The 113,259-nt window shown below is 25.9% G+C and overlaps 8 protein-coding genes across 25 annotated transcripts; 6 read left to right on the top strand and 2 right to left on the bottom strand.

The window, feature by feature from the left end:
- The first annotated feature begins 9,139 nt into the window (after positions 1–9,139).
- Positions 9,140–23,266, top strand: LOC114131651 (insulin receptor substrate 1-like). Of its 3 annotated transcripts, none has more exons than XM_027996922.2 (14): positions 9,142–10,243; positions 14,921–15,135; positions 15,201–15,409; positions 15,478–15,626; positions 15,703–15,952; positions 16,015–16,101; positions 17,915–18,071; positions 18,128–18,288; positions 18,432–18,532; positions 18,812–18,893; positions 18,957–19,073; positions 19,925–20,198; positions 20,267–20,767; positions 20,974–23,266. In XM_027996922.2, exons 2-14 carry the CDS (start codon positions 14,933–14,935, stop codon positions 21,353–21,355), a joined length of 2,673 nt encoding a protein of 890 aa, XP_027852723.1. In that variant the 5' UTR covers positions 9,142–10,243; positions 14,921–14,932; the 3' UTR covers positions 21,356–23,266. The 3 variants fall into 3 exon arrangements, with proteins under 3 accessions (XP_027852727.1, XP_027852723.1, XP_027852722.1); XM_027996921.2 differs by having other exon boundaries at positions 9,142–10,247; XM_027996926.2 differs by lacking the exon at positions 16,015–16,101 and having other exon boundaries at positions 9,140–10,247.
- A 2,960-nt stretch (positions 23,267–26,226) lies between these two features.
- On the top strand, positions 26,227–28,819 carry LOC114131683 (interleukin-1 receptor-associated kinase 4-like). Of its 5 annotated transcripts, none has more exons than XM_027996980.2 (8): positions 26,227–26,537; positions 26,815–26,980; positions 27,053–27,219; positions 27,319–27,472; positions 27,666–27,981; positions 28,047–28,202; positions 28,269–28,466; positions 28,528–28,819. In XM_027996980.2, the coding sequence occupies exons 2-8, from the start codon at positions 26,820–26,822 to the stop codon at positions 28,726–28,728; spliced, it is 1,353 nt and encodes a 450-aa protein (XP_027852781.1). In that variant the 5' UTR covers positions 26,227–26,537; positions 26,815–26,819; the 3' UTR covers positions 28,729–28,819. The 5 variants fall into 5 exon arrangements, with proteins under 5 accessions (XP_027852781.1, XP_027852780.1, XP_027852782.1 ...); XM_027996979.2 differs by having other exon boundaries at positions 26,227–26,615; XM_027996981.2 differs by having other exon boundaries at positions 26,227–26,840; positions 26,903–26,980.
- On the bottom strand, positions 28,802–34,917 carry LOC114131684 (hydroxysteroid dehydrogenase-like protein 2). The gene is made up of 10 exons (XM_027996982.2): positions 34,690–34,917; positions 34,515–34,601; positions 34,305–34,445; positions 34,023–34,186; positions 32,846–33,059; positions 31,965–32,170; positions 30,295–30,495; positions 29,523–29,720; positions 29,235–29,360; positions 28,802–29,168 (listed from the first exon to the last, which is right to left on the bottom strand). The coding sequence occupies exons 3-10, from the start codon at positions 34,316–34,318 to the stop codon at positions 29,056–29,058; spliced, it is 1,236 nt and encodes a 411-aa protein (XP_027852783.1). The 5' UTR covers positions 34,319–34,445; positions 34,515–34,601; positions 34,690–34,917; the 3' UTR covers positions 28,802–29,055.
- Positions 34,918–38,871: 3,954 nt separating this feature from the next.
- LOC114131686 (GDP-Man:Man(3)GlcNAc(2)-PP-Dol alpha-1,2-mannosyltransferase) lies at positions 38,872–40,661 on the top strand. Its single transcript, XM_027996983.2, has 2 exons — positions 38,872–40,133; positions 40,196–40,661. The coding sequence occupies exons 1-2, from the start codon at positions 39,065–39,067 to the stop codon at positions 40,525–40,527; spliced, it is 1,401 nt and encodes a 466-aa protein (XP_027852784.2). The 5' UTR covers positions 38,872–39,064; the 3' UTR covers positions 40,528–40,661.
- A 3,140-nt stretch (positions 40,662–43,801) lies between these two features.
- Positions 43,802–54,144, bottom strand: LOC126550365 (clustered-asparagine-rich protein-like). The gene is made up of 6 exons (XM_050201748.1): positions 53,951–54,144; positions 51,622–51,664; positions 48,880–49,134; positions 46,455–46,574; positions 46,049–46,168; positions 43,802–44,314 (listed from the first exon to the last, which is right to left on the bottom strand). The coding sequence occupies exons 1-6, from the start codon at positions 54,032–54,034 to the stop codon at positions 43,839–43,841; spliced, it is 1,098 nt and encodes a 365-aa protein (XP_050057705.1). The 5' UTR covers positions 54,035–54,144; the 3' UTR covers positions 43,802–43,838.
- Positions 54,145–55,731: 1,587 nt separating this feature from the next.
- LOC114131659 (uncharacterized) lies at positions 55,732–66,661 on the top strand. Of its 3 annotated transcripts, XM_027996939.2 has the most exons (12): positions 55,732–56,033; positions 56,223–56,357; positions 57,425–57,512; positions 57,576–57,671; positions 59,132–59,275; positions 60,231–60,529; positions 62,031–62,119; positions 62,207–62,527; positions 65,167–65,401; positions 65,471–65,683; positions 65,778–65,893; positions 66,155–66,661. In XM_027996939.2, exons 2-12 carry the CDS (start codon positions 56,286–56,288, stop codon positions 66,423–66,425), a joined length of 1,944 nt encoding a protein of 647 aa, XP_027852740.1. In that variant the 5' UTR covers positions 55,732–56,033; positions 56,223–56,285; the 3' UTR covers positions 66,426–66,661. The 3 variants fall into 3 exon arrangements, with proteins under 3 accessions (XP_027852740.1, XP_027852741.1, XP_027852742.1); XM_027996940.2 differs by lacking the exon at positions 56,223–56,357; XM_027996941.2 differs by lacking the exon at positions 55,732–56,033 and having other exon boundaries at positions 56,052–56,385.
- Positions 66,662–67,563: 902 nt separating this feature from the next.
- Positions 67,564–71,914, top strand: LOC114131662 (uncharacterized). The gene is made up of 4 exons (XM_027996950.2): positions 67,564–67,803; positions 67,959–68,096; positions 70,020–70,173; positions 70,231–71,914. The coding sequence occupies exons 1-4, from the start codon at positions 67,743–67,745 to the stop codon at positions 70,364–70,366; spliced, it is 489 nt and encodes a 162-aa protein (XP_027852751.1). The 5' UTR covers positions 67,564–67,742; the 3' UTR covers positions 70,367–71,914.
- A 478-nt stretch (positions 71,915–72,392) lies between these two features.
- Positions 72,393–110,864, top strand: LOC114131660 (peripheral-type benzodiazepine receptor-associated protein 1). 10 transcript variants are annotated; one of them, XM_050201320.1, is made up of 30 exons: positions 80,347–80,492; positions 80,596–80,729; positions 88,058–88,156; positions 91,424–91,513; positions 91,590–91,664; positions 91,730–91,888; positions 91,953–92,121; positions 92,318–92,410; positions 92,511–92,669; positions 92,885–92,989; positions 93,725–93,828; positions 93,893–94,103; positions 94,170–94,296; positions 94,373–94,475; positions 95,229–95,409; positions 95,498–95,581; positions 96,243–96,454; positions 97,110–97,359; positions 98,712–98,846; positions 99,130–99,138; positions 99,592–99,768; positions 99,918–100,078; positions 100,227–100,380; positions 100,437–100,599; positions 100,665–100,908; positions 101,637–101,741; positions 102,820–102,942; positions 103,302–103,641; positions 107,215–107,246; positions 108,094–110,864. In XM_050201320.1, the coding sequence occupies exons 6-30, from the start codon at positions 91,733–91,735 to the stop codon at positions 108,496–108,498; spliced, it is 4,002 nt and encodes a 1,333-aa protein (XP_050057277.1). In that variant the 5' UTR covers positions 80,347–80,492; positions 80,596–80,729; positions 88,058–88,156; positions 91,424–91,513; positions 91,590–91,664; positions 91,730–91,732; the 3' UTR covers positions 108,499–110,864. The 10 variants fall into 10 exon arrangements, with proteins under 10 accessions (XP_027852750.2, XP_027852747.2, XP_027852744.2 ...); XM_027996946.2 differs by lacking the exons at positions 80,347–80,492; positions 80,596–80,729 and adding an exon at positions 72,395–73,160 and having other exon boundaries at positions 93,926–94,103; XM_027996943.2 differs by lacking the exons at positions 80,347–80,492; positions 80,596–80,729 and adding an exon at positions 72,395–73,160 and having other exon boundaries at positions 100,440–100,599.
- The last annotated feature ends 2,395 nt before the right edge of the window (positions 110,865–113,259 follow it).

Raw genomic sequence — 113,259 nt, 5'->3', positions numbered from 1 at the left:
TATCGTCACATCGCATAATTATTAAGGAAAGGGACAATTTATTTATATTACCGGTTTTTTTTAACCGGACATTATTAAGTTACATCTTTTACAATAAAAATAAAAGTCGGATTTTATCGTTTTAATGTAGTATTAAATAACCCAATACAAATAAAAAAGTAAGCTTATTGTTATCTAAGTACCTTTTTTATTGTTTTAAAAATTTTTTTTTTTTTTTTTTTTATCCGTTTAAGATTTTAAACGAATGGAGACGTATTATATTGTTTCTAATATTCATTATTGAGAGAGGATTCTACGGTAAGAAATAACAATTTTGTAATTAATAATATTTAATAATAATTGGGAAAAACTAATAAAAAACTGCGGGAAAAATTGATTATATGAAACACAACATATAATTAGCAGATGAAGAATTTGGATATAGGCGTATGGAGAGTGGGCATACATCTATCAGATAAACATTAATTACGATTACTTCACTGCATGCCTGCATGATACATTTTCATCTTCTTATGACTTAATCATTAATCATATTTGTGTTACAAGAAGCCAGTAGCAGTAACCATGCACTAGAGTATTCACGATCGTTCTGGCCTACCTAATAGTTAATATACATATAATATGCTAGATGCACATGTATTGTAATGAATCAACGATACTAATTAGTTTAGGGCGCGGATTTATATTTATTTAAATTTCAAATGATGTATACATTATACATGCAATGAGTATTGAGTATATTAATGTAATGAGTAATGACTCATTTATTCATTTATTCTCCAACGGCCCAACGCATATTCAGATTATTCATTTGGTACGCATAAATATTTAATGTTATAGCTACTATTTTATAGGTAAAGAAGCCAGAATTCTGAATTATTTTTTTATAATTATAATCTTTGTGAAATGTTCCAAAAAGTTATCATAATAATGTAAAATCGCTTTGTTTTTTTTTAGTGACTAATCACCTGACTGATTGAAAACCACTTCACACTCCGTGCAGTTCCATCACTGGTTAGATTTTTCAATCAAGCCAACAGTCACTTACTCACCTATCACCATATACATAATTTATTCTTATAATAAAGATATATATTTTTATACAGATTGTATACAAATAAATAAAAATATAAAATAAAATATACAATTATTAGAAAATGTACGATTAAAAAAATACATAAAATTGTTAAAATACTGGTCAAAAACTGAGTTTTAAATCAGATAAACTTAAGAAGACATCGCATGCGTTACAATATCCATCTTATTGTACATTATGTACGATATGGAAAATTTTCGTTCAACAGTTTCAATAATGTGCTATTAGTTTTAACATTAGAGTGAATTTACCTATTATACAATTTAAAAGTAAAATTATAATTGAGGGCTCCACGTAACCTTTAATTGATATTATTTTTAAGTAAGTTAATTTAAGTAAGATCTTTTTAAAAATGTAGAGTTTAAAAAAATGTATACATTTCAAAATGATCATTATTAGAGAGTTATTTTTAAAAATAAATCATATAATACTCATTTGTATTTTATATTAAATTATTAAAGATTTCAATGCTTTGTAATATAATGTATATTATATTTATCTATTGAATTTTTTGAACACATATACAACCCCTCACATAAAATTTTGGGTCCCTATACTAAATATTTTTGTTAGCCCTGTCTACAATTAATAGAATTTATCATAAATTATTAAAAGTCAGAATATTTTGAGAATAATAATGTTTTTTTATTATAATATTTTTTTAAAGTCAGATTCTGATGATAAGGTGTATAACACACAGTGCGTATTGCTCAATTGCATGATACCAATCAAATTTAATCTTAGGAATAGGTATATATAAATTGAATCATTCTAAGCGTAAATAGTTATATTCCAATTACAAGCGTACAAATAGGATAATCTACACAATAATTTCTAGACACCCAATCATTAACAGTTAACATTAAAATTTAAAATCACAATATTTATATATTATTTAATATAAGATAGGCATGTAAGAATATACCCCCTATTGGGCCTCTGTACGGCTGTACTCTACATTTAACCACCCTCCTTGGAGCCTAGCATATTATATACCTATTATTTATTAATAATTATTATTTAGTGATCAATATAATTTGGATGAGGTAGATTTTTTCCCATATTCGTGTTGTTATTATTTAATTTATTATCTTTTACTTACAAAATAATCGAAAAAATAAAAAATTGTCCATTAATAGGTGGTTATCTCTTTCAGATTCTAAAACTAAATTCTATTATTATAGAGAAGTATAATCTTATAATCACGTTGTGTCCGCCCGTCAGGATTTTCATTGTCATAATAACATATTATCATGGTAATTGGTAATAATAGTATATCATTGTTTATTCTATTAATCTATTATATTTACAATATTTTTGGCCTAGAGCGTATCAATGTATCATTGTCAGTAATATATTGTTTTGTTGACATTAGATTAATTAAATCTTCTATTATTATTTCTTATATTGTCGATAGATACAATAATACTTTTATATATATTGTCAAGCAGCTGGTATATACTATTTATCACGTGCCGTTATTAAGTTATTTACTATTTTTCAAATATTTAATTTAAAGATATTATTGAATTTGATCAGGCAATCTAATATAAATTATATTGGTCATAGTTTATAACATATATATCATAATAGAAATACTAGACTCAAATTACGTACATAAATAGAAGTTGAGAAGTTGGCATGATTCGTTGACTGTAGCAGAGGTTTGTGCTTTTACAATTTTCATAATACTTTTAAACTTTTCAAATAAATTGTGATTATAATATGATTTAGAACTACATTTAAAGCTTATAATATAATAATAGGTTAAATTAAATGACTATTTTTTATAAAAAAAAAGGTCAAATTAATATTTGTATCAGATTGTAGTTTATGCCGTTAATAGTACTTATCAATAGGTAAAGTAACAATGGCTAACGGGTTAATTGTTAATATAGTGATGATCTTTGCAACATACTTTGTCTAAAAGTAAATATAACATTATACAGTAAAAAATAATAACTAATAATGCTACTCTTAAGTTTTAAGTTATAAGAAAATCATAACTATATAGCCTATAGGTCTGTAAGTACCTACTAATTATTATACATCTTCATGATAAAAAAGTTTAACATTTAATTTTATTTGCCAATTAATTTATTTTAAAATTTATTAAATTTATTCAAAATTCAAAACATTATTAATTTAGATATTTAAAAATAAATTGTAATATACTATATTATACATTAGTACATTACTACATTACTATGTTAACTTCCCTAATAGACATTACTGTACTAGTAATTATTAATTATTAAATTACTTATTAGTCAATACTAATTATAGTAATTAGTACGACCACTGGACTGGTTTGACTTTTAATACGAAATCTAGTGTACCCATTAACAATTGTACAAATTTTAACTAATAACTATGAATAATATTGATAATGTCGTCAATTATTATTTATTACTAATAAATGATAGAAATGATAATCACCTAGTCTTTTATTTAAATAACTTATTTCGTGTCAGTGGAGGATTTAACGTCTTTAGGGGACACGAGGGGTCTTGACTCCCTTCTTCATTGACCTAAGTTACGTTTTATTAATTCAATAGTAAATATAGGTAAGTTATTGAGTGTGTGACAAAATTATATTTTTACCTCGTAACCATGAGTAACTACTACTGTTTCCTTCCCACCCCAAAAAAATCCTGGATTCACCACTGATCTATGATCATTTTGGATGATTCCTATCTTTAAAACATTTCATATATATATATACTGATGAAACATAATAACTGTATCCTGCCAAGATTATGTCACAAGTAGTTAAAGGACTAAGGTTAAAAAATCACTTATACAAGATTAACTAGGACAATCAATTGTGGGAAAATAAAACTAGTTTAGATCTTGACAAGGAACTTTTTATCATAAAATCTCCCGAAGTCATCCCTCTCGTTAAACAAATACTAGTATACAGTATAGCAGATAACAGCAAATTATAAACTAAAAAATACTACTAACAGTAAATTAAGTAAAATATCTTTTAAAGTATCTGCACTACTAACAACAGATTGCGATGTATAAAAATGTTTATAAAAAAATATCTTTAACTAACCTATAGACTAACTTATCACTCTTAGCTTTCATCTTAATCACAAGCGAATAATAACCAACTTAAATTGCACACCCTTAGACTACTATTAAAATTAAAACCTTCCCTATTAAATAAATAACTTACACTAGGTACATACAAATTATAATAATTTAACCTGCGAAATTCAGCCCTGTAGTGTGGCAAATCTCGCTTATGCCAAAACTCCTTAATAGGCGTTACAGTTTATTCGCTTCCATCATATAACTATGTCAACATAGAATTACAATATATTAGTATAATACCTATAATTAATACAAATCTTCATAAAGACTTATAAATATTATAACTATTCTAAACTAAATTATTAAAATATGACACTTTTAATTTCTTAGGAAATTAAACACTCATAGCAACATGCTAATAAAATATTTAAAAACAATTATTACCATTTATAAACATGAAATTCTACTTCTTTATAGAATAGTCCACAAAAGAATGAAAATAAATCGTCCCAGAAGCCAGAAATCTACTCAAATGGTAAATAATAATTCTTAAGTTGGGTGGTTCTACCGTGTAGTTTTCATTAAAATGTGAAGTTATAATGTACATTGTACAAGAGTATATTATCTTACTTGTGAATAATTCAATTTATGTCATCACACGTCTTATTATTACCACATAAGTGATTTTATTATTTAATATGTATGTTGCATTTTGAGCAGCTATAATTTGTTTAACAAACGATGTTAAATTTTATTTCATATTAGTATGAAATGTATTACTAAATACAGAACTAAATTACATAATATTAAGTATAATTATATAATGAATTAGTTATAACTCATAAGTCTTAAAGTCTCATAATGTAATTTAAATAAGAATAAGTACTAAGTATTTTTTATTTGTACACAGTATACCAATCTATAAAGCAACATATTTTTAGAATGGGTAAAAAAATTGTTGTTCATATAGCTGCAGTAGTATAGCACATGATTAGAAATCAAATCTCTGAATCAATTTATATGATATAGTTTATTTTAAAGAATATTAACGTCTTCAATTGTCTTGATAACTTAATATAGATAGTTGTTAATGTAATGCTACATTATAAAGAAAATCAATCGACGACATTTAAACATTTTTGAGAAAATGCAAATGGTACGGTTTCAACCAGTCTTTGTTCATAATTGAATGCGATTACTGATCAGCTATTACTACTTTCAAATTTAATATCGCAATACACTAGAATCTTGCATCAGTTTCTCTACTCAGTATTTTTTACTTGTTTTATGTAAGTATGTAACAATTCAATTTTAACATACAAAAATGCGAGGAAAGTGACAAAAATTATCCAAGGGATTGATAATTTTTTAATGGATTACTTTATTTAGCATATTATAGTGATTTTATAAAAAGTGTGAAAATAAATAAATATAATATAATGATGATGTGAAATTAAATTTAAATTGTTGTATTATAGTACCTTGTAAGGTATTAATTAATAGACAACATTGTAAATGAAAAAAAATTATTAAAAAATAAAAATATAAGCCTAGATATTACAACATTGTTTATATTATATCGTATGAATATGAATATAACGTACAAACAATTATGCAAAGAAAGACTGTAACAGATATAAAAACATGGTTTTTACTAATTGAATATGTTAGCGTCATTGTTGCTTCATACTTGTTTCATGCTTGTTGTTTAGTAGGTAATCAAAATGTAAATATTCTAAATATTTGGCTAAATTAAGTAACTTAAATGTACAGTCATAGTTTAAATCGATTTTGTTTACTTCCAAGTCTTAACAGCTCTTATCATAACGGAAAAAACAGTGAGTTTTATTAAACGTGACTATCGTTTAGAATTTTTTAAACATATGTACAGTAAATTCTATAGGTTAGGTATATGATGTTTTGATAATAAAATGGTAAATTTCGATGTACGATGTATTATACAATCATTAAAATTGTATGTTACAAAAATTATGGGATAATATTTCATACATGAATTTAATGTGTAAGCCCATAATGTTTTAATGTTAAATTTAAATACACACAATTAGGAATCTAATCGGGTGTGTAATTTACGACGTAATAAGTATGTACTATGTATCTAACTAGGATCTGCAGTAGTATTTCAGACTTTCGGAATTACCTATGCGACATACACACTGACCGAGTCGTCGACGATCAGCTATATAAAGCAATATCCAAGTACTTAGCTTTCGAGAAATTCATCCACAACAAACAATAACAATAACAATATAGACTACGACAATAGGATACGTTTTGAAGGCAATAATACTGCACATAAATATGGTTACGATGAATGAGTGATAGACGAGATAAAATGAGTAGGTACTAAATCATATGGTATTATAATATTATTCGTAAAATATCGATATATGCAAATTATTATTAATAATTTACGCACTTAATAGTTATTAGAACATATTTAGTGATTAAAATTTTAGTATTTTGCAGTGACGTAACTGTGTAAAAACTAGGTAGGGAACAAAATAATTCAATTACCAAAATCGAAACCATAAACAAATCGTTTGTTTTTACACTAAGATACGTTTTGTGTTATAAATTAAAGAAACAAATCGTACCTATAGCGTACAAAACATTTGATGGAGGCGTTGCGGAAGTAATGCGAAAGCTGCTCCCGCGGCGCTGTCGGTTCAAATAGAAAAAAGCATATAAAATATTTAACATAAATATTAATATATTAACTTAATTTAAACATATAACCCATATAATTAAATAATATTAAGTACTTAAAAGTCCTTTAAAAAAAGTGCTAAAATTTTTTTGAAAAAAATAATAATATGATAATCATGTAATTATTATTCATGAAATAATATTATTATGGGTTATTTTTGTAACTCAGATAATGCAATAATGTTGTTAATACGTCAACATTTTATACTACAGGAGAAACGTGAAATAAATTTACTTTATGCAATAATTTTAAGAACAATTTTTTTTATCTTGTATGTGAATATTATGTATAGGTATACGCATTCTTTCTTTATTTTAAAAGATTTTAAAATTTCTACTGTTGACATATGTTTTGTAGGGGGAAACCTAGAAAAAAACCTCTGCCCCTTAAAAAATTTCAAGAAATTGAGGTAATGCCCCTCAAAATTACCTAACCGATATTGTGTATAATATAATATGTAGTATACTGCGTAGTATGTAAGATATAGGCTTCCTATAATGGGCCGACGTGCAGGCGACGGCGGACGGGGTGCAGGACGACGAGCGTATTCTGCAGCAGTGCAGACTATGTTATAATAAATAATAATAATAATATGAGTATACGGTGATATAGGTCGATTGGGCGAGAGAAGGGTAGAAAGACCCTTTTAAAACCATAAACAAGGGCGTAAAGCGCGTAAACGTATGTGTATGTTCGTATCATATTTGGTATTTACAATATACCGTGCAGGCGGCCTTACGGTCATCACGTGGTGCGTATAGTAGTGGATGTGATGGTGTCGAGAGTGGAAAAAAGTCGATAGTTTCCCCGCAATCCTTCAGCGTCGGTGACGAGGTGGTTGGTGGTGGGTGGTGGTAAGGGTGAGGCCGCGCGCGCGCATAAACACACATACACACACAGATTAACACAGTCTCCCGACCGTCCAACCTCGTGTACGCGCTGAATGGAGTTTTGTCTGGCCCACCGTTACGCCAACCTAGTTTTACACGTATATAGTCTGCGTTATCGATTTTACGAGGGCGTCAAAACAACGCAACGTGATTCCAACGTGGAATTCTACCCCGCGCATTTACGTGCGCATATACGCGCGTGTAAATACGCGTAGGTACGTCCTTATAAATATACAAACTTACGTTCGCCGTCCGCCCACACACCCACCCGGACGACTGACGCACATATCATATAATACCTCTATTGCATATTTACACGGCATTGTGCGTACTGCGTATATGTCATAACTCATACACATATATATATATAGTATGTTATGTACATAAAAAAAAAAAGATAATTATTGTAATATGCGTATGTATTGTATGATGTGCGAGTACGACTTACATACGCACATGCGACGCACGTAGTTACGGTATAATAATATGTAGACTATAATATTATAGGTAGTATTATCTCGGACGATAGGTGTGTATGTGTCATAATGAGTACACACTAAATGACGCGATTTACCATATTAACATAATAATATTATTATTAAATCGTACATTATACAATAACTTCCTAATTGCGGTATAATATTATATTGTAATATAATAATTTATAAAATAGGTCGTACAATAATTTGTTTAGTTATATTGTTTACTACGAGCACGCAGGAACGAGAATCGACGAATCGGCAACATTACAGACGATACTATATAGCGTACCGTGTCTGTTGTTGTTGTTGTTGTTGATATTAAAACTTGAAATTATTATTGTTTTGTAATAAATAATTGCTATTTTATTAAACCAGAGCGTAAACGAACATAACAATATTATAATAAAACGTATACGACGAGCGGTCGCGGAAAAATTCGAGGTAAAGGTTATTGGAGGTTTCGTTATGTTTTCAGGGAGGGAGGTTATATTATTCTGAGTATAATATTATGGAGACGTATTAAAAATGAAAGACGGTCAAGTAAAACAGCCGCTACAGCTAACATAATAATATTATGATGGTTTACTAATTCGTTCATGTATACTTAATACCAATATATATATATATAAAACTATAGGTAGTATACATATATGGCAGTAACGCGGATATAATATCGTTATTGATTATGTATAAATATATAATTAATCCATAATAATATACATCGTACTGATATATAAGCGTATGTTGTTGTACCGTCAGTTGTGTCGCGGAAGAACAACACGACGATGATAATGATAATGATAATAATAATAATAACAATATTATTATTATAACGATCGATATTTATTTATTATTATTTTTTGTATTTTTTTGTGAAAGAGAGAACAGTGCAGCTGACTGCGCAGTAGACCGACAGAGCGAAAAACACACGACGCGGCCACGCCGCTATGGGAAAAATGTTGTTTTCGTTGTAATGTTGTTGTTGTTTGCACGGTTCAACGGTCAACATGACCCGCGCGCTGAGAAGGCGGGGATTTGAGCGCATGCGCGCCACTTGTTTACATCTATAGGAATACGCGCTGATTAATCGTCACACAAACACACACATATACGCACACACCGAATAACAACACACAGTGGTGGCGCTTACGTATCCACATGACTTTTCCGCGGAAAATGTTTTCCATTAACAATAACGACACGGTGAATACAGTAGTAGTAACAGTGGCAATAACCGCGTCCTCGAAATCGTCTATTCCGTCGGTGTGTTTCTTGCGCGTCGCAGTCGTCGTAGTTGTTGTTGTTGTTGTTGTTGTTGTTGTTATTATCGTCGTGGTCGTCGACGTGCCGCCGCCGTCGCAGTGGTCAGTGACAGAAAGGGTTTTCGCCGATTTCCAATGCGCCCCGTCGGCCGCCGCCGTCGCCGCAGCAGCAGCATGTTCCGAATTATCGTGCTAAACGCCACTGCCGCCGTCGCACCGTGTTTTGCCCGCAGTGTTCGTTGTTGTTGAAACGATATCGTCTCGTACGCGCGTGCTGTCGTATCGTTTTCCTCTCATTTATCGTCGTTTTCGACGCCCTCGTGCGCCGCGCGCCGTGTATGGATATATATTATTATAATTAATTTTTTTTTTTTTATTTTTTTTTTTTTACACGGGAAACAACACGACCGGTACAGATTAATAATTCATACCGACATACCTAGTGTAATATTATATTTATATACATTTTGTTCGTACGCGATACGCGAACCGTTCGTATAAAATACGCGATATCGCGTTGTGATTTAGCTACTGCGACACACGTTTTCGTGGCCGTTTGAGAAACGGCGTGTGCGCGAAAATCGTAATATTATTATTATTATTATTATTATTATTGTCGTATAGTGCTATGTGTGGCCACGTCGGTTCTAGTCGGTTCGCTTGCGGTACGATATTATAGTTCGGAACGCGAACCCAGTTTTCGAGTCCGCACACACGCGAAAGGGAATACCAGACGAGAAGTAGGTATGTTACTTATTGCGTGTTATTTTTATTGCGAGCAATTGTGTAAAAGAATGAAAAAAAAAACGGACGGATAATAACGTAAACAGTGCATGCCCTTGACATAACTGCCCGTTCTTGAATGGATAGGTATTATAGGTGTAGTGTATGGTGTACCAACACCTATGCCTATTATTCCCATACCACTTACTAGGCTCATGTTTATAATAACAATAACAATGTCGTTTTATAGACTTGGATTTTAATACGTTGTTTTTATTATTGTTGTCTTGTCCATGTCGTTTGACACTATGTCGTCTCGCGAGACGTAACTGTGCGAAAATCTGATCTTTTTTCTGTATTTTTCCCCTACTCCATAGGTGTAAGGGTACGTTTTGTAGAGAAATAAATTTAAGTTTTTGAATAGTGTTATATCTATCTTATAAGAAACATTAAACTCGATGGTGGTTAAAAATCGTACCTGTAGGATTGTTGCCGTTTATTGGTTAATGCTGCTATCGGTCGTAGTAATACGCTCCTCGTCAATTATTATTAATATTTGACTTTACTTAGCTGATAATAAACCGTTTGCCTAACTTATTGCAATGAATTTTCACCTGTAGGAATACAATTTTATATTAATTTTTAATGTGAAATTTAGGTGTCCACAATCCAATTAATGTAACATTATCATAGATTGTATGCATTTGACAATGTTGACCTCTACAACATTAATGAAGTAAATTAAAATATTTTTTGCTAATCATTTTAACTGAAGTTAATAAAAAAATATTAACAATTGTAATGTGCAATTTAAAAATCTGTATAAATCTCTTGCATATATGTGCATTTTAATTTGTATTTTTCTGCTATACTGGTATTCTACCATGGAATAACCTTGATCACAAAATTTCCTTTAAACTACCTATATATAATATATATATATATTTTTTTTTTAGTTATTATTAAATAGTATCTGTTTTATCGTGAAGCTGATAAAAATGTTAATTTTTGGTTTTAAATTGTCTTGAAGTTATTGTAAAACTTAAATATAATGTTTATATTTAACATAGATTATATGTGTTATTACAATTCGTTTTGTCGTAAAAATTAAGTTTTTAAATTAGAAATATTGATATTAATTGTTTTATTTAGAATATTTTGATAATCATTGAGATGTTTCCGAAATAATATCAGTTAAATAATTTGTTTGTTTGTTTTGGTTACTAGAAAATATTTTGAAGTATCTAATAATTATTTTTTAACTAATTTATCAATATGAGTAATATTATACCTATTCACACAAGTTATATTTTGTTTATTCAATACAAATAATATATAATACAGTTTTTATAATACACTAATTAAATATTGTGCAAATGTTATATTTTGATAGTTTTATTACTCCTAAACATTGCATTTAATAAACAGTGAGCACATACCGATCCTTTTTTAAACCATCTACATTATATTATACTTTACCTACCTTTATTTGAGAAATGTAAAATATATTATAAGACCAATTGTTATTTAATTTTTTAAGTATTATAATTCAGATCACTTATTTGTCTATATTAGCATTCGATGGTAGGTATTTCAATGTTACATTTAAATTTTTTTTTTTTAAAACATTTAAGTACTTTTATTCATGTAGTAATTCCATATATTTAATATATTAATGATTTTTCATAATAGGTAAAACTATTAATAGAAGTTACTAATTTATTTTTAAACAGTTAGTTAAAAGTAACTTTTATAATTTAATAATCATTAAAGTAATCATATTTTTTATTGATAACATAATAAGCTTATTGATTTAATTTCTTATTATTTCTCAACTTGGTGTCAACAAAGTAATATACAAGAATATAGGTACTTAGGTTTATTATAGTATTTTATTTTTATACAAATAGGTAAACAATTATTCTCCTCATTGTTTGTAGTCTTACACTGTTATTACATTCAGACTTAAACCAAATGGATTATCATTATTATCATGCAATTATTGAAATATCAGTTTCTGGCTTATAACTCAATAAAAATATTACAATATTTTTGTATTTGTGTACTTACATTGATATTAAATAATAATAGGTATTTAAAAGTAATTCAGATATTAGGTATTTATAATTAATAATAATTAATTTCAATGAAGTCCATTTATTCTTAAGTAGTGCATGTAAGTGTATTATTTGATATTAGTTATCATTATAAAATTGTGTAGATTAAACTGATAAAAATAAAAACCAAAAACATTTATTATTATTACAAAAAATTATTCTTGAATAAAAGTATATACCTACTAAATAAATCAATATTGTTCATGTTTAATACTTTTTATAGCAAATATATGTGTATGATTTTATTATTATATTCATAAATCGTATTATTTCCATAATAAATTCTTAGAAAATACTTTCTTACTAAGTGAATTATAGAGATAATGTGTTTAAATATTTAATGTACAATATTAATTAAGAATTCATTATTATTTTTGGTTCCATGATAAAATGTTGCTACTTACAGAGTGACACAAACATTTTGCGATTTTGGAATATTTCAAATAAACTAGTTTTGGTAAATTTCTATCTATTATTTTTTTATCCATCGCGAGCTTCCTCACAAACCCTATCATAAAAAATCTGATAGTTATTCAAATGCAAAATTTAGATTGTGCAACCATCAATACAAAATTGACTAAATAAACAGTAGATACAACAGATATGATCACCTCATTATTAAAGTAAAAACAATACTGTACTATCATTACTGCAGGTTTCCATATCGCCAAGGTATTTAATCAGGTATGGCATAATTTTTTAAATAAAAAAAATCTTACGTTTTGCTTTTTTCTTACTCTTTAATATTACCTCAATAACCAAATTTTTTCTCTGCCACTTTTACAATACAAGTCAAGAGTTCTTAAAAGCGCTGTCACAGTCTGTCATTTTCTATATTTGTTATAATGTTTCTACCCGTATGTCTTTCTTTTGTATCTTAATAGGCTGACGATAAAACAATCTCTCAGTTCTTAAAAATTTGATTATATCTAATCATCTTCAATATTATCTTTCTCATATTGAATTCTGGTAATGAGTGAAAGGTAAAAATTAATGAAAGCATTTTCAGTCATATCACTTTAAAACAAAATTGTTCTCTAGTTATACTTAATATATAAATGTCAGTCTAATACACTACAATTTAATCTGATGTTTACTTCAATAAAAATTTGATTCTAGCCCCCATAACCATTTATAACACTTAACATAAGCTACATACTCGTAATTTTTTTTTTTTAAATATTTTATACTTAATATTATTTAATTCACTCTGTTCTAAACCACTAAAAAATATTTAAAACTAATTTAGGTAGATGTTAAGTGAATTAATAATCAAACTTATAAATAGAATTCAAATAAATCAAAACAAATTTGTTTATACAAAAACAAAAGTCACTCAATCAAACATTATCATAATTCATTTTCTGATCGTCCTTTTATTCCAGAAATAACTTAGTCAATACTTTATAATCTGACAAAAAAACTAAAATATAATTTACAATTTTCTGGCCACCTAGTTAGATCCTATAACATTATTGGAGTGTCATCAGTGAGTAACTTCTAGATTCCAAACTAGACTTAATTCTAAACTCACTTAAGCTATTATATATTTTTAGATACTTTTAAGTAACATATCACATTGTAGTTAAATGTTATTGAATTAGGTACCAATTATTGTTTTTATTGATATTCTTAAATTTGTATTTATCAAAAAAACCGTGAAACTAAATTACCTAGTAATTTAATTTATCCTTTTTTAATGTTTGATAATAAATAATTTATTCATATTGATAATAGTATTGAAGTTAATAAGATTATTTTATAATAGTATAATTTATATTATCATTCTACATATACCTACTCTATAAAACTGAAAATATTCTGTCATTATAATAATAGGTATCATAAAACTAATGATATATATTTTTAAAAACTTTAAATGCTATAAATTGTTCAAAATCAGTTAATATTATTAAATATACTAAATAAATAAAATATAATTTTAGTTTACAATTAACTTTTAGATTTGGATTATTAATTCAATGATCAAAATAAAAAGTATGTAAATGGTCAAAAGTACCTTGAGTGACCAAGCGTGTTAAATTTTTTATGTGTAAGATCATTAATTAGACTTCTGGTGGCTTAAAGAAATTCTTTTGATTTGTTTCATATTTATTTTTGTATGTATCTATTATTGTCTTACAGTTTATAACTTGAAAATTAATTGCTGTTTTTAATATCTTATTTTTTCGCGAATTTCCCATTTCTAACATTTATTGTTGTTTGTTTTGTTAGTGATAAGAATTTTATAATATCCCAAAATAGTAAATACTAAATATATACCTCGTTATGTACTTATCTTTTATTTTTATTTGTTGACCTGTAGAATGCAATCAGTAGTTAAAATTTATTTCCATTCATTTTTAATATTTCATTTATCTAAATTTAATGCATTAATATTTTTCTTTAACCTAGACACTTCATTTTTTTTACCTATACTAGTATATTTAAATAACTCAATAATGTGTTTTATGGTATTATTTTTTAAATATTGTTTCTTATATTATATTTTATTAATTTACTTTTTACATTAATTAATATTGTACCTAACAATTTTTATTTTATTTTTATTTTCAGAAATTACTTAAAATGAGCTTGTTACTGGCCCAATTTACTGACTCACCCAAGCCTAAAAATGCTATGGCTGGTGTTGTTAAAATTGGTTATTTAAAAAAAAATAAGAGTATGAGAAAAAAATTTTTTGTACTCAGAGAAGAAACTGCAGGTGGACCTGCACGTCTTGAATATTATGATACTGAAAAAAAATGGAGAAACAATGCATTACCTAAAAAGTATAATTTAACTGTTAGATTATTTGATGTTTTATTTACTTTAATTGTAAATGGTTTTATTATAGAGTAATTGTATTAAAGTCATGCTTCAATATTGACAAACGTGTAGATGCACGTACTAAAAAGACAATATTATGTTTGTATACCAAGGAAAGTTCTTTTTGTATACTATTCGATTGTGACAAAGAACTTGATGAGTGGTTGGACCTAATGTTGGTTTTACGACGTGCTTCTAAAGATTTTGGACCGGTTGATTCACTCAAAGAACCTTTCGGTATTTAATTGTATAGATTTTTATTATTTTTTAATGTATTAATTTGTTATAATTACACACTTTCACAGAGCATATTTGGCACATTTCTATATTAAAAAAGGAGTTGGGAATGAATGCAAATTTAATTGGTATGACTGGGCTTTGTTTATGTGATAAAAAAGTGAGCATAATGAAGTATCCAACTAAATCAAAAGAACAAAAAACTATGGATATTATGGTATTTATAAATATTAATTTATGTTTTTCCTATTATCAAGTCATTAATAAAATTTTATATTTTTATTTTATTACAGTTGTCAAGTATTCGTCGTTGTGGAGCGTTGGGTACTTTTTTTTATATGGAAGTAGGACAAAGTTCTCCATTTGGTTCTGGTCATATATGGATGGATACATGGAACAATGATGTAGCAGCTAGTGTTCATGAAACTATAATGGGTGCATCAAGTCGAAATCATGATTCTAGATTTAGAATGAGATCATCATCATTTAATGAAGGATCACGATTAATAAACTGTCCTTCAAGACAACGTTCTAGTTTTTATGGTATGCTTTTTAGAGAGTTGAACAAAGTTTCTGTTATTAACTACTCAAAAATAACATTTTAGATGAGAATCACCCTGGGCTTCGGTATAAAAATAATAGTCAAAGTTCCTCAACTTTAAATAATGGCAATGTTGATTTAGCTCGTACAGGTAATTTAATTTACGGTATCAGTAACTTGAATTTTTATGTCAAAACCTTTTATGTAAATCAGTTAAAAATTTTATATTTTTGTTTTTTATATGATATCAAATTTAAAAAAAATTATTATTTTTTATTCTGATTTTATGTATTCTGATAATCAATGAAATATCAATTACTGTTTAAAAACTAAAAGAAAAGTTTTATTTTTCTTCTATTCAATAAACATTAATCATTTAAAATGATTCATTTTATTTCTTATATATTTTGTTTTTAATAAAAATAATTATAATATATTATTATTAAGGTTTATAAAATATATATATATATATATAAATAAATAAATTATTTTTAGATTTTGATCAATAGCTCAATTGTGATTTTGTATTATCACTTTTTTTTTTTTTTGTTTTATTTTAAAATTTCCCAACTTTTTCAAATGTGTTCTATAATAGTTGATAAAAGAATCTACATTATTTATTTTAGGTACATTACAACTGCAATATTTCTTGTTAAAAAATAAAATAACAAAACTAAAACTAAATAAAAAATAAATTCTGGTGAGGTTGAGTATTCAAATATCTTAAATGTATTTCATTAGAGATTAATTGTTTACTGTGGTGCCGATATGTATTTAATTTTATAAGGTGAAAAATAATAATTTATAACCAGTAACCACTACCCATAAAGTTAGAGCAAGTTGCCATCATTTAAATTTTTTTAATAGAGATAGTGAAAAATAGTAACGGGCCCCTTTGTTATATTAAAAATTCATCCATCACAAAGCCACATAATTAGTTTATTTCTTAGATTTTTGAACTTAGAGTGTTAATCCAATTTAGTTAAATACATCAGCAAACCTTCCCATAAAAGTACATATTTGGCACCACTAATTGTTTATAGTATTTTTAATTATCACTTAACATCGTATACCATATTTTTAATACTTGGTATCATACTAATTGAAGAATCATTCAAAATATTAATATTTACACTTTTTATTTTTTTTATTTTTAAATTAATCAAAAATTATGATTATTTGTAAGCTGAACATTAGTATTTAGGTGATTTATGATTTTTTTATTTTATTTTAATTCAAAATCAAAAATCATAGATACTTAAAATTTTAATATTTAAAAATATTAAAGGTACATAGTTAAAAATTTTTTTGATATTCAATCTGTAGAGTTAAGTCTTGAAAAATGAATACAACATTTCTCAAGATTCCTCATTAGTAGTGAATATTAAAACCAAAAATATATAAATAAAAATTTTATTAATTTTAAGGTCAAAATTGGACAAAAATATTTTTCTCGAGGATTTAAAACTTTTACATGTGTTCTTATATTTTTATAGAAAAGTCAATTTTTTCAAAACATTTTAAATAATTTTATACTATTATCTAATTGTACTATGAACCTGTATTGACCCAATTATTAATAACAATTTACTATATAAATATATATATATTTATAATTTTATTAAATATTAATAAAATAATAAATATTATGTCTTTGGCAAGAATATTTCAATATATTAATTTTATACTTATTATATTCAATGATTTATCATTGAATTCAAATTTAACACATACTTAATAATGACATATTCTTCTATAGCAATATATTATTCGACACCTAATAAGCCTAATGTAGCAAAGTGGTTATTTATTTTTACCTTTTAAATTTTAAATTTTTTGAGATGGTTATATTATTTTTTTTATTTTTTATTGAAATTATTAGTATTAAAATTAGTTTATACCTAGTAAATATTGTGCAATTTTTTGTTTAAATTAAATTAACTAGTTAAATTATTTATTTTCAGGATCAGTTAGAGAACGTTGTGATAGTATGCCATTGCGACCTCGTACTATTAGTGAAAACACAACTTCATCAACACGTTCTTTTAATGGAATTTTATCCCCTAAACAAACTTTCCACAAAGGTTGTAACTGTGTTTCTGCCTCTTCATCATTATCAGCGTATGTTACTTACTATTGACTCAAATTAAAAAATATATAAATAATAATTTATTTAGGTTTAACGATTCTAACTTGAGTACCTGGGATTCATCTTTTTCAAAATCTATGGACACCACTGATGGAATCTCTTCCTTTTACACGAGCCTTAATGACCATCGGGCTGCCATACTTGAGGAAAAACAAGAAGATTTTATTCCATATACTCCATTAGACAAAGGTATTTTTGATGGTTTAATTTATTATGTATAAACTTATAATCAATATTATAAATAAATTAATATTAACATGTATAATAAATTAATAAATAATAATTATTTTATTTTATAATACTTTTATGGTTTTTTTTTTTTTTTTTTGTAGAAGAAGATTCTTTGAAACAAACAAGTGACAGTAATGTTAATAATAATATTAACTTGATTAACAACAATATTGTTGGTAATAAATCCAGTTCCTCTTCCCAGGTTAGTTTTTTTTTTTTTTTTTATTAAATGATAACTTATATTAATAATGATAGCTATCATCCATCAAAACATTTATTTTTTAAATTATAATATCAAAACATGTTATATATAATAAATTCTCATTTATCTTTTATTATTTTTATTATTGTACACAATTGTAAGAATGATAAAAGTTAATAAGTTAAATATTTATTTATAATTATACTTTTAGTTAGATAATTAATTTTTAACTAGATTACATAGTATTATTTATTAATGTTTTAATTTTAATATAAATAGGCGGGTTCTTGTTGTGACTCAAACAGTCCATATGGCTCACCCATCAATGTAGATGATACATACACTCTTTTAAACCCTTCTGGTTAGTAAAATTTATTATTTATATAATTTGTTCAAATTACTTTCAATAATTTATAATCATTAGGTACGTCAGGAACGTCTCCACCACCAGACGGATACCTTCCAATGAAACCAGGATATACTTTTTCTAGTAACTGTGTAAATGTTATGCCATTGGATGGACACAGTAATTCTAAACAAGGTAATTTTTATTTATTAATAACTACTAATTTTAAAACAATTAAAAAAAATAAAAACTATTATGATGAAATATGTTAGACTAAAAATTTATTAATATAAATATTTAAATTTTTCTATAATCAATTTTTCAAAATCTCAAGAATCGACTTGGGAAATAAATGTAATAAATGTAGATAGGGAAAAGGAATATTTCATGCATGTGAATTAGATCACTATAATATACAAGATGGTTATAATAGAAATTTGTGTTCTAAGCATATTGGAGATATCTTACAATTCTTTTGTTATCCCCTCCATTTATTTAATTTACATTTCTGATAAGCTTGCTTATGTATTTATTGGTTAGAAAATTAATTATAGTGAATTCCTACTTAAACAATTTAAAACATTCCATTCCTATTTAATAGAAATAAGTATTAATATTTTTTAAAGATAAATATTGTGCAAGTTAATGTTTCAATAATAAAAATATTAATGTTTTGAATATTTTAATATTATGTGTGACTGTTAGTGTGTTAAATAGTTATATTTCATAATAAAACTAAATAAGATTTAAATAATACAGTATTATAGATAATTATTTAAATTATTTTTTTTTCAATATGATGTGTATACAATTTATAGAAGAGAAATGCTAAGTTTTTAGTCATTATTGCTGAATTGATAGTTATTACAAAATTATTTTGATTATCGATCAGTTAATTCAGTACCATACTTGTCTCTCGCTAGTTAAATGTAACTCATTTTTAATTGATTGATTATTTAAATATAATATGTTAAATTTTTACTATACATATTTCTAAGTAAATATAATCAATAAGTTTTCATTTATCATATAATATATTACAATAGAATCTACTGAGATGCCTCAAATGGAATTTGAACCGCCTGAAGGCTATGTCCCTATGGCACCTGTGGGTAGAATGTCGGACTATGTATCTATGGATTGTAAGCAAGGATCTATTGAATCCGGAACACCTTCTACAGACACTCGCTTTTCTGACATACATTTGGATAAAGTTTGTGCATACCTTACTCCATCTGAGGATGAAGGACCTATTGAAAGACCTACTCGAGCTTATTCTGTTGGTTCCAGACCAGATGGCTTAAGAGAAAAAATTGACAAGTATATATTAACAATTAAAAAAATATATAATAATGTATACAAAAATGATTTTTTTTTTTTTTGTTTAGAATTAACGGTGATCGAACAAGAGCTCGTGCATTTTCAGTGGGCAGTCGTGGTCGGTTACCTCCAACCGGTTTGCCTCGGAATGGTTATCAATCTGGTTCGACCAGTATGTCTGAACAAGAAAGTGACACTGGCGATCGTGTAGAAATTGATTTTAGTTGTAATTCAAAATCTCGTCGTCATTATTCAGCAACTTGTCGCACTTTATCTATTCAGCCACCAGCAGATTTATCACCAAGATCATCACCTAAACTTTGTCCTTCTCCTGATCCATCATGTACTCATAGACCAACGGGTCGATCCCCTCCAAAATCTATAGTGTCTTCTGTGGATATTAAAAGAACATTATCTGGAGCTGTTCATGGTATTTCCAGATCACCTCCAACATCTTCACATACATATTTGTCGCCTACACTGGAAAGAGTTTCAGAGGTTCCTGGTATTGAAGTTGTTGATAGTTACATACCAATGAAACCAAGCCAAGGATTAAATTCCTGTGAAAAGTATGATTATCTCTTTATAATTATTTTATAGTAAATTATTAATTGAATTAAATTATATTTTTATAGTGTAATATTATTATATTAAAGCAAAGTTATTTGTATCATTGTTGTTGCTTTTAGTTAAATTATATAATATATGTAGGTTACATATTGTCTATTGTAGTTGTTTTTAAACAATTTTTGCATAAATGTTTTTTGTTCTATAGCACAAATATGGTGGTAGACGAATCAATTAAAAGAAATTATGTAAATGTATGGGAAGCAGCAAGTAGTACATTTCCAATCATGAAAATGATTGGAGGTTTGAATTGGAAAAAAAACAAAAAACGTAATATAGCTCCTGCTTTAGAACAACTTATACCCATGGCTGATGAAGGAATTGATGAAATAGATGGTTATACAACTTTAAGGCCTGGTGTTCATACAATACCAGTACGAGAACAAATCAGTCAGTCTTCTGAAGCAGTGTTAGATGCCATTTGTGATGGACTCGCGGATCTAGTATTCTCAGACCCACCTCCTATTGTCACATATAATTCTCAGAACCACTCTAAGTCAGATAATTCTGTTTCTTCACTGGATGGGTAATTGTATAATTTGTGTTGTAATATAAATAATATTTTAATTTAAATTCTTATTTTGTAAACACTGGTAAAGAGGTTTATCTCAGTGGCAAACAAAAATGTATATAATTTTTTTTTTTGTATAATTTTACTGTCTTGTTCTTTGTATTTGAATTAAATAAATATTAATATTTAGGTAAAAGTATATGTTAATATATTTGGCATCTAAAGTATAACATTTTAGAAGAATTGTATCCAGGGGTAATTTTTCTAACGATATTTCAACTTTAATGGAGAATTTTTATTGTATTTAATGTATTTTATTTTTAGTGAATATGTTACCAATTTAAACCAGTATGAACTGAAACATAATTATAATTTTTGCCTTTTACGCTTTAAGTTTTTAATAAAAAAAAAAAAAAAAAATTGATGAAATATCATATGTTTATTGTTATTTAAAAATAATAAGTTATTAATTTTTTATTTGATGTGTAAAATAGCTAATTTAATCATATTTTAATTAATTATGTTAAAGTAAAATAGTTAAACAAAGTAAAAGCTTGACTAAGATATTGTGTCCATTATGTGGGGAAAATTCAATAGTAAAGAACTTATAAGACTTCCTCCATGTTGGGAAACAATAGAAGTGGTAGGCCAATGATGAATGAATGAATTGAAAATGAATATTAAAAAGGTGTCCTTTTAATAAATGTATAGATTTGATAGAAAGTAGCTGTTGTTAGAGAAATATAATTTTTATAGCTTATCCCTATTATGTTTTAGATAAAGGTAAAGAAAAATAATGAAGGTATGATTGAGTTAAAGTACAGTTATATACTTGATAAAAATTAAATTTTATAAAAGAAATAATGATTACCGATTTGTATAAATATTTATATTATTTTAAGTTACAATTAAATTAAATTATAGTTAAATTTAAATAAGTATGTATTTATACAAACATAAATAAATATATGTAAATATATGCATGCTCGTGTGTATGTATGGCCGTATATTTTTATTCGCAAAAATAAAAACCGACCAGACGTAAATGTATGCAAATAAGACTGAAGAACCACTCTAGGGATATACCTAGTTAAGTACTGTATTTAATTTTAGGTTCTCTATAGGATTTCTTTAATTACAAATTGTCTTGTTTGAGCTGATTTTTAATTGTTAGATAACTATAAATTAAAAATATTTAATAGTTGATAATAATAATAAATTCAATTGGTGTGTGTCTATATATGTGTGTGTATGTGTATTATGTTAATTAAAATATATTAAATTAATTGATAAATAATAACACTGTTTATGGTGTTTTTGGTTGACCTTTAAAAGAATTTGTACCCTACATCACTATTATTTAGAAAATTTTTATTAAATTGTATTATTCTGCATTCTCAATGTTACTTAGTAGTTGATTGTCATTATTATGGATTTATGATAAATAAATATGTCATGTCTTGTGTCACATTTTAGATAAATTAAAATATATTTCAAAAAGTAAAAAAAATAATTGTTTATAGACCATGAGAAAAATTATCTTTCATTGTTATTTTTAAAGAAAAAAAAAAGTAGAAAAAGTATTTTTTCATTATTTATTTTAGCGATATTCTTTATAAAAATAAAGATGTTACATATAAATTAACTATAGAAAAATAGAGAATCATTTTCTTAAAAAAAATTTTAAATTCAAATAATTTTTCTCACCGCCTGTATTTATTATACACTCAGTACTGCCACTATTGTAAGAAGACAAAGTTGTCTGCCCATCTAACTATTAAAATTAAGTTCATGTTTTATAATTTTTGTTTATATCTTAAAGTATAAATATTATATATTGTATAATATTATGATTCTATTAAAGTGTGTTTAGTCTTAAAGCTTAGGTGAAGATATTATTAGTAAATATTAAATTAATATTTATTGTTTACTTTTTGTCTTTATTCATTTATAGATAAATTTTGTTGTAGCAAGTATTAGTTTAAGGGATTTAGTAGGCTATTGTTTGTTTTTTTATTAGACATTTTTTTTTCAGTTTTAGCCTGTAGGAGTTATTGCCAGTTATCATGTACATGAACAACTGTCTTTTTTTATTATTTTGCTCACATTCCTCAATTGTTTTCCTAATATTAATTATTTTGTTTAATGCTAAATTTTGAAAATAGAAAATGTTATTCAAACACACGCCTTTAAAAATTATTTTGTTAAGTTTGACTTTTTCTAAAAACTTATCTTGTGATCAGTGTATTTACTATTTAAATTTATTTATTTATTAGATAAAACAATTGAGAACTATCAATGTTGTAATATTTATTTATTTTGTAACAATACCCTTTAGTGTTGTTCAAAATAGTGAAACAAAAATGTTTTAAACTTATGCAATAAAATACAGTGTACATTTGAATTCAAGACTTATTTGTTATTTACGAATTTTGAAGAATTCAAAAGTATAGTTTATATAATTTCATCCAGTTTGTATTTCATTAGTTAAAATTATAATAAAATTAATATTGGTTGGAATCACGTAAGTATTGAATTTAAGAAGGATTTGCAATTTTTAGAAGCAATTAATTTGTTTATAAATGTAAGTACATACTACAAAATTATCAAAATAAATTATATTAATAATCTGTAATTTTCCATAACCATTCTGTTAAACATTAATTAGTAGTCAAGACCACTGCCAAGGTAATCACTAACCTAATTCTTGATTTAATATTATGGATGTATACATGATGTTAATACCTTGACAATTGTTAGTGTAAGCTTATATTTTAATTATTAATGTAAATGGATAATTATTGTGATACATTATAATATATTACATAATTATATAAGTATATAAGTATATTATATAATCATTTCATTGAATTTTATTGATATAAAATTTTAAAACAAATTATAATAATTATGAGCATTTTAAAATTGTCATATTACCATATTCTATGCCTACAGTGTAATCAAGCACATAGTACTTATTAAAATAACTGATAGAATGGCTAGAAAAAACAAATAACTATAAGAAATAACTATTAGTTGAGAAAAAATGTATGCATTTGGTTGTTTAACAAACCAAGCCAATGTATTCATCATGAACCTTTGATTAATATAGTATCCGGCCATGATTTTACAGTAATTCAAGTTACTCTTTTGCTGTTGATACTTATATAAGGCTATAAATAAATAATAATAGGTCTTTGGGCAAAACTTATTTTACAAAAAACATGCTTGTTTTTTAATTCAGTATCATCGGGACTATTCGGGAGAGTTAAATTATCATGACTAAATTAATTTGTTTATTTGTAAATTGGATTAAAGGTACCTAGTTATTGATTTATCAGCAGCAATCTGGTATTCTACCTAATCCCAGCTGTGAGGATACTTAATAAATTTATCGCTTTTCCTAATTCCTTAAACCAGCGTTTCTTAAACTTTTTTATCCATGGAACTCTTTTTTATGTTCACTTTAATCGTAGAACCCCTACGTTTTTTTTTTTAGATTTTTAGCTACTTATATTAAACTTTCAACAATAAGTTATTATCGCTCAATAGTTAGACTCTGTACTTTGTTTTAATAGTTGTAACGCGTAAAACATTTTACCCTGTTAGTCGCTAATCTTTAGTAAGATTTTTGAACATTTTGAAAAAAGTACTTTAATTTTGCGTAACCCTGAAATGATCTTCGCGGAACCCTAGGATTCCGCGGAACACAGTTTGAGAAACGTTGCCTTAAACAGAGAACGATAGCTAATAGCTTTAGATAGCCTATAAGGTAATAACTAATAATATTATAGTTGCTGGTTAGCCTTAGCCGCGGAGTTAGAAGTTATATTCTTCCTTACTTAACCGTGACCTTAAGTCCTTAAAAATCCTCTAATCCCTATATATGTTGGCGATGTAATAAGATTGTTGACGAAAATAATTCATTTATTGACTATTAATATCAATCGGCAATCAGTTGTAATCCTAGTCCAACGTTTGATTGCGATAGAGACTTAAACACTATTACTTTTGTAGTTTGTATCTTATGTTTACTTTTTATAACCCAATACCCTGCTTCCCTGCACGATGTAAGGAAGATGACTTTCACGTTACTCAGATATATTCTGTGGATATATTATATAATATATATATAATTACGCCACAATTGCTTGAGGGTTAATAGCACAATTATTTGTTATAGACTAATAGACTTATAGTTGTATTATGATAAATCGTAGAAGTGATTCAAATGGTTCAATATTTATAATTTATATAGACTTCGCTGCAAGATCAACCTTTAGTTTTAGGATTTCTAACTTTGATTATTCTTCCATAATTATTACTTAATGCTTATTAACAGACACATAATATTATAATAATATGTGTAGTCTATAATTTAATCTATTCTTTGATAATATTTTCAAAACAAATAAATACAATTAATTACAGCTACTGTACATATTGTATACGATTTAATTAGGTATTCAATTTTTTTTTACTAGTTAGTATCACGAACTAAGATATCTAATCCGTGGTGTTAGCACTAATTTATCATGAAAATGATTAAACAAAATATTTTTCAGGAGGAAAAGTGTCCCGTATTGCTATCTACTTCCATAGCCCCACGGTCCGTGGGCGCCCATTGGGAGGGGCAAGGGGGGGGGCACTTGCCCCCCCCCTGGACAAAAAATATTAAATACTTGTAACTCAATAAATATTACCATAATATAATTATTATCTTTACATTTGAGAATTTTTTATTTTAACCCCCCATAAAATTTTACTTATGGGCGCCCATGCCCACGGACGACTATTTAAATATACGTATTCTGGTGGCTGATGGGTAATGGGTACATCAAGTACATCGAAGTTCGTACTGAACATTTTAGAACAGAAACTTCAATAGGTTATCAATAATATTGTCTTGGTCTGTGTCATACTGGCATACTCTTATTTCACTTTTTTAATATTTATACTAGTTTGTTCTTTGGTATTAGTTATATTATTATGTAATATTTGTCCACACTACCAAAACCATACCGATGATTGTGAACATTCACTTTACAGCTGATATTATGTACAATAGACAATAGTATAATTTTATTCATATTTGCATTTTGTGGTGTTTATTAATTAGTTATTCAGTTACCTCATACTCATAGATAATAGAAGAATTATCTATGCTCAGACCTGTTACAATCGTGATATCAACTATCAAGGTGGATCTACATTCTACCCTAGACCTGTTGCACATAAATACATTATATCACAGAACAATTATAATAACTTCATAAATTGTAATTAGAGATTTGTCTTAAATTGGCAATTGCATTTATTCATATTTTATATTAGTTTTATTTAGCCCCAGACTGCCAGTGGTTATTAGCTACTGAGAATGTAAAAAGATTTATAATTAGATGAGATTTGAGTGATACCTACCTACTAATATTATTGCTACATTAATTGTAGTCATAATACTGGTCAACATTTTATTAGGAAGTATGATGCTGGAAACCACAGAGGTACGTAAAATGGATGCAACGCTCAAATTCGAATTGGTAAATTTATTAGACATTAATGATAGCTGGAAATCACTCATGGCTACTGTAACTGTTGACTGTGATCCAACCAAAGGTCGGAAATATACTTTTGATCACTTGAAGTAAGATTTGTTTTAGTGTCCATACTTTCTTTTATCTGCTTAATGTTGACAACAATTAAATAATTGTACTAGATTAATCGAAATGGCGAGCCAAACACAACGGCGATCTTGTAGTGAAATATTTTTAGAAGAATGGGGAACTAGTGGTCGTATTAGACCTAATCTCAAGATTCTTAAGGATCTATTGTTTGAATTAAAACTAATACGAGCTGCTGAATGTGTAGCTTCTAAAATAACGGGTGATCATTTTATTGAGAAAATAATATAAACTTTACTGTTTAGAATTAAAGTTAAATATATGAAATATATATATCATACTTGTAACCTCTTATTTTTAGATAAACCTATTGGAGACACTTTGGAGACATCTATGAACATTCTCGAGACTGATGAATTTATAAATAATTATAATAGTGAAGACTGTAAATCTACTTTGTTTGCTCATCAGTTAGAGACTAGATTGATTTTAAATGATGACCAAATTAATACTAGGTATAATTAATTATTAAAATCGAATTTTTTCATTTTATACACAATGGATTTTTTTTTATAATTTTGTACATGCTTTGAGTATCAATAAAAAGTTACTTTTATAATTTTAATTAGTATAAAATAAAATATTATTATGTTTTTAATTTATTAATAAATTATATTTAATTGTTTAATATTTTATTTATTTTTGCAGGTTTGAAAAAATTAAGCTTCCTTATAAATATTTATCTAATGCTACAAATGGATTTTCTGATTCATGTTTAATCGGATCTGGAGGATTTGGTAAAGTATTCAAAGCAAAATTAATTGACCAAATAGTAGCAATAAAACTTATGGAAAAAATAATTGAAGAAAAAGATTTTAAACAGTACTTAAATGAGATTGATATTGTTTTAAAATTTAAGCATGATAATTTATTACCATTAATAGCAATTTCATATGATGAACAGCCGTGTGTTGTTTATGCATTTATGGAGAATGGTTCATTACTTGATTGTATTGCATGTAAAGTATGTTTTTTAGAAATTATATAAATATTATAACTTTGATATTAATTAACAATATAATTGAACAGAATCGATCATCGTTATTAGATTGGAAACTAAGGATAAAAATTGCAACAGATGTAGCCAGTGGGCTAGTTTACTTACATACAGCATTTGAAACACCATTCATACATCGAGATATTAAAAGTGCTAATATACTTCTAGACAACAAATTTATTGCCAAAGCATGTATTTACAATTTATACATTTTAATAATGTTATATATTGTGTATTTATTTACAATGTTTTAGATTGGAGATTTTGGCTTAACTCGCATTGGAGATCACACAATGACGTCTGTAGTGTTAGGAACATCTGCATATATGTCACCTGAAGCATTTAGAGGTGATATTTCTATGAAAATAGATGTTTTTAGCTTTGGAGTTGTATTATTAGAGTTATTAACAGGATTACCACCGTACGATGAATATCGGACTGGTTGTGACTTGGTAAGTAATTAATTTTATAGTGAAAATATTTTTTTTATAATTATTTTCATGTCTTTTGTAGTTAACTCATATAAGTGAAATTGAATATTCTATAGAAGAATTATTAGACAAGCGTGCTGGGTATTGGAACTACAGTATTGCTATTAAAGTATATGATTTGGCAAATCTTTGTGCAGCTACTAAAATCCGAAGACCATTTATGCATGGTCAAGAAGGTGTTTATGAATCACTTAAAAATATTCAATCTGAAATTGATGTATAATATAATGAAAAATAATAATTATACAGTATGTTGTATATAACAATTATGTTACCATAATAATTTCAACAAAATATAATTTTATAATAAAATATTTTTATTTTGAGCTATATATTTTAAAATTATAAACTTAAACCATACAAACATAACTTTTAGTATTATTTTATATAAAACCACATAATTATTAATTTTAAAAGTATTAAAAATAGGTAAAACATGATGGCCAGTTTTTAATATTTTAAGACCAAAAGTGCTCTCCAAAATATGTGGTTATACAATGAAGCTGAAATGTATTTGTAAACCAATTCCTTAAAAGTTCTGCACTAAAACTTAATATTTAGCTTTTAATAATTTCATAAGTTTCTCCAATTTCATAGCTTTCATTAAACTGCCACTGATCTTAAGTTTACCAGACATATAAGCATCGGCAGCTTTTAGCCTTCCTATAAATATTTAATATATTATTAAATGATTAAAAACAAAATCATAAATAAATAAATATAACTAACCATCAAATAATTCTTCTATTTTATCAGCTTCCATTGTTAAAGTGGCATCTGGTTTTGTAGTCGATTTACCTTTTCCAGCTGAGCCATTTCCAGTTAGATCTACATAGTAAGTTCTATCTTCATCTCCTAAACAAATATATATTTACATTACATACAGAGTTTAGATTACAATAAATAATAACTAAGGTCACAATATATTTGTGATTATACTACAAATAAATCTATTAAATATTTGATTTTACAAAATTTAATATAATATGTTTACTAAGTTTATTAAATTTTAATAACCTTTTACTACAAACAAGAAACAAGCATTTGTTCCTTTAGCTATTTCTGGAGTCAGATGTGAATTGATTTTTGTAAATATACCCTCAATTGTATCTACTCCATCTGATTTTTTAGCTTGTGATTTTTCTTTTCCTTTATTAAATCCATCATGAGGTGCCTCGTCCAAGAAGAAGTCCATCATTAAATCTCCTTTATAAGCTAAAAATAAAAACATCAATACATAGATTATGGATCTTAGTGCTAATTGTATGATTTGCAGATTCAGATGTAATAAATTTAAGTTTTTATATGTAAAACAATAACAATAATATTATTATTAATAATTAAACTGTTGAGATAACTATAACTATAGCTAAACTATATGGTTATGACGTTTAAGTTTAACGACTGAAGACGAGGATATCTGATATTATTTAAATGTTATACTATATTTATTTTAATGTTAATAAACATAGTTTATTAATTTTCTTTATCTCTAGTACCACTGGTAAAAGTACAACTATGTGATTGGTAAAAAAAGCAGGGCCAAAAAAAAAAAAATAGAATTTTCTGGTATATTATATTTTGTGGCTAGTCTATTCCAGCTTACATAAATTTAAATCTCACAAGAAAAAATAATAGAAATTATGCCTATTATGTCCATTAATCATTACATTATACAAGCAAAATAAATATATTATATGTTTTTATTGAGTAATGTCACTATTAACATTGAACGATAGTACTTAAAACATAGTATTATAGAATATTTATTATTAATTAAACTACTAACTTGGATCACTGGCATATTGGTCAAAATCAGTAATTCCTTCTTGTTGTAATACTTCGTCATCGATTAGAAACTGCCCAGTACAATTTTCAACAGACCTACTAAGTACCGCATAAGCTGCATCTGCCATAATTTCTGGATTACGAGATAACTTTTTTGCTTCAGTAGAGCCAGATAACATTTCAACAGCAGCAGTGTATATTGCTATAGTGAAAATATATAAAATTAAATAGGTTAAGTTGTAAATAGAAATTGAGTAATGATTGTTTATTTAATAGTCTATCATATTACGATTTTTAATCACTTTAAAATTTAAATAGGTACCTACAATTAATTATAAGAATTACCTTTTTTATATTTAATTTGCACAATTTGATGGATGTAACTATTTATAATTTTGAGTAGTGTTAAAAATTGATTTTACAATGATACGTGTGTGTTAACATGATAAGTAGTTAAAAAAATGCTTCGATTTTCAATGTCTAGAATTTTTTGAATAGAAAATTTGATCTAGTTTGTACTTAAAAGATCAAAATTTAAAATTCCCGATACTTTTTAAAAATAATTGTGAAAAAAAAGTTTTACATAAATCTAGATTTCAACAAAAACAATTTTATTTTTTTGGCTTCACTCATAAATGAGTAATCATTGATAAAAATTATTATCAAATATTTAAATCATCAATTTCTATACTTTAAAAAATATTTCAAGTTATTTATAAACATTTAAAGATATGCTAATAAATGATTTGTGTATAAGCCAAATCGCAGTAAAACTTGTTACTGGTCTTATAACCAATAAACAAAAATGTCATCTTGCAAGAACTTTTTGAAAGAGTTGAAATTGATCTAAACTTTTTTAAAAATATCATACCAGATGATTAAATTTATGGATAAAATATTGAAACAAACATCAATTACCACAATGGAAATTAGCAAATTTTTCAAGACCAAAAAGAGGCGAGTTCAAATGTAAAAGTCATGTTAGTCTTTGTTTTGAATTTCTGGAATAGTTTATAGTTATAGGCGTGCGCACGGGGACAGCAGAGGCAACATACTATGCTGCACTTGAACTTTCTTTGAGGCAATTGCGGCCATTAAATATTGAATAATGGGCCTCGGTAAAATTATATTTCCACAAATGACGACCATTGTAAATAAAAATAATTATAAAAATTGTTTCTTTTTTTTGGTAAAGTATTAATAAATATTTTATAATTGTAGAATTTACCAGTATAAATAAACTAATAGACCTGTCTACTACTTCTACAACTGTTGTAAAAGTAGCCATGATTTAAAATAGTAAATATTAACTATAGGCTTGCGGAAAAGTACACCCTTAGTGGCTTGGTACCTTACTGTACAACTTTTTATCCAAAAAAGAATAAATAACCAATATAATTTAAATTTTGATACCCAAAAGTAAAAAAAGTAAAACTATGGGCTGATGAATTTGAAGAATGTGCCGAATTAATCTCTTGTTTCCCCTGAAACCGGAGGCTGCGTAGTACGTACGCCTTATGTTTATAATGAACTGTTACCTTAAGGTCAAATAGTGAATCAGCATTTTATTTGGAAGTCATGAAAAAATTATGTAAAAATGTTAGAAAAAAAATGGCAGAAAGTTGAAAAATATTGCTTATACTTTTAAATAAAATTGTGCTTGTTTATTACCAGTTCTTGGCCATAATGCGTTCACAGCAATGTTATCTGCTCTTAGTTCGGCAGCCATACCTAATACACACATTGACATTCCATATTTAGCCATTGTATAAGCAACATGGTCTTTAAACCAATTAGGGTTCATGTTTAATGGAGGACTAATATTCAAGATATGTGCATGTTTGCTCTTTCTTAGATAAGGTATACACATCTTTGACCTAAAACAAAGAAATTCTATTAAAATAGTTTTAATTTATTCACTGACATAACAAGCACATCATCAGACTGTTTATTAAATTACTGACACATTTGATAATTAGTGTATGTGGTAAGTATACCAGTAGTGGAAACGTAGTTTCTTATTTAATTATATTTGTTAGGCTCTATTTTTATTGAAAAATAATGAACTATTGTGAACAAACTCTAAAAGTAGGAAGTAGCTCGATATTAAAACCAAATGGTTTATTTTTAGCATTCAATGGTAAACATTTATCTTTTTTTTAAAAAAAAAGACTAATGTGTTCTACATATTTTTTACTATTATATAACTTTTTTGTGGTACTAAAAAATTATTTGTAATTTTGCTATGATAATTATTCTATATTGATCACAATTGTGTCAGTTTTGATAGAGCCAGTCTGTACTATTATATATAGCAGCCAAGATCAGAAACTGCATTAAGGCGCAGATCTCAAAATCACAAATGAGGGGGGGGGGTTATTATCAAACAATGATAAACAAAGGATTTGTTATAAATATTTTTTAAAGTAATTTCATATTATATAACTTAAAAATACAGCCAAAGGGGGGGGGGCTAAAGCCTCTTGCCCCCCCCCTCAGATCCGCGCCTAACAGCATTAATTCCCAAAATAATAAAAGTTTTAAATGTTTACACTAAAAATGTTCCTCTTGTGTTAATGTTATGCATCAAATCATATCTCTTCATCTCAGTATCTAATGTAGGAGTTAATGAAATTGCACTTGCATTGTTTACAACAATATCGATAGCTCCAAATTTACTTATTGATTTAGAAACAGCATCTGCTACTTGACGTTCATCTCTTACATCCACTACGCAAGGTAAACAGTTTCCTCCAGCTTCTTCAACTAAAAAATGTTAATTACAATAATAATTAGACATAAATTGTTATAAAATAATATGAAGTTAAAATAAATAAATTAAAAATATGAAGAGCAATTAATGATTTCTATAGTTTGATATACTTTAGAAGACTAACTCTAAAATTTAAATTTAACCTTAAATGAAGTTATGACAAAGTAAAATCAATATCTTATTAAAATATGTAGTTATTTTTTTCATTCTTAAATGTTTATTAATCTATAATTTGAAAAAAGTAATACAATTAATACTAATTTAAAACATATTAATTATTCCATAATTATAGAATAAAAATATTTTAAAATAATAATGAGACTTTGTATAATATGTTAATAATTATTACATAGTTGGACTATGACCATATTAGCCATTTCAGTTATTTTATCTATAAAAATATGTTATTTTCGTGACAAATTGTAATTTAACTAATCAATTTTATATGTAAGAATGAATGCTAAATTTATTATTTCTTCTAGTAAAACAAATGATTAAAAAAATGTATACTTGAAATATTTAATGCATACAAAATCAATTGTTGTTTCGATCCTATAAGTGTATAACATAGTAAATAATATATATTCAGCAGAATTAGTTATATGTTATTAGCTTTAATAAGATCAAATTGACCCATTTTAAAAGTAAGAACATTAACTGGGTTTATACATAAAATTTTTTATGGTAATTAAATTTTCAAATAAATTATCTGCATTTTAAAATTTAATATCCTAAAACTGTAAAAAAAAAAATAATTTATGCATAAATATAGATAATTTTCTTATTTTTAAAATTTATAGTAAGTCAAAATGCATACTATTATTAAATCTAACAAAGCTAATAATGAATTCCTAGACATTAATTCAACACGTTATGCATTTGTAAAATGGAACCAACAGAATTTAATGTAAAAAAGAATACCTCTTATGTAATAGGTAGTTTTATTTTTAAATTACTTTCTTTAGCAGCTGTATAAATAGTTCCAGGTAATTTTGGATGAGGCTCAGCGGTTTTAGCAGCAATTACAATGTTAGCACCATCCCTGGCTGCTTTTAAAGCTATTGCCTTACCGATACCCCGACTCCCTCCAGTAATGAACACAGTTAGTCCAGATAATTTTCTAAATAAAAAATATAGCTTATATTAATTTAAAATAATAAATACATTTAATATTGATATTAATATCAGATAATAATTGTAATTTAAATAAATATAAAACAAATAAATAATTAACAAACCCTGTGTTCAGCATTTTAATGTAGAAAATGGGTATGTTACTTAAAATATTTTAAGTTATATTATTAAAAGCTGAAGACTTGTGTAGTTAAGTGTAAACACGATGATTTAATAACATGTACTATACGAATTTATCTGAAATTCTGTAACAAGGAAATCAAATAAAATAGAGTTTTAAAAGTTTATCAATGGAAGGGCAACATAAAACTTACAGGTGATCAGCAGAGAATGACCATGACCTACAAAACACAAATATTATGTCCTCATTGAACACACATTGTTATTTGTTATTTATGTAACTGTAACAGCCAAAACCAAAACAAAGATAATATTGAGTAATATGTAATAACAAATATATCAGTTAATTAATATAAGTTTGTAACTTACTATCGCTAAATAAGTGTGTAAATGTAAACCTAACATAGTTTTAAAAAATATAATGAAAAAATATCTCCAGTCTTTATTTGTAGCACAATATAATTGTACTGTAATAGGCTTGTAACCTTGTAACTAGTTGAAACTTGTAAGTTATAGATTTGTAGCAATTATTATTATTTACCAATACAAATATACAATAAATAGTTTTATACACAAAGTAAATAGGTACACTAGATAAATAATTAGATTGTGACGTTTACAAAAAAATATTATCATGAATCATGAATTCACGATATTCTGTATTCACGTCGATTACCATGAGATAATTCATTCACAATAAGACGTCTAATGACAATACCTTTCACCAGGCCGCCAACGAACCACGACTGATAAATTTTAATTTTGATGATAACTGTAAAAATTGTAAGCATTGTAAAGGTTAAATAGCAAATACCTAAATTTTCCGTGTTGATATGAATTAGTAACTATAGTATAGGTGGTATACCTTATGATAGTGTTAACTGTTAAGGATTTTGAGATTTACTAATTACTAAATTTTAATCGGCTAATTGAGTACATTATTGTTTTTACATTACTTATTATTTATAGTCAAAAGAATAAATTACACAGCATTCCTCTGCTTGTTATAAAATATTAAAAATGGAGAAGCACGTATTAGAAGAAGTTTCAAAATTGTAAGATACCTATTTAAATTAAAATTAGAAGGCATACCTACTATCAATAAGTTTTAAAAAATCTTTAATATTATATTATAAAATTTAATAGTATTAAAAATATTACTATTGTCTAATAGATTATGTTTGTCATTTTATGAGTATTATTTAGCTACAAAAATGATGGTTTATAAATTATATTATTTCATGTTAGAAGATATTATAATATTATGTTTATTATCTGAGTCTAAGGTATTTTTTTCCAATCAATATACAGTAGAACATCAATCGTCTGCCACTGTTTGATCAAACATTCAAACCATAATGCTATTGATATGAATATTTCAAAATTACATTTCGATTTTCCAATAGGTATACAAAATTAATTGCCTGTTTACTATGAAACAGCTCCCTGCCCGTGTTATTAGTTCTGTTGGATAACACATTATCTGAGGAGGAATTAGTGAAAGATGATATAAAAGCTATCTTCCTTCTGGAATTTAATTTGCTAAACAAAAATCCATGACTGACTTTTTTCTAAATAATTTTTTACTTAATATGTATTAGTACATATTTACATATTTACATTTGTATAATGATTATATTCAATTTTTTTGTGGTAAATATGTAAATACAATTTTTCTGTATATTTTGATAAACCGACCTTTTTCTGCGTTGTAGTCATAATCAAAGTCCTAAAGGTAACAAATTAGAGGTGTTCTACTGTACAATTAAATTGAAATATTTCAATTTTTTTTTGATTATTTATTGGTTTTTTTTTCAGACAATCTGAACAAAATGTACTTGGTGTTTTGGTATCAGACACCAAAGGCTTGTGTATTTTTTGTGAGTTATAAAAGTGCTATAGTTTATAAAGTATTATTATTTATTATTTTGATTTTTTCTTTCTATAATTGCTTATTCAAAAATTAAGCTTCAGGAGAAGTAACACCAGGAATTAGTGGACACGTAACATTCATTGCAAATCAATTATCAAAATTAGATAAACATGATTTGTATCCTACCATTGTATTGAAATCTGATAACAAGTAAGCATTACACTTAAATAAAATATATCTTTACAATATTAATATATTATTTTTGATAACTAATCTAAACATTTGCACAATATAAATATAGCTGATATGAGTAAAGAAACAGTCTTGAGGACTATGAAGGTATGGCACAAAGTTAAGGTAGTTGATTGACCCTATACAGTGTGATTTTTGTTTCAAACAACATTCATTACTTCATAAAGTATAGATTTTTTTTCAAATTTCTAGATACATGTTTTTCTACTACTCTATACAATTTTAATTTTTCACTCCTATATTTAATAGAAAAAAACTATCAACTTTTGATTTTCAAATGGAAATCTATATTAATAATTGCATAAATTAATTAAGCCATTTTTTTCATAAATTTTCACGTGTAAATTTTTTATTTACATTGATGCATCAGCAAGTTATAGCTGCTCAAAGTTGGTTATAGCTTTTGAAGGTGTTAAAGTATTATACATCAGTACTAATTAGCACCGTCAGATATAGAATTTTTATTTGTAAAATCCAGTAGCTATAATAATAATGAATTCAATATCGTTGATCCTATGATGTAGTGGAGAGTGGTTGTACCTGTTACTACCTGCCATATAGCTTATTATCAATTGTCTTATAGTTATAATTAATTGGACTAATATTTCTACTTATTACTAATTATCTACTGACAAGTTATAACACATATACACTCAATAAACACTTCCCAAAACTACCCAACTTTGAGAAGCTATATTTCATCAACAGATTTATGAAAAAATGAAAATTTGAATGTAATAATTCATAAAAATATAGCCATATTAATTTATGAAATTTTAAGTATAGGTTGTCATTTGAAAATCAAAAGTTGATAGTGGTTTACCAAAAAAATATAAGGGTGAAAATATGGAACAGTTCCATAATTCTAGAACTGTATGGATCTTAAATTTTGATAAAAGTCAATACTTTTTGAAATAATGAGTGTTGTTTGATAAAAAAATCACCCTATATAGTTGGGACTGAAGAAGAGTCATTTTAATTTCACCTATCTAAATTTTATTGAGAGGAATGATTTTTAAAAATTTCTTAACAATTGTAATTAGAACTATGTGTATGTGAATTGTAGCACCACATACATTAGATTGATTTTATAATATTTTTTTCAGGTCATGTTTGTTAAAAGGCTGTGAAAATTCCTGCGTTTATGTATTATATCAAAATAAGTAGAACTTAATGTTATTGTTATTCAGTTGGATAAAATGTATAATATCTAATCATATTTATTTTAATTATAAAATATTCTTTTTAATATTATTGTTCCTTACTTTAAGTCTTAACAAATAAAAAAATTAATTACCAACTTTTTATTTATTTTTTAGATCCTTATTCTTTGTTTTGTGGTAAAATTATAAGCAGTGAGGTAGTTTTTATTGTAGAAAGCTAGCTAGTAACTAACCAAGGTTAGTCTTTTTTCACAATTTTAAAAAATGTTTACGGTTAGTGGCCTAGCTGCCACTAGTAGTTACAATATACCTAAAATAATATAGATTAATCCATAGTAGTTAAACACATTTAATTGGAAAATATAGGTCATACAGTATTTTGGATAGAGGCAATAAATTTATTTACAAAACTTTTATTTTACATTTTTAATTTTTTTGGCCTTTTAAATCATATATTTTTTTTTGCACATGCTATACCCATACGAAAAATTCATATTTTATAAAATAATATTTTACACTAGCTGTATAAGAGTGTAATTACTATATTTGATTTGGTTAGAATTTAACAAGATAAAGTAGAGAATTAGTGATGTAGTTATTTATGATTATTGCCATAATCATAAATGACTACAGTCACAAATTCCTAAATTAAGTAGGTTAACCTAATTTTTTTGTTTGTAATATGAATATAAAAACAAATTTTCAGTGAATTTTTTTATTGCTTTATCTGACATTTTAAATGCATTTTTTAAGGTATTTTTACTGCATTAAATTCACAGTCCTATTAATAATGATGAAAAATAAATAAATTAAACAATAAGTACACTTATTTATTTGCATTTGTATATTGTTTAATATATTTACTTTTAATTTTATCCAGTTTTCGAGGGACACGTCTTAGATTAAATTCATATTATACTTAAGTACTATTAACCGTAGAGCCATAAAACAGTATAAGTAAGCTGTACAGAATTACAGAATAAACTTTAGATGCTATAAAAGATATTATTATTTATTAGGTTTGTTTTATCGTATTAGATACCCAACGGTAGTCGTTAATAGATACTGTAATAATATTATGATGAATATTCAATATGATCTAAGTTTATAATTAAAATGTTTATAAAGTTTACCGTTTACCGTGTTATCAATTATCATAGATATTAAATAAAAAATGTTATATCACAGAACACTATAAGAACTTTACTGCTAGAATACTGTAGTTTCCCTGTCACAATGTTATTATCGTGATAACATGTTCATTGATAATATTTAAAAAGTAAACAATGAATGAGATGAACATTTTAATTTTTTGAGTTGTTGAGTTTCATAGTTCATACCGTCATGACGTATAATATTATACAATTGTATTTTGTTCTATTATGTCACTAGATTATAAAAATATAATTGATGTCAATATTTTAAATAAAATTAACTACCTATTAATTTTTTAAATATGTATTTCCAACTTTTATTGTACTTCATATTTTCATTAATTGTGGTGTTCATTGTAGTGGTCGTGTCAATTGCTGGGTTACGGTGGCACTATGTTAGCAAAAAGAGGAAATTTCCAACTCAATTTAGCATAGCGTTTTTTCATCCTTACTGCAATGCTGGTGGAGGTGGTGAACGTGTACTGTGGTGTGCCGTTAATGCTGTTAATACTGTATACCCTAAAGTAAAAATTGTTATTTACACTGGTGACTTAGAAGTATCTCCAGTAGAAATAATTAAACGAGCAAAACAACGATTTAATATTACTCTACCAAATAATTTAGAGTTTGTTTATCTGCACAGAAGAAAATGGGTGGAAGCCGAAAATTATCCTTATTTTACCCTTTTAGGACAAAGTCTTGGATCTATCATCTTAGGGTTTGAAGCATTGCGTTTGTTTCAACCTGATATATACATTGATACTATGGGTTATGCTTTTACACTGCCATTATTTAGTCTCATTTGTGGTTGTAAAGTCAGTTGTTACGTTCATTATCCAACTATAAGCTCAGATATGATAAATAAAGTGATACAACAAAAAGGAAAACGTAGAACAATATCTTATATTAAACTTATATACTATCAATTATTTGCAAAACTATACAGTTTAGTTGGCTGGTTTGCTGATTCTATTATGGTAAATAGTTCATGGACTGAGGATCATATCAATACACTTTGGAAACGATCCTTAAGTACTTACAAAGTTTATCCTCCATGTGATACATCTGATTTACAATGTTTGCCGTTAGAAAGACATAAAACCAAATCTGTGAAAATTATAAGTTTAGCACAATTCAGACCAGAAAAAGATCATCCACTACAACTTAAAGCCATGTATCATCTTAGACAGATTGTGAATGAACATGTATGGGAAAATATTGAGCTTGTATTTGTTGGATCAACAAGAAATCAAGAAGATGAAATGAGAGTTGTTGATATGATGGATTTATGTAAACATTTGTCATTGGAGAATAATGTACGATTTAAAGTGAATATCAGTTATGATGAACTTAAAAATGAACTATCTGAAGGTAAATTCATCATAGCAATAATGTGCAAGTTTTTGAAACTAATATTTTATTAATGTTTTCAGGGTTGATTGGCTTACATGCAATGTGGAATGAACATTTTGGTATTGGAGTTGTAGAATGTATGGCTGCAGGATTAATAATGATTGCACATCGTTCTGGTGGACCTTTAATGGATATAATTATAGAAGATGGTGCTGGACAAAATGGATTTTTAGCTTCAAATGAAGTAGAATATGCACATGCTATACATAAAGCACTTTTGTTGTCAGATACTCAAAAATTATCGTTACAAAAGGCTGCTAGGGGATCAGTTAATCGATTTTCAAATCAACAATTTCATGACAATTTTTTGAGAGCAATACAACCATTGTTTAGTTTAAAAAAATTTAAATAGCTTATTATTTTGAACTAGTGTTGAAATATGAATATTTGTTTTCTCTTTTATTAATTATTATACAAGTATTAACTTGTACAGCACTTTTTCAAAAAAATATTTTTTGATGATATTAAAAATTTTAATTTGACTTACATATTGTACTATGTTTATTATAAAATCAATTTTATAATAACAATTTAACTACTCAAGTGTAATGATAATGAGATTTTTAATGAGTTCACATCATTTTATTGCATTTCATATTTAAAGATTTTGTAGGTGTCATATCAGTGAAAATATAATAATTAAAATCATTGTTTACATTACAAAAATGATTATAATGATTATGCTAATTACAAAGTATTACCTCACATGTCTATGTTTATAAACTTTAAGTGTAATTATTGTGTGTAATAATCAACTACTTACTTATCTATCAATTTTTTTTTTCAAATATTGTTGAAACTTAAATTTAAATTATTTTTGGGTCGATTAATAAATAATATGTATTGTTGTTAATGTTGTAATAATTTATAAATTAGAAAGTTTTAAAACATTTTATGTTATTTCAAGTTTTTACATTAGCACAATATACCACATATACTATATAGGCTTATACTTTTGATAATTGATGAGGTACAAGCATCAACCTACCTACCTATGTGGCTATAAGATAAGTAGTCTTCACTTCATTGTGCCATCGTGATTTGTGGGACGTGGATACAATTGATGCACACCATAGGAACACGGGGCAAGCTGGCCGAGCCTCAGCTTAACCGGAATCATTTTAGGTGCATTATAAAATTTTAAATATAATATGTAGGTATATAAATATATTTAATTTTAACAATATGTTCAAGATCATGAACATTTTTAACTTCAAAAATATATGCCTAGAAATTAGCACATTAATGTTGTGTGCACTACAACTTGATTTTATTTACACAGTTTTTAATTTACAATTAGAACGTATATTAATGTGTTAAAAAAAATTAAGAGCACTGACCAAGTATTGGAGCATTAATTGTTCCAGACTTGACTGGAAATTGAAGACTGCGCATGCCTATGGACTACACACCGGCACCATAGAGTACTCTATTGACTAATATTCATGGTAGACGGTAGGTAGTATAGTAGATGTATATACTGCTTATTACTCATTGGAGTAATTCTATTAAATTTCAGCAGATACAAGCAGGCGCGGCTCTAGCCCCCCACTCCCTCTAATAATATATTAATATATAATATATTTTTTGTTATAAAGTTTTTAGTGAAAAGCGTTACTTAGTCCCCCCCCCAACCAAGTCTGGAGACCTCCGGGGTTCAAAGCTCAAACATAACAATAACCATTGATTTTAAAATATACTATTCTATAATCAATGCAATAACTAATATATTAGATGAGTAATAAAATCTCCATTTATTATTCTTAGTTTTTACATAGTTATTCAGTATTCTTATTTTAAAAAATTATTAATTATTCTAAAGCTAAATGGCGTCCAGAAACTGACACAATGCTATGAACTCGTCAATATCTTGTTCTACATCAAAGAATTATCAAACAATTCAATAAAACATAATTATATTTTGAGTTTAGAGTATTTCAGCAAATGCAAACGTATATCTGTGCACCTGCTTAATATCATGGCTAATAATATAATACATAAGTAGCCATGCTAAATATTGCCAAGGAGTGCAAGTGCACCGTAGTTGTACCTCCGTATTTACGCCACTGTTAAACATTACTACTTACTAGTTTGGTACTATGGTACACACTATAGAGTACAGATCACTCAGACTCGATTGTCGACAAATTTTAAAATAGGTAGGTACCTACTCAAATACCTATGTGGCTATATGAAAAAGTCGATAAATTAATTTCTGAATTTGGAGTGTTAGTATAGTGTAACCAACGTAAAATAGATTATTTGCTTATAATACAATAACTTAACGTTTAAAATTTAAATGCTTTAAATGCTAGTAAAATAATAAATATTATACATTATAAATTATAATAAATTATGAATTCCAAAGTTGTGTTCTATATATATTTTTTAAATATTTCCATCTTTAAATTAATGTAGGTACCTACCTAAATGGCTAAATGATATATCTTAATACCTTATACTATTATAAACAGGGCTTATGAGTTTATGCATTTGTATATCAATCTTGTTAAGTCGTATTTACCATTTTTAATATTTATTATTTTAATGTTAGGTATAAATGACGATATGACTGAAATCCATTTTGAGATACCATGTATGTGAAGTTTTATTTTGCATATTTAGCGTAGTTTTGGTCAACATTTGATAATAAACACTAATTTAGGTATATTTATGCATTGTAACTATTCAAAATATTGGGATTGTCGCAAAGGTAAAATTATTAAAAATAACGCAGTAGTTATAAAATATAAAATATTATAAAAAAAAAATAATAATAATAATAATATATAAATAAATATTATTATTATTATAAAATATTAGTGGAATACATAGATTTATATATAAAATAGTCTAATTTTCTTGATAGGTATTTGTTTTTTAAGGTCTCCACACACTGCAGCGGTGGCGGTAAAGTTCTATTGTCTTGGGGGCGGCAGTAAAATTGTGTCCGAACTCATTTTAACGCTACCGCCACCGCCACTGCTACCACTGCAGTGTGTGGGCACCTTTACAGTGGTTTATTCTTGGGTCTTGATTATTCCAGTCGTTATTATGACGTGTGTAGTAGGCACGTGAGTGTAGGAATGACATTAAATTCATCATTATCAATAAAAAGTATTCAAATATCACTTATGGTTTCTTCTTTTTTTTTTAATAATTTGCATATTTGAAGTGCATTGTGCATAATTTTAGATTTTTAGTACATATAAATGCATATTTCTGAAAATTTTAAGGCATATTTTGCCAGTTTTTAGTTAAATAAGTGCATGCTTATTTAGGCATTTTTTAAGGCATGTACTTACGCTGGTTGTAAAATGTAAATAACCGCAATGATATCATCTGTACGCCAGTGGCCAATGTCACTATAGTGTCAGTGCACGACGCATCACACTTTATTTATTGTAATTTTAGTATACCTAATACATGGGCGTAGGTAGGAAATATTTCGCAGGGAGTTTTGATCTAGATTTATATTAATATTAAAAAACATATAAGTTTTTCACAATATTTATTTTAAAATTATTTTATCTTTAATTTTGGGGGTGTTTGACCTACACCCATGGTGTAATACCTATCTATGCTAAAATGCTAAATAATTATACCTAAAGAAAAAATACATAAACATTAATATAATACATTTAATTGAAATGTACCTATACATCAATTTTTATTATAGATCGTTCCACATTGACAAACGTATAGGTTTTGCCATGTGATAAAATGTTCCATATTATTTAGGTTTTCAATTTTAATGTCTGACAGTTGAATTTGATAAAACTCTTCATCGTTCTCTTGCTGTAATACATTTTGGCAAATGTACGTATTCTGTGTATTCATACAATCTTCATTATTTTGAAAAACTCCTTTTATGATACTCTGATTCGTATTGAATTTACTTTTTGAACACAAGTCATGATCAGTGGAGTTTTTATGCATCATTTTTTCAATTGATCGACATTTTTCATTATCAATAAAGTCTTCACCAGCGGACATTTCGGTAGATCGATTAGTAATAGGGTTATTACTATTATTATTATTGAAAAATGAATAAGAATTTGTATTTTTTAAAAATAACTCTTTTATTTTTTTTATTTCATTGTTAAGTCCATCCAACATTCCATAAAATTTGATGCGATCTAATTTAAAACATGAAGTAGCTAGAGCGTTAAATAGTGGGTGTTTATTTGGGTTTCTATAACAATTTATAATTTTAAAATAAAATCCTGTTTTTTTTCCCGACTTTCCCTAAAACTTTTTATAGCTAACATTATGTAGGATATATTTTTTTCAGTAGACTTGGTCTAAACTAAATTTATAGTCTCAAACTCAATATTAGGTAGGAACCTACATAATTATAATTTATAATACTTTAAATAATAAAATAGTTTTTCAGCAGTAGATTCAACGTTATACACTTATACCTATTAGTATACTTACTACCAAGATAGGTACAATTAAAATATTATGTGATAGTTAGGACATAGATATTATTGAGTATAAATGTGTATAACATTGATAGTATTAGTGATAAGGAAGGGAGCTTAGAAAACGGGGCTGGTCACTGGTCAGAGCGCAGTCAGTACTCAGTACTCAGTTGTTTGTTAGACGCCATGGATATGAGACCGTTTTTAATGTTTTCTATGTGCGTTAAAGTTAATAAAGTTTTTCATATCGTAAACTGTGTTTCTTATTTGTAGTTTTACAAATGTATAATGAAAAAAAATTTGTAATAGACTACGGAATATTCAATATATTGTTTGTACAGTATGGCAATAAGGAGAAAATCACGAAAATCGGTCCAGTAGAATTTCAGATATAATTGTCATTGTCATAAGAAATCACCTCGCGTTTTAATAATACCTATATTAAGATAATTTAAAAAGTATAAATTATGAAAATGAAAGTATATTACGAAAACAAATAAGTGATTATTTGTATCTTATCTGTCTAAAAACAGTTATATCAAATGCAATATTGAAGATACCTATTAGTAGAGAGCCTATATAATAAATAATATATATATAAATATAATAAATAAAATAATATAAAAAATATTATAATAAATATAATATAATATATATTATATTGGCACTCTACCTATTAGGTACTTTTTCAATTTTTGAGTACCTATAAGTTTTAAATTTTAAGTTTTTTTTTGCAAATTTTGGAATTAGAAAAAAACTTGTTACTCAAAAAATGTTTGAAAAAAAATAGTTTACCATTAAAAAAAAGGAGGTTGTATTGCGCACGTGGTATCAAAAGGGTTAATTTGAAATTAAACTCTGAAAATGTGTATTTCGGAACTGCTTTTATTTTTCGAAACCCCCATTTTAATACAAAGTCACCCAACTGAAACATTTTAGAGGTAACTCTGAACGTGAATACACTATTGATACAATAATATATATACCAGGGGCGGCCACTAACCTTAACTTTGGGAGCCGCAAATGTATAAAGTTAATTCGAGGTGAGCCACATTGTAAAGCAATATTTATATAATGAAGAAACATTTTTAATTTTAAATCAATTGGAAGAACATTTATTTACATTTAATTATAGTCTAAGTTTGGTTCAAGAGCCGCATGAAATTGATTGAAGAGTCGCATGCGGCTTGCGAGCGGCGAGCTTAGTTGTGGCCACCCCTGATATATTATATCACTATAATATTATGTAGTACTGTCTTATGATATGCATGTATACATGCACGTTATCATGGCCTATAGGCCCTAGGGACATGAAACAATCACATAATTATGTAGGTATATACTGAATTACTAGGACACTAGGTACTTACTTATGTATCTACTTGTTTTATAAAATAACACTACTAATAGGAACTCAATTTTCTAACAAAATTTTTAATTTATTACCTTCTTCATACTTTTGAATATTTTCACTTTTTCGATTTTTTTCATTTTTTATTATACTCTCAGCATGAAGACATCCTATTTTTTCTTTGTTGCATTTTTCATGTTTATCGGCGTGTGGATCTATAAATAAAGAATTCGTGAAATAATTTTGAATTAGTATTAGTTATTACTTACTAATACTATAGCCGTCCATAGGGTCTTATTAGTTTATTACCTACATATGTTATGCGTATGACTGTTTGAGTGTATGGCATAATATTATTAATTAATAATAAATTAATTTACTACCGATGTAGTGATGTAGGTAGTAGATACATACACATTACACATACATATATTTTAATATTTTATAACCTAATAGGAACTAAATTTTCCAATAAAATTTTCAATTTATACAATGTATTACTTATTTCATGCTTTAGAATATTTTCATTTTTTCGATTTTCCTCATTTTTTATTATACTTTTAGCATGAAGACATCCTATTTTTTCTTTGTTACAATTTTCCTGTTTATCAATGTATTGAGCTATAAATAAACATTTGTAAAAAAGTTTACTCATATTGTATTAATATTAAGCATATTAAGGTAGGTACCTCTAACCTCTATATCTTATGTATTTTATAAATTATAATAATACCTACATAATAATTAATAAACATAGGCGTGCGCAGTCTTAAATTTCTGGAACAATTAGTGCTCTAATTAAATTAAATTAAAATAATAAAAACTTAAAGCTTGGTTATATAATTATAAACTAAATATACACATTGTGTAATACATAATATGTATATTATATACATATACTATATACATTATACACATATTTATTATCTTTTATTATATTATATTATAATTGTAATAAAAAAAGATTATAAACTAATTCTCCTACTTTCCATTAATTTAAATTTCATCAACATCAACATAAAGTATTAATTTTAGTTTAGTAAATATTAATAATAGATCTTTCATTCTCTCTTGTTGAATTTTACTACTCAATTTATTTTTATTATAGTTAATTTTAAAAATATCCATTGGCAGGTATAAGTGGTATAACTCGTAACTGATAATTGGTATTATATGCACTAAAATACTAAATAACTGTAATACGGTATAAAATGCATGGTTATTATGTCTATAATTTGGTTATAAAACACATAGTTTTTGTTAGAGAGCCTAGATTAAGGATCTAGATAGATCTAGGCTCTCTAGTTTTTGTTAATTAAGTTGGTGTAGCCGTGTAGGCCGTAAGGGGTACTTATTGTAATAAAAATATCAGTGGTACCTTTTTTTTCAGTTTTAACCGACGGCGCCGCGGGAACTGCTTTTGCAATACTTCTGCGGGTATATGTACCTACCGGCTTTTTTTGTTTTGTTTAAAATATGGAATAAAAATTTGAAAATATATAAACATCGAAAAATTGTAGAAGTATTGAAAATAACCAAAAAACAATTATAAATATTCAATAAAAGTAGTATAGATAATGTAAATGTATAAAACTATGAGTATTATTCAGGAACAAAGCAATGAGAAACAACAATAATATTATATTGTTGAAGGTTTGCAAATAACAAATTGCGACTATTTGACCTGAGAATACTCTATTGTATTGACTAAAACATCGTTCCACGTCAACATATGTGTTAGGGACATAGGTAATTCATATTTATTATATCAGAAGAGGAGTGAATTTTATGTCTAGAGATCTTTGTTGAATTTTTCCTATATTAAAATATCTGATGGTTTAAATAATTTAAAATCCAGAATTTTTCTCAATTATATTGACAAGGTTCATAAGGTATATACAAGGTTCCTTATCAGTTGTTCAAAAGTTAAAAAATTCAAAAATTGTAAGTAATAATTTTTTTTTATAAGCATTTATAGTTCAATTTTTTACAAAATATATCAAAATCACGAAAATTTTCAAATAATATTGTAGTTGAAAAATCATACAATTTTTCATGTTTTTATCTAAGATTAAAAAATTTAACACTAGGCCAAAAATTTTTAGCCGAGTCAAAATACTTGAAAATTTAATACAAAGTTTCTCATAAATGATTTATAGTGATTCAATAATTATAAGAATACACGGGCACAATTTTTTTTTATTAGCATTTGAAGTCCAAATATTGAAAAAACTTCGTCAAAATTATGAATATTTGCAAATTATTTTGTAGGTATAATTCATAAATTTTTTTGTATAAGTCTTAGAATTGAAAATTGAATACAAGATTTTCCATAAGTTTGGCTTACAATAATTATAAAGGAACTTAAATTTTGGTGTATTCAGCCCATTAAAACATAAACCCTCCTTTTCACCAACCACTGGAAATTTTATTATATCTTAAGCTGACAAATCATCTTCGTCCAGAATCGTTTTTCGTATACAATGATACCTCTCATTGGATTCAAATTTAGTACATTAATTATAGTGACTTACTACATACAGCAGAGCATTACTCACTTGACCGACTTTTTAAAAATAAAATACGCCTTAGTGTTTAATTAATTTAGAGCTAAGCGAATGAGCAACGTGTGTATTTGTAATAATATTTTTTTTGTCCACAGTTACCTTTTGGAGCAGTACCACTTTTGATTGGTTTCTGATAGGAAATTGGATCTAACTGGTACTTTGGAGAGTCAAAATTAATTGTTTTCAAGTAAAATTTTCAAAATTATTGGGGAAAACAAAAAAATTTTTTTAATACCTATCATATTTAAATCTTGGTAGATTATTATTATTATATGTAGTATCATAAATAAATTTTTTATGATGTATGTAGATATATTATATTATATTATATGGTATTGTATTATTATATATAAACTTACACATATCAAAATTTGAATCACTCGTTGTGCTATTATCTGCAATTTCTACTAGTTCTATCGTATTGTTTGAACTCAAATCAGTTAGATTTGATATCGAAAATTCATCCGAAGAACATAAATTTATATTACTTGATTCAATACTTTTGCTAGAGATCTTAGGTGATATTGTTTCAATAACAATATTATTTGTTGAACTTTTAATGGACCGAATTTCATTTTTTTGTTTCATTAAATCATTGTATTCTTGTTTAAATCCTATAATAGACAATAATAAGTATTAGTAAGTAAATAACTTGTAAGTATAACGTGTCTTTTAAATATTCATTATTTAATATTTCATGTAATAATAGTATACCTACCAGTCTAAATAATTATTTAATACATACATTTATGAAGTTAAGACATACAGTTCCTCATAAATCAAAAAGTACCTAGTTTAGATATAGGTTAATCAAATTTTTTTTATTCAAAAACCTATTTTTAAAGAACCTAAATGTTAGGTACTTATATATCCTTATATACTACTCCTTATAAACTGTACTTTTATTTTAAACCGTAAAAAATTATTTAACTGCAATTTAGGGTTTAATATTTTTATGTTGGTTTAAATGTAAATAATAATAAAAAGCGGGTAAGTGGGTACCGCTCTGCTGTACATTAGGTGCCGCATGTGGATCACTATTATATAATATTATAGGAGTGTTAAATTTGAATCCAATGATAGTTATCGAACTTCGAACGAATCTGAAAATTTAACAGTATTTTTGAAAATTAAATCATGTAAAGAAAATATCAATTTAAATAACTGGTGAAATTTTCAAGTATCTATGACTTATATTTTTTGAATAATAATAAATATTTCAAATCGTTTGAGGATAAATTGTTATCGTTACGATATTTCGTAAAAATTTAAAATTCAAACGCACTTAAAATTTTTTCTATAATGATGCTTCGAGTTTTCTCTATAGATATTGGAAGGAAAATTTATGGAAAACTTAGTGTTATATTTTTAATTCTTAGTTATTAACGAAAACATTTTTATGATATTTCAACTTCAAAATTACTTGCAAATTTTCGCGTTTTCGACAGATTTCGTAAAAATTTGAACTATAAACGCTTATAAAAAAATGGTGACTAACGATTTTTAATTTTTTTAGTTACAATAAGTACAACTCGTAAGGAACCTTGTATTAAATTTTCAAGTTTTTTTGGTCATCCAAAATTTTTTTATCGACACTTCAAAAAAAAAATCTTATAAAAATCGGAAATTTCAGTGGTCTATAAATAACTCAAAAAAAGTCAAAATTTTTTGAAAATTTAACTGTATATAGGTAACACTAACGTCTAACATAAACATTTGATGAAAATTTTAAGTATTTACAGTCGTCTATAATGTACCAAGGATATTCACTTTTCCATCGGAAACCACCCACATATACTTGAAAATTGCACCAATTATTTAGATTGAAATTTTCTTTACATCATTTAATTTTCAAAATGTTTTGGCATTTGAAGTATTCGTTTTTGTTAGGTTTTTTTTTTATAAATATCGATCAAATTTTTTTTGGCGAAGTTAAAATACTTGAAAATTCAATACAAATTTAATCTTAAAGTGATTAAAAAATTATAAGAATACATAATCATAACTTTTTTTTTAGCTTTTGAAATTTAAAGTTGAAATACTGACAAACTCGTCAAAACCATGAATATTTGTTAATTACTTTGTAGTTAAAAATTTATAAAATATGTTGTATAAATAGCTAAAAGTTGAACATTTAATATAAGATTTTTCATAAGTTTGACTTACAATAATTATAAAAGATGTCGAGCGTTTGTCGATTAAAATATTTTTATCTAAAGTTTAAATTTTTACGAAATCTTAAATTCACTCATAAAAAAACGATTTACCATCAAATAATTTTAGATTTTTGTTAAAGTTAAAAATTATAAGTTATAGAAACTTGAAATATACACCAGTTGTTTAAGTTGGCATTTTATGTACAAAATTTAATTTTAGGGTATTCAGTTCATTAAATATAAACCACCTTTTTCACCACCCATTGGAAAATATATATCCTAGGCTACTCACTAGACCACTCTTTTTTAAATATTTATAATAACAACTTATAAAGAAACTTGTACAAAAGTGTTAAACTTTTTAATCTAGCAAAAAAAAATCAAATGTTAAACATCTTATTATAAACGGAAAATGATAGATAAAACGATAATAATTAGTGAACATTTCAAGCATACTCGGTTATTAGTTTTTAAATTGCAACTAAAAAACTGTCGATTTTGTCAAAAAATTATAGTAAAAATACCAATTTTTCCTGATTATTATGAGAAAAATACCTTGAATTTTTTACTTTTGATCTCTTAATGTAGTAACTAAAATACTACATACTATTATACTAATTGCTAATAAAAAGCACCCTCAAAGTTAAATGTCATGGAGTTTTTTGTATACTCCAAAAGGTTATGAATATATTCATTACTCCACTTAAAATCTAAAAAACAGTAATCTTTAACCTTAAGATAATGAAAAGAAATAAGAAAATATAACTTATGGACCACAGTTTTTGTAAAATTTTCACGGTTAATGAGTGAAAAGATGAACTGAACAGGTTATTGTAAGCAAATATAATTTAAAATTGTCAAATTTATTGATAGGTATCTAAGTAATATTTTTTAGGTATACCTTCTTTGATAACATTATATTATAGAGGTATAATAGGTACATACTTTTTAAACAATTTTCGGTATCTTTTTGATCATTTTGTACATCCTATAAATCATATAATAATTTATAGATGGTTATAAATAATAATAAAATATATGAATATGTTTAAACAAAGTCAATCAAAATTTAAGAGGACAATATACAATAAGTACCTACCTACCTAGTTTATAATTGTTTCCTATTTGTTTGGACGCACACTAGTTGCCTCCCAAAGTCAAAAAGATCCATAATTTTTATACGAATTACCTCCCGACTATATATGAGTTTCCTCCCAACGTACCCTAAGTTTTATCATAAACGAAAAGAGTCTAGTACTAGTTGCTTCCCATTAGTCTGGTAATAAATATATAAGTGGTTCCAAACATTTTCACACATCATATATCAAAATAAGTTTGTAATTTCAATGTTGTAATTTATGATTTTTGTTATATTTGCTATTTGATACAATTATATTATATTTAGTAGATACATATAGGTATAACAGAGGATTCAATTTTTCCATCTCATATATGAGCAGAAAAAAGTTCCAATATTCATCGCACAACCAATGCATGCGAATCCTTCCATAACAAATTTAATAGACAGCTATTTTGAGTCTCTGCATTCTAATATATACAAATTTATCGAAGTTTTAAAATTAATTCTGACTGAGGCTGTAATTTTAATACAAAGTTCTAACAAGCCTAAACTACACAGACGATTATAAATTAGAAACAAAATGATTTTCAATTGATACCCAAATAAAAAATCTGAGTGAAAAAAAAATATCAAATTTTAAGTATCTACAAATATAAGCTAAAATATTCAAGCCTAAGCAATGTTATAAATAATTTTTTACCATTATATGCATACTATAATATAATATTATTATTACCTTAAATTTATTTCATTGATTAATAATAGGTACTAATTCCTATTTTGTTTAATTTATTGATTTATTATTTTTATAGTTGTGTAATTTTTTTATAAATGTCGTATTCAGACAGAAAATCTATGTGTAAAAATACTATTGTAGCATTATTCCATAATATATTATACTATACCTAAGACTGATGGTTTTTACTGCACTCTATAGTTTTAATAGGTAGTATAATATGTTTTATTTTTATATCATTGTTTTTTTTTTAACCAAGTCTGATATTTGTAATAATGAATAAACATTAACTATTTATGTAGAACTGTTTAGTGAAGTTTATGAACCACTACTGATATTTATATGAAAGGGCAGCTAGTGTGAACATTCTTGGGTGGCAACTCGTATATAGTTATGAACTACCTGGTTATTGGAGGCAACTAGTGTAAATTAACCTTTTTATTTACAATAAGGACGGGAGGCATTCGTATATTCGTATATTTTGGGAGGCAACTATAGTATGCGCCGATTTGTTCATTTTTATCTATATATTATCTTGGAATTATTTAAAAAATATTCAAATCTTCCTAATGCATGTTATATAAGATATATTATTAAGATAACCTTTTTTTATTTTTGGTTAAAAATAATGATATCCTAACTAGTCAATTAGTTAATTCATTTTTGATTTAATTATACAAATAAGAACTCAACGTAATAAAATAAATAAATTAGATATCAATAAAAACATGAAAATATAATGCATTAAAACTAAAACTTATACTTTTTTGGGAGAACGTAGGTAATGAATAATGATGATAATGATATTTCAGTAACCCACCATTATATAGTGATAAACCGTCTTAAAATTAATGTACTACAATTTAATTGTATAAACTAGTTATGTATAGGTTAAAATACACAAGTTGAATGCTATATATAAATTGTATAATATTATAAATAATAATGTGTAATAGGATTTCATGTACATTTTTATTAAAAATAATGAAATTATTAAAATGCTCATCATTTTTGTTTTCCTTTAAAAATAAAATTATTCACATTTTATTATTTTTTGTATTTTATGTACCTATACTTTTAGGATAGTGTTGTTAATATTATATAAGGAGTTTATAATCTCTTGTGATAAAACTAATTAAATTTTTTAAATTAAAATCGTTTTTTCCCTTGAAATTGTGTTAAATGATTTTTTTGAAAATGCCGATGTAATTAAATCAACATTTGAATGAGTGTTTTTGAGTTATTTAATTGTTTCTTGTAACTAATGTAAATATGCTAAATCTGCTAATGCATATCTTTTTTAATTATTTATATGATGATATCTAGTTTAAATAGTCATATTTCAATACATTTTTATTATATGTTTACTGTTATTTTAATATGTAGTTAAAGGTACAGACATATAGATACTAATATATTTCTTTGACTTAAATATTATATTAATTGTCAAATGTTACTATTATATTATATCCTTTGGTGCTTTGAATCAATGATATTTCACTTCCATTTCGAGAATGATTTTCTTTTATACTGGAACCCATTTTCAATTAAATACTAAAATAATTTTGAAAGTTACTTATAATAGTAGATTTTAGTTTTACAAATAATTCATATAATATTTATTGTTATATATTAAAAAATAAAAAAATACAATGTTGTCAAGTAGATATTTGTAATGATTTTTTTGTGAATAGTATAGCAACTATCAACCAGAATAAAATAAAAATTATTTTTATTTAATTTTGTAAGAATACCTAATATTGGGCGATTTTTACTTTGAAAATTGCATATTATTTTCTACTATTATATTCATATACTCTACGGCCATTTTTTTTTTAACTTATTTAAACTCATTCTTTAATTACCTATCTTACCTATTTATACATTTATAGTATACTTGAAAAAAATAATGGCGGTTCTTAATTCTCCTAAACATTTTAAACATTTTAATTCTATTAATAGTAGGCACCTATATAAATGGTTAATATATTATACGTACCTTCTTAGGTACCTACCTTCTTTTTTTCAGTTTTAACAGACGGTGCCGCAGGAACTACTTTCGCAATACTTTCGCGACCTACCTATATTATTAAAAATTGTTATAAACTTTTGAGTCCATACCAACTTACCATAGAAAGGTGTGAATAGGTCCCAGATATATAGTCATTGAGTCTATAGACTATATACTCTATAAAATATAATAATATACGTTAAATATATTAATTTTTTTACGAAAAATATCTTTAAATTATAAAAATACACATTTTTTATTAAATATTTAACTTTGTCAAAATTTGATCTTAAATTAATTGGCTTACAAATTAAAATTATATGTGTTTTTTTTGTGTGTGTATGTCGTATGTGCGCGCGATTGGAAGTAGAAAAAATGCATTGAATCTTAATTTAAATATATTCAAGATAAGAAAGTGAAATTCGTTACTACTTTTAGTTTTAACTAACTTTTATTTTTTATAAATATAAAAATCTTTTTATAGATATTTAAACGCTTCATTCAGAATCTAAAATATTTAATTATTATTAAAAAAAAAAATACTAGCTAAATAGTAAATAATAATTAAGCTTAAAAAGTTATAAATGTGTTACACTCTTCAATGAATTGTTGAAAAAAAACTGTTTATTTATATCATGAACTAAGAATGTATTATAATATTATTATTGTAGATCTGAGTTCATGATTTATATAAATGTATTATGCAACATGTCAATAGAGTATAAATAATAAATGATAATTGTATATCTGATCTAAGGTCTCATATCATGTTTATTAATTATTTCATAAAATATTTTACATGTATTTACTATATTATAGTATAATAATTTATATTTTAGATTTTTATGTGCACACGTACAATGCAGTTTGTATTATACTTCTTATAACTTATAAAGATAATATAATTATTTTCATTTTTCTAGTGAAGCCCGCTTATAATAGTTAATCAATGGCACGGACTAAGATTAAAGATATAATATTATAATGGTCTGGCATTCAAACAATTGTCAATTTCGGTGGATCTCAAATGTCTGGTGTTATTACTTAATATGTCTTAGTACGTGGTTAATGGTAACCATGGTTTGTTGTACAAGACCGTGGTCTATTCTATGCTTCAGCCATCTTTCAGACTTGCAGACTTACAATATATTTTAATCATGACACCGACTACCGAGTACCGAGTTGATAGTAGTTGATATTGCTGATACTGCGACACTGCAACATTGCCGAGTGCCGAACTGCCGACTGCCGACCGACCACCGACGTCCGACACGCATTTAATCATTTTATTTTTATACTTCACGTCTTCACAGTTCGTATTTCAGCATTTGCGCAGTGCTCACGGTTAGATTCAAATGCCTATGAATTATGAGCTTATGACTTGTGATGTTGAAAAAAAATTTATAATGATTAATGAATAATATTATACTAAATAGTAAATACTAAGTACTGTGATAGTATGATAGTATGATACAATACAATGATAGTATAATATACAAGTATACCTACAAGGCTACAACTATAATCAGGTATTGAAATTGAAATCTTTTAATTCGGAGTAATGAACTAGGGCTTTTGCGAATGTTAAGATTTAATATTATAAACAAAAATTATTCCGAGTTTTTGAAATTTCGTTTTACAATTATACACTAATGACATTTGAAAATAAGAGTACGTCTCTTCTAGGTTAATTTAATTTAATTTTTTTTCAACATTAGTAAGTACATAGTTATAACATTCACTCAACGTCGGTATGATGTAGTTTTTAAACCAAGTCTTGTATGAAAATGTCTGCCAATGAAGATAATTTTTTGGATGTCCGACGACATTATGCATTTCGGCCATCTAATTTGGTAAAAATATATGTATAAATATTAAGAGGTACCATTTATATCATTAGTTCTTAAGTGATTGTTTTTTAATATAATTGTTTACCATTTTCAACTGTTAGTATGAGTACCTAATCTTTAAATAATATGGTATTAGTTACGAATTTTGATTTTAAAATATCTGACATGCTAGTATGCTACTTTGTTGAACCCATATCATTAATATAATTTATGTACCTATTTGATTTAAGTGTGTATAATTTAGTTGATAATACTACTTAAATTTTGTTTATTCTTATTTCAATTCTTACTATTCATGAGTTTTTTTTTTAATTTTTTGGTTTGTCCAAAATCTAATTACTAAATTGATTAAAAATATATTCATTGAAGTATGGAAGAATATTTTATTTAATTAATTTTAATAATATAAGTATAATAAAATAGATGATTTTAAATTGATTACTCATAAACATAACGTCCTATTATAGAAATATATTTTGTCGAAAATTGTTTTAATTCTAATAAGGTGTATATTAAAAAAAAAAAGAACTTTTATTACTTGAGTTGTATAATATTATCTTATAATGTAGTTATGTATGAAAAATAAGCCATTAGCTAATTTTTGTTATTTTATTGCTGAATTAGTGTGTTTATTTATTCCATGATATAAATTTCTTTCTAAAAATCTAAAATTATATTATTGATGGTTTTATTTATTAGGAAAAATTCAAATTATGTAAACTTTTTAAATTGACTGAAAAAATAAAACATAGAACAATGATCGTGTTGCTATTCAGCTATTTTAGTATACATATCTTTTAAAGTTAAGAAATATACTTTTGTAGTATTACTTACTACATGGCAGGTATATAGAATGGTGGTATTGATAAACGGTACCTTCCTAACTGCTACTTTCCTAAAATTGAATGTTTTTGAGTTTTTTTCACTTGAATAGTTTATGTAATTATATTATTATAATTAGACAAATTTAAATATTTGAACTGTATTTATATTGTTGGTCGTATAAATATATAATATCTAGTATAGTATTAGGGTTGTATAAAATTGTATAGATTATATAACGTTTATAGATTGATTTGGAAGAACTTGACCGTATGGAAAGACCTAGTCGAGTTTTCAGTAGCCGTCATCATATATCAATAGCTCCGGTGTTAACAGGTTGGTGTTATTTGTAATTTAGAATAATTTGACCATTTTTATTTGTTGTTTTAACTATTTTAGGTACAAATAATATGGAACAAAATGAGCAATATCGTAGATCAAGAGATTATGCTAGCTTTTTTGAACATTTAAATGGTTCTACACGAATTGGAGGGAGTAAGTAATTTTTTAATTATTTGATTATATACTTTAACTAGTAAAATCAAGATGAATGAAAACATTAAATTGATAATTTCAACCATATTATGTAGATTTAAAATTCTAAACTAACAATATATTCATACTTATAATAAATATTTATGATTATTTAATTGAAACCCATGATTAAGGTTAAGATTCTTTGGTTCAAAAAAATTGAAATTTAATATTTATATTTTCTGGAAAAAAAACATAATATAAGTATTTTCTTTATAATCTCTTAAAAAATAAATAAAAATATGGTTTTTTATGTAAAAATAATTAATCGACATATATTGTGATTTTTTAAATCAAAAATTACAATTTGGAGGTAAAATTGTGAATAGATTTAAAAAATAATATTTATAAAAAACCTATTTTTATATAGCTCTTGAAATAAGTTTCTTTTACAAGAGGATTTCACAAGAAAAAGTGCATAAAATAAATTTTATATTTTTAAAATAATTATTTACTATTTCCCCGTGTAATCCTTTTCTCTAGATAATTGCAAATAAGGATATTTATTCTTATTAAATAACAATTGTATCTAGAGCAATGTGGTATAAAATATGTATAATTCTTGACAGTTTTACTAATCTCAAGAATGAATTTTACATTTAAATAACTTATACAAATACCTAACCTAACCTAACCTAACCTACTCCCTTTACCATAATATATGTCACTGTAGGAATTTTATAAAACAAATATTTCCACTAATTTTATTATGCCTATTCTTAATATAATTATTATAAACTCTACACATAAAAAAAATATTTTTATTAAAGAAATAAAACACAAATTTGTTATAGAAAAATTATTAGTTAATTTTATTGATAAATGATAAAAACACAACTTCAAAATGAGATCTCATAATTAAAACATATTTTTTTCTCATAATTCAAAAAATTAGATGTGCTAACAAAACTAACTGTTCTTTAACTATTGAAATATCCTAAAATATTAGAATACAATCTGTTCTTTAAATGCTATGTTGAACAAATTATCAACATTTTTTATCTTTAAAACTATATATGCTTTGTCATTATAAGTAAAAACTTAAAAATCTTAACCCTACTAATTATGTTGGTTTTTACAGAATTTAGAAAAATTAGAACTAAAGGTTGTTTATATCATCAAGGAGATTAACATAGAAAATAAAAATGTATTTAGTTATTATAAGCTATAAATTTAAATTATCTTTACTTTCACTTGAAAATTTATTAAGAAAATCAAATTAACAACCGTTTTTTAAGTTTAATCTGTATTCAGTAAACAGAGAACATATAGCTATTATAGTTGTATAATATAAGTACTCTTATTATATTATACAGTTTAAATAGACTAACCAACCAAAACTAATAAGTAAAAGACAAAAAAAATTTAATATCAAAGATTTATTATAAGGGTACATTATTTTGATTGCAACTGTTTCTTAGGCACAGTAAATGGAGATGCTGCAAGAAATCGACCACCTTTGGTTAGATTTACCATTACTGATCCCGACACTCGGCAAATAACAGCAGCTGGACAAATTCCATTGAATAATACATCACCTAATTCTCCAACAAGCACTCTACCTAGTAAATATATTTTTTTATACTAAGCTTTATATGTATGATGATTTTTGTTAAACTTTATGGTATTGGTAAAGCGTGTGATCTACTGGGTCCGCCGTGAACTGCTATTAATGTACCTATATTAAATATAATTATATATTTTTAATTGAATTACATTTTTATTTTTGTTTGATAGATAGGTATATTATGTATTGTTTCAACTACCTAAACCTAAGAAAAAAAATATAATTTGATGCTTTTGAATTATCATCTTTAATCGTACATCATCAAATTTCATATTAAAAGAACTTTAAACCAGCCGTAAATATTAATTAGGTACCAATCTTTTTTTTGCCTTCCAAGCTCTCCTTACCAACTAGATACCAACTAGATTTTTAAGTTGGTTTTAAAAATTGTACATCTAGTAACTTTGAGTTATGTACCCATTTTTGATTGGTATAAACGAGACTTAAATAAATAAATGTTAAATAAATGTTTATCATTTTATTATTCGTAAATGCTATGACAATTATTTAATGATCTATAAACTCAACGATATGAAGAAAAAAGGACTTGTGTATACCATAATATGATTAAAAGATGGGGCATTGGTATTTTTATTATATGATAGCTATCGCCTATCACGGACTAAAATATACTAAGTAGTAAGTATATCTTAGTCTGTGTTAGCTATTAATAGTAGATTACATCGGACCCAGTAGATCACACGCTTTACCAATGCCACTTTATATAATTTGCACAACATAAAATTTATAAACTAAATTTATATACATTTTTTATGTATTAAAAAATTTTAAAAAATCAAATTAGTTTTGATATTTTTGAGATCTGATCACTTTTAACATATTATTTATTAAATAAAAAAATAGAAAGAAAAATAATGTACGTATTATAATAATATATGTACTTAGTTTTTAAGCTTCACTTAAATTTAGAAGAAAAAAATGTTGTTTTTTAGTTACTGATATACCTGAAATATCAATTGATGTTGAAAGTAGTGATGATGAACCTTCAAACCTCAATGTTCGGAGAACTAATATTGAACAAAGAAATTCAGTGGACCACCATAATAGTACAATAGCACCTACACAACAATTGAGAACCCCTAGATCTGCAAGATGGTCAAGGAGATTTATAGAAGTAAATCCTTATCGTGTAAGGAGCAATGCAGAAAATAATCACTTTGATAGTAGTAGTAGCAGAGCAGTCTATAGGAGTATTCGTTTGTCATCAATAAACCGAGGCCATAATGATCATGTAAGTTTAATAAATATATTTTTCTTTATGTTATTAGATTTGAACTGAGAGTATGTGATTACTAGATATATTATTCAAGTACATAAGTATTTTATATGTAATCTTATTTATGTGTAGTTTGATTATTAAGCTATGGTTAATAATTTTAATTTCTTATTAAATGAATAAATCCCTTATTGGCAGTGGCGTATTTTCAAAATTTTTCTGGGAGGGGGGGTCCACAGTTTATACATTATTAAATAATTAATGTAAACTATGATAACTATATACTTATTGCCTTTATCACACATTATATTTAGCCGTAACTTGGAAACTGCCCGCAGAATACACAGAATACCAATTTCTATACTTATTATTTAACTATACTACAGAATTATGTGTCGTTTTTTTTTTCTCTGGGAGGGGGGGTCCAGTACCCCTGGACCCTCCCCTTAAATATGCCACTGCTTATTGGTATGACTAATTGGGTTTATAATTGTATAAGGCCTTGTATTCGAGCTTATATTTTATAAATATTTTGAGTAAAGAAAATATGAGATTATTGGGATAGAACTATAGACTGCGTAATTGTATTTAATATATATTTTAAAATGTGAAAAATTTAATGATTTTATAGAAGAGAAAAAAAGTACTTATATAACTTGGTTTTACAAACATTTTATTACCAAACCAATATTATTAAATGTTGATTAATTTTTTGTTCACTGAGTTCACTTCAAGGTTTTTGACAATGCTTATCATTAATCATATACATTATTCTACTACCTCATTTTCCAAGAGGTGACTATGAGTGTGTTCTGGTTGGATGATTATACACTTATAGTAGAGCTCATATTCACACTCATGTTTATGGACTGTTTCACTAGAAATAGACACATATAATTGCTTTGCTTACACTCCAAGTGGAATGTGATCTGTGATATACTAGTAAGATATCATAAATGTTTATGCTACACTACCTATTTCGTTAGAGCATTTGTGGATAGGTTAGGGTGGAAAAATGACGTAGAGTTCAGACCTGGTGACGTCATGGTTGTAGTGTGAGCCCCTATATGTAGTATGTACCAAGTGGAACACACTATGAGCGTTTGTTGCATACAAAACATTCAACCAAAACGCGTCCTATATGGCGTGAATTTTAATAGTAAATCAGAAGACACAATAGGACAATAGTACTGGAAATGTTTGTGCGTGGAACAGTGACTGCAATATTGTAATTTGCCTCATAAATTAACCACTTCGACACCCAAATTTATTAATTATCCTTTTATTAAATGTACATCAAAACTTTTAATTAATTAAGTATTTATACTTGTTTTTATTTTTTGATACATTTTGACACATAATTTGTTTGAATAAATATTTATTTAATGTGTATCAAAAGGTATCATATTATGGTGTTTTTGATAGCTAACATAATCTAACACTTTTACATATACAATATGTAGATATTTTTCTTCAAATATTATTATAGTTATTAAAAATTAATTTTTATTTTTAGCCTTCTGTTAGGTCACAAACTCCAGAACAAGAGCTGCCTCGATTACAAGAATATGTATTGGAACCTGAAAACCCATTTGATGAAGACTAGTTAGTTATCAACATTATTTTCTTTTATTTTTCATGATAATATTGATTCATAAATACATTTCATTCATTTATGTTTATATAATAAAGTCATGGCCATGATAGTATCTCAAGCATTTCATCTCAAAATGATGCTGATTCTGGTGATGATAGAGGATCTTCACATTTTTCAATTTCGGAAAACCATAATTCAAATGCAGATGAAGAAAATAGAGATGGTACTTTAGATGTATCTAATGAAACTCCAAGAACAAGAGCTGTACCATTTATTATGTCACCAACATCATTTAGTCCATCACCTGAGTCTCCTCCAGATACTCCAGAAATACCAGCTACAAGAGTGAATGACAATTTACCGGGTGTGCCTAGAGCAATACCATTAAATGTTCATGATACTATCCTCTCTAATCAGTAAGTAACTTACATGTGACAATAATAATTCTTAGGGACAAAAGAAATCCAATAAAAACATTATTTATTTCTAAAATGAAAATATTCAATAATAATTCTAACACATTTAAAAATCTCCACGTCAACAATTATGCAACACTTTTAAACTTTTTTTAAAGAATAAGAAGAGAAAGTTGTTTAATGATATTATGATGTTATACATTATATTATTAATTAAGCAATTAAGTATTTAACTACGGCTTACTCTCATATAAAGTTATTCACAGTTGACTGAAACAAAAAATTTCACTATATGTTAAAATGTGTTTTAAATGAAACATACCTATGTTAATTTTAATTTTTTAAATTTATAATTTGTTTTTTTTTTGTTTATCTACAATTATAACTTTATAAGTATTAAAATTGTCCATACACTATATTAAAATATTGAATTTTGCATAAAAAGAATTAATTGATCTTTAATATTACTGAATAATCAATAGTCAATGTATGTTTCTTTTATTGTAATCGTTGTTTTTTATTATTAAAATATTAAACTGATTAATTTAAAATATTCATATACAGTAAAAATTGTTTAAAATCAGGTTTAAAAGCAGGTGAAAATTATAATACTTTTTTAAAAACCTATGCTTTTTTATAGCATTTTGGAAGATTAAGACAGCTTTATTGCTTTTTTTTAGTGCTTTTCATTAGTTTTTTATTGCTTTAAAATCTGTACTTTAATAATAATTGCAACAAATTCTATTACATTTTCTAAAGTGGATAAGCGGGAAATATTTTAGTTTTGGGGAAAGTTCAATATTAGGACATTAAACTGCACAAGTATACATCATATTATTTATATACCTACTACTTATAATATAATTGTATAATTTATTATAATGTTAATTTTTAGATTCTGAACGAAGTGATTAATGTATTGATTTTATGATGATGTGTGTTTTATTTTGTGTGTGTACACGATAATTTATTAAAATAATGCTTCAATTTAAAACTTCAGGGGTGATGTCTGGTGACAAATTGAATATCCTTAATGGTGCATTATACAGGTCAAAAGTTAAAAGTTTCCAACAGTTTTTTAAAGCGTTGGAAAAAACCAAAAAAAAATGGGAATTCTTAAGTTAAATCAGTTTGTAACAAAATCGATTTTTTTATATAGTTGTAACTTAAAAACAAATCAACTGTAAATACTTGACATTTTCACAAAATGTTTATTATATACACAGTTAAATTTTAAAATTATATTTTATATTATTTTTTTTTGAGTTATTTATAGATAACTGAAACTTTTCTATTCAAAATTTTTTTTTTTATAATGTCAATAATTTTTTTTTTATAAACGTTTTAAGTTCAAATTTTATATGACATTGCATAGTGATAATGATTTATGCTCTAATGATATTAAATATTTGTTTTTCAAGAAGTATTAGTAGTAAATACTTAAAACTTTCATCAGTTATTTAGTATCCATAAAATTTGTTGACACCTGAAAATTTAATAAAAAGTTCTTCATTAGTTAGTCTTATAATCACCATAATAGTGATTCAACAATTATAAGAATACATAAGCACAAATTGTTTTTATTAGCTTTTGAAGTTCAAATATTGACAAACTCGTCAAAACCCTGAATATTTGTAAATTATTTTGTAATTAAAATTTTATTGATAAGTTTGTAAAAGTAGCTTAGAATTGAAAATTTAATATAAAATTTTCCATAAGTTTTACTTACAATAATTATAAAAGAAGTGTAGCATTCGCCGATTAAAATATTTTTATCTAAAGTTTAAATTTTTACAAAATCTTAAATTCATGCATAAAATAATGATTTACCATCAAATAATTTTAGAATTTAGTTATAGTTTAAATTACCAGATGTAAACATTTGATATAGTAGAATCTCGGTAATTCGGCCGTTCGTCAATCCGAAACGTCCAGTAATCCGGCCATATTAACATATTAACCTATATATATCTGGAATTTAACAATAAAATTACTATTATAAACAAAAAAACAAAAACAAATTGATAATTTTTTTGAACTTGTCCCATCAAAAGATTAATTGAACACAGTATGAATATAATATATATATGTTATATTAAAATACAATAAGGTTATTCATTTTTAATTTGAGTAAAAATGTAAAATTCAATAAGTAAAAATGCATTTTGATGTGAACCCCCCCCCCCCCCTACTAATCTGGCGTTTTCGTTAATCTGGCAGTAGCGTGGTCTGATATGTGTCAGATTACCGAGATTCTACTGAATATATCAGTTTTTTGAATTAAAATTTTTTGTATATAATTTAATTTTGGGATTTTCAAGTCATTAAAACATTAACTACCTTTTTCACCACTTAGTGTAAAATATATTCTAGGCTGACAAATTATTTCCTTTCAGAATTGTTTTTTATGTACATTGATACCTATCATTGCATAAATTTGATCTTTTATAGTGACCTACTCTATGTCTAGGTTCATTTGATACCTACTGTATAGCATTACTCACTTGACGATCCTTTTTTATTTATTTATTTTTTTTTAAATTGTTATTAATATACAACATTTAAGTATACAATTTCATCATTTTAAAAATAATTGTTTATAATCATAACCAATTTTATTTAAAATTGTATAAATCTAGAACAATTGAAGAAACTGTACCAGTGCGTAATGAAGAACATCCAGAAACATATGAAGGCCTTAACGATCAGTTAATGCGTTTATTTGAGTGTCCTGTATGTTTTGAACATATTATTCCTCCTATTTTTCAATGCCTACTTGGACATTTAATTTGTAACAAATGTGTACTTATGTGCGAAAATTGTCCAACATGTAGAAATCCTTTCAATTCAAAACGAAATCTATATATGGAAAAAGTAAATTACTTCATTTATATTTTAATTGTCCCAATAATATTCTCAATAATCAAGTTATTTTTTTTTCAGGTTGGTTATTTGGTAAAGTTTCCCTGTAAAAATGCTCTAACTGGATGCAAACAGCACATGTTTGTTGCTCAAAAAGAAGTCCACGAACAAGAATGTTGTTATAGACATTACCAATGTTTTTTCACTAATTGTGCTTGGAAAGGATACTATCCTGAATTGCACTCTCATATGATTAATAATCACAGTAACTTAATTCTAACAGGATCAGAACAGGTACAATTTATAAAAATAATTATAAATTATTATATTATAAAGGTAAATTTTTGAAATTGTATGTTTTACTCAAGTTTTATTATTGTTTATATAGTCTATTGATATTATGTTGCCCAATAATAATCAAACATACAAGTGGTTTTTAATATCTCACGGTGAATATTTTGCAGTAATCGCTCATTCAACTATACCACCTAGACGAGTAAAAATGTAAGGATTTTTTTTATAAACTGATAAAATTACTTGAAAAATAGTATTTATTTTATTTTACTAATTTAAAATAACATTATAATATAATTAAAAAGAATATGTAAAAAAAAAATTGTATTACTTAAATTAATTGTTTTTTATTTTTTATTAGCTTCTAGTAAAAAACTATAACAGCTTAGCTATTATATTTCTGTCAAAGTATTAAATTATACGTTACTTAAATAGTTATTGATTAATATTTTATGTTATTATTGTTTTCAGCCAAGTAAATTTTATTGGACCAGCAGTTAAAGCAAAACAATTTAAATTTTCTGTACTCTTAATTCAACATAAAGAACACAATGATATGTCACAAAAGATAACGTATGAGAGATCAACTCTTCCATATTCAGAAATCTATGAGATGTCCAACAACAATGGTCTAAAAAAAGATATATTTTCTTTACCTGGCGAAATAATAGAGCCTTTTATTAAAAAAAGACGTCGTCGTCTACCAATTATTTTAAAAGTTGGCCCAGCATCTAGTTTATAAATATTATTGAAAAAAAGTTTTGTAATTTTTTTTTTTAGATCTTCTAAATATTTAATATGTAATTAAATATAAGTGTTTTAATGTATATTTATGTATAATATGACATTGTATGGTAGTAATTTTATTCTTGTATAAAGTATTATAATATATATTGTATTATAGTAAAATAAAAAAGGTATAAAACTGTAAAAACTAAACATGGATTATATGTAAAATATATTCTCATAATTAATGTATTTAAGTATATTTTCATTTTGAATTTGAAAATGTAATTATGTATAAAAAATTTATTTATTTGTATACAGGGATGGCTGTATAGTCAATAGAATAGATTGGTAGGGAGGAGATTAAGTTATAATATTTATAATAACATGCCTTAGTATATTTTGTATTATTATAGTTTATATTAATTTGGTGATTTAGGAATGGAAGCAAGGCGTTAACGGAAAATTAATTTCGGGATTCAATATAGTATAAAATTAATTTCAACATTTCAGGGGAGGGGGAGGGTTGAATCCCTAACCTCTCCCCAGGTACGGCCTTGAATGATAACGATAGTATTTACAGATAGCTGTAATGATTTACCATTTGCGTAATATGGAGATCTTAATATATGTCCTGGGTTTGTTTACAGAATATAACAATTTCTAGTGGTTTGTAGTTAAAGGTGGAATTTATAACAAAACAAATTGCATATTTTATAATAATTAATGGAATAGTTAACAGTATTAGGTGCCAACACAGTTAACTTTTAGACTGAAAATTGCAGCAGAGCCATTGGAGGAATATTATGTCGGAACCATGAAGATTAGAGATCTTTAATCTTCATGGTCGGTCTGGTCGGAAGCGGAACTTTACTATCTAAGTCGTCTAGGAACTAGGAAGCACTATTTATATATTAACTAGTTAATACTTAATAGGTCTATGCTAGGAAGTATGGGTGTTACAATATTTTTAAAATGTCATTTTATAAGGGCATCGATTTATACGAGTCTATAATATGAGCTTGATAAGGATTTGATCAGCTACAGCTTGTTGCACAAATGGTCATACTGTAAGTTATCGTAAGCAATGTTTTTCATTACAATGTTGTTTACGGTTTTGTTTTGGCTTCTGAGTTCTGATAATAATTATTAATTAGGAATCTACCATAGTACCATACTACCATATTATATCGTCGGTTGAACTGTTGTGTTGAAACTTGAAATGTTAGAAGTATAGTCTTAAATTAATTTTAAATTATTTAACTACATTTGGACAGTTAATATTTTTTATAGATTAACAGTAGAACATAATAGCTTTATATATATTATTTTCATGATGATAAGATCAAAAGCTTTTCTTTCATTAGTAATATTTTCTTTAATATTCGTACAAGGTAAGTACTACATTGCAGGGAGTGGCCTTATGGTATTTTTTGTTAAATTATCTTTTATAAAATATTTTGGCTAATATATTCTACTATAACAATGTTATAGTACAGTAATCTTTTAAATATAAAACTAATCTTGTTTATTTATCATTACTTTATAGCTCAGTCATATTTATTATGCTACCAATGCGTTTCAACACATCCTGGTTGTGGCACACCGTTTAAGTGGTTATGGCATAAAACAGTTTCTTGTCCTGAAGAAGATGATATATGTGTAAAAGTCATTGAGAAAGTCGGGGGTAATTATTTATAGTTTATGTTAGAAATAACAAAAATTAATTAATATTTGATTAAAAGAGTTGACTTTTACTGTACCTATTTATTTTAATATAATATATTAAGTAAAAATATTAAATTAATTTTTGTTTATGAATATTACATTTTTAGAATTGAAGTTGTTGGCTTTTTTTGTTCATTGAGTAAATCTAGAGTAAAATCTATTACAAAAATTATAAAGTATAATATTTCTGAGGTTTTAACTTATTATTTAAGTATGCCATTGTTTATTTAACTTAATATTCTACTTTTAAATAAAAGATTGACAGTAGTCAAATGATGTACTATAAATTATACGGGTCAAAGTTTAATATACTAATTTATTTTACAGTTTTATCAGAAATATTATTGGTAACATGTATTTTTAAGTATTGACTTATACTATTAATACAAATGTAGTACCTAATATAATATTCAAGTATTTTACCTTAGTTTAATTATGACTATTTTTGTGATCGTCATGCTAAAATTGAATGAGTTAATATTTGAGTGTGATTTTGTTATGTTTTAAATTTTGATTAAGTGAATTCAATACCAACTACATCTGTTTTTGTTTATGTGGAATATAGAAATTATAGTGTTCTTTGACAAATGTACATATTGATATAGTGAAATTATAATAAATCTGAAAACAGATTTGAATTTTTGGTGTAGTTGACTTACTAAATCTTTGATTTTATCATCTTAAACCAAAAAAAAGTTATATTAATAAAATGGAAATTGTGAGAAAGTCAATTTCAAATTGATTTAACAGCAAATTCAATATTTTTTTTCAGAATTTTTATTTGTTCAAAATTTGAATTGATTTAAATTATTTTTCAATTGAAAAAAAATTTATATTAATATATAATATATGAATAAATTATATGTAGTTTTTTTTAAAACAAATACATTTGTTTGGTAAATTCAGAGTTAAAAAATTTTTCCAATTAATAATAGAAAATTGTGATTATTTTTGCTTGAAACTACTATTTCAGTATTATTACAAATAATGATCTAATTCCACTCACTGACTCATCAACCTACAATATTGAAAACTTAAAATATTAACAAATTAATTATCTATTAAGTCTTAGTTAATATTAAATTTGTATGTTTTTGTATCCTTCTTCAATAATGTTTATAATTAAGAGAAAAGATTATGTCTACTTGAAAAAATAGTTCGTAGAAAAATGTATGGTCCTATTTTAAATAATACAGAACAGAAATGGGAAATAAAAGAAATGACTAACTATACCTGCTTTACAAAAGAGAAGACATGATTCAGGACTAAGGCCATATATGGAGTTGAGCTGATGTTAGTATTTTGAAATATGCAATGACATGTGTGGTGAAGGAAAACGGTCTTGGAGAAGATCGTGGAAAAGATCAGAGGATAAATATTAGACGAAATTGGAGTGGACTAGTGGACTGGGGGCAGACATATGATAAGGAATGATGGAAAGAAATCATTTTGGTAGCCAAGAGGCTAAATGGTTCTTAAAGCCTAAAAAAAAAAACCATCTATAAAGTGGAATATATTTATATTTATTTTCTATTTGAAACAAACAATTTAAACAAAAAATTCACAATAGGTTAGCTTATGTACTAAAACTAGGTATATGTATGAAAGGGGCTGATAAAGGATTTGCCCATCAGCAACACTTAACTAGATAAATTATATTTTTTTAAGTATTGAATGTAAAGTCAAATTATAATATTATACAAAATTGATGTGTCAAAACTTCAATAGCATTAACCTCTCATTTTTATTTTAAATTTCTCAAAAAATCAAAAAAAATAAATAAATATTTTAGGTGAAATTGTTTTATTTATGTTATGTATGGGTTTGAGAGAGTTAACAATTATTATTATAATCATATTAACTTTTATTTTTATTTTTTTAGCTGAAGAACGTATTACTCGTGATTGTTTGAGTTCATTAAAAGGTTTTCGAACAGATATCCCTGCTGATAAGTATGAGGGCTGCAGAAAAAGTTCCTTGGATGTAAAACTTGGTCACTATGTGAATAATTCAATTCCTGAATTGGATATTAAACGGTTTGTATTTAAAATAAACACAAAGTTATACATTTTAATTATTTTAAATATTTGCAGAAACTATTATGATTCAACTACTTGGTGCTTTTGTTATTTTGATCATTGGTGTAATTCAGCTAACATGTCTACATCTTCTAATTTACTTATTGTGCTGATAAGTATATATTTTTTTGTTCGTAATATTGACCAGTGAATATTTTTGTAATAATATAAATTTTAATGTAAAAGATTCATATTCATTATTTGTACTAAAAAATCAAACATTTATTTAGGTTTTTGGTTTTATTATTTATGAATAATTTAAAATATTGTTGATTATGTTATATATTATTTTTGAAATATGTTTGTATTCCACCATATTGCAAAGTTGGTATGTATTTACTATAAATTATGTTTAATTTTGTTAGCTAGAAGAACAGCACTATGTTTCAAATTCTTGTTTAATAATTTATAGTAATTATAGCACTTTTACCAAATAGGTTTATATAATAAACTATTCATTGAGATTAAGTATTATTTATGTTCAAAGTATAATTCAAAATACCAAACATTTAATTTACATATCCGTCCAAATATGTTTGGTCTTTTATTATATAACTTTGATTTATTAGCTTATTGATACATTATTTTTATAAGTAGAACTGTATTATATTATAATTTAGTTAATTTATTCTTTAAAGTAACTAAATCCGTCCATTTTATACTATATTTTTTTCTGTAAAATTTAATTTTTTTATACATTTTTTTTCTAAAATAAAATTTTTATATTGTATGGAAATATTTTGTAATTTATAAATAAAAATGAAATGAAATTATAAAATTTGAATTTTGAAATGATTTATAAGAATTTGATTTTGATAGATTTAATTATTAATTTATAAGAATAAAATAAATATATAATATATTAAATGAAAATTGTAAAATATCAATATTTTGAAGTTTATTCAGAAATACTATTATATTTACTATTTTTGTCTTTAGGGTACTTAGATTACATATTTTCATATTATTATAACTTTTATGTATTACTATGATTGAGGCATTCTATATTTTTATATTATTATTTATTATTAAGCTAGGTACTCATATAAATAGTACAGATCAAATAACTATATATTACAAAAAAAAATTCACAATTTTAATTTTGAAACCTGAAATATTTATTTTTTTAGTTTTTGTGCTAATTTAATTTTGCAGAAAATTTTATTGCATTTCAATTATTTGTCTATTATGTCATAATTATTCAACAAAAAAAAAAAAAAAATTGAAATAAATGAAAATCTAGAATGAACACAATCTTAATTTTCTAAGTATTATAAAAATAATTTAATCTTATTAATTAGAGATTTTTTTCAATGTAAATTAATAATAATAACATGTGAATTATGAATACTTACTTCAGTGAGACAGTGAATAAAGGTCAGAGTTTATATAGTTATGTAGTGATATACAGGAACGATTGTCTGTAACTTCCACCAAGTCTATTATGTGTACTGTGTAGTGAAGTCATGCCTCTCTGCACAAGTTGGCTGTCGAGTATGGTCTTATATCAATCTGAGTTTAGTAATATGTCTAAATTATACATATTAGTTAATTAAAACTATGTATAAATATAACATTAAAATATCTTAAAACTTACATAATCTACCTATGTCAATTAACTCTAAGAATTTGAAAAAAAAATATTTAATTGTATGTAATAAATTATTATAATATATATAATACTATTATTTATTATTAATTGATGGCAGTTTATTATTACTATATTAAATTTTAAATTAAAAATAATATTAAGCAATTTAAATTAAATATTATATATTTTCTTATTATTAATGTGTTTAATAATTGCATATCTTCTTCTAAAAAGTTTTAATAAAATAAAATATAAAATATATTTTAATTATATTGAACCGAAAGCGATTAGCTGAGTCTCTGAAATATCTTTTTAACCTTCGAAGTATATAAATTAAAAACTGGTGTAATTGTGCGATTATTTAGGTCCCCTCGTCGCACATTTGTTTGTACAAATGTTCGTACGAATGCCATATCCTCCTTATCCATCGTACACAACACACATTTAAATTTAATGCGTATGTTGTATGTGCGCGCGTGTGTGTGTGTGTGTGTGTGTGTGTTTGCGTGTGAATTATGTTTTCGTGTTAACTGCAATAGGAGTAGTTTTATATATTATTAATTGTGTTCATAATATAAGACATTTAGTAATTGACAATGTGTCTGTTTAATAGTGTATACCTACAATGGATACGGCGGCCACTTGTAAGTATTATGTGACTAAATTACTTGGTATTAGTCCTCCAAAACCAAATTGTGTGTACGATGTACGATCGGGTAATGTCCGTGATCGTGAGCAAAAATCATTGTTTCGTGTTTTTTACCGATCGAATGACCGACGTCGTAAACAACGTCATAGAACTAATATACAAGAATCGTACGTCCCTTCTATGCATGCGGACGAAGTTGGTGCAAAAATAGGCGATGGTCGTGTACTGGAAGAGGACACAGTTGAAGATATTGAAAAGAAGTTCCAAGGGTTTCGGAATGTGTTTGAGAAGTGTAAGGTAAAGAAAAAGAAACCACGTTTGTTCAATGTCAGTTCAGGATTGCGATTCACACTTGTTGCTAATTCCATGTTGATGGACAATCAAAAAAAGGCAACCGAAAATGTTACTACAGTTATCAATACCGAAGAAGATAAAATTGAAGAGGACTATGCTGATGACGAGGAAGATGAAGAGGAGGATAACGATGTAGAAGATGAAAATGACAATGTTGAAAAGGAAAACATGACAGACAAAGATATAGCAACTACTCCAATAAAAGAAGTCGTTAATGATTTGAATGAAGAAGATTTTTCTGAGTCTAAGTGTCCAAAAGATGTAGCAGATAAAGTGAATTCATGGATCGACAATTCTGTCAAGCAGACCGATGAATATTCTGAAGAGGAAAGTCTATTTGTCAACGAAGAGGTAAACCTCAATGATAAAAATAAATTATTAATAAGTGACAGCGTGGTAGCGTATGCCTATAACCACTTACATTTTACTACAGTAGATTGCTTTAATTTTCAATCTCAATAATTTTTCTGGTAGGAAAGTGGTATCTTACGTATTTAGAAGAGGGTCAAAAATAAGAAGTTCTCAGCAATGGCGCCAAGTCCAAAATTGTACCTATAAAATTAGACACCTCCATGTATAATTTTGACACGCTTTCTTATAATTACCTTACTATACACCAAGTATAGATTTTATATTGTCTATAAAAATAACACGAATAAGTAAAATATATTAATTTATTTTTTATAACTACTATAATTTTCTAAATTAGTACACTGAATGACAAAGATCATTCTTACTACTCACTAAATTCACTACTTATGACAATTGTCATAAGTAAATAGGTATATATTTTGGCGCCACTTGTTCCTAGTACCTTTCTTAATAGTTAGAAAAAATTAAAAAAGGAGGAAAAGTACCTAGTTGACCACTGTGCTGTACAATATAGAGAAGTAATCAAGAAGTAACTAATACATGAAATATATGCGTTAAATTTGAATTTAATGATAATGATATAAAAAACGTCTCTGAGCGAAGTTGATCTGTCAGCTTATATTTTAACTAAGTATATTGTATGATATATTTGTGTATTTATAATTGATTTTTTGTAATTTAAGTAATTAGGTAATTTTACTATAAATCGTAAAAGTATACTATAAAAGTAGGTTGATTTTTGATGAAAACATTTCATCAAAAAGTATAATTACTTATAAGAAATCTTGAGTTATATTATTAAGTACCTATTGGCTATTAGTATTAGTAGTACCTGACCTAACCTAACCTATTCTATTATGTAAAAATGTTGTCATATGTAAATTAAATAAAAATGAAAAAAAGTTCAATATTTTAAATGTCTTAATAGCATAAAAGAGCTTAGATATATTGAAATTACATCATATTTAATAAAATATGATAATAGTAATATTTTCAGGAAATTTAAAGTCTCTTCATATATTAATTTATAAATTACAATAAAAAAATCGATAAAAAAATAGAATTGATTTTGTGAAGATCTGGTTTTTATTGGAAATTTCCGTTTTGCTTATTTTTATTTTTGTTTTTGTTTATCTCGAACATTATGTAAAGTAATGAAAATTTTTATTTTTGACCCCAAAAAAGTACTAGGTAACTTAAGTTATCATACCATTTTTAGTAGACCAAAAGGTGATGATAAACTCAAAAATAAAAAAAATAAAAAAACAAATGTAAAATTTACACTGTAAAACCATATATTTCCCCCATAAAAAATACATTCATCGCTTCAATCTAAATCTAAAAGAACTAACTTTTCACCAATTTACTATTAAAAAATGCCGTCTAAGTCAGGCGTGCCCAACCAGCTGTATTTCAATCGACCCGTGGCCATTCTATACAAATTAGAAACTTGTGTAGGTATAAAATAAAAATAATAAAAAAAAGTTATTTTAATAAGTTTTTAAGAATTACAAAATATTGTACCATTTTTAATTTTAATTATTAAAATTGAATAGGTGTAGAAAAATGTACAATAAAATATACATAATGTACATTAATAAAATGTACATTTTATCGAGATTCGAGATAAACATAAAAAACCTATGAAGTATATACGGCCCGCAGTTTAAATATAAATTTTTAATGTGGCCCGCAAATTGAAAAAGGTTGGACACGCCTGGTCCAAGTTGAAGATTGATGCATTTCACTGCTCCTAAAAATGGAAACAGACACAAAGAAAAAAATATTATTAAAAAATTAATAATTTTCCCTTCATTCATTCTGCTCAGAATCTGAAATTAATTTAAAAAGTAAGAAACTGGTTATTAAATAAACTTTATGCCAAATTCGGTTTCAGTAATTTTATCGGATATCTGAGGTAGTCATTGTAGTTGGCAACAAACTGATACCTACTTTTAGTATAAAAAAAAATAAATAATATTCATGTAGCTCTCGACGACACGTTGTTGACATATGTGTGCACATGCACATTCTTTACACTACAGTCACGCACTCACGCACACTACCTAATGATCACTTAGATACTAGTTTATTAGTTTATTACAAATATATTCACACTACACGTACACATACTCATGCATTTAGTAAAATTCCTATATTGAACTCCATAAAAATGGCCTTAATAAAAAAGCTTTAATAAAAAAAAAAGAAAAAACTTGACTATTGTGGAAAATAATCTTTATTATACCTATAAAGCTATAGTCGTCGTACCAAATATTATGTATTATATTATACGTTTTAAACGATCTAAACTACCTATACATTATTGAGAAAGTCATAAAAATTCATCTGACAACACGTATTATGATACATATATTTTATTAATCTAAAAGATTTTTATAATTTATTATATGGATACTGAAGTAGAGTCCTTGAGTCTATTATTCCTTCTACGGAGTTGAGTTAAGTCCCCTAAATATGTCTATGGACAATGAACATAATTATGAAATTATACTGTGAGAAGTAAGTACTATCGTGTATTTGTGTATGAGAATTAAAATAATTGTTATAGAACGTAAATTGACTATAATGTATTGCGATTTGCGGGTGATCATTGTTGTAGTGTGCGCGCAATTGCCACGGGCGGAATATTATCGACCCGTATGGATGCCCACTCTTCCCGTAGAGAATAATTGTTGTGCGGGGCGCTTGCGTTTTCTCAGAATGACGCGTCGAGACTCGAGATCAACTGCAGACTGCAGACACCGCAATGGTGCTATTTTTCCTTTTTACTTAAAAAAAAAAAAATTAAAAGTGAGTTAGCTCCGACTTAGGATATTTTAAATCACGGTGTTAGTTGATGGAATTGTCGTACGAAATCGTGACCATGTTGACGACCGAATAGGCAAAAGAATTTTTTCTTGAAATTTTAGTTCCGTGTTTTTCATTCTAAAATTTGAATCATAAAAATTGTTAAAACATCCAATTTCTTAAAATGTTGTATTATCACAATATATACTATACAGTATATATTTATAATTTTAAAACCATTTGTTATAACTTAGGTATACTCGTAAATTACTAGTTGTTTCCTTGCTGACTGCTTTATTTTTGTAGATAATCATAGCTAATTAATTCAGAAAATAATGTGGCCTACTAGATGATTAATTATTAATTGATGATTTTGTTCTAAAGATATAAGTCAATCTCTAATTTATTTGGACAAATTTCTATAATTTCCGGCCTAGTATGTTGTAATATATTATATTATGTATTTTTGAGATTTTTTAGGTTAGGTATCTAGATTTTTAGGTATCTGTAATTATTAGAATATCTTATAAGAAATCTTTTATTATATTATGAAGTTTTATCTATTATAATAAAAAATTGTGAATTGGATATATATATATTATATAATACTAATCATTCAGTAACCGGTAAGTTTTTTTATGTCGCTGGACACGGCTGCTAAAAAATCTGCAATGCTTATTTTGTACCTTAATTTTATCGTATAACTAATTCCTTAAGCCGGATGCTTACAGTATGATTTTATCCTCTTTTGGTAATTCTTTTAAGTTTACCTAAAGCATCTAATGCTAACTGAGCTTGATCGACGTTAATTTTGTTTTTACTGTATACTATGTTAATAATAATTACTTGTAGATAATCAACGTGTACCAAATAAGCTTAAAAAACGTGTTATTTTTTCTAACTTGTATTTTCTTAGTTTCACATTTTATTGCTCTATACCTATAAATATTTTTTGGAAATTTCTTTTTCTATTATTCACAATTAAAATGACCCTTACAGATTGTATATATTCTAAAATAAAATGTTAAAAAAAAACTTTTTTTAAAATATATTATTCCAATCTAAACATTTTTATCAGAAAATTAAAAAAAAAAAACTAAACATTTGAAATTTTCAAATAATCTAAATTTAGTATAAATATTTTGAAAATTTCTTTGTGTAAAAAAAAATATAATTTGGTTATTTAAATAATAGTAAAATGTTTCAAGTTCTAATATAAATATTAGGTATAAAATATTCAAACATATTGTAATTCATTTGTATGATGTTAAAAATTGATATTGAGAAGGTAAACATTTTTGTTTTTCCATAGTTGTTTTTTATTTGAAAATTATTATCAATTATTTATATATTTAAAAATTAAAAAAACGAAAAGTATAGATAATCGCTTTGCTATATGACTGTTTATAAGGTTTCGAATGTATATTGCTATTGAGGAGTGAGTCACTATAATGTTTGTGTTAAATTTGAATTTAATGATAATTAATGGCGTATACAAAAAACGATTCTGCCTATTATTTTATGATATATTTATTTTGCTATTAAAGTAATGTATGTGATTATGATGAAATTCGTCAAAATTCTAGTTTTAAACACTTATAAAAAACCATTATGATTATGTATTTTTTCATTAAAAAAAAAATACATTCTTCACTTAGTTTAGAATCTAAAAAAATTAAAAACAATGTATAAAAACTAAAAAGGATCAACATATTTTGAAAATTGTGTCATGTAAAAAATAGTAGTATAAAGATTTTCGAGTTTAACTGATAAATAATAATTCTCAAAGTTAATAATCAAAGCATGTTTATTGTTTCAAAAGGTTATAACTTATAAATTATAACAAATATAACAGATCATTAATAACACTATACCGTTTGTTAGAAATACGAGTATAATTTTCATAGATCGAAATACTCTTGCTTAGAAATATGAAATTAATGTATAGGTATTGACATAAAAAAAAAAAAAATACAAAATACAAAACATAAAATTAAAAAATAAAAATTTTCGAAAAATATTGATATTTAATGATTTAGTATTATAAAAATAAGTATTTTAAAAAACGTTTATAAACGTTTTATGTTTTTAATATGATAATTTACATTTTACAATTTATTTTATAGGTAGTTACAATTTTACAGGTTTATATTTTTATTTTTTTAAGATTTGAATATTTAATAAATGATTAACAATAAATTATTTTTACTGTAATTTATAAAAGAATTGAGCGTAAATCTTAGGTTATTTTTATCCGATCTTATATTCTTATATTCACACTGTTCTAAAGTATCGGTTTTTATTTTAATAACAACAATATCTGATGTTATATTGAAATAGTTAATATTATAACAATATAATAAATGCGACGTTTTGACTAAAATACGTTCAACTTTTTGCGGCCATATTACTAATAGAAAAATAGATGATTAACAACTGTGTAATAACTAATACTGAGGACGCCACGTCTGCAAAAACTTATAATTTTTCATTAATATTTCACGCTTACAAGAATCCATTTTACTTTGTTATTTTTAAAATTAAAATGAATTGACGTATTTATTATCTAAGAGAGTATAGGATTTTATTGATATTTTAATTTTATAACAAGCCATTATCATTTTAAAATGTACAGTTTTAAATTACTCGTTTTTTTTTATATAATTTCATCTTTAAATTTTATAATAGATTATTTCACTCTAGTATTTAAATAAACGGAGTAAAATTGATGATTGTGAACGTAGTATATATAATGTAAGTACGTCTGTAAGATGGAAACAACATATGCGGGTGTGGCGTCCTCTTAAGAAAATTAAAAATATATATCTTTAGAATTATAGATGATGACATATATTTTCCTTTTTTTTACATCAATCCATTGATTTATCATTGAATTAATTTTATACAGCTCATTTTCAGTGACTCATACACGACTGATGAGGTACACTCGAAACATACTATATAGCATTTTCCGATATTTAGTATAATATTAATAATTTTAAATTTTGCCAATTAAAAACAATAATGCCTATAAAGTACCCTATCGGGTGATACCGTGGTGGCACTATTAAGTGTCTGCCCATAAATTCAACCTCCTGTCAAAAAATCATTTATTAAATTTATTCATTTACTGATTGTATTGTATAGATTGGCGATTGTAAATAGATTTTTTTTAATAATGTAAGGTTTACCTTGCTGATTATTATTTATATATATTTTATGAATATGATGTATTGAATGTAGGATTAATTTGAAGTTTATTGAAGTTGTTGAATTTTTGTTATTTATCAAGATATTTATTATGTCCCAAAAAAATGTTTGTACAGTTGTACATTTTTCTCATATTTGTAATTAAAATTTACAAGTAATAATATATTCATACAATTTATAGTGTATAATCATGGAGATATGACAATTTTATATTGAAATTAAATTTGAATGTGTTGGATAGTTGTAATACTTTCTGTATATCAAAACATTTTCTACTAAAATATACAATTTTTTTCACTCGTATAAAATTATATTAATATTTCGAAAGGACTATAATTCAGTTTTAAAAGATAATTTGATAGATTTGGCGTAACAACTAATGCGTTTCTATAGACTATATAGGTAGTAGTTATTCATATGAAAAAAACACTTCACCCCTAATTTTTAGCGCTTGTTAATTTAATTATTACACCATACCCAATTTTAATTTTATCTGCTCTAACCAGTAACCACATATTTAGTATTCTAAGGTAAATGCATGAAGTATTTAACCTGTATAATTAATTTAAACATCTGTAACAAGTATATTAATTGTTTTTACTTTTATTTGTTTTACTAAAATGTTATTGAATAAAAACGATAATTAATAATTCAATTTATAAAATTAAATATGTTTAAAATATTTAACAACAAGCATAAATAATAGTTACGACTGATAAAATTACGTGTTTAAAAAAAAAAAAAATTAAATTTTATAGAAATTTTAGTTTCTTGGTAAAAAAAGCTATATTTTTTAGTTTATTTTCTTACAAAAAATTTAAATCGCAATGATCTTTGTCAAAAAAAAAATAAAATGATTCATTTTTTATTATAATTGTTTAACCACGTTTTTAATTTGAGAGCATGGGTACTCGACTTCATATTCGGTAATCTCCCTTTCGGTGGTCAGTCCATCTGTCGGCGGTAGCGCTATCTGGACGTATCGCATTCGACGACTCGGTATAATATAGTGGCGACGCCAGTGATGACGGTAGCGGGAATGGTGGCAGTGGTGGAACATAACTGGAAAATCGATTTCGCCCCCGCCCATGCACAGGAATAGCGCGCGCTGCGAAAAACCATCTATACGGTTTTCACAGCGCGCGCCACCACATTATCATACGTATATGCGGCCTTACCGCGCGCAACCGAACTATACGGACCAATGACAGCGGGGTGTTTCCCCGAAAAGTTTCTCCGTGCCCAGTGTCATAAAGCTCACAGAGTAGCAACAAGCCCAGTTCTGTAGTTGTAATTACTATTTTTTAAATTTATTTTTGCTATTATTACATTATATTTTTAAAGTCAGTTTCGTAACCAACATTTTTATTTGTTTTTTATAATAAAATCAAAGTGTTTCCATTAAACGTGCTGTGCAATCGTTCAACAAACTACTTTCCAGTCGCCGCCGCCGCCACCCAGCAACCGGGTGATAGCACTGGCCTATCATCATTTTACGTTGACAATAATCGTTGTCATAAATAATCAGTATGTTATAATAATAATAGTAATAATAATACATTTTTATTTCCCTACTATTTTACTTTATTTTGTACTTGTAATTTCATTTCTATGTAGCGATAACCGTGGATTATTATACGTATTGTTTTTCATGTGGTTTCATTGTAGGCCATCGCGTATAGATACAGTTAAAGCAAATACTCGTAAGTCCGCGTGTATGGCGCGATAGTGTGCCATGGGCACACTATTGATTGCGCTGCCGCTAGCTCCCCATTTCTACACCATAATATAACACTATACCGCCTGGTAGACAACGTTGTGCGTATGTGTGTGGGTTTGTGTGTGTGTAATAGCTGTAACTGTAGCTTTTATTACACGGTAAAACGTGGTGGTTTACCCCCTCCCCCCAAAAAAACACAATTATTTGTTGCCTCCACCCTAACTGTTACAATGATACATAAACGTTGTACCTATGTATTGCAAAGTTTATGATTTAAGTTTGCTATAAGAGATCAGATGGAGTTCATGGAAATAAATTTTTTTTTACATATTTATGTAGTAATGGTATAAATGTTATACTATAGTCTTGTAAATTTGCGTGAAAAATATGAGTGGTTGACATTTTACTATTTTAGTTTATATCACTTAGTATGAATTTTGCTATGTACCTAATATATTTTTATTATCATCTGTTTTCTAATAATTATTAGTATTTGTGATTAATTAAAAATAAAAATATCTTTGGATTTATTATATCTTAACTTTTTCGGTACAATTTTATTATTTTTTTTTTAAGTTTGAATTATTGAACAAAATGTAATATGAATATTTTGAAATGAAAATTTCTTCATTTCTCATTTAAAGGGAGATATTACGACTTTAACACATAATCCACGTTGGCAATCAAGCCTAAAATTTCAAAGAAGTTAATGGGTCCAAATAAGTTATTTAAAATTAATATTTTTTATAAATGCACTATATATTATATATTATATTTAATATTTATACTCAATATTTAATCATAAAACAAACTTCAACTTTAAATTGTTAGCTGAATATGTAACTACCTACATGGTGGATAGTAGATAGTTCATCTAAGTACCCTTAGGTGTATTATAAATTATAGTAATTACATGAAAATATATTTTATAATTAATTAAAAAATAATAATTACATGTAAATATAGATTTCTGTTAATTATATTGTCTTCACAGTACCTACTCTGCTGATTATAATATTTTATATTTTGTTGGAAATAAATCATTAATATTTTTATTTATATTAAAAATGTTTATACTTTGAAAATTATGAACTTCCCTGAAAATTATAGATACCTGTGCGAATATACTCGTATCTTATTCTGTTTTCTTATACGTTTTGAATTTTATGTTTTTTATTAAGTATTTAAATTCTCTATCAGTTTTTGATTTATTTAAGAGCAACTACTATACTTTTATATTTTATATTTGAAGCAGAATAATTTTCTAATAACGTTGATGTTTAATTATTGAATATTTATATAGGTAACAATTTTTTTTTTATTTATCTGCATTACAAATGTGGACATCATACATTTCTAATATTTTCTTTTTGTCTATACTCATCTTAATATATCTATAAATGCTAGAACATCTATATTCTATATGTATTAATATTCAATAAATACATTAACATTATTTAAGGGTGTTATAGATTACACTATAAAAGTTAAAATTAGTTTGACATTTATAAATCAAAAGCTACTTAAAAAATTACATAGAGTTAATTAACTAACTAAAGGACGAAGAAAATAAAGCCAATAGGTATATAATTGTTTTAAAAAATAATATGCTTATTTCATTACATTTGAAAATATGTGTTAAAGAATCTTTGATTAGTTGACAGATGCTAAATTACCTAACGAAGATAATCATTTCGGTTTTAATTAAAAACATTTATTTGTACCTAAATATGTTAGTACTTTTTCATTTTAGTTTATACGCTTTTCTATAGTAATATATGTAATATTTTTTAGAACATTAAAATATTAAAAACTAATTCAAAATTTTTAAGTTTAAAATTGTATGACATTTTAACTATGAAAGAATTTGCAATTATTTGGGATTTTTAAGAATTTTTGATTTTTGCAAAAAAAAAACCCCGACACATTGCCTTGTATTAAAATTTAAAGGGATTTAAGCTAACAAAAAAAAAAAATGTTATCACCATAAATAAAAAATAAAATAAAATAAAACTTAATAAATTAAAAATTTCAAAAGTCTATGGTTATTCCTTTTTTAATTATAACGTTATAACAAAATTAAAATCAATTTTGTGGAAAACTGGCATTTCGTAAATAGTCTCGCGTTTTTGTATTCATTTATTTTTTTTTTGTTTTCCGTATTATTTTGAAAAGTATTGGTAAATGTTTACTTTTGACCGCTCAAAGTTCAAACTTGATCCAATTTTCTACCATAAAACACCATCAATATTGAAGGTTGAAGCATTTTCTTTACTGACATATAAAGTGTTTTCACACGCACAAACAAATACCATTATTGTAAAACAAATACATTCATAGAAGCGGAGCTCTCACAATCTAAAATTTTGGTATGTAAAAATGTTTGAGTTAATTGTATTTTTTCTAAAATATGTCTCAAGTATTAGTTTAAATTATACCTACAAAAACAAATATATGAAAGGTAATCCAGACATTTTTTATTACATAACAATTATTTATAACAATATAAATATGAAATTGAGTTTTGTTGTTAGCAACAGCTAATCTTCAAACTACTGGACCGATTTCAATAAAAGTTATATTAATAGATTCATCGAGATTTGGGGATTCAGGAAAGTATTTTTTTTTTATCTCGGAATTCACCCCATGTGATTCACATGGAGTGGTAGTTCACACATATATTTTACAGATACAAAAATTAAATTTTTTTTTTGATTTCAATTAGTTACACTAAAGAAAAAAATAGATACTTTTTACCTATATTACCTATTAATTGGTTTAATTATAAACTTCCTTTTAAAAATGTAGTTATGCTGGTTTATTATTCTTATGATTGAATAGACATTTTTTATTACTTACGAGTTGGCTCTGTAAATTGGAACCAGTAATCCAATTGTCATGTAGTTTTTTTTATAAATTTTTATATAACAAAACGGGATAGGTTTTACGCAGTTTCATATACTTACTCAACTCCTATCCCCAAAAATTTGAGCTAGGAAATATGATTACACTAATGATGATTTTGTCGGGTTTTTACAGTGAGACTTTTTATAAAAAAAAATTATATGGAACTATTCACTTGACCGATGACCGTGTTAAAAATCTGTGTTGTTTATAACTGCTGTTCATTTTAACAGGCTAATAAACTGATTTATTCATGCAAAGTTGTTACACTACTTTAACCAACGTAGTTACTATTTGTTCTTAAATCGTGGACCGTGGTGCATCCGCCGACACTCACATACTCGTGACCTGTGAAGTGAAAATAAAATAAATGCACCATGCTTTAATTTAGGGGTAAAATTGGGTAAAACAGAGAATATTAAATGTGTGAATGTTTTTGTTAAATTACCTTCACCACATTTAAATGAGATTTAAATTTAACTAAATTCACGTACTCAATAAATATGATCGTAAATCATAATACGAATTCTGCACTTTTGTAGACAGATCATGATAAAGTATATAGTATATAGATAAAGTACATTGCATGTATATAGAATTATTGCTTATGTTATCTGAAATTATTAATAACTATCAATGTATCATCGTATAGAGTGCATTCTACATGCAGTCATAACCACCAGAAAATTGCAATCTGTGGTACTTATAAACAGAAAAGCACTTAGCGTATACGATAAGAACACCGTTATGACTTGGAGGTAAAATTCAAAGTCGGGTAAATTTTAAAAATACCCGGTCAAAATGAAAAGTATCTATTGTACTTATGCAAAACGTCATATTTCGGATTTTGTAAGGCAATTCAAGTTGTGACTTACGTATTTAGGCAAACCGTTAATAAATTTGAATATTTTATAATAGTTATCTACATTGTTTTTTTAATCTTAAATATGAATAACTATAGAAGGTATAATACTGTAAAAATATATGGAATTTGCAAATGGTTAAAATATTTTTCAAAATTATTATTAACTATTACCTAAAGTATTTTAAAGAGATTGAATATTTTTTTAAATACAATTCCATACAAAAATTAATCATATAATAATTTAAAGATTACGATTTTAAAGTGGTTTTTGAAGTTCTATTATTTATACACTAAAATATTAGATTTTAAGTGAAGCTAAACACGTATAATAGTTTTAAAATAGTGTTTGTGTTGTATTTATTTCTGTTGAAACTGATGCTAAACTAAACTTAGGATTTAGGTACTTGATGGAGATAAATAACACGACTTTATAATTAAGCTGATACTGTAATATAAATGTAACATACAACTGTCACTGGACTGAATGACTATATATAGATACATAGTATGGGGTTCAGTTAGTAAGTGTCTACGTACATTGAATGGCCCTTTTTATGACACCATTGACGTCATATACTTATAACCTACATCCCTATAACAATCGAAAGTTATGTCCTAATATAGTTATATAAAATATAAGTAAAACTGTAGAAGGTTAATAGTGAAATGTAATATTGATATAAATGATATGTGCAAACACATATACTTAAAATGATAAAATACTAATATTGATTGTATATTTCAATAATTTCTTTATTACTTAAGATTTTGAATGGGGAGATGAATGTATTGAATTTACAATGACGTTTGTTTGTGATGTGTTATTTTGTATTTTTGTATTTTTATATTTTATAAATTTATGTACGTACACGGTAAGTAGTTGACAAAATGCATAGATTTTAATTTATGAAAGGTTTTTGATTTAGTTTGTTCTTTAGAGAATTTAAATTTAAAATGTCCAGAATTTTTTTTTTTTTATAATCGGGAAAAAATTAAGATAAACCTATACTTTTATACATAAGTACACAACTAGTTTAATTTTATTTTTATGGTTAACCTAACATAAACAACAAATAACCGTAAACATTGGAAATGCTTGAACATTTTCAAAATATTTTGACCATTTTTTTGTTTTTTATTTTTCTGAATACTAATAAAAATGTTTTCATTAGGTCAAAAAGTTTGAAAATTTAATACGAAATTATACAAAAGTTGTTCTTTTAGCTATATCTTATAAAAATATTTAAAATACTTACACAGGCAACATTTTTTTTTTTTAAAACATTTAAAATTTAAATATTGTCAAAATCACCATACTTTGTAAATTGTTTTGTAGTTGAAAATTCATAAAATGTGTAATTTTTTTAACTAAGGTTTGAAAAAATACAAGGTGCTCATAAGTTATAAGTAATTCATACTGAAATCAAAAAATCTAAAAAATATACTCGCATGATTTTTTTTATTTATATTTAACAATGAATAAGAAAATTTATTACTTTATTATTACTCAAAAACATTATTCAAGGAAACTTAAAACTTCTAAGTATAATATGAATTTTAACATAGATAACGAAATTTTTAAAACATGTAGATTAATTTTAAGATATTATCTATTTGTACCGTGAACCTTTTCATACTGTTTTTTCGATAAAATAATGATACTAATTCAAGACTAAATACTATGCCACTATGGTAAAAATCTATATTATTATATTAATTAAAAATATATCAATAATATAGTAAATGTAATTTTTTCGGCAAAAATTAAATCAGCTTGTCGTAATACTATTAGGTAGTAAAATAAACATTACTTTTTTTTTTCGGGTTGAATCGACGACCGGGAGGGAACCGCTTTCGCATTACTTCCTCCCGGCCGCAAAAACATTACTTAAATGGTAGTCTTAAAATACTTGTCACAAAACATTTTTCTTACTTATTAATATAGACTGACAGATGGTCTTTATTAAAAATTGTTTTTCATGTACTTATAATGCATAACGATATTATACATTCATATTGATAAATAATTAAATAATTAAAATTTATTATATTCATTATACATACCTACTGTACAATAGAGTGTTACCTAATTTTCCACCTTTTTATTTTTTTCTCAGTTATTTTGAAAATAACTTTTAAAATGAATTTTACTTTTGACTCTTCAAAGTACCCACTAGGATCCAATTTTCTACCAGAAACTACTCATACTTATTTAATTATGGATACATATAACTTATACAGTATACACGCTATGAAATATTAATTGCACAGTGGTTCTATTTATAAGCATTTGAATTCCTAAAAATAGTAAAAAATGCAAAAATATATAAATTATTTCATAGTTAAAAATGTATAAAATATTAAAATTTATATTATTTGTTATTCATTTGTATTAAGGTATTAAATATAACTTAGTAATATAAACTGACAGACCGCTTTCGCTCTATCGTTTTACGTATCCGTCTATCGTATAAAGTTAACGTTAAATTAGTAAATTTAACATAAATATTATAGTAATTTATTAAATTACGATGTACACTCGATACCTACTTATTGTAAAACTGAACGGTTACTTGCCCCCCCCCCCCTTTGTTTTTATACTAACCTTTTTGTTCAAAAATTATTTGAGAAAATTCAATTCTTTTTTTTTTGAAAATACAAAAGTATTATTGGATTATTTAAAACACTTTCATAATATTATAATAAATTATGTTTGTCTAAAAAACTGAAATATCAATGTTAAATTGTTAAGTTTTTATTAGCTTTATAATTTTACCAGTACTCAGTAGCAGCTTAATAAATGTGAAATGCATTATATTATTTTCACATTTTAACTATGACTTCATTCATTTTTTATCTCTCATCATCTGGCAAACAATGAAACGCAACGTACACTTCCAAAAAAATAAATGGGTTGGATGACACACGGATGAAATGTAGAATTCTATTATATGCGTGTGTAACGAATATATAATACATCTTGTAGGTTTGTAAATCGATAACATATTATCTTGGAAGTACAGTTATCGTTTGGAATTATATAGCTACATTTTTCTAGATATACCTACTTGACTGCATCATTTTCATAAAACAGATTTTAACGATTAAAAAATATCTATAAGTCACTATTTTGTTTGATTATCAATTCGATTAAAAAGGTCAATGAAATAATATTTCTGAATGCGCTTTGTGTAATGGTGCTTAAAAAGAATATTTTTCAGTTTGACCTACATACACAAAAGACATTTTTTTCTCGGTTTTTCTTAACTACCACAATTTCATTTTTTTTTATACGGTGTCCGCAAAATATTTTAAACATTATACTCAGTGACTAATTAATAACGATTAATATTATTATTATTTTAGGATGCCGATTATTATCATTGCGTACAAAGTTGTGAACATAGTACTTCCCGTTTAAATAGTGACTTATCTGACAACGACGGCTCAACGGCATTCGCACTGGTAAGTTTTATTATTATTAGGTACTTAATTGTTGAAATATGTTGAGATTTTAGAGTCATAATAATTTGTACTGTTTTGCTATCATACAAATACAGGACTGTTAAGTAATAAAACTTAGAAAATTTCAAATAGTTTATGATAACTCAATTGAATTAGTTCCATACGTGACCTTTAGTTATTACTTATTATAGTGATTATTTTCGACTAAAGTCTATTATTGAAGACCTGTTAAGCCATTTAGAGTTGATAATTCATGTTTTATAAAATATTTTTTTTAAAGTTTACTTAAAGTTAAAAAAAATATTAATAAAAATTGAAGAGTCATACAGTTAGATTTAAAGCACAAGCTCTTGTAACGTTAAATATAATGTCAACCTTTCTCCCATCATGTGAACGCAAAGTAAAATTTATTTTACTAACAATCGTTAGTGTTGGCATTTAATTTTGTATAAGAAACAAAATTGACGTTTTATATAAAAACATAATTCTCTACATTTTAAGTAGGTACCTAAATATTTCCGTAATATTTAAATAATAATAAAATTAAATGTAGAGCAACAGTTATAAACCATAACTAAATAGTTTGAGTCGTAAATTTTTATATCAATATTTAAACACAATTTCTTTGAAATTATAATATATTATAATATTTTTTAGCACAGTGATTTAAAATTTGAACAAAATATACTTATTGTTTTGTAATACACGCAACTTAACCTTTTACTTCCACTGTTATTTATTTATTGCTCTTTTAATTGATATTTTTTTGATAAATAAATGATTTTTATAATCCTATTATATAATCCTGGATTATAGTCAGCTCCTGAGTGACACAAGTTTTTTTGTTTTTTATGATTTCCCCAAATGTTATATTTTCTTATAGACACACATTTAGACCTTAAAGTACATTAAAAAATAAATTAACCGTAGTCTCTATCCATATATTATTGATTGATTCACTGACCTTAATTATTTAACCTCGAATAAAGCCTCGAGAATCAATTTGAAGTTCAGGCAACAAGTATATAAGCGTATAACTATCAATTCAATTATCATATCTATTAAATTATGCCATCCAATTTTGATACAAAGAATGTTGCTTAAAGTTAAAACTAGGTTAGGTTAGGTTATTTGGGTGTTGCTTTAATAGTAATTTCATTGGATAATATTTAAATTTTATCGGGGATGCGTATTAAGTTGAAAAACATATAATACGTATCGTATTTGTCTGGAAAAATATTTTATTAGAAATGTTTTGTGTCAGATATATTTTTGTAAAAACTGTATTATGTTGGAACTTGGAAAAATACTTGATTGTCAATGTATTTTAAATTAATTATAATTCTAGGAACTAAATATTGTTGAAAATTTTTTGAAAACGCATTTTAAATACAGTTGAAAAATATGGTACTAATATACAAAGTTAAACAGAAAAACCTGGCAAACAACTTTTGTTTTAATTAATATTTTTTAATTTTGTTTTATAGAATTTACAGACATTTCCGCTACAAGTATAGTAAAAATTTGTTTGGAAAAATTCGAAATAACCAATTTATTAACCTAATTAAAAAAAAATTTACTAGTAAAGGCGTTTATTTAAATCAAGCAGTCATTTTACATTTTTTACAACATCAATAATATTTGGATATATTTATTTGAAACATAATAGTTTTCTTTTAAATAATATTTTTTAAGTGCCACTAGTTGGTGGCTTCTTATCAAGTACTCATGTTATTTGTAACCCTTATCATATATGCTTATTATGCACCAATTGTACAGATTGTATATATTATTATTGTGAAAAATAAAAAGTAAAAAATAATATTTTTGGAAATTGTTTGATGTTAATAAATCTTTAACTATAATTGTCTATATAATTTTCATATATTTTTCATACATTTAACTTGTATTATTTTTAATTTTTATTTTTCAAGTCCTTCTTTACACTTAGTGTTAGTATTCTGACAAAATATTTTTCAAATAATAAAAAATACTATTCCATTGAAATAATTCTCGATAAAATATTTTTTCTACGAAGTGCTTTTTTCAATAATTACGAGTCCAAAAATAAACGTTCTGAAAAAATATTTTCCAACAAAATATAGCCAATAGTATATTCTGTTTTTTTATGGGAATGTTTATTCTCGGATAAAATTTTTTTAAAAGCCCCTTCAATATTTTATTTTAATAAATATCGCTTTTTATCTGATATCTGAAGCTTCTTTACACTCATCTTAAAATTTACAAAAAAAAATTAAGTTTTGGTTACTAGGGTTATATTTGATGAAACTATTTTCCAAAATATTTTTGTATGATAGAGAGATTAAAAAATTAGTTTAAGTTATACAATAAAGTTTATATTAAATCATTTGTAATGAATAATGATTTATGTTCAATATGTTTAGTTTTTATTTTTATCTGAAACCATATCTTGACCCGCTTATATATTGTTCAATTTATATGACGTAGAAGAGAAAAATTATGAAACAAAAGAGATTGTTACTAGTGTCTAATTAAATATGAAAAAATCTAGAACGTACATAATAATAATGAGAACGGAGTTGGTTTAAAAGTGCTTTGTGTGTGTTTATATGTGTCATATATCAAAAAAGTATAGGTAGGTCAATCTTGTTTTCTTATTCATCTGATTTATAAATATATATGATAAATTACATGAATAAGAAGATAAAATTTATTTGATAATACATCTCCTACTAAAAAATGATTAGCTTGTAGCTACTTTAAAAATTAATTAATTAAGGGGGTCTAATTAACACGTAGATTTTTTTTTCATAATATAATTATAACTTTTTTAAACAACGAGTGAACTAGTTCTATTAACCACTATCATTTCAAAAGTCGAAATATCACTAAATACATTGTGTTTGTATGTTTTTAAGAGCTTAAGAATAATTTATTATATATATTTAATAGTGTAGTTGAAATTTTAAAGTTTTCATTAACTGAAAAATTTGTTTAAATATGATATTTTATTGTTTATTGTATTATAATAGTATAATATTATTTAATAGGAATAAATTTTGATTAGAGAATCAGCAGTATATTTTTTTCGATTTTATTATTGAAATAAAATGTATGTTATTTATTTTAAACCATTTGTTCACTAAACGAGGTTCGGAATTTTAACTATTCTCGGTTTAAACCAGATAACTTAGATATGGCATTTATACAAGATATGTACCTATTGTATATAATTGTAGGCGTAAACATTAGTTTTTCTGAAATTTATTTTTCGTTATGTTACAGGAGGATCAACTAGTTAGAGTATTGGAAAAAAATACCGAGCTAACCATCCAAAATACAGATTTACACAAACAAGTACTTCAACTCCAACATGTAAGCAAGTTTAAAATTTATATAATATTTAGACGTATAATTTTTTTGTATCTCTAATTTTTTTTTTTTTTTTTAGGTGAAAAAGGGCTCCGGGCTGAACCCATTATCAGCCCGGGCAGATGCTGATCAAGAAATTGATGAAATTCTTAAGGCAATTATTTAGTATTTAATATTTCAATATGAAAAAAAAAATAATTACATTTTATGATATTATAGCTTATGCAAGATGCGACCGATAAGAAGAGAGCTTTGGAAAAAGAATATAAAGAATGCGTTGTCAAGCTTCAAGATAAGCAATGTGAATTACAGAGCAGGCCATCTAATATCAACTATGCAGAAAAAACTAGACTGTGTGAAAACATTGAATCATTACAAGTAAAATGTTACTTAATTCTTAAATAATACATAATTTCTCATGGATAATTTTGTTCAATTTTAGTCTAAGGTACGAGAGTTGGAAAAGAAAATGGAATTAGAAAATGTAAAACAGGAAGAATTACAATTGGAATTAGAACATCACAAAAAGTCTACACTAAGAACTTCATACAAGTCTATAGACTTAGCTTTGAACTCACCCTCAGAATCTACTACATCTAGTGTAGAACTAAGTAAATTTTTAATTTAGTTTATACTTAATGATTGATAATAATATTATGAACTGTAATTGTGATTTATTATTTAATCAGTTTGTATATATTATTATACACATATAGTTTAAAAATTAAAAAACAACAACTACTTACTTACCTATATGAATTAGCTTGTTAAAAGCTTATGTATATTTAATTTATTACTTTTTCATAGGATCGAATTCCATTAACCATTCTTCTTTACCTACATCATTAGAACACATGTATTCTACTGATCAATTGAGACAACACAGAATACAATCTGCAGGTAGGTACAAATTAAAATTATTTATTCAAATTTAATACATAAATAAAGTTATATTATAAAATTCAAAAGTCATTAACATAAATTAATTTCCATTACACAGGAGATGCATTGGAAACAATTAATATCAATAGACCAGTGTTATCAAATATTACGGGAGGTAGAGCATCTACTTTGCCTTCAGAAATCGATCGCATAATGGCAAAAATAGACCAAGATAATAGAGTATTAGCTGAATTAGATAAGACAAGATCTACTATAGGTAAGAATAATAGAAAGCTTCATATATTGCATAAAATTGTAAATATTAAATACAGGATGTTTAATATATATGTGAAATTTTCAAATTTTAATTACATAATATGTTTATTTATTGGTCAAAATATTAATTATTAAATTTTATACTTAACTATATATATTGAACACCTTAAATGCGTATATATATATATAAAAAAAAAATAAAATAAAATAAAACAGTTGCCGGGGGTCCTGGGCAAACAGCACCGCTGCATAAAGTCAAAATAAAAAGTGATAAAACGGATTCAAACACAGCACCGCTTCGGTCGTGCTTGAAAAAACGCAGTAAGTCATGGACAGAAATAAAAAAAGCCTTTCTTATAGTTCCAAGAGTAGTTCATTAGATTATTAAAATTAATTTGAAAGTTAATTATTCATCAATTTGGAAATAGTCAAATAAGTATAACTTATATAGTCTATAGGTAATTTAACAAAATATATTCAATATGATATTTAGATTTTTTTACTAGCACTGACGCTTTTATTTGTATATATATATATACTATTACATATAATTTATTTTAATATAATTATTTAGACTACAATTATATAATCATATTATAGCATTATAGCACAATATTAATAGTTAGAACTTAAGTATTTACGGTCATTACTCATTAGTATTACGTGCATTATGATTAAACTATGTAAGCATATAGGTATGCATCCCACAAAACACATTATTAATAAAATTAATGTGGTCCATGTGCTTATACATTCCTGCTAAAATTATTGCTAGAATTATTATTTTCAATTTTTGCGAACTGATTTTGACTACATTAGCCGATTATGCATTCAATTTATTAACTAAATATAATATAATATAATATGCATGAGTTTGGTCAATACCAAATTTAACATAATAATTATTCAATAAAAATTATTCCTATTTATATTTCAGTTAATTGAATTGCTAGTATAATATTATTTTTAGTTATTTTAATCTAATTCTTGGAAATATGTTAAGATATAAATAGTATGCCGTATTTGTGTATTAAATCAATTTTTGGCATATTTTAGGTCTGCCGACTGCTGGTATACTGACACCTTCTTCAAGTTCAATGCAAGATCCGAATTATGCCTTGGCTTCTGTTCCATCGCATATTAATTACCCATACACAGAGGTATGTATAATATTTTGTAACCAAATATTTTTTTAAAAAAAAAAACATATTTTACCATATAAAGCTTTATCGCGTGGCCCCTGGTCATCTGACACAGACATATCAACCCTTATCCATTGGCACATCTGTGCTGCCAACCGTAGGACCGCTTACTACCACGACTCCAGCATTGGATTCTGTCTTATTGGCTACTGGACAGCAGTCAAGAATTCAACCTAAAGGACGGATTATGCCGGCAATTCCCAGTATGATCAACGCTCAACAAGATATCGATTGTGAGTGGTTATATTTTAATTTTAACTTGATAAAACTTACCTCTAATAATTGCATTTTTCTTGTAGACCAAAATAACATAATTAACGACGCATTAGGGTTAAGTATAGATTCGACGAAACGTATTGGTGAAAGGCGAATGCCAGACATGTTGGATATACCAGGAAAAGGACAATGTTATGTTTATTGTGCGAGGTGAATAAAACAAATCGAATAAATACTAAAATAGTATATATTTTATTTCATATTATAAGGTAATATTTAATTGCAGGTATACATATGACCCTTTCTATTGTTCACCTAATGAAAATTTTGAAGAAGAACTTCCAATTACTGCAGGAGATTATATTTTAGTTTGGGGTAATAAAGATGAGGTACGTTCCAATATTATTGTCAGATAAATTATTCGATTTCATAGAAAATTAGATCTAGTTGATACTTTGGAGGATTAAAAGTTAAGCATTTCCTAAAAAAAAAACCGAGAAAATAATAAAACGGCAATCTTTCGCAAAATTAGTTTGCCACAAAATCGTTTACTATTGTTTTTATTAGAACTTAAAAATGAATAACTTTAGACTTGAAATTTTTACTGGATATTCATAAATCACCAACATTTTCAAACTAATTTTTTAGGTAGTTTAAATTTATCTAGTTTTTAATATTTATTTCTTACTTTAAGTTTGAAAAATTAAAACAAGGTTCTGTATAAAATTGTATTACTTAGAATTAAACTCATTTTCATAAATATTTTTTATGAAGATAGGTTCAAAATAATAGAATAAATATTTAGTGAAATTTTTAAGTATATACGGTCATTCACTTTTGAATTATAATGAAATAACAAAGTTGACTGTCAAAAAATATGTATTGCGCAAATATTTCTATTTTCTGTAATTTTTTTATTAGTTATTTCTGATTAATAATAAAAATACTAACAATTTTGAGTTAAACTAATACATTTGTTGTATGTATTTTATAATATGTGCCCGTTATAGTTGTATTGCTAACGTTATGAGGGTTAGTTTATGTTAGAATGTTACATAGTGTAGTACAAAAATGTATTTATAACATTTATTTTTGTAGTTTATATGTAACAATATAATATGTATATTATATTTTGGATATAGGATGGGTTTTTTGATGGTGAGCTTTTAGATGGGAGACGTGGATTAGTGCCTTCAAATTATGTACAACAACTTTACGGTAGAGATCTTGAAGATTTCTATCAATCTATGGTGGTCAGACTTAGAGAATGTGACGATAGTGCGACAACTACAGTTCCTCAAAATATTGAATACATGCTCCCAGGTGAAAAAAAAAGAAATATTATTAAAAATGTTTAAAAATTATTTAAAATGAGAACTGTTGAAAATAAAATTGTACGAAATCTTATTAGACGAACAAATGAAGAGACTGGCTCAACAAGAGTATAATAATATGTTAGAAGAATTACAAGAAGACGATAACGTCGATGACGATGGTGAGATTTAAAAAATATTATACTTATAATTGAATTCTGTTGTTCAGCTTCTTATTTATTCATATATTTTATTAAAAACTTATTAACAAAAAAAATCAGATAGAAATTTGACCAAATATGGCAATAGGCATAGGAGTAAATTGCTTGCTAATAAGAAAGTATGAAATATAAATTATAAAGTATGTTATTAAGTTTGTAGAAATGTTATAATTTAAATGTTTCTTTAAGTTTTAAACGAGGAATACTAGAGAATACATTAGTTACAATATTATTAGAGCTTTATAGATCTTTAGATTAGGTATGTGTGGACTGTGGGTAATATGTCTTAATAAGTTAAGCAATTGTAAGTTTTAATATATTCTTGCCTTACCCGGAGTTGAAAAACGTTAATTTGAGAATTCCATAAATAGATTGTTTTAAGAATGATTTAATAATAAAGCATTCAAATTTATTTTATTTTTATCAAATAGTTCCAAGTGGTATATTTTGTTATACGATTTTGAAAAGTCAATAAGAAAAAATATTAGTGATCTTATAATTTTAAAATATTATTACATGGTGGTGGCTGAATATTCTAGACTAGTGCATGTAGAGCTAGCGTAGAGTAATAGCGTCTTGTTTTGGGGGGGAAATTGTTTTTCCGGGACATCGTCACTGTTAGACATGTTCTTCTCGCTGCTAGTACCGGCACCGAAGCAGCTGACATTGGAGAGGCAGTTGAACAAAAGCGTGCTGATTGGTTGGAATGCTCCTTCTTCTGAAGAAGGTTGTTTGCCAGAATCATATCATGTGTACGTAGATGGAAATTTGAAAACAACTATTAAAGCTACAGAAAGAACCAGAGCTCTAGTTGAAGGAGTTGACTCAAACAAGGTAATAATATAGTAATACGTTTATTATTTTGTAACTAAATACATATATCTACCTAACGTACTCGTATTATTCACTGAAGTAATTTTATAACCCAATGAAAAAACAGCATTTTCTTTAATGTTTATACTGTTACAATACTATGTACTAATATATATATATTATATTATATAATATATATATAGTATATCTAATAAATATTAGATATACTCCTATAAATTTATAAATAATATATATAACAGCATAAACAATGATTACAGAAATTTATGATAAATTGCATATACCTATATACTATTAGTTAAATATATACATATATAACGATAACAGTACTATAACTTATTGATTTTAATCGCAAAACGACTTAGGTATATGCTCTGTGTTGTGATTGTTATGTTTGTAAATAGGTACTTGTTTAATGATTGTATTTCGTGATGTTGAAGTTGACTATATGCCTTTCTAGATCTAAGTTTATTATAATATCATTTTAAGATTTAAATTGTTCATAATATTATCTGTAAAATATATTTTTTAATTGCAACGTTTTAATGATTATTTATTTACTAAATATATTTCTAAAAATGTATGACTCTTTTATTTATTTCTCAATATAATTCATAAATTGTATTTTAAACATTATAATACGTTTTATTATTTGCAGCCACATAGAATCAGTGTAAGATCTGTAACAGCTAATAGAAGAACATCTAGAGATGCTGCTTGTACAATGGTTATTGGTAAGGAAAAAGAGTTACCATTACGACCATCACACGTAAAAGCTAGCCAAGTAACATCCACGTCCGCTGTTATATCGTGGTTGCCAAGCAACAGTAATTTTCAACATGTGGTTTGCGTTAATAATGTTGAACTCAGAACCGTCAAACCTGGTGTTTACAAACATACAATAACAGGTAAAATTAATATTTTTTAATAAGTAGGACGTAGGTACTAAACAAACATCATCATAAAATATGTATATGGCTTCTATAGTTGGCCGAATATCATATAACAAATTGTACAATACGAGTTGTATTTTAATTAAATTTATTTCTAAGACACGTTGAATATTATAGTGGTAGATATAAATAAATAACGGCGTGTGCGATATGCTCGTTAGTTGTGTTTTATAAAGAAAGTTGTAAAATAATTTAAAACCATCATGTTTTATTGTACACCATATTATATTATAATTTATAATACAAAAACAAGATAACAGATGTTTATTTTACATTACAATACAGTTAATTTTAGAGCTTACTAATAATATTTAAAACGAAAAAAACATGATGGACTTATGATTCCATGATTGACTTTCTTTTGTTTTATATTTATTGGGTTATGTTATTATTATGCAAACGTTATAGTAGATGATGGATAGTATTTGAAAGAATTTTATTTCTTGATTATTAGTTGTTAAGATCACAGGAAACTCGTCAAAGAAATTTGGAGGAGGTTTTAAAAGTATATGTTTATTAATAGCTTAGTGAAGTGTGTTATTAAATACTGCAGCAGCATCATAAATAACGTAGAGTGAAAATAGATTTGTCCAGTCAAAGGAACTTAAAGGAAATCAGGGAATTTGAAGTCATGGAATGCGTGGGTACTTAGAGGTTTGAAGAGGTTTGGATTTTAATTCTGCGCATATTATGATGAAAAATATTTTAAAAAGACTTATGAAGATTATTGCATGACTTAATCATATAGTTACTATTTTTAGCAATAGAATGGATAAACAATAATAATTATATTAGTAGGAATATTATTATGTTTGTTGGTAAATACTTAAAACTAGATTTAGAAAGAGTGAAGTAGATACAACTTAAATTGGAGACAAAATTAATGTGATGGTAGTAAACATATGTCACAATTAATATACTATGTATATACACTTAAAGTAAAAAAGTATACATCTTGTAGTAAATAAAAAAACCTTACAGTTTATTTATTTGACGAAATATTTATACCACGATTAATATCAACGATATTTATAAAAAATTGTTATACTAACATTTATATATTACAGTAACTAAATACTCCACTTATTTGTTTGAATAAATCAAAAAGAAACCAATAATAATAAAAAATATACATGATAAATTATTTATGATCAGATAATACGTAATTGTCCTTTTTAAATCAATTTTTTTTAAATTTAATAGAAGTTAAAAAACATGATTTTTTTTTAATTATATCAAAGTATTAATAATAATATAAATAATTGAATACATTTTTAAGTATATTAGTTCATGGGTTTTGTTTATAGGTTTGGTGCCTAATACATTATACAGAGTAACAGTTAGTGCTAAGACGTTACGTGCACCGACGTTCGATCAAAAAAGGACTACTACCTCTATGGAAAAATTTTCTACGCACATAAATTTTAAAACGCTGCCTAAAGGTAAACATTTTTGAATTCATGTTTCATAAACAATCGGACATGAGATTTATAATTACTGCTATGTACCCATTGTTACTTTTATTATTGAGAAAATAATGTGTTGGCTTTGCGAAGTTGACAGCTAACTTAAGTCGGATTTTATCGAATTAAGTTAATTTATTCAACTGCAAAATTTTATTTTAAATCACATTCCTCAAATAAATATTGTTAAATAATGATATATGCAAATTGTAATTCTTTGCTTGTTTTCTTTATTGTATCGTGCTTGCATGTTTGCATACAGGCTGCAAAGGTAGACAATACATCATTTTATATTTTTGTAGAATATATTTGTTATAAATTACGAAAAAAATTAATATATTTAAAGAAAAAAAATGTTATTATTCAGATATTACTTCATCTAATAAATATTTTTTAATATACACTGTTTTTATACCTAGTTAGATATAATAAATAAAAATCAACCTCTTTTAAAGAAAAATATATTCTTCCTACAATTTTTAGATTTAAAAATTAAAATCAATATCTTTTATTAACATTTTATTTTTATGCATTTGAAGTATCAATTCATTCAAAAATATTGTAGTCGTGGGATCTATAGTTCATGAATAATAACGAAGTATAAAATATTTTTGCCATTCTGTTTCTCTTCAGTAACATTTTTTTTCTTTAAATTTTCTTTTAGTATTAATGTTATTTTTTAGTGAATGTTTTATTATATATTAATTTACAATGTAATTTTTAGGACTTCCGGATCCACCTTCAGAAGTACAAGTAGAATCAGGGCCACAGGATGGAACTTTATTGGTGACATGGCTTCCGGTGACTACTACACTCAGTGACCCCTCTAACCGTGGTCATATAACAGGTTATGCTGTTTATGCAGATGGAAAAAAAGTGTCTGATATTGATAGTCCAACTGGTTAGAATTTATATTCATAATACATTGGATATTATAGTTTAAAATATTATTATACCTAAATCAAGAAGAAATAATATAAATATCATTACAAGATTTACTTTGTTAAAATATTATAATACAATTTTATTGATTCACATTATGATTTTTAGGCGATCATGCTTTAATCGATATCACTCAACTGCTCAGTCTTAACCCCAGACAAGTAACTGTACGTACTAAATCTAGAGATAACCAATCTACTGATAGTAATCCAGTTTTGATACCCGGTGCAAAAAATAAATCACCTCATCATCACAATCATCATCATAAAGTAAACACTTTAAGTACCAATAAACACAATAGTAATAATACTAATAAATGGTATTTCTTTATCGATTTTACTATCTTTGGTTATGTTTAAAAAAGTTAAGATGTATGTTAAGGTTAGCTTAACCTAATCGTATTTAAATATACTTTAGCAAGATGAAGACAAACGAATTAAATATGGATCTGCAGTACCAAATCACATGAGACCGCAACGGAATGCTTATGGCCAGGTAATCGTGGACACGGAAACAGAAAATCTTAGTGATAAAGAAATATTTCCCGGGCAAATAAGTATACCATCGATAGGTATGTATTAAATTTTATTAAATTATTGATAACCTTCAAATAATACATTTGGACAGAAGTTACGAAAGATTTTGCTGGAGAGGGAAATTATAGTGAAGAGGAGTTCATGGAAAACGGAAGAGGAGCAAGGCGTGCTCCTTCAGCTCATCCACACAGGCCTGCGGCGCCCACTCCTAGGTCTAAACCGCCTCATCACGGTCGTCATCATTACGATGAAAGGTATTCTTAGAACTAGTGATTGTAATATACCTATTATAGAAATTATTTTTTTGTTATATTTTTAGAGAGCCGTTCTATCAAAACGAGAAACAAATAGAACCTAGAATAAAACACGTTAGTGGTAATGGAGACCAAAGAACTTACAGAGGGAGAGGTTCTGATCCCAGACAGACTGCCTATCAGAAGACACCTAGAGACAAACGACCGAGATGGGTAGTGGCTATTTATGATTATGATCCAACTACTATGTCTCCTAACCCAGATGTTTGTGACGAAGAGTTACCATTTAAAGAAGGAGATCATATAAAGGTTTGTTATTATATAAATATTAAATATATTACATTATAAATAATGTATGTAGGTATTTAAAATAAATATATTTTTTTTATGTAACAATTACTAGCATAAGTCCGAGAATATCATTTAAATTCAAAATAATCAAAGCCGATGTTAAAATACGTATCTAATATTGAATAATAAACTTAATAGTAAATATTACATTATTACCTAACCAGCTGTATTGAATATAACTTCATATCAGTAGCAGAGGCGTTTGCGACCAGTGCGACAGCACAGGGTGACAATTTTTTTTGGAATTTTAAGGACGGCATTGTTTATAAATAAAAATATATGAATTATAATATTATATAAAGCAGGCATATTATAGGTAATTGGTATAAGGCAGCGAAAAACCTATCGCCGGTACTGCTTCATATCGGTATATTTTGATTCAAGTATAATAATTTTTTGAGCAAATGGGTTCACATATACATTTTCCCAGAAAAATCAACTACAAAAGTAGGTTATAAAATAGTAACAAATTTTTCACTCGGTCAAGTGAATGATACAGCGTTATTATAGGTGTATTGTATTATAATTTAACTTATATTTATAAATATGTTATTTCATCTCTCAATTTTCTAGGGAAGAAAGTTGGGTGTATAAAACTAAATATTAAAAATATAATTCTGGGTTATTAACATCGTCCAATTTAAGTAAACTAAATTAAATACATAATTATGTTTTAATTATTGTAGATATATGGAGATAAAGATCCGGATGGTTTCTATTGGGGTGAAAGTAGAGGAAGATTTGGTTATGTTCCTCATAATATGGTCATGGAATTATCAGACATGCAAAAGGTAAATAGTATACAATTTTATTTATGAAAGCTAAGCCCATAATTGTTCATTCGTTATATTTAATTTTTGAAGCTTATAGAGTGAAATGTTTCACAAAACCGTGAAACATTACATTTTTTTTTAATACAAAAATTGATGGTTATTATTTAATTACAAATAATAATACGAATATTTATTAGCAGTAATAAAGTTTACAGTGGGTAGATTTAACATTTAATAATAATATAGTCTATAAGTTGTAGCAGTAATTATTGATATTAATATTTAATGCAATAAATGTCGTGATCGAAAATACTAGTTAAATTTCTATATTAAGGTCTTCTTTTCGTCTATTTATACCAAAATTAATTAATCCTTATAAAAGTTTGCAATGTTTTGATAAATTATACATTTATAAATTGAACGACAAAAGTTCGTAAAAACTTAATTTATTTAAAAAAGAAAACAAATTTTATAAAATACTGAAATATTTGAATATTGTATAGATACTTCATGGAAATTTCAAACACTAATTATATTATTAAATACATAAGAAGTTGTTATGTATAATATAAAATATAATGTAATACCACAATTTTTTTTTTTTAACGAGCTTATAAAAATTTGTTTTTTCTACAAATTTTCACTTTTCCTTAATTTTTTTGTTTTTATCTGATTATTTTGAGAAATATTAAGAATTTTCAATTTTGTCCTTTTAAAAGTATTGATAAGATCCATTTAACTATTTAACTATTAGAAACCATTTTCAAAGATGAAGATCAAAGCATTTTTTCTATTATCTATCATGCTTACAAAATAATATTAGGGGTTATTCATCATTTTAAAATCAATACATTCATCACTGCTCAGAACTTAAAATATATAAAAGTGAAAAATATTTCAATATTCGTCCATTCTAATATTGATTTTATTTTAAATAATGGAATTATATCTGTAAGGTTACTGTAAAAAATATTGTAGAATAATCTGTTTCACTTAATTAACTTAATTTCTAATAGGCTATGGGACATTGGTAACTAGATTTACTTTTATTGTTTAATTATACTTAAATTTTAATATTTTATTGCAATTATTAAAGAATCAAGATCCCAGGAATAGAAAAGATGATCGTTGGATTGATCCTTACTCGGGTCCTGTAAAAAAAATGGTGGCACTATATGATTATGACCCGACTGAAAATTCACCGAATGTCGATGGAGACGTAAGTCAATCATACTAATTTTTGGATAGGAAGCTAATATTTTTAATCTTTTATAATTATATTTATTTATAGTAACTATTAGTTGGTCGTAAAAATACTTGTTTTTTTATATAGGTAATAAGTATAATATTAATTTTTATACTGTTTTATGTATACATATACATCGGGTATAATATACCATATTTTGTATCAAACTAACCATGTTAAATTGGACATAAAATATTAACAATTTTATTCTGTTTTTAATTGAATAAATTTAATATACTTATATAATATAGATTACTCATGAATCATAAATATCTATCAGATAGACATAGAGATATCAGATAAAATGTTTATTATTTTTTGTTTTGTTTCAGCAAGTGGAACTACATTTTAAAATGGGCCAGACCATTTTCATATATGGAGAAATGGATGATGATGGTTTTTATAGAGGTGAGTGCAACGGAGTCCGGGGTCTAGTGCCTTCAAACTTCTTGGTAGAGGTAGGCACAGAGTATGCTGATGGAGACGGTGTAGGACCACTACAACCCAAAGGTCAACGGCAGTCACAGCATCACCAACAACAACAACAACAACAGCAGCAGCAGCAGCAGCAGCAGCAGCAACACCAGCAACAGGATATGAGAGGACACGGCCCAGGAGCTCGTGGTCCGCCACCCCCGCCTCGAGGCATAGATCAGCCAATTAAACGTAAAGGTACGAATCTCCGAAAATGTTATCCTCCGCCCTTTAATCATAGTCCACACATAATTATTTCACAGATATTCTTTATGGTTATATTCTAACCTTGAAGCAGCTGTTTACATTTAATATCCATCACACACTTTTTACATTTTTCGGGTGTGCGGCAATTGACATAGTTAGACGATGATCAATAAAGGAAACTATAATCGTTTTGCCGCACTCAACTCTTATAATGTAACAATGTATTGAATCAAATTGTAAATGAAAGTACCGTGATGGTGGGTTATCCGTTATCGTTGTAAAAGTAAAAAAAAAAGCGCGTTAAATAAAAAAATAAAAAAATATACATATATGAAATATTTTAATACATTATGGTTAATATTTAGACACGCGAGATCTTTAGGAAAAACATGCATATACACCTACACAATGAGTCAAAATAGTGGAAATATATAAATATGTTTTATTTGTTTTTGCCTGATTACTTCAGCAGCTTGTTTTTGTTTTGTTATGTTGTTATTTTCTGGCCCGGTTTTTGTCACTGAATTTATTTGTTACCCTATTGCAATGGCTTTTGAAATTATTGTTTTGTTTTTAATTGAAAACTTGACAAAATTATGTTGTGTTATTGGTAATATAATATATTTGTGTTTAATGTGCATACCTGTTATTTCCTGCAACACATATACATACCATAATAAAGTGTACTTATTATATTCATATTACACAATACATAAACTAATGATTTATTTTTTTAAATGATGCACTCATTATCTTGGTGAATGTTTGTGGTTATTGAATGATTTTTTTTTTTTTTTGCAAGTTTGAAGTAACATAACATAATATTTTTGAAAATATAATTAATTGTTATGAATTTTTTTTATATCTAATAGTGATTTTTAAAGTTATTTGATGACTAGAAATAATTTTATTTCATATCTAAAAGCAGAATAATTTTCTAAAAAGATTAATGTATACATTTTTGTAAAAAATATTGATATTGAATACACGCAAAAAGTTTTTTTTTGCTGAAAAGCATTTAAATTTTAAAGATTAGATAATAATACATTTCAAGGAATATCCTGTATATAACTGAGTAGTGACTATAGTGAGTATCAATATTCCACTCATTAAAATATTAACTTAATTAATAAGCAACTATTTAAATATTACGATATTTAATACTTCTACATTGAATTTTTTTTTCATTTTAAATTAATAAAATACTAAGTAAGTATAGTTATTTTTTTATTTAATTATATTTTTTTTCCGAAAATATAGTCTTGTATTGACTTCTTTGAAGTCTATAGCTTAAACGTTGAAACTATGAAAAAATATCTTTATTTTTAAAAATACCTAAATTCACTAAGATAATGATTGTTTTTTTTTTTAATGTTCCAAAATATTTTAATTTTTAAGTTACATTATATAACTAATTTCGTGTTTGCAGTAATTGTTAAATGTAAATAATATGAAACATGTAAATTTGAATGTTGTTGAGCGATCGCATCGCACGGTAGCACGAACGTGTTGGTACTGCAATCGAAGAAAAATTAAAGAAGGTCAAATATTTAGTTTTTAACCGATTGTTTTTTAATGGATATCAAATCATACTCTTTCAATTATCATTAGTTTTTATTCTGTGAAAATTGTTGACAAGATAACATTAGAAATCAATAATAATATTGAATTAAAAAAAATTACTATCGCCCATAATCTTTATGTTGTATTTAATATTAATTTCTTACTATTTTTCTTTTATGAATACTTAAGTTGTTTATATCTGATTCATCTATCAAAAATCAAGTATTTTCGTTATTTGTTATACAATAATTTTGTAAATCATAATATATCGTAGCAAAAATTAATTCTAAAAAAAAATTGAAAATGGGGTTAAATTTTTAGTTATTTTTCTGTTTGAAAAATCAACCTTGTATGCAATTTGATTAGTTCTACTCAATTTAAGAAAGTAATTATTATTAAAAATTTTTAATTATTACAAGAGTCATGTATAAGATTCAACATTTATTTTTCATCACATTAGTTTTCATGATTTGTTTATATACCTGATTGATCGTTTAACTTATTATTGTTTACTTTTTGCATAAAATGTGTAATTCTCGGCAAACGGTTATGTTTTATCTTATAACATCAACATAATAGTGCATTTATAATAATTAAAATCAATTTTTCACTCTAAAAAACAAAAAAAAAATTAACCCCACAAAATTCTTAATGCTGCAAAATTGATTTTGATTATACTTTACTCCATTGAGTAAGTCACTGTAATAAATATGTTAAATTTGAATTCAACGATAAATTATTACATTTAATAAATGATTATAAGCGAAAACAGTGAGACAACCTCTATCTCTTACGATAATTTTTAGTTATTTTTAGTTTTAGGTATTTTTATAACTATTAGGTACTTATTATGGTAGGTTGAAATCATTTTCTCCAAAAATATCGCATTTACCACATAATAATAATAGATAATTGAAATATTTAATTTTTACTGTTGTCTTTAACTTTTAAGTCAATACTGTATCTATTTTACTGTTCCTAAATGTGACATAAATCAGACATAAAAATAAAATACGTACATCATAGTAGAACTTATACTATGTGGGTAAATCCATTCTTCCGCTCAAAATATAAAATAAAACATATGAGAAAATTATTAAATTATTTTTAATTAATAATTTAACGAAAGAATAAAAAAAGATGTGAGTGGAGCTATAAATTATAAATAAGTAAAATTATATTTTTACTCCAAATCTTGTACCAGCAATAATAATAATTTAATTGTATGGATTTGTTGAATATACATGCAAAATAAATAAATTGATAGAATTTATATATTTAAAAATCATATTTTAAACCATAGGTCATATATGTTTTAAAATTGTATTAGTTTAATCAATAAATATTTAAAAAAAAAAAAACCTCAGAAACTATTAAAATAACTAAAATTTTTTTTGCTCACTTTAAAAGAAAATATATTGTTTTAATTATCAAACTTAAATTAAGAATATGTATGTACAACTGATTTATAATATTAAAGTATTTATAGCTCCACCTACATATTTTGTTTAATTATCTTTTAAAAAAATGTCAAAATGCATGTTACAACATTGATCTCTATGTGTGCTTTAAATGTTTTATGATTTTTTTTTCTTTATTTTTTTATGGTTCTTGATTAATTCAAATTTATTCATCAGCTATAAATTATTGTTTTAATAAAATATGCTGAATTTGTTTGTTCAAACTGAATAAATTTGTAAATTTTTCTCAACGATATGACCCACCTTCAATGTGTTCCAAGCATGTAAATGGTTTTCCACCGCACACAACCACATCTCAAATAAAAACGAAATTAAAAAAAAAATCTATAATTACGTTTTTATTTTTGATAATTTTGTTTTTGTGAATTCATCCATTACTCATCATTATGAAACTCAGATATTGCATGTTCTGTGTCTTAGTTTTTTTGTCATGGTCAAAAAAACCAAACCATACAAATTATATGTTTTCTGTATGTTTTTCTATCTTTTTGTTTTTCTATCTTTGTTCTGTTCGCTATAGATGCCTGCCTTCCACAGTATGATTATCACCAGGTGAGTGCGTGTGAGCTATTAATGATCTGTGTCTTCTTCAATACATATATTTATACAACAAATACACTCACACTCTTTATCGACCAGACAACAACAACCTCTACAATATTAACACACACAAAACATAACATATTCTGTGTGCTACGTCTAGCTGCCGGTGCACCCGTCACATTATAAACATAATGGAATAATGTACACAATATTTAAGTTTAAATCATTAAAATTCGATAATTACAGGTATATTAATAATATAATAATAATCACATAGGATTTTATAAGAAAATATATTTTTTACTAGTGTATGTTTATTTTGCATTTTAGATTTGTATAATTTATATAAATTTTTCTTTTTTCGAAAAATAAATAAATATTTTTCCTACTGTTTTGAAGACAGTATACAGTGTACATCACTCTTATATATACCATTAAAATATCATTTTAGTTTGGAATTCATCATCATAGCGCAAAGTAAATTCATTTCTCTGTTAACAGTCTATATATTAATGAATTATTTATGATAATTATTGAATAATTTATATTTTATTTAAACAATGAGCATTAGACATACAAAATGATTTTTTTAAAGTTAAATGTGTAATTAAATTTAAATTTACTAAATAAATAACACTACATCTTTATTGATTATCTTAAAATATAAATATTGATGAAGCCTAGATATTGATATTTATTTTCAATATATTCTCGAAATGTATTCACAACAGGCAGCTGAATTTATTCACTCAAATGGTAGGTATTCTAGACTTCGAGAATCCTATGTGTGTTGATTTCGTGTTAGGGTAATTTTGTTTGATTATTTGGGACTTAACAAACCGTGTCGGGATTTTAGATGTCAGCGGTGGATGCGAGGGAGAGAGGAGATCCGTACGAGAGGAGAGATGGTAGAGACGGAAGCGGTGGTCAGTCAGCGGGTAGTGGAGGTGTTCAGAGCACGTCGGGAAAACTATTCAAGGGCCTAGCACATGTTGTTCCAGACTTCGGACTTGGTAGTAGGCCACAAGACGGTCAACAAATCCATAACCAAGGGCATACTGGAGGTGGAACGTCAAGTTTCATGCAAAAGCTGAATGATCTGACCCATCACAATCCTGTCAATAACACCACTATGAATCAACAAAATCAACAAAATCATCAGCAGCAGCAGCAACCACAGCAGCAGCCCGATCATGGTGTGGATAACATTCTATCAAAAGGAAAAGAATTGATCTTTATGAAGTTTGGGCTGGGAAAATGATATTTACCGATGACTATTAACGTAGTGTTCACTGCCGATGTCACTGTGATCCGTTTATATTTTTAACGTATTATTTAATGTCTGTATTTACGTTTCTTGATATCGGTAAATATTTCTATTTATTAAAAAATATAGAAAACTGATATATTTATAGTTAATTGAACAAAATATAAATAAATTAATAAATGCTAAAAAATTCTCTTTCTATTAATAACTGTAATCAGTGATAAATAAATTATTAAATGCAAATTGTTAATGTTTTAATCGTTAAAGTTCTATTTGAATTCATGTTAATAGTCAACGGTAAATATGTTTTGTATAGAATATTATGACATAGATATCCTCTTTTTGACTTCCATTTAAGATAAAGATATTATTATCATTACTTTTATTTTCTAATCCGACTTATAACACGTACATTTAGTCGAATTTTTTTTTGTATTTTAAAATCTAATAATATAAAACAGTAATGTAATAATTTTATCGTTTCGATTGGTATAATATACATAAACACGTCATTATTATATTATTATTATTGTTAATATATAATAGGTGTATATTACATATAATTTAGGGCTCGGAAGTTGTAGGAGCTGAAGAAAGCAAAATATGCACAAAAAAATTGTAAAATATGCATGAAAAAATGTTAAATATATGCAAACAAAATTAACCAACTTGATTAAGTCTGTGATAGAACAGACGAATGAGTGATATGCAATAGTTGGAATATTCCAGCATTGTATCGGACTTCGCATTGTTTATAATCTATGGGGCAATAGGCAATAGTCGGAATATTCCGGCATTGCACTGATTGTCAACCCGTTCGAACCAGGCTTCCCCTTAGTTTCCGACTACAGTGTGTTTGTCGCAAGTAATTTCATTAGAAGAAAACATAATTTTTTTTAAGAAAATATTAAACAAGTATAGAAATCTCACGAAAATTGAGAAATATGTACTTTTTTTCTAAAATTGAGAAATATGCAAAAAATGCATTTTTTATTTTTGTATTTAAACTCATCAAAGTATAAAATGGATTTCTAGCTTGGTCTGCTATAAATTGAGAGCATACAAAAAAATATGCAAAAAAACTCCTACAACATCCGAGTCCTACGATATAAATTTATCTTGTGTAATTTATATACGCATACCTACATAATAGTATATTACATTATATGGTTACGAATATTAAACGATAGGTTTGTTATAAGCTGTACGTAAGAAAAGTCAAAGGCTGTGATATTATTAGTTGTTTACTTACAACCGCCAGCATCATAATTGAAGTAAGAAATTTTTTTAAACTACAAATTACACGATTTTGATATAATAAACAGTAAATACATACAATAGTGATGTTCATATTCAAGTTTCTGTGAAAACAGCATTCGTCACTAGTTTTATCTTGAAGGCCACTCGAGGTCCAGAAACGACTTGAACATTCCTACGTTACAAGATTTGCACTCGACCATAAGAGATAATCACATAAATCGTATTCATATACGCACTTGCATTATTAATTAAAGTAATTTCTTCAAAATTTTGAACCTAAACCAGTTGTATTTATATTACCTACATTACATAATGTAAATATATATTTTCTGGGTTATCCAAATTTTCACGTGTTACAAATTAGAGTTTTATTGCTCCATGCGTGCTTAACATAATAATAATACTATAATAATATTATAGATTTTTCGGTGCCTCGGTTATAATATATAATAATCAATAACACTGATTCCATTTCGCAACTGCCAACTATTTATATACCATATACGTACTTCTTTTCTATTTCATATGTCGGTTGCTATTCGTGTTTTTGTCATATAATATTACATAATGGATTATGTTAGTTGTAAACTGAGGGATGTATTAGTTAAGTCTTATTAAGTCCTATTTATTTTAGCTTTATTAAAGTATATCGGATGACATAAAAAGTTATAAATAGAAATAATTCAAAAACAAATGAAAAATTTCTTTTTATAAACTTTCTTGTCATCCCCATATATATAATTTGTATGCACATACACATATGGTAATATGTATATACATACAAAATGTAATAACACAATTATTATAATTATTAGGTACATTATTTATAAAATGTGTATTGGTGTAAATAATAATTCTCACTTTTAGATTTTTACTAGAAAAAAATATTTTATGAACATTGATTACGTTATCGATCACTATCATTTTAATATAACATTCAAATTGTCTATAATTATATTCTACAATGATTATTTTTAAGCTATATAATGGATTATATCTAAAATATACTCATTTTATCATAATATGTAATGTAATTTTAAGGTACTTCAAATAAATTATTGAATGCTGTTCATAAATTAAAACATAATATCTTTCAAATATATATAGTGTTGTTAATTCTTATCTTTTTCGATAAAATATTTGAACAAAGTCTATTAATGTTTCTTATTAAAAGATGTAAAATTGCATGTTTTCATTCAACAATTAAAACTGCCAAAACAAATTATCATTTTTCATTTTTCATTTAACTACAAAATGACTATTAACTACATCAACCATTCAAACCAACATATTTTGTAAATGTATAGTGCGTACCTATGACACAATAATTGTTTATAGGTAGGTATCTACATATTATAAATTCATATCATATTTGATGTTCTTAAAATTATGGTTAAATAAGAAAAAAAATTGGTTATTTAAAGATCAGGCACGGATTAATGCATAAATCACAGCCTACAGAACTATGATTGCCCACATATTTTGAGCATTATCTATGATAATTTTTATAAAATTATTATTTATTAATAATAATAAAATAACCGTTTTGATAAATCATAATGAATTTGAAGATACTATACCGGAGGTAGCCAACAAGTTGATCGCGATAATATTCTAAAAATAAGATATTTATAAATAATAAATATATTTATATATTTTTTATTATTAACCACCTTTTTTTCTTTCTTTTTTTTTTTTGGTTGATCGTAACGACGTAAAAAACTCAGAGATCGATTAAATGTCCGTAAAAGTTGGCCAACCCTGTTGTAAACAACTACAATTATTATAGTCAAACTGTGAATTTCAATCGATCATTAAAAATATAGGTATACCTATGATAACTAAATTTTTAATTTGAATTCCAAAAAAAAAAGGATTGTCGTGTTTGTTTCTGTTATGGATGTGTTAAATTTGAATTCAATGATAATATATCATCATTACCTATGTATGAAAAATAATTCTGAGCGAAGACATGCTGAGTGTCGGACTTATCATTAAGTATATTATATCATATATTAAAGTCATATTTAACTCTTAGTATTACGGTAGGTTGATATAATTTTCACTGAAAATAATGAATTTATTTTCTTAATAATATTTTTTTATATGTATTTATACCATATTATATTACCTTATAAAACTCAAAATGTAATTTTATGTTTTTATAAATACCGTAGAACAAAAGTATGTTCATATCCAATCACGATACGGTTTGTACAGAGTAGATATTTTAAATATAAATTTAGTCAGATAAAATTTATAATTAGTCATTTAATAAAATCAAAAAAAAAATTCTTTATTTATACATATCAACTATGCAGTTCAGTTCAACATTATTTGTTTACTTTTTATTTTGTTTCTGTTATTATGTTTTATTTTTATAATAATACGAGATACTAGATTAATAATAAATAACTAATTACAGGTAAAAAATATATACTCACACACACACACACACACACATTTTATTGGTTAATCGTTTATTATTGTCGTCGTGTCTTGACACGTTTAGTATAGACTGCAGAGAAATGCTGCCGAAAATAGGAGTTGAATGTGAGTATGTGTGGACGGCCGATAATAGGGTTTTGAGCTATTAACATACAGTAAAATTGGAGCGTGACGTTAGGTTACGTTCCAAGAAGTTAAAATATTCATATAAGAAAGATAAGGCTGTTATTCACACTCGTCCGTAACCATGTTGCTAACATTTTTGGTTTCGTTATCGTTAGTCTACGACCGCCTTACAACGTCTACAGTGAAGTAAACTATCAACGTCTTACAATATTATTGTTTGTTGTAGTTAACAATAGAGTTTATTCCATAACAAAATTCAGACTCAGCCCAAGGTCAAGTTGTGTTTATTCCCATGTTAGAATTCTATGTATCAATATTGCATATACTAAGCGCCGTGTTACATTCAAAATTATTAGGTAATAATAATAATTAAAGGAGATTGAGGAGAGAATTCGACAGGCCGCGGGCAATGCGGATAATGGATAAATCCAGATTGGGAAATGAGAGTGGCGGGCTCCGGCTGACTCACAAAGGAGAGGTTACCAACGCGAGTATTACAGAAAGAATGGCTTCTGCCGATCCGCAAAGAGGGCTCACGCTCGAGATGTCTAGGGTGGCGGACTCAGGTCGGCCCGAGAAGACACTAAAAACCTGAAATTAAATAAAAATAAACATTGTCTGCGGGGGGTAGAGCGGGTTCCACCCTAACTATCCCTTTGAGGCTTCAGCCACTTGTTTAATATTGTGAGGTATCATGGGGTCATGGTACACATATATACCCATGCAAACCCAAATCCAAAATTGTAAATATTTTATTAAATAAACGATGCTGCATGGGGGTCAAACAATGTGCAAACAGTACGCCCCTTGTGTAGCAGTTATACATGGAAAAAAAATGGTACCTAGTAATAATAAACTAATAAACATGCTTAATCTTAAGATACTCGTACCTATATAATTATTGATTAATTTTATAAACCT

This window comes from Aphis gossypii, chromosome 2, assembly GCF_020184175.1.
Source record: "Aphis gossypii isolate Hap1 chromosome 2, ASM2018417v2, whole genome shotgun sequence".
NCBI classification, from domain to species: Eukaryota; Metazoa; Arthropoda; class Insecta; order Hemiptera; family Aphididae; genus Aphis; species Aphis gossypii.
This window is presented reverse-complemented; position numbering and strand designations above follow the sequence as displayed.

Bases quoted from the DNA above. Each gene is read 5' to 3' on its own strand.
- LOC126550365 (XM_050201748.1), bottom strand. From the start codon at position 54,034: ATGGGTTCCAGTATAAAAGAAAATCATTCTCGAAATGGAAGTGAAATA. The intron at 51,665-53,950 runs GTAACATTTGAC...TATGATTTATAG, and splicing joins CCAAAGGATATAATATAATA to GATGTACAAAATGATCAAAA. The intron at 46,169-46,454 runs GTAATACATTGT...CTTTATTTATAG, and splicing joins TATTCTAAAGCATGAAATAA to ATCCACACGCCGATAAACAT.
- LOC114131684 (XM_027996982.2), bottom strand. The intron at 29,721-30,294 runs GTTAGTAGTTTA...TTTTATTTTTAG, and splicing joins CCAATATGCCAGTGATCCAA to CTTATAAAGGAGATTTAATG. The intron at 29,361-29,522 runs GTTATTAAAATT...ATATTTGTTTAG, and splicing joins TTTCTTGTTTGTAGTAAAAG to GAGATGAAGATAGAACTTAC.
- LOC114131686 (XM_027996983.2), top strand. From the start codon at position 39,065: ATGTATTTCCAACTTTTATTGTACTTCATATTTTCATTAATTGTGGTG. The intron at 40,134-40,195 runs GTAAATTCATCA...TAATGTTTTCAG, and splicing joins TAAAAATGAACTATCTGAAG to GGTTGATTGGCTTACATGCA.
- LOC114131659 (XM_027996939.2), top strand. From the start codon at position 56,286: ATGAAAATGTCTGCCAATGAAGATAATTTTTTGGATGTCCGACGACAT. The intron at 60,530-62,030 runs GTAAGTTTAATA...TTTTATTTTTAG, and splicing joins ACCGAGGCCATAATGATCAT to CCTTCTGTTAGGTCACAAAC. The intron at 65,894-66,154 runs GTAAGGATTTTT...TATTGTTTTCAG, and splicing joins CCACCTAGACGAGTAAAAAT to CCAAGTAAATTTTATTGGAC.
- LOC114131662 (XM_027996950.2), top strand. From the start codon at position 67,743: ATGATGATAAGATCAAAAGCTTTTCTTTCATTAGTAATATTTTCTTTA. The intron at 67,804-67,958 runs GTAAGTACTACA...ATTACTTTATAG, and splicing joins TTCTTTAATATTCGTACAAG to CTCAGTCATATTTATTATGC. The intron at 68,097-70,019 runs GTAATTATTTAT...TTATTTTTTTAG, and splicing joins AGTCATTGAGAAAGTCGGGG to CTGAAGAACGTATTACTCGT.
- LOC114131651 (XM_027996922.2), top strand. From the start codon at position 14,933: ATGAGCTTGTTACTGGCCCAATTTACTGACTCACCCAAGCCTAAAAAT. The intron at 15,627-15,702 runs GTATTTATAAAT...ATTTTATTACAG, and splicing joins AAAAAACTATGGATATTATG to TTGTCAAGTATTCGTCGTTG. The intron at 18,072-18,127 runs GTATGTTACTTA...TAATTTATTTAG, and splicing joins GCCTCTTCATCATTATCAGC to GTTTAACGATTCTAACTTGA.
- LOC114131660 (XM_027996942.2), top strand. From the start codon at position 72,432: ATGGATACGGCGGCCACTTGTAAGTATTATGTGACTAAATTACTTGGT. The intron at 93,829-93,892 runs GTATGTATAATA...TACCATATAAAG, and splicing joins TTAATTACCCATACACAGAG to CTTTATCGCGTGGCCCCTGG. The intron at 107,247-108,093 runs GTGAGTGCGTGT...TCGGGATTTTAG, and splicing joins CACAGTATGATTATCACCAG to ATGTCAGCGGTGGATGCGAG.
- LOC114131683 (XM_027996980.2), top strand. From the start codon at position 26,820: ATGATGCTGGAAACCACAGAGGTACGTAAAATGGATGCAACGCTCAAA. The intron at 26,981-27,052 runs GTAAGATTTGTT...TAATTGTACTAG, and splicing joins TATACTTTTGATCACTTGAA to ATTAATCGAAATGGCGAGCC. The intron at 27,220-27,318 runs GTGATCATTTTA...TCTTATTTTTAG, and splicing joins TGTAGCTTCTAAAATAACGG to ATAAACCTATTGGAGACACT.